This window comes from Theropithecus gelada, chromosome 13, assembly GCF_003255815.1.
Source record: "Theropithecus gelada isolate Dixy chromosome 13, Tgel_1.0, whole genome shotgun sequence".
In the NCBI taxonomy this organism is placed as follows: Eukaryota; Metazoa; Chordata; class Mammalia; order Primates; family Cercopithecidae; genus Theropithecus; species Theropithecus gelada.
The window spans coordinates 94,875,241-95,001,124 of record NC_037681.1 but is presented as its reverse complement, the minus strand read 5'-3'; the positions used below and the strand labels follow the sequence as shown (position 1 = coordinate 95,001,124).

The 125,884-nt window shown below is 45.5% G+C and overlaps 1 protein-coding gene, 1 non-coding gene and 1 pseudogene across 4 annotated transcripts; 2 read left to right on the top strand and 1 right to left on the bottom strand.

Annotated features, from left to right (window-relative positions):
- Positions 1-12,266: 12,266 nt before the first annotated feature.
- SLC4A5 (solute carrier family 4 member 5) lies at positions 12,267-123,381 on the top strand. 2 transcript variants are annotated; one of them, XM_025354081.1, is made up of 27 exons: positions 12,267-12,382; positions 26,361-26,438; positions 36,821-37,012; positions 58,036-58,165; positions 78,357-78,517; positions 79,341-79,493; positions 81,411-81,506; positions 84,000-84,055; positions 87,724-87,881; positions 88,934-89,021; positions 90,480-90,634; positions 91,219-91,428; positions 93,054-93,228; positions 95,089-95,222; positions 96,266-96,537; positions 102,156-102,214; positions 104,893-105,093; positions 108,928-109,041; positions 111,261-111,422; positions 112,183-112,361; positions 113,498-113,570; positions 116,951-117,019; positions 117,264-117,311; positions 117,690-117,863; positions 119,830-119,985; positions 121,856-121,940; positions 123,314-123,381. In XM_025354081.1, the coding sequence occupies exons 2-27, from the start codon at positions 26,363-26,365 to the stop codon at positions 123,346-123,348; spliced, it is 3,411 nt and encodes a 1,136-aa protein (XP_025209866.1). In that variant the 5' UTR covers positions 12,267-12,382; positions 26,361-26,362; the 3' UTR covers positions 123,349-123,381. The 2 variants fall into 2 exon arrangements, with proteins under 2 accessions (XP_025209866.1, XP_025209867.1); XM_025354082.1 differs by lacking the exons at positions 36,821-37,012; positions 108,928-109,041; positions 117,264-117,311 and having other exon boundaries at positions 12,336-12,382.
- On the bottom strand, positions 20,909-21,011 carry LOC112605448. The gene has a single exon (XR_003115438.1). It is a non-coding gene; the product is annotated as a U6 spliceosomal RNA (small nuclear RNA).
- On the top strand, positions 33,508-34,840 carry LOC112604727 (annotated as a pseudogene). Its single transcript, XR_003115274.1, has one exon. The product of XR_003115274.1 is annotated as a keratin, type I cytoskeletal 18 pseudogene (transcript).
- Positions 123,382-125,884: the final 2,503 nt, after the last annotated feature.

Below are 125,884 nucleotides of genomic sequence, written 5' to 3'. Positions count from 1 at the left end.
CGAGAGGAATAGGAAAACTACACGTTTGTGATCTCCAGCTCACCAGTGGAACATGGTGATTGTTTTACAGGTTCCTGCTGTAACTCCTCTGTTATTCCCCTCAAAGGCCAGCTTTCTCCACCCCTGTCAGAATCCCTTTCGTACACCCGCCCCATTTATCTCATCCTCATGGCCCCATGGGAATTTCTCTGCTTCTGCCCCCACCCATCATCTCTTTCCTGCCCACTTCTCCATCTTGGATGAAGCTACCCTCTTCCCCTGGTTCTGGTTCAGCCTTTCATCCCTGCTCAGAAACATGAACTCCCAAAAAGCCAGCCAGCAAAGCAGAGCAGGTTTAAATGCTAGAATTTGGAGAACAAAAGCCCTTTTTTGGATAGGACTGTTCTTTGTTGTTGCTCATACAACACAGCTCTTTGTGATTAATCTACATTTAACATAGCTCCAATCAAAGTGATAAAGGAATATTTTTATTTCTTTATCTGATTTTCTTTACATGATTTCCTTTTATGGCAAAATAAGCATAAGATTGACCATTTTAACTATTTTTGAATGTACAATTCAGTGGCATTAATTATATTCACGTTGTATAATACAACCATCACCACCATCCAGTTCCAGAACTTTTTCATCATTACTGACTGAAACTTGGTACCCATTAAACATTAACTCCCCATTTCCCACTGCCCCAGGCCCTGGTAGCCATTAATCTACTTTCTGTATCTATAAATCTGACAATTCTAGGTACTTCTGTAAGTGGACTCATACGGTATTTGTCCTTTTGTGTCTGGCTTATTTCACTTAGCATGATGTCCTTAAGTTCATTCATGTTGTAGCATGTGTCTGAATTTCATTCCTTTTTAAGGCTGAATCACGATTGTATGTATATACCACATTTTATTTATCCATCTGTCGATGAATACTTAGGTTGTTTCCACCTTTTAGCTATTGTGAAGAATGCTGATATGCACATTGGCATATAATTCAAACTATCTGTTTGAATCCTGGCTTTCAGTTTTCTCGGGTATATACCCAGAAGTGGAATTTATTTAATTGTTCTTGAATAGGGAATACCTCTGCATAGTGGACTACTAGTATAAAAGGTACAAGAAGTCATAGAGTTCCCTGAGCCCCGACCTCCAGGTTCCCCTTCCAGGAAGCATCACTGTAACCAGTTTCTGTGACCTCTTCCCTGGAGAGACCACACCGTGCCCATAGGCACCCTCTACACAGGCATGATGACAGCCATAAGCACTCTTCTACACTTTCCCTTTTTCCTACTTAACAATATTTATTTTTTAAAAATTTAAAAACCTTTTTATTTTTTTATTCAACTTTTATTTTAAGTTCAGGGGTACATATGCCAGATATGCAGGTTTGTTACATAGGTAAATGTGTGCCATGGTGGTTTGCTGTCACCTAGATATTAAGCCCAGCAGACATTAGCTATTCTTCCTGATGCTCTCCCTCCCCTAACAATACTTCCAAAAAAATCATTCAATAGCACCATTTAAAGAATATCCTCATTCTATTTAAAAGTTTCATGGCTTTCCAAAGTAAAGACAAAACTTGTTTTTCTTTCTTTTTTTAAAATCAGTCCTTTATTCATGGACATTCAGGTTGTTTCCAATGTTTTGCCACCATGAACAATGCTCTGACGATAACAGCCAGTATTTCCTGTGCCAGGCCCTCGTTTACCATGTGCCAATGCTTACCATGTGCCAGGCCCTTGTTAAAATCCTTCCCATGTATCATATTTAATTCTCACTATAACTGTGACATAAGCACAGGGAGGTGAGTAACTGTCCCAAACCACATCTCTGTTTTTGTCCACAGGTGGGAGTGTAAGATAACTTTCCAGATAAAGAGTTGCTGTTACCAAAAGATATGTCCATTTTATTTATTTATTTATTTTTATTTATTTATTTTTGAGATAGAGTCTTGCTCTGTCACCCAGGCTGGAGTGTAGTGGTGCAATCTGGGCTTACCACAACGTCTGCCTAATGGGTTCAAGCAGTTCTTATGACTCAGCTTCCCAAGTAGCTGGGACTATAGCCACCACGCCTGGCTAACTTTTGTATTGTTTTAGTAGAGATGGGGTTTCACCATGTTGGCCAGGCTGGTCTTGAACTCCTGGCCTCAAGTGATCCACCTGCCTCAGCCTCCCAGAGTGCTGGGATTACAGGTGTGAGCCACTGCACCTGGCCAGGTATGTCCATTTTAAAGTTATATAAATACAGCCAAACCGGCCCCATCAAGGCTGTGCTTATCTGCATCTCACTTGCAAGTAGATGTATGAGGGCCCGTTGCCCTCCTCTCTCACTGTTGAAAAATTTCTTGATATCTGCCAATCTGAAAGGTGAAAAATGGTATTTCATTGTGGCTCAGATTTGCCTTCTTTTTCTTTAAATGAATGAAGTTGAGCATGTTTTCAAATGTTTAAAGGCCATTTGTTTTATAATGGGGTTTTAAAAACTTGATAAAATGCTTCCACTGTTGACCTAGAATAATCAATGGACAAGGTAGCATGGAATCCTTTACATTTTAATTTTACTTATAGATTTTTAAAATAGTTAATACAGTTACAAGATTCAACATTTGAAAAGAATACAAGAGTAGAGACAAACCCCATCCATGTGTCTCCCCAGTGCCCAATTCCTGTCCCCAAACACAATCAGGCCTCCATTTGCCTCCATTTCTCCCTCCTGTGCCTATGGTCAAAACCTGGGCCGCACCATTATCCTTAGCTGCTCCATCTCTGAAATATTAAATTCAAACATTCCACTCTGATCTCGCCACTGTCCTCTTAACTACCCAGCACCTGACCCTCTCTTGACACCCCACCTGCCCTTTACCTTACCTTCCTTTCCCATCCACCTGAGGTTCTCTGCCTCCAGAGGCTCCACGTCGGGTCCCACTGGCCTCCAGCCACACCTGCCTGGAAAGTCTTACTTTCTGTTTCACAATACCTAGTTCAGAGTCAGCCCACCCATGGGATCACTCTCATTTAAAGATCTTAAGCAGAGTAACCACTTAATTTACTGCTCAAACTGGGACCCTTTTGAGAATGAAAGGAGCACGACTAATTATGAAGCCAAGACAATAGGGGCAGATGATTACTGTCCAAGGCAGATCGGGTGCAAGTTCAGCTCAATCTTAAGGAACAATTACCTTTAATTTCAGAGCAGAGATCAATAATATGTGCTGAGCCCCACAAATGATTTTAAGTTGCTGCCTTTGTTCACTGCCCAATTTTCTCTTCTAAATGGATTTTTTAAACAGTGCATTTCCCCAACACTATTTTCTTAAAAATCTATCCTTTAGAATACCAGTTTCAGCCCCTAAACTCAAGTGTGTAACAAAAATTAGTTTGTTTATAAAATTCTCCTTCATCTATACTTGAGCCCCACTCTTTAAAAAGGTGCTGACCCTTAATCTCAGTCAGTTCTGAGTTTCCTTTGCAGTTTCCATTTTGGATTTGGGGTGGGGTGGAGTGCAGGGTTCTAGACCCTCAGTGACCTACAAAGGGTCCTGCCCTTGATGTCATCTATCCTTGTCCCATCTGGTCCTGGTGCCTGCAGGTTATTGTGGAGGTCTAAGTCTCTCTCCACCTCTTCAAGCAGCCTCAGGGAGCTTGCCTAGGGTCCTCTTGGCCTAGATACACCCAGTAGCCATTCTATTCTCTGCTCTCAGATCCACAGATTGTGAAGGATGCTGATTTCTCTGTGGGGCTCAGCCCAGGGAGCAGGGATTGGGACCTCAACCTCCAGGACCTAGTAAAGTCAATGTTTCTCAACTTCCCTCCGGCCCTTGTCCTTGCTCTGGGGAATTCTTCTTGGATATGAGGGGCAGGAAACGCCTTGATCTTTCTCATGACCATTTTCTCCCACACTTTGGTCTAGGCCAGAAGTCTTTTCTATTCCCCTAAGGAAAGAGGCTCCTTACCTCTTCCTTCTGTTTTCACACATGTTCCCTGCAGCACTGAGCATAGAATGGCCTGGTTATTTGAGGCAGGGAAGGGAGAGAGGTAAAGGGAATATCAGGCTGGAGAAGGCATTGACTAATATTTCAGAACATGATCTTGCAAGGCATGTAAAAATATCTTATACAAGATGTGCTTCCTGTTTTAACTATTATGATTTTATAATTTTTCAGATCTTGTAGGCAAGACTCCCTACTTCCATCCCCCAGGCCAGGGCAGCCAGTTATCAGCTGTGTGAACTTGGACAAATTATGTTATCCTCTCTATGCTTTAGTTTCTTCGTCTGTAAATGAAGATAATAGTAGTTCATGTCAGTGCTTCTACTTGCCAAGCACTGTTCTCAATGTTTCATGTATGTTACCTCATTTAATACTGACCATAAACCTATGGGATAGCTGCTATCATTCCAGATGAGGAAGCCACTTCCCACAGTCATAAGTAACTTGTCCAAAGTCATGTGATCTCCTGCTCTTAATCACTTTCCCAACCTGTCTTTCATAAATATTAATAATGACCTCAGTCAGGCGTGGTGACTTACGCCTGTAATCCCAGCACTTTGGGAGGCCGAGGTGGGAGGATTGCTTGAGCCCAGGAGTTCGAGACCAGCCTGGGCAACATATTGAGACCTCATCTCTACCAAAAAGTTAAAAAGTAGCCTGGTGTGGTGTGGCATCTGCCTATAGTCCCAGATGTTTGGGAGGCTGAGGTGGGAGAATTGCTTAAGCCTGAAAAGTCAAAGGTGTAGGGAGCTGTGAGAGTGCCACTGCACTCTAGCCTGGGTGACAGAGTGAGATCCTGTCTCAGAAAGAAACAAAGAAAAAGAGAGAGAGAGAGAGAGAGAGAGAGAAAAGAAACCTCTTGAGGTTGCTGTGAGGATTAATTGAGGTCAAGTATGTAAAGCTCTCAGCCCTGAGCCTAGCACATAGTAAAAACTCAATAAATTCTAAGCTCATACTTTAGCCATGATTTTTTGGGTAATTTTCCTTCAAAATGCCCTTGGAATTGTATTTAAAATATATATAAATGTCTGAACTTAAGCATATTTGCCCTATTCAGTTTTCCCATCCAGAAATATGATGTCTTATTATATGTTTCTTAGCAAAGTTTTGCCATGTGTCCTCATATAAAACATGCATGTCTAGGTGAGTTTATTTCTAGATGTTTTAGGGTTTTTGTTTTTTATTGAAAATGAAATCTTTCCCTCCATTATATCTTTTGATCACACAGTGCTGGTGTCTCCATGTTCTTGTTAGTTAATCAGCTCCCAGATGTCTCTAGAGGGATGTCTTTCCATAGCCCTCTCATTTAGGTTGACATGAAGATCACTTGGCCCAGCCAGTGACATACGCTCTGACCAAGAGGCACAGGGGCACAGGGTGAGAAGTATTTTTCCAGGGTAGCTTAGGTTGGCTGAGGTGATCAGAGAACTGTCCCTTGGCTAAGGAAGTACAGCCTGGGGAGAGGGGAAGGAAGGGGCAGCCTTTGCTTGGCTGCATGCTGGTTCTGATTCCCTTTGGGGATCTGTCTGAAGAATGAGTTCCTAGGTACCCACATTTCCTCTGTGGCCTCAATGAGTCCCAATTGTGTTTGTCAAATGATGGCTCCAGTGGCAGCTCTGCCAAGGCCCAAGATGCTTCCCTGGGCTCTGGGTCGCTTAAGTAGAGGGACTGTCATCCAGCAGTGCCTCATTCTTCTCCGTGGGAGATACATAATCTGTGGCGTCCCTGAATCACTCCCTGCCTGACTCCACTGCAGGCCTCCAGAGGGCAGCAGAGAGCAGGCGAGAGGGGAGAACAGGACTTGGTTCCTGGAGAAGCAACAAAGATGGTTCCGCTCCTGCAAGCTGCTAGGAATACTGCTCATCCCCCTCCCCTCCTCCTCAGGATAGACATGTGAGCTTCTCCCTGAGGGTGTAATAATTATAATAATATTATTAGTTAATACTAACGGTTCCCTGTGGGCCAGACATTGACCTAAGGTTTCACATTGATTCAGATAACCATTGAGGTAGATATAATTATTATTTGAATTTTTTTCAGTTGAGGAAATTGCAGTGGAAAAAAAAGGAGAAACTGCCCAAGATCCCACAGTTAGTTGAGTCAGGATTTAGACCCAATTATTTATGAGCCAGGCTCTATTCTAGGTATCAGAGATACATCAGTGAATCAGATAAACTTTGTGCCATATTAGGAGGACAGAAAAAGTGAACAAATGAATAAACACATAATGTGGTTTTGAATAGAAATGCCACTTAGACAAATAAAGCAGAGTTAAGGACCAGAGAGGGGCATTTTAGATGGGCTAGTCAGGGAAGGTGTTCTTGGGTAGATAGCATTTGACCAAAGAGTTGAATACATGAGGGAACAAGTCAGGCTGAAGATTGGGGAAACAGCAAGTGCAAAGGTCCTGAGGTGGAAATGAGCCTGGGGTGTTAGAAGAACAGCAAGACTTGCATCGTGGCTGCTGTAGAGTGAGCTGAGTCCATAGGCCACAGCAGCAATTGGGAAGTAGATAGGGATGGTGAAGAAAGAGAACTCCTCCACAGCATCACCTGGGTTTGGCCTCTTACAGTGTCTCAGCTTCTCTTTAACATATCCCTCACCTTTTTTCACCTTCCTGCAGAGTGCTGACACCATCACAGTATGTTCCATTCTCAACCCTGGACACGGTTCAAAAGCAGCTAAAGCAGACAAGAATCTGGGGCAGCCAATATTGTACCACCTGCCAAAACTTGGCACAAACAATCTGGAAGCCAAAAATTGCACATACTGTGGTGAGTCTTGCCCAGCCTGTGGGGAACTTCTTGTGGGTAAAGGTTCTAGATGAGCCTGCCAGGGCTCCCAAATTAATCCTCAGTCCCACTAACAAGGGCCTAAGCCGCACAGGTCTCTCCAGGGTAGGAAGCTGCTATTTTCTTCACAGAATTTTGCCCCCATGCATGGTCCTAGGTCAGACCTACCTAAATACTTCCAGATGTCAAACCCAGGTGGGGTTCAGATGGCATTTAGCCAGGAGATGGAAGGGAATCCATCCCAGTGAGCAGTCATCACCTTCCACCAGGTATCTGAAGAAAATGGAGGCACAGAGGTCAAACAGTCATCCCTCAGCATCTACAAGGGATTGGTGCCAGGACCACCCACAGATACCATAATCTGAGGATGCTCAAGTCCTTCACATAAAATGTGACCTACACAATCCTCTGTTTATCATTTTTTTTTTTTTTTTTTTTAAGACGGAGTCTTATTCTGTCGCCCAGACTGGAGTGCAGTGGCACAATCTCGGCTCACTGCAAGCTCCGCCTCCTGGGTTCACACCATTCTCCTGCCTCAGCCTTCCGAGTAGCTGGGTCTACAGGCATGTACCACCATGCCCGGCTAATTTTTTTTTGTATTTTTAGTAGAGACGGGGTTTCACCATGTTAGCTAGGATAGTCTCAATCTCCTGACCTTGTGATCCACCCACCTCGGCCTCCCAAAGTGCTGAGATTACAGGTGTGAGCCACCACGCCCGGCCTCCTCTGTTTATTTTAAATCATCTCTAGATTACTTCTAATACCGAATACAATGTAAATGCTATGTAAATAGTTTTTTATACTGTATTTTGGGAGTATTTGTATTATTTTTATTGTTGTATTGTTATTTATTTTTAGTTTTTCAACTATTTTTGATCTGCTGTTGGTTGACTCCTTGGATTAGGAATCTATGGATATAGAGGGCCAACTGTACTAAGAATCTTTAGCTCCCTCTCCTGGCAGATCCCTAGCAAGTGAGGTGGGCCTGTGTTGAGTGCTCCTTTTGCCTGAGTGAGAGCCTAGAACCAGAGACTGCATGCCCTAATCCAGGATTTCTTGACCATGGCACCATTGATAGTTGGGGTCGGATAATGTTTTTGTTGTGGGGGCCATCCTTGTAGGATATTAGCAGCATTTCTGGCCACTACCCACTAGAGGCCAGAAGTACCCTCCCTCCAGTAGTGACCTTCCCTCCAGTGTAACCAAAATAGATCCAGACATTGCCAGATGTTCCCAGAGGAAGACACGCATGACTGAGGACCACTGGGGCCAGTTCTTTCCCTTTCCGCAAGACCAGTGCATGAGCCTCAGCTGTTACCACTCTGGTGGTGAGGAAGAATTGACAGTATCCCCCAAGCATTTACTCCAGTGCCACAGCTGAGTGGGTGGCTTGGCATGTCCTTGGCTGTAACATGGAAGGAGGCCAGAGGACAGGGAGCAGAGAGAAAAGGGGTAGCCATATCTTCTCTCAACATTTTTTGGCTCACAAAACTAAACCACAGGGAAGGGCAGGGATGAAGTTGGCCATACACATCACAGGACTAGGTCTTTCTCTCCCTCCTCATCTCTCTCTCTCTTTCATGCACATACATGCACACACACACAAATGGACACCCCTCTGCCATTCTGTGTATTGGCTTTGTTCTCTCCCACTGAAGACAGGCTTTCTCCAGAGACAAAAGAGAACTTAGTGCAGGAGGAAGAAGTTAATGAATGGGCTGATTTTGCCCAAGAGATTGGCAGGGCAGGAATAAGAGGTTATGGGTATCAATGAGAGAAGAGAGGAAAGGATTCATTATGATGTCCAGACCGGAAGGGGAAGTAAATGAAGCCATGAGGAGCTGGTATATGGGGAGAAGAGGAAGATGCTTGAAGATCAGAGGTCTTCATCCAGTTGAAAAGCAAGAAAGAAGGGAGTCAGAGCTTGGGAAGTTATCCTTTAAGAATCCCAACATCTGACCCAGAACTATCAATATATATTTATTTTGCTTCAGCAATAAGTTCATTTAGACACATAGAATCATAGGGCAGTAGAGCTTGAAAGAAACTTAAGAGATCCTTGAATCCAACCCAGTCTAAGTGGGCTCTTTTATTAATTCTTCAGTGCTGGACTTTGAGAATGATACTTGTTCACAACCCCTCTGTCCTTGGAATCAAATGAGAAATAAGATATAGAAGTCAAGCAGCTGGGACTTAAAATAAATTTATGACAGCTAAAGCTGATTGGAGAATGTAGTTTTGAATGTACAATTGGGCTTCCTAATTCTTTCCCTCAAAATGAAACTTATCTACCCAGAACTGGAAGACTCCTCTATCCCACAAGGCAAGAACCTACCCTAGAAAGCTTACCATGAAAAGAAGAGGAGAGAAGGGAAGCACAGGCCTTCTCTGGGGGGGCTGTTCCCAAAAGGAGAAAACCCAGAAGAACCTGAATCATGACATGCCCATTTTATGTGCTTCAGTTCTCCAAGCACATGAACCACTTATCCTCTGCTAGATACCATGAGTTAGGAGGTAGAGCAGTAAGTGGAGAGTACTTTTCTCAAGGCTGCAGCAAGGACAGAAGTTCCCACTTTATAAGATGAGGCAAAAGTGCTTGGAGCTAGAGAGGTAGGTTTCCCCCTAACAAATGCCATTTAATAGAGCAACCTCTGCTCCAAGAACACTGAGGCCCAGAGAGGTGAAGTTATTTCCCAAAGGTACCATGGCTCTGAAAGAATAAGGTTCTCCATACTTCTAATGGTGAAGTTTCACCATTTCACATGTGTAATCAAAGGAGGACAGGCTCTTCCACATTTATCAGCATAATAGCAACAAGAATCTTCTATTCCATCATGCACAAGGACTTCTAACTCCTTCCTTCATCACTATCACTGCCTCACATCCCCAATCTACACCTTGCCACCTCTATCTACACATCACACCCTCATCCACACTTCACCACTACCACCTACACCTCACCACCCTCACCTATACCTCACCACCTACATCTAAACCACACACCTCCATCTAGACCTCACCACCTCCATCTAGACATTACCACCTCCATCTAGACCTCACCACCACCATCTAGACCTCACCACCCTCACCTATACCTCACCACCTACACCTAAACAACACACCTCCATCTAGACCTCACCACCACCATCTACACCTACACCATACACCTCCATCTAGACCTCACTACCCCCATCTAGACCTCATCACCTCTATCTAGACCTCACCACTACCATCTACACCTCACCACCCTCACCTATATCTCACCACCTACACCTACACCACACACCTCCATCTAGACCTCACCACCTCCATCTAGACCTTACTATCACCATCTACACCTCACCACCCTTGTCTACACCTCACCACCCCCATGTATACCTCATACCTCCATCTATACCTCACACCTTCATCTATACCTCACACCACCATATACTACCTCACCATCTCCATCTCCACCTCACGCCTCTGTTTACAACTTACTACCTCCATCTACATCTCATCACTTCCATGTACACCTCACCACCTCCATTCACATATCACATTTCCAGCTACACTTCACACCCCATCTACACCTCATACCTCCACCTACATCTGATCCCTTCCATATACACCTCACCACCTCCATCTACACCTTACACCACCATCTATACCTCAGAACCTCCATCTACACCTCAAACCACCATATACACCTCACCACCTCTCTCTACATACACCTCATCATCTCTGTCTACACCTCACACCTCATCGTCTCCATCTACACCTCACACCTCCATTTACACGTCACACCACCTCCATCTACACCTCACCATCTTTTTTTTTTTTTTTTCGATGGAGTCTTGCCCTGTTGCCTGGGCTGGAGTGCAGTGGCACGATCTTGGCTCACTGCAACCTCTGCCTCCTGGGTTCAAGCAATTCTCCTGCCTCAGCCTCCCGAGTAGCTGGGATTATAGGCACGTGCCACCACGCCAGCTAATTTTTTTTTAATACCTCACCATCTCTATCTACACCTTACACTAACATCTATACCTCAACACCTCCATCTACACCTCACACTTCCATCTACACCTCACCATCTATCTATCTGTCTACATCTCCTCACCTCCATCTACAACTTACCTTTTTTTTTTTTTTTTTTTTTTTGAGATGGAGTTTCACTCTTGTTGCCCAGGCTGGAGTGCAATGGCATGATCTTGGCTCACTGCAACCTCCACCTCCCAGGTTCAAGCGATTCTCCTGCCTTAGCCTCCTGAGTAGCTGGGATTACAGGCATGTACTATCACACCTGGCTAATTTTGTATTTTTAGTAGAGATGGGATTTCTCCATGTTGGTCAGGCTGGTCTCAAACTCCTGACCTCAGGTGATCTGCCTGCCTCACCCTCCCAAAGTGCTGGGATTACAGGCGTGAGCCACTACGCCCAGCCAATTTATCATCTTTATCTACATCTCATTACCTCCATCTATACCTCACACCTCCATCTATACCCCACATCTCCATTTATACCTCATCACCTGTATCTGTACTTCACAACTTCATCTACACTTCACACCTTCATCTACATTGCCACCATTTTACTGCTACTTCTACAACCAACACCTCTGCCTCTATCATTTTCTCCATCATTCCTACCACTTCTTCTTTTGTCAGCAGAGAGCCAGCAGCCATCCTTTTGGCTGGAGAGACAGGTGTGAACTAGGAGGCTACCTACATGGCTGTAGTCTAGAGAGGTCTTCAAGGTCTTTGAGGTTAAAGAAAAAAAATGTCTCTAGCTTTTGGTGTCACCTGATCCCTCTAAAAAGATCACCTTGGAGCATTTTACAAAGATTGAGTTAGAGATACCTAAAAATAAGTACACATGTTTATATAAACTCATTGACCACAAGTGCAGACTGCCACTATTTCCAAGTCATGCCCTAATCTGACAGCTGAATATTTAGGTACTTGCAATGTAAGAAGATCCTTTATCGACATCTCAGCAGTCCTCAAAGCTCTAACAATATAAAAGTTGGAGACATTCAAGTGAGCTGTAATTTTGAGCCAAGTGGGGTCATCCCAGTACCTAACAACAGCCCCACATCTCTATAGGTTCCTGGAAATGCCACTGCCCCTCTCTGGGCCCCAATTTTTCATTGTATAAAATGGGCAACCTTGAGATAGGACTGGATTCTCCAAGTTCTCTTCCAGCTCTAACATCCCTCCAAGACAGAATCCAAAAAGAATCTGGGTTAAAAACTATGCAGGGAGATAAAATAGCATTTCAGAACCAAGGCTGGAGTATACCACTGCCATAAAAAGATCACCAAGTTAAAATTCAAGAATAAATTTAGAGCAAAGGCATTTGCCTATGATCATGGCCAGCTCTATTCAGACCCTGCTATACCTTGGTCTGTCAGTCAACCAGGCATCCATCCCTGACCCTGCAGGAGCGTCCCTCCCCCAACCTTGGTCACATGGCTGGCTGCCACTGAGCCTCAGAAGTCAATCTCCAATGCCCCAAATACTGTTCAGCCTGGAAACCACAGAAAGCCCTTCTTGCCACCCAACAGGAACAGAGCAAGTGGTTCTGGCCTCCGTGGGATTTGGATCCTGGTTTCCAGAGCTAAGAACACAAAGGTAAGTTTGCAGCTGGAAGCTTCAGAGAAAGTAGACAGAGCTATGCAGATAAGGGAAAATGTGCTTTATAGCATGAACACAGAGTATTTAAGAGTAAGCTTCACACACACTGAAGAGGAGAATACCAGAAAAGCTGGGCAAATCTTCCAAATGTGTATAGAATATTTGATTTTCTGTTTTTGTCACCCTGGTGCCTTGAGGTTTTTGGGTGCAAAACCACTCCAAATTAACAGAAATGACAGGAGACCTGTTCTGTCTGACACCGTAGTGAGTTAGTTCTATCTTGTTCTCATCTAATGAACTGAATCTTTCTCTTCTAGGCACGTAAATTTCTGTTGTCTTTGTCAAATGTGTTAGACTGGCTGAAATATTTATGAAGTAGCAAAAACCCTGAGACTTACCTCTTTCCCAGAAAACCATGGGAAAATAAATTATGTCTGCTAATGTAACATCTCAGGATAGAAACAGAATAATGGCTAGTTTCCTTTCATTACACATTTTTGGTTTTAGGTTTTGGATACGGTACCTGGTTTTGCTACTGCTAGTTTTCTTAGGGATATTTGTTTGTTTTGTCCTTTCTCTCCTGGAGCATGCGTGGGTGTTTCAGTCTGCAGGGCCCCGAGGCAATGGACAAGCTACGGGTTGAGAGGGTAGCCTTTCCCTGGCTTCTAGCTTAGCTTTCTAAAGCCCAGCATGACCCCGTGTCATTCTTGTCGATTCAGTTCACAAAATAATCCCAGATAAGCCCTTGGGGAAGTCCTTTTCTGAAATACTTTGGGCTCTCAGAGGGGTGTACCAGACACCATGTTGGCTGATCTAGAGTTCTTAGATACCAAGGTCAAGTGGCTTAAAATATGGGGTGGAAAGAAAAGCTCCCCAAAATCTGACCTGTGAAAATGTGGCACAACCTTTTTACTAGTTATCGTTTTTCCCAGAGACATGGATGTCTAATCTTAAGGATTCATTACTATGCTTTACCCTTCTTCCCTAGTAATTCAACTATTTTGTTCTGTTCCCAGTGTCTAGTGCAAATATCTGGAACAAAGTGGATACTCAATAAGGATTTGTTGGATTGAATTGATGTGCCCTTGTGGATAGGGAAGGGGTGGGCACCTAAACACCAGATGATTCTATCAAAAGGGTTCTGATGGCTAAAATGTGTCATACATCTTTAAAGCTAGCTGTGTCACCACCTCCTCGCTGCTTTGGACATGCAGGCTGCTTGGGCAGGGACCCCTGTGTGTCTGTTTGCTAGGGTAGCACTCTGATCCTTGGCCTTACAGGCTTAAAGTGTTGTTTTGTTTGTTTGTTTGTTGTTTTTGTTTTTGAGTGCAGTGGTGCCATGTCGGCTCACTGCAACCTCTGCCTCCTGGGGTCAAGCAATTGCCCTGCCTCAGCCTCCCGAGTAGCTAGGATTACAGGCATGCACCACCACACCCAGCTAATTTTTGTATTTTTAGTAGAGACAGAGTTTCACCATGTTGGCCAGGATGGTCTCGAACTCCTGACCTTGTTATCTTCCCGCCTCAGCCTCCCAAAGTGCTGGGATTACAGGCGTGAGCCACTGCGCCCGGCCCAGGTGTTGATTTGGTCAGTAGGGTTTTGGATTCTCAGGGATCCCAGATGTGATTCCAGGCTAGTGGTAGGGGCAATGAAATGGAAGGTGACTTTTGACTCAGGACAGAAGAGAATTTTGTGTGTTCCCTCACTGTAAAGGCATGCTGAATGCCAAGGCGATCTACGATCTAAAGATGGATGGGGGAGTAACAGCTAGTTGGGCAGGGTAGGGACTAGTGTTACAAGTCCTCTCATTTGCTGCATGCCAGGGGTTGATGTGTTGCTAGCACAATTCCTTTGGCAAGATATTGTAGTGGATGATGGTACTGGTTAGTACTTTTTGGATACAAGTAAATCAAATCAGCTGAAGCTAGTTGAAGAGAAAAGAAAAAAAATTCCTTTTTGCCAAGGAGGGATTTATTATAATACCAGGGAAGTCTTGTGGACAGGAGTTCAGCCAGGCCTCAGGAAGGGCCTGGAACCCAGAAGTGGAAGACGGTCAGTAACCCATACCAGGCCCCCTCTGTTTCTCACGTCTTTACCTCTCTTTCATCTCTCTCTCTCCTTCTTTCTCCCTTCCTCCTCCTCCTTCCTCCTCCCCTCCCTTCCCTTCCCTTCCCTTCTTCTCCCCTTCCCTTTCCCTTTCCCCTTCCCCTTCCCCTTTCCCCTCCCTTCCCCTCCCCTCCCTTTCTTCTTCCTTCTTTCCTTAGGTTTGGGAATCAAAAAGAATCCAATTTGAACCCTGGCTCCACCATGGCTGGTTCTTTGATCCAGGACAAATCACTTAACTCTTAGTCTTCATTTACTCATCTATAAAATGGGGATGAAAATTATATATCTTACTAAATTATAGTGAGAATTAAATAAGATGATGAAAGCAAAATACCCGACATTCAACGAATACACATTATATGAAATGCTGGAGGTAGAAATTCTGTTTCATGAATTAGGTTGGGACTTTTATAGTGGGCAGTATAGTTGCCAATCAGAGCAGAGCTAATCCAAACACTTCCCCAGGGCCAACACTCAGCTTCAGATGGATGGACTCCTTTGAAGATCATGTCAGGGAGTTTGGGTTCTTCTCCTACTTCTGCATATCCCTGGGAGGGAGCTTCTCTCAAGTTGTGAGAAGTTGGGACCTGGCACAGAGGAGATGAGGCAGGAATGGTCTCAGCTAGTCCAGAACTGGAAGGTATGCATCTACCGAAATATTATAGCTACATTATAGCTCCATACTTCTGTAGTTTGTAGAGTTCTCATCTATGTTTGCATATGTATTGTCATTTGTCAGTGACAATCAGGCATTTCATTGTTTTTCCAACAAACTTTCATTTGTTTTCCAATCTGAGAATCCATAGTACTTCAAATAGGAAATAACACATTTTAAAAACATGTTGGAAAGCTCTATTTCATTTTCATTAGTCAGGCACTTGTGATTGCAAACATGAGAAACCCAACTCAAACACGAGAAAAAATAAAATGAATTTAACAGCTCAACACAACTGAGAAGGACAGTTCAAAATTAACTGATTCAGGGAGTCACAGTGTTATCTGGACTCTGTTTCTCTACTTTTCTTGAATGCTTCTCTCCATGTGACAGGCAAAATAGTAACTTCCAAGCTTATCAGCTTAGCAGTGCCAGAATGAGCAGAGTTTTTGGATGAATCAAGCAGAAATGTCCTGGGAAGAATTCTGATTGGCCCAGTTAAGGACATGGGATCATTCCTGAACGATCTCTGTGGCTGGAATGGGGTGTGTTTGACCAGGCTGGGTCACATGGTCTTTCCTGTGGAGGCTTGGGGAGACATGGAGTCACCCACTAAGACATTTGAAGATGGTTTTCTATAGGAAAAGAAATCTGTTACTCACCTTCTCTGTACTCTTCACACCACACTGGAGTAGGAAGATATCAGCTTTTTAAAAATCACCAACTGACCCAATTTAATAAAAAATATAAATGGGGAGTTACTTTCTTAAAATAGAGGTTTTAAATGTGGTCCTTGGATCAGCATCAGCAGCAGCAACTGGGAACTTGTTGGAAATGTACATTTCCAGGCCCCAACCTAGAGCTATGGAATCAGGCACTCTGGGGATGAGACCCAGCAATCTATTTTAACAAGCTTTCTGGAGCTGCTCACATGTGTAATCCCAGCTACTTTGGAGATTGAGATGGAAAGATTGCTTGAGCCTAGAGGTTGGTGGCTGCAGTAAGCTGTGATTGCGCCATTGAACTCCAGGCTGGGTGACAAAGCGAGACCCCAACTCCAAGAAAACAAACAGAAAGCAGCCTTCTAGGTATTATGATGCACGCTCAAGTTTGAGAACCACTGCCTTAAAGGGTTCTTTGTTGTGTAATTCTGCTAAGTATTTTAAACATGATTCACTTTGAATAAATAGATTTAACCATTAATTTTCAAGTATACGATTATCACATAAAGTAGGAACACATGGCATATTAAATTATTTACTTTAAAATGTTTAAAATAAAAAAGCTATAATTTAAAAATAAATTAACACATATAAGAGCTTTCCATAAAAAGCAATGGAACTCCATTCCAGCTTCCTCCATATGTCACAGTTCCACTTCCCAAAGATAACCACTAGGAATTCTTTTAGCTTTTTTTGTTGGCTGCCTTTTAATAATAATGATAGTAATAATTATTCCTGCTATTTATTGAAGTTAGATATTAGCCACTTACAAGTGAATATTTAACTTACAACCACAGACATCTATTTTTTATCCTCCCAGTGTAGAATATCATCACAATTTTTAATTCATTCAAAAAGCAGTGTTTATACTCATGATTACATGCCATGATCACATTTTATTCCTTGCAGAGTTTTAATTTTTCCCTGGTATTTCTAATTGCTATCTTTTTTCTTTGCATTTTCTGTCACTTTCTTGAGTTGTTCCAAAATCTCCAAGAGTGTATCAAATCTTTCACATTTCATTTTTTCCCCTGGGCGGCTCCTTCCGAAGCCTCATTTTCTAGTTCTTTTGAGGACTGATTGATTTTTGAGGACACGGCTGTCATCTGGGGACTGCTCTTCATTATTCTGATTCCATCCACTCTCTCTTGCATATCATTGTCTTCCCCTTCTTGATTAATGATGGGTAACTTTTTTAAAGAACTTCCTAGGAAGTTATGAAAGAGAAGTAAAATAATTTTTTAAGTGTCTGAAAATGTCTTTTACCCTTACTCTGAACTGGCAGTTTGACTGGGTGGAGAATGTTAGGTTGGAAATCATTCTCCCTTGGATTTGGGGTGGTTTTGCTCTATCATTCTCTTCTGTCTCTTTTTTTTTTCTTTTTTTTTTTTTGAGACAAAGTCTCACTCTGTCACCCAGGTGGAGTGCAGTGGCACAATCTCAGCTCACTGCAACCTCCACCTCCTGGGTTCAAACAATTCTCGTGTCTCAGCCTCCTAATTAGCTGAGATCACAGGCATGTGCCACCACACCCAGCTAAGTTTTGTATTTTTAATAGAGACGGGGTTTCACCATGTTGGCCAGGCTGGTCTTGAACTCCTGACCTCAGGTGATCCACCCGCCTCAGCCTCCCAAAGTGCTGGGATTACAGGCGTGAGACACCTCACCCTGCCCATTATCTTCTCTTATTCAACTTGCTGAGGAGGAGTCTTCTGCTTTTCTATTCATTGACAGGTGACCTGTTTCTGATTGTTTCACTCTACAAGTTTTTAGGATCTTTCTTTTCTTCATAGTCACTGTTCTAAAATTTCATAATGATCTAGCAAAGTGTGGGGAGTTTTTTTCCCAGTCATTTTTTGTGCAGAGTGCTCAGTTGACCCATTTTGCGTGAGACTGTTATCTCATAGTGTTGGGGAGACCTCTTAGTTATTTTAAAAAGTACTTTAAAAATTTAATAATAAAATACCTCAAATGTGTACAATATGACAGACATTGATATATTACTGTCCAGAATTAACAGATGTTAACATTTTATCATATTTGTTTCATACCTACATGTATATGTATAATCTATCCAAAATACCAAAGATCATCAAGCATCATTAACTTTATCCCTCCCCAGAAGTAACCTGAAGTTGGTGTGTATCATTCCTCTGCATAATTTTATGATTTTATTACTTATAAATGTAACTATAATCAGTATTGGTAGTGTTTTGTTTGTTTGAAAATTTTATGTAAATAATATCATTTTGTTTTACAACTTTGTTTTTCTCATTATGTTTTTGAGATTTAGACATGTTAATACATAAAAATCTAGTTCATTCATTTGAACTGTCCATAGTTATCCATTATGTGTCAGTTAGGAAGGCCTCAGCTAAAAGTAACATAAAACTTAGCTAGCAGTTTAAATATAGAGATTTTTTTTTTTTTCGGGTAACAGGAAATCCAGGGATAAGCATTCCAGAGCTCAGTGATATTCTCAGGAACCCAGATTTGTCTTATCCTTCTGCTTTGTCCTTAGCCTGTGCCTTTGATCTTCATACCTGTCACCTCATTGTTGCAAGATGGCTGCTTTATCTCAAAGTCTCAAGGTCCGTGCAAGAAAGGAGGAGGGTAAAGGACAAACTATGCATTCCAACTGTGTCACTTTCAATCAGGAAAATAAAAGCTTTCCTGGAAGTCTTACCCAAGGTACTTCTACCTAAATCTCATCGGCTAGAATAGTGTCACATGACTGCTCCTAAAATCAGTGACTGGCTAAGGGCAACCAGATTACCATTAATGGTTTATATAGATCCCAACTCATGCCTGAGCCTAGGGAAGGTGACTGCTGGCAATCAAGGGCCCTGTGTCTCTACCTGAACAAAATGGAGTTTTGTAAATAGGCAAGAAGAAGAGGGAATGGATGTTGGGCAGTGTAGCAGACATGCTAGATAACTACCCAATGCCCATTCTCCCTTTTTCCCTTACTGACAGACTCAATTTTATTTTTTTCCAGTAAAAACTTACTTTCCTAGAGTCCTTTGTCATATGACCCAGGTATGGTTTTCAGTAACCACATCTAGGTCACCTTTGTCAACAAGTAATTTTTAGTGGAAGTATATCCCAAATATTGTACCAAACATACACTCAAAGTTATTTGTTGTTATCTGAAATTCAAATGTAACTGGGCAAACTAGTTTTATTTGCTAAACTTGGCAACTCTATCCAGGAAGGAAGAAAAAGGAAAAGTAAAGGGGCTTTCTTCTGAAAATGCTTTATCTAGGAAGGGACTCCTTCCTCAAGTTCTTTCTCCTGCAGCTCTTCAGCCAGAGAGAGCTGAAGAGCATCTGAGGGAAGTGATTCTTTTTAGTTGGCCATAGTGCTACTGTGGCTGGAGCAGAAGTCAGAAAGTCAGAGCAGCAAGGGCAATGGGCATCAGGGAGGTAGCTAGCAGCATTCTCCACAGGTGTTTTATACTCTCCAAATAGTTATATCCAGTGGTGATGTTCAAAATATTTAACAACCAACATGGCACTGATGTTGACCAACCAAAATGAATACCTGATCACTAAAAATGGACACCAACCATAAAGAGCAGCCATACCAATGCATATCGGTGGAATATCAACCCTGTTTCTATTGCTATTTTCAGGGAAATTAACACTCACTTGATTTATTATGACTGTGTAAATATTGCCCACAGTTGAGTATAGTGTACCATGATTACTTTTCCTTTCTGTGACTATTCTTGACAAGCTTTTTGTATCCTCTCGTAATAGTCAAACACATCAAGACCATTTTTCAGAACCAGGTTTTTTCCTGAGGACATCCTGTCCAGTGCCTGCTCTAAAATGTGCCTGTTGCTCTCTGGACTGTTGCAGGGTTCTTCTCCGGCGACTTTTCTTTGCCCATCTTTTGTGGTGAATCCCGTTTTCCAGACTTAATTTCTTTCTTAGTGCAAGTCCTTCATCTTGTTAGAGTTCCTCCTTCAATCACTTCCTGAAATAAAGGTGCATCGAAGGTAAATTTTTGAGATAGTTTATGTCTGAAAATGCCCCTATTCTACTCTCCCACTTGATTGATAGCTTGATTGGGACTGGAATTCTAGGTTGGAAATAATTTTGTCTCACTTTTGGAAGCATGATTTCATTGTCTTGTAGCTTCCACTATAGCGATTGAGAAATCTGATGTCAATTCTTGTTTCGGATTCTTGGTAGGTGACTTATTTTTTTCTGGAAGCTTTTAAGATCTTTTTATCCATGATGTCCTAATGCTTCATAATCATGTGACTTGGAGTGGATTTTTTAAAAATTATTTTTTCTGAGCTGAATGAAAGTTCTTTCAATCAGAAAATTCAAATCCTTCAGTTCTAGAAAATATTCTCATGTTATTTCATTGATAATTTTCTCTCCACTATTTTTTTATCTCTGTTTTGGGAATTCCTATTACTTTGATGTTTGGGCCTCCTGGATTGATTCTCTGGTTTTCTTGTTTTATCATAGTATTTGTTTAATCTCTTTTTATTTGTGTTCTATTATCTGATATACTCCTTCAAATTTATGTTCCAAGTCTTTTATTGAAAATTTTCTTCTAAGATATTTTTAATTCTGCTTTTCTTGTTGTCATGAATACAATGTCTTTTCTTGTTTCTGTTGTGATTTCCTCTAATTTGGTCTTGAGAGCTGTCTCTGCAGAGTAGCCAGAAACCAAGATAGCCACTTTCTAGGAGAGCTCTAACCAGGAGGAAAATAAGGTTTAGGTGGTCAGGTGAGACACAATGAAACCAAAATGCATAAAACAGAAAAAATTTATTACTTACAGATCTTGGAGAGGTTAGGGGTAGCTGGTGGGAAGTCAAGAGGCAGTAGGATGTTCAATCAGTGAATGGGGGGAGAGAGAGAGAGAGAGAGAGAGAGCGAGAATCACATGGGGAGGGGAAGTTTTAACTAGGCCAAAGGAGTACAACTAATTGGGTTTCAAACAACTTATGTCAGGCCAAAAACTGGATGCCAAGGAAGGAACTATATTAAACAAACCTATAACAATCTCCTTGAAGATATTAACTATCTTTGTTTTTGTCTTTGTTTTGTAATCTTTGCACGGGGGTCATGCTAATCTTTTATTATCCCAATTTTAGTATATGTGCTACTAAAGTGAGCACCAGTTACATAGTTTTTAAAATAACTTAAACATTTTAAAATATATATTTAGGGAATAAAAGTGCAGGTTTCTTACATGCATACATTTCATTGTGGTGAAGTTTGAGTTTAGGGTACTCATCACCCGAACAGTGAACAGTGTACCCAATAGGTCACTTTTCAACCCTCACCCCCTCCTACCCTCCTATCTTTTGGAGTCTCCAGTGTCTGTTATTTCACTCTACATGTCCGTGTGTACCAATTGTTAGCTCCCACTTTTAAGTGAGAACACACAGGATTTGTCTTTCTGTTTCTGAGTTATTTCACTGAGGATAATGGCCTCCAGTTTCATCCATGTTGCTGCGAAAGACATGATTTCATTTTCTATGGCTGAGTAGCATTCCATTATAAATACACACACACACATATATATATATATTACATTTTCTTTATCCAATCCTACATTGATCACACTTAAGTTGATTCCATATCTTTGCTATTGTGAATAGTGCTGCAATAAACATACAAGTGCTGGTATCTTTTTTAATATAATGATTCTTTTCCTTTGGGCATATACCAGTAGTGGGATTGCTGGATCAAATGGTAGTTTTATTTTTAGTTCTTTGAGAATCCTCCATACTGTTTTCCATAAAGGTTGTACTAATTTACATTCCCACCAACAGTGCATGTTTTCTCTGCAGCCTGGCCAACATGTGTTATTTTTAGACTTTGTGTGTGTGTGTGTGTGTGTGTGTGTAAGACAGAGTCTCACTCTGTTGCCCAGGCTGGAGCGCAGTGGCACAATCTCAGTCTGCAACCTCTGCCTCCCGGGTTCAAGCAATTCTCGTGCCTCAGCCTCCTATCTGGGATTACAGGCACGCACCACCACACCTGGCTAATTTTTGTATTTTTAGTAGAGACGGGGTTTTACCGTGTTAGCCAGGCTGATCTTGAACTCCTGACCTCAGGCCATCCCCCCACCTCGGCCTCCCAAACTGCTGGGATTACAGGCATAAGCCACCTTGCCAGGCCTAGACTTTTTAATAATAGCCATTCTGGCTGGTGTAAGATGATATCCCATTGTGGTTTTAATTTGCATTTCTCTGATGATTAGTGATATTGAGCATTTTTTATGTTTGTTGGCCATTTCTATGTCTTCTTTTGCCAAATATCTGTTCATGTCCTTTGCCCACTTTTTAATGGGGTTGTTATTTCTTTTTGAGTTGTTTGAGTTTCTCGCAGATTCTAGATATTAGCTCTTTGTCACATGCACAGTGTGTAATATTTTTTTTTCATGCTGTAGGTTGTCTGTTTACTTTGTTCACTGTTTATTTTGCTGTGTAGAAGCTTTTTAGTTTAATTAAGTACCATTTGTCTATTTTTGCTTTTGTGGCATTTGCTACTACATAGTTTTAGTGGTTTCTTTGGCTGCCTACATTGCTCCTGCTTCCTTGGACTTTTTCTTTTCCTGTTTGTTTTGGTGTCTGTCATTCTGGTGATTCTTGGCTGGCTGTTCATGTTTTGAAGTGGAACTGCTAAACAGCTGCCAAGTGGCCAGGCTGGACTTGTTGAATGATAGACTTACAGTGGGCAATTGGATGCAGCCCTTGCCATTTTGCCAGAGGTGCCCAAAATGTTGGAATCTGAAAGTTCTCCAATGTCCTGCCTGGAGGGCCTAACCTTCATTAGGGTTCTAGGAGTCCAACAGGCAAAGGGCTAAGGGGCTAACTGCATTTACTTAACTCCTTTTTGTTTCCCCAGTGAAATTACTCCTTTTTGCCCTCAGCTATCCAGGGATCTTCTGTCCTAGGCTTTAGTCTCCTACAGGGCACCTCCATATTCTGAGTAGAAGGGGCATTATAGGAGACTAGAGCCTAGAAGAGAGACCTGAGGATTTAATCAGAACTCCTTATGAAGATTTCCCACCATCTCCCCTGTGTTCAGCCCACTCTGCATCATGGTCTTCAGATGTCCCTATTGCCTCTGATGTCCTATTTCTATCTTTGAGAAACATTTTGTATATGTAGAAGCTATCTAATCCTTGAAGGTTCAGATAAAACATTTTAAAAAACTATTTGTTCCTGGTGTTTATTTTTCTTTGCATTATAGAAAAATTTTCAAACACAACAAAAGTAAAATAAATGATGATGACCCTATTAACTTAAAAATCACATAATCTATGCGTTTAGAGAGAAGTATTTCTTGTAAAGGGTTACAGGCTGCAAGGTGGCCATGTTACAGGCTGGGAACCACAGCCTTAGGGTAGATCAGAGATGGGCACTTCGAAGGAAGAGGGGTAATGACTGGGTTGGCCAAACATGCATATTCAATAGGTTACAGGAGGATCTATGAATATTCATGAAGGTGGTCCTGATACATGTGTATTGAACAAACATGCATATTACACATGCCCATATTCACCTTGGGATGGGGCCGTTACATTTAAATGTATTACATTAGGCATTATACATTAGAATATCTTTGTAGGAGTTCAAGTGCACAGCCTCTGTAAACTGACCAGAACCAGTCCATGGTTCGTGATCTTATCAGGAGAAAGTTACTGAAGTTAGTCTTTTGTCCAATCAAAGCTATAGTTATGGCTTATGGAGCAGGGGGTTGGTTAGTCAGCGTCTGCTGGTAGATGTGCTGCGAATTGTTCTAATATTGCTTGTCTCAAGGCCAGTGCTTGTTTAGCTGCTAGAGGAAAAGAAAAACCTTGTGGCAGTTAGGACACAGCTATTCTTCAAGTGTAGGTGTGCATGACTTAACCCTTGCCTGGCCTGGCTTTAGGTCTTGTTTATAGTTTGGTACCTTATTGCCACAAAGGATCTGTTCTGTTAGTCTTATTCTCAATTTTAACATAAATGCTGATCAGTTATGTCTACACTGCAAAAAGGAGAGAATATAACAAGGTGTGTCTGACCTCCTATCCTGTCTTGGCCAGGATTTCGGTTTTTAATATATGCCTGGGATCCCGTTGGCCAAGAGGGAGTCCATTCAGTTGGTGGGGAGGCTTAGGATTTTATTTTTAGTTTACAACTCTTTTTTTTTTTTCAAATCTTTTGTAGCATAACTTCAATAATTATCAATATATGACTGATTGTGGTGCCTTTCCTACAATCATTTCAATTGTTATTGGTTAATTTAGGTTTTCTAATTTTTTTAAAGTCAATTTTGGTACTTCTATTACTTTTGTAGTGAAGTATCCATTTATTAGCCTTGTGGCTAAGGGTTATAGTTCCAGAAATAGATTGTCTGGTTTTGTTTTTCCATGTGGGTAGTCATTTAAGCTCTCTGTGTCTGGGTTTCCTCATTTGTAAAATGGGAATAATAATGTTATTTATTTCATAGGATTGTTGAGAAGATTCAATTAAATCATATATGCAAAGCACTTAAAATAGTATCTGGCACATAGCAATGTAATTGTTATTGTTTAAGTTTTATCGTTATTATTTAAGTTTTAAAATTGGCATGAATTTTTTAATGGAATTATAATTTTTAAATTCCCAACTATATTTTAAGTTATGTCCCTTTTTCATTCCTAGTGTTGTTTACTTAAAATTCTTCTTTTCTTCTGATTGATCTTACATAGAATGCCTTTGTTTTTTCTTTTTTTTCTTTTTCATAGAGACAGAGTCTCACTCTGTCACCCAGGCTGTAATGCAGTGGCACAATCATATATGGCTCACTGCAGCCTCAAACTTCTGGACTCATATGATCCTCCCACATCAGCCTCCCAAGTAGCTTAGGACTACAGCACACCATCACACCTGGTGCATATTTATATATACACACACATATATATATTTATAAAATATGTATCTAATATAGATATACACATATATCTAACAAGATATATATATGTGTGTGTATTATAGAGATGAAGTCTCATTATGTTGCTCAGGCTGGTCGTGAACTCCTGGCCTCAAGTAATCCTTCTGCCTTGGCCTCCCAAAGTGGAGGGATTACAGGTGTGAGCCACCACACCTGGCTCGACTGCCTATCTTAATAATCTTTTTTTTTTTTTTTTTTTTTTTGAGACGCAGTCTCGCTCTGTCGCCCAGGCTGAAGTGCAGTGGCGCGATCTGGGCTCACTGCAAGCTCCGCCTCCCGGGTTCACGCCATTCTCCTGCCTCAGCCTCCCGAGTAGCTGGGACTACAGGCGCCCACCACCTTGCCCGGCTAGTTTTTTGTATTCTTTTTAGTAGAGACGGGGTTTCACCATGTTAGCCAGGATGGTCTCGATCTCCTGACCTCGTGATCCGCCCGTCTCGGCCTCCCAAAGTGCTGGGATTACAGGCTTGAGCCACCGCGCCCAGCCGCTATCTTAATAATCTTTTAAAGTAATTGCCTTCTTTCCTTGTTCCCTCTAAGTATGCTGCATCCCACAAGTTTCAATATGTTGTATTTATAAATGTTGAGTTCAAATATTTAATAATTTCCTTTTTTTTTTTTTTGAGAAAGAGTCTCGCTTTGTCGCCCGGGCTGGAGTGCAGTGGCCGGATCTCAGCTCACTGCAAGCTCCGCCTCCTGGGTTTACGCCATTCTCCTGCCTCAGCCTCCCGAATAGCTGGGACTACAGGCGCCCGCCACCTCGCCCGGCTAGTTTTTTGTATTTTTTTAGTAGCGACGGGGTTTCACCGTGTTAGCCAGGATGGATATTTAATAATTTCTATTGTGGTTTCCTGGTAAACCCATGATTAGAAATTACTATATATACAAGTATATTTATATAAAATAATTTTGAATGATGGTTTTAATAGGAATCCACAATATAAATTTGGCTTATTATATATAAACTATAGAAGCATAATAAATTTACTTTTCTGAGGCTTTTCTGTGACCTAGTATATGTGCTTTCTTTGTAAATGGTGTCATTTGTACTTGAAAAGGAAGTGTGTTCTCTGTTTGAAATTATTCTTCAATTTGTTTATATGTCCTTTTTTTTTTTCTTTTTTAAGACAGAGTCTTGCTCTGTTGCCCAGGCTGGTGTGCAGTGGTGCAATCTCAGCTCATTGCAAAGTCCACCTCCCGGGTTCAAGAGATTCTCTTGCCTCAGCCTCCCTAGCAACTGGGATTATAGGCGCATGCCACCACACCTGGCTAATTTTTGTATTTTTAGTAGAGATGGAGTTTCAGTATGTTGGCCAGGCTGGTCTCGAACTCCTGATTTCAGGTGACCCACCCGCCTCAGCCTCTCAAAGTGCTGAGATTACAGTTGTGAGTCACCACACCCGGCTATATGTCCTTTTGTCTTAGTTTTTTATCTGTATTAAAATCTCCCATTGTGACTATGGATTTGGCCATTTATCCTTGAAATCCTACCCTTTTTAATGTATACATTTTGAGGCTGTGTTCCTTTTACTTTATAGTCATGAAGGTGAAGGAGAAGGCTGGGGTAGGAAAGCTGGACCACACTAACCACAGGAGGAGATTTCCGGATCAGAAAGGTGAGGTCACTTTGAGGACTTTACGCAAATCTCAGGAGGCACTGAGAATTCTCTGGATGTCTTTATAACAACTCTTGCAGCTGGAGAGTCTAGGGAGCAGGTCCCTTTTCCTGACTCATCCACAGTGTCTCCTTGAGGCGGTGGGACCAGCCTTCATGGTATCCCCAGGTGACTGCATGGTCAGGCCAGAGACAGGAAACTGCCACTTTGCCTGTGTGGATTAGAGTATAGCTTCCCCAACACAAAATGTAACTCACCTAATTTTACAAGATCTGCAAACCATAATAAATGCCAAATATCAACATTTTATATTAATAGATTCCCAAACTGCCAGCTCAGTTAAAACCAGTGCAAGAGGATGTTGGGGTGGCAGGTATTTCTGTTGCTCCAGAATTGCTGACTTTCGAGGCCCGAAGCCTCCTACACACTACAGAGAAGAAGCCACAGGGCTTATGAAAAGGCAGTCAGACGGGTGGCTAGTGCCATCATTACCCCAGCCCCATGTAAGGAAAATACCAACCTCACTGTCCACCTACAGGCTCTGTGAGCTGCAGAATGCGTAGAGCCACTTTGGAGCTGTCAAGCAAGAAAAATGCCCTAAAGAGTTGCTAGGAGAACTTGGCACATGTCCTGAGCCAAACTGCAAGATACTTACGGTGAGAGGAGAGGTCCTGCAGAGCCACGAAGGAGAATGTAGACTTGGGTGAGGGCAAGCCACTCTCCACAGTTCATCAGCTAAATCACCATGCTCTTTTGATTATGATAGAAGCCAAGAAAAGATGGGACAATTTAGATTCAGAACAGAAAGTAAAATATTTTTTTGACAGCCATCTCCTCTGATTTTTTAAATAAGTATACTCTTCCTGTGTATGGCCCCTTACAATTTGCATAATCATGTTCTCATACATGATCCCATTCTATCTTTTCAGACGCCAGTTCGGTAGAGAAAGGATTTTCATTCCCATATTACAGATGAGTTCACTGAGTCCCACAGAGGCAGGATGGCCACAGATCAAGTAAAGGACAAACCAGGGAGCACCCAGGGCAGCTGCCTCTTGGGTTGGGGTCTTTTTGATAATACCTGCTTCTTTTCATTTCCATTCCTGGCCTCAAGGGTGGAGAATAGGAACTTGTCGTTGGAAGACCCAAATATGCTAAGCCCTTAGAGTGGAACTACTTACCTCTAAGTGCTAGTGTCTACTTCTTATCTCAAATTGCAGCTTGCTTAAACAATGCAGTGTAGGGAAGGGAAGTTCCACCATGATATGGGGAGGTGAGAGGAGGAAGAAGGGAAACTAGTCATTCTGACACCCGTCCCCTAGGAAGTGAGGCCACACTTCATAATAATCTCCACTTCATTTTTTTCATCCCTGTTACATCCAGGGGAGAATGGGATCCAGAAGAGCATGCAGTGGGGTGAGCTGGGACTATATACAGATCTGGACACTGACATCCAAGTAACCTGACCCCCAGTACCTAGGAATGCACCAACCAGAGTAGACTCATACAACATCTCTCTAAAGCATATTCAACATCTCTCTAAAAGGCTTAGACATGCTTCTCCATAGTTCAGTTGAGAAACAGTATAGTGTTATTTGAAAGTGGACATAGATTAATTCTAACTGTATATTGCAAAGTCTAGGGCAACCACTATAATTTTTTAAGGGGTATAATTGATACACTCAGAGATGAGAGAAAACAGAATCATATAAAGTGCTCAATTAAAACCACAGGAGGAGCTGGGCATAGTGGCATGTGCCTGTAGTCCCAGCTACCCAGGAGACAGAGGCAGGAGAATTGCTTGAGGCTAAGAGTTTGAGGCCAGCCTGGGCAACATAGCAAGACCCTCTTTCTTAAAAAAAAAAAAGGACAAGTGTTGGCCAGGCGCGGTGGCTCAAGCCTGTAATCCCAGCACTTTGGGAGGCCAAGACAGGCAGATCACGAGGTCAGGAGATCGAGACCATCCTGGCTAACATGGTGAAACCCCGTCTCTACTAAAAATACAAAAAACTAGCCAGGCGAGGTGGCGGGCGCCTGTGGTCCCAGCTACTCGGAGGCTGAGGCGGGAGAATGGCGTGAACCCGGGAGGCGGAGCTTGCAGTGAGCCGAGATCGCGCCACTGCACTCCAGCCTGGGCGACACAGCGAGAAACCGTGTCAAAAAAAAAAAAAAAAAAAAATACAAAAAACTAGCCGGGCGAGGTGGCGGGCACCTGTCATCCCAGCTACTCGGGAGGCTGAGGCAGGAGAATGGCGTAAACCCGGGAGGCGGAGCTTGCAGTGAGCTGAGATCCGGCCACTGCACTCCAGCCTGGGCAACAGAGCAAGACTCCGTCTCAAAAAAAAAAAAAAAAAAAAAAGGACAAGTGCTACAAACACAAAATAGTTGTAAACATGGTAGATATTAATTCACTGATATCAATAATCACTTTATTTATTTATTTAGAGATGAAGTCTTGCTCTGTCACTCAGGCTGGAGTGCAATGGTGCATCTCAGCTCACTGCAACCTCTGCCTTCCGGGTTCAAGCAATTCTCGTGCCTCAGCCTCCCAAGTAGCTGGGACTGCAGGTTCACACCACTACGCTGGTTTATTTTTTATATTTTTAGTAGAGATGGGGTTTCGCCATGTTGGCCAAGCTGGTCTTGAACTCCTGGCCTCAAGTGATCCATTCACCTCGGCCTCCCAAAGTGCTGAGATTACAGGCGTGAGCCACTGCGCCTGGTCAATGATTACTTTAAATACGAATGGTCTAAACATATCAATTAAAAGACAGAGGATGTTAGAAAGGCTCAAAAAACAAGACCCAACTATGTGACAAGAAACCTACATTAAATATAAAGACACAGGCCAGGTGCGATGGTTCACACCTGTAATCCCAGTACTCTGGGAGGCTGAGGTGGGAAGACCACTTGAGGTTAGGAGTTCGAGACCAACCTGGCCAACATGGTAAAACCCTGTCTCTACTAAAAATACATAAATTAGCCGGGCATGGTGGCACACACATGTAATCCCAGCTACTCGGAAGGCTGAGGCAGGAAATCACTTGAATCCTGCAGGTGGAAGCTGCACAGAGCAAGACTCCATCTCAAAAAAAATGCAAATACACACACACACACATATATATGCACACACACACATATATATACACACATAGATAGATAGATAGATAGATAGATACAGATGAATTAGAAGTAAAGAGAGGGAGAAAGATATTCCATGATAATACTAATCAAAAGAAAGCAAGAATAGGTGTCTTAATTTCAGACAAAGAAGAATTCAGAGCAAAGAACATCTCTTTAACAGGGATAAGGGAGGGCATTGCATCATGATAAAAGGGTCAGTTCTTCAGGAAAACGTAATAGTCCTTAACATGTATACACCTAACAGCAGAGCATCAAAATACATGAGGCAAAAAAATGACAAAACTGAAGAAGAACAGACAAATCAGCTATTATAGTTGTAGACTTCAACACCCATCTACCAGTAATTAACAGATCGTGCAGGCGGAAAATCAGTAATGATACAGTTGAGAGGAACAGCATGTTAATCACCTGGATTTAATTGACATTTGTGTAATGCTTCGGCCAACAACAGCAGAATACACATTCTTCTCAAGCTCATGTGGAATATCCACCAAGACAGACCACATTCTGGGACATAAAACACACCTGAACAAATTTAAAGGAACAGAAGTCATGCAGAGTATGCTGTAACACCACATTGGAATTAAACTAAAAATCAATAACAGAAAGATTACTGGAAAATCCCAACAGATTTAGAGATTAAACGATATACTTCTAAATAATATATGAGTAGTCAAAGAAGAAGTCTTAAGAAAATTTTGAAAATATTTTTGACTAAACGAAAATGAAAATTTAACTTATCAAAATTTGTGGGATGCAGCAAAAGCAGTGCTTAGAGGAAGATGAATAATATTAAATGCATATATTAGAAAAGAAGAAAGATCTAAAAGCAACAACCTAAGCTCCCATTTTAGGAAACAAGAGAAGGAATTGCAAAATAATCCTAAAGCAAGAAGAAAAAAGGGATAATACCAAATAGAGCAGAAATCAGTGAAATTAGAAATAGGAAACAATAGAGAAAAATCAATGAAACTGAGGCTATCTCTTAAAAAGATTAATAAAATGGATGAATCTCTAGCCAGGCTAACCAAGGAAAAAAGGGAGAAGACATACATTAATATCAGAAATGAAAGGTGATCATTATTGATTCCATGGACATTAAAAGGATAATAAAGGAATATTATGAACAACTCTGTGCCTACAAATTTGATGACTTAGGTGAAATGGACTAATTTATTGAAAGACACAAACTACTAAAACTCACACAGGAGAAATAAATAATTTGAACAGGTCTATTACTATCAGAGAGGTAATAGATAATAATTAACAACTTTACAAAAAAAAAAAAAAAAAAAAAAAGAGCAACAGACCTTGATGATTTCACTAGCAAATTCTGCCAAACATTTAAGGAAGAAAGGATATCAATTGTCTACAGTCTCTTCCAGAAAATAGAAGCAGAAGGAATACTTTCTCACTAATCCCATGAGGTCAGCATTATCCCAGTACAAAACCAGATAAAGACATGATAAGAAAGAAAAACTACAGATCAATATCCTTTATGAATATATATGCAAAAATCCTCCACAAAATGCTGGCAGATCAAATTCAACAATGTATAAAAATAATTATACACCATGACCCAAAAGGATTTATCCCAGGTATTTAAGGCTGGTTCAGTATTCAAAAGTCAATTAAGACAATTCATCATATCAATAGGCCAAAGAAGAAAAATCACACAATAATGTCAATCGATGCAGAAAAAGCATTTGACAAAATCTAACACCTATTCATAGTAAAAACTTGCAGTAAACTAGGAATAGAGGGAAATTTCCTCAACTTGATTTTTAAAAAATCTACAAAAAAACTATAGCTAACATCATACTTAATGATGAGAAACTCAAAACTTTCCTACTGAGATCAGGAACAAAGCAAAGAGATCCCCTTTCACCAGCCCTTTTCAATATCGTACTGGAAATTCTAGCTAATGCAATAAGACAAGAAAAGGAAATAAATGTATATAGTTTGGGAAGGAAGAAATAAAACTATCTTTGTTCACAGATGATATAACTGTCTATGCAGAAAATTCCAAAGAATTTACCAAACAACTCCTGTAACTAATAAGTGACTATAACAAGGTCTCAGGATGTAGTCTTAGGGTACAGTTGCTTTTCTATATACCAGCCATTGGAATTTGAAATTTAAGACATGATACACTAGCACCAAAAATTTTAGACATAAATCTAACAAAATGTATACAGGATCTACATGAGAAAAACTGTAAAGGTAATGAAGGAAATCAAAGATCTAAGTAAATGAAAAAATATTTCATGTTCATGCATAGGAAAATTCAACAATGTTGTCAGTCCTCCCCAACTTGATCTATAGATGCAATATAATCCCAGTAAAAATCTTAGCAAGTTATTTTTTTTGGATGCCGACATATTGATTCTAAAGTGTATATGGTAAGGCAAAAGACCCAGAATATCCAACATAACACTGAAGAAGTACAAAGTTGAATGACTGACACTACTCAACTTCAAGACTTACTGTAAAGCTACTACAATCAAGTGTGATATTGTCAAAAGAGCAGACAAATTGATCAGTGGAACAGAATAAATAGCCCAAAAATGGACCCACACAAATATAATCAGCTGATCTTTGACAAAGACACAAAGGCAATTTAATGGAAGAAGAATAATATTTTTAGCAAATGGTGATGGAATGACTGGACATTCATATGCTAAAAAAAAAAAAAAAAAAGAATCCAGGCCGGGTGCAATGGCTCATACCAGTAATCCCAGCACTTTGGGAAGCCAAGGCGAGAGGATTGTTTGAGCCCAGGAGTTCAAGACTAGCCTGGGCAATGTAGAGATTTTGAGACTACTAAAAATTTTTTTAAAAATAGCTGGGTGTGGTGATGCATGCTTGTGATCTCAGCTATTCTGGAGGCTGAGGTGGGAGGATTACTTGAGCACAGGAGGTCAAAGCTGCAGTAAGCCATGATCATGCCACTGCACTCCAGTCTGGATGACAGAGTAAGACTCTGTCTCAAAAAAAAAAAAAAAAAAATTCAGACATAGTCCTTACACCTTTCAAAAAATCATCTTAAAGTGGATCTTAAACCTAAATGTATAATGCAAAACTATAAAACTTCTAGAAGATAACATATGAGAAAATCTAGGTGACCTTAGGTCTGGTGATGAGTTTTTAGATACAACCCTAAAAGCATAATTGATGAAAGAAAAAAATGATAAGCTAGACTCTACTAAAATTAAAAACTTGTGCTCTATGAAAGACATTTAAGAGAATGGAAAGAAAACCCACAGACTAGGAGAAAATATTTGCAAAATGTATATATCTGATAAAAGACTTGCATCTGAAAATACCAAAAGAACTTTTAAAACTCAACAATAAGGAAACAAACAACCCAATTTTAAAACGGACAAATGATATGAGCAAACACCTCATCAAAGAAGATATACAGATGGCAAATAAGCATATAAAAAGATTCTAAATGTCATATGTCATTCAGGAATTGAAAATTAAAACAATGAGATCCACTAACACCTATTAGAATGGCTATTTTTTAAAAAACTGACAATACCAAATGCTGGTGAGGATGCAAAGCAATAGGAAATGCTCTTCCATTGCTGGTGGGAATGCAAATGGTATAACCACTTTGGAAGACGGTATGGCAGTTTCTTACAAAACTGAACATAGTCCTGTCATCTGAACCAGTAATCATGTTCCTAGGTATTTACCCAATTAAATTGAAAATTATGTTCACATAGAAGCCTACATATGAATGTTTGTAGCTACTCTATTCATTATCACCAAAACTGGAGGCCACCAAGATGTCCTTCAATAGGAGAATGAATGAACAAACTACAGTACATTCATCAGTGAAGTATTGTTCAGAGATAAAAAGAAATGAGGTCATTGGCAAAGCCTGAGTCCTTTCCTCTCACTTTCCTCCCTGGCCAGCATGAGGTTCACCACTTGTTCCACCTTCTCCAACTACCAGTCCCTGGGCTCTGTCCAGCCACCAAGCTATGGCGCCTGGCTGGTCAGCAGTGCGGCCAGCATCTATGTAGGCGCTGGGGGCTCTGGTTCCCAGATCTTTGTGTCCTGCTGCACCAACTTCCAGGGCGATATGGAGTCTGGAGGCCTGACCATGGGGATGGCTGGGAGTCTGGCAGGAATGGGAGGCATCCTGAATGAGAAGGAGATCATGCAAAGCCTGAATGACCACCTGGCCTCCTACCTGGACAGAGTGAGGAGCCTGGAGACTGAGAACAGGAAGCTGGAGAGCAAAATCCAGGAGCACCTGGAGACGAAGGGACCCCAGGTCAGAGACTGGAGCCATTACTTCAAGACCACTGAGGACATAAGGGCTCAGATCTTCACAAATACTTTGGACAATGCCCACATAGTTGTGCAGATCGACAGGGCCCATCTTGCTGCTGATGACTTCAGAATCAAGTATGAGACAGAGCTTGCCATGCACCAGTCTGTGGAGAGTGACATCAGTGGGCTCCACAAGGTCATTGATGACACCAATGTCACTTGGCTGCAGCTGGAGACAGAGATCGAGGCTCTCAAGGAGGAGCTGCTCTTCATGAAGAAGAACCATGAAGAGGAAGTAAAAGGCCTACAAGCCCAGATTTCCAGCTCTGGGTTGACCATGGAGGTAGATGCCCCCCAATCTCAGGACTTCGCCAAGATCATGGCAGACATCTGGGCCCAATATAATGAGCTGGCTCAGAAGGGCTGAGAGGAGCTAAACAAGTACTGGTCTCAGCAGATGGAGAAGGGCACCACAGTGGTCACCATATAGTCTGCCAAGGTTGGAGCTGCTGAGATGATGCTCATGAAGCTGAGATGTACAGTCCAGTCCTTGGAGATTGACCTGGACTCCATGAGAAATCTGAAGGCCAGCTTGGAGAACACCCTGAGGGAGGTGGAGGCCCAGATGGAGCAGCTCAATGGGCTCATGCTGCACCTGGAGTCAGAGCTGGCACAGACCTGGGCAGAGGGACAGCCCCAGGCCCAGGAGTACAAGGCCCTGCTGAATATCAAGCTCAAGCTGGAGGCTGAGATCACCACCTACCACTGCCTGCTGGAAGATGGTGAGGACTTCAGTCTTGGTGATGCCCTGGACAGCGGCAACTCCATGCAAATCATCCAGAAGACCACTACCCACCAGACAGTAGGTGGCAAAGTGGTGTCTGAGAACAATGACACCAAAGTTCTGAGACATTAAGCCAGCAGAAGCAGGGTACCCTTTGGGGAGCAAGAGGCCAATAAAAAGTTCAGAGGTTAAAAAAAAACCACAAAAGAAATGAGCTATCAAACCTTGAAAACACATGGAGGAAGCTTAAATGTATATTGCTAATTGAAAGAGCCAATATGAAAAGGCTTCATAATATATGATTCCTGTAAGAGTTAAAGAAAGGACAGAAACATGGAAAGTGGCTTGACAGTCAAAGACAGGTTTATTTTGGAGAATAAACCTGAGAGGGGCTTCTGGCCGATTTGGGTCAGAAGCACTCTCTCTTACAGACTAAGACTATTTATTTTAGAGTGAGAGAACTTACCACAAGCTTGGAATGTTTCTCTGTGGGGAAGAAGTTTATGGTGGAGTTGGACTGTCTCTGATGGGAGAGGCAGTTATCCTGGGGCTGACATCTCTCTGGCCGGAGGGGAGGTTATCTCAGGGCTGGCATGTCTCTGGTCAGGGAGGGGTTTGGAATGTTTCTAGTTGGAGATGTTATTTGTGGTTTATGCTCATGCTTAGCTTAGCCATTAGGCTGATGCCCTTTGGATTTACATGGTTTTTGATCAAGGTGAACTTTAGAATAGCAGTGCTTATCCAACAAGATGGCGATGCTCCTGCTCTGTCAATTCCAACTCTATGATATTTTGGAAAAGGCAAAATTGTAGAGATAGTAAGTAAAAAGGGGGTTGGAGCCAGACATGGTGGCTCACGCCTATAATCCCTGCACTTTGGGAGGCCAAGGTGGGTGGATTATGAGGTCAGGAGTTCAAGACCAGCCTAGCTAACATGACGAAACCCTGTTTCTACTAAAGATACAAAAAATTAGCCAGGCATGGTGGTGCATGCCTGTAATCCCAGCTACTTGGGAGGCTGAGGCAGGAGAATCGCTTGAACCTGAGAGGGGGAGGTTGCAGTGAGCCGAGATCACACCGTTGCATTCCAGCCTGGGTGACAGGGCAAGACTCCGTCTCAAAAAAAAAAGTGGGGGGGCGGGTTGGAGAGAGGAAGGGGTGGGATGAAGAGGCGAAACAAAGGATATTTAGAGTAGTGAAGCTATTCTATATGATATATAATTGTAGATGGTTGTCCTTAAGCATTTGTCAAAACCCATAGAAGTATCTAGACAATAGAAGAGTAAACTTTAATGTAAACTATATAGTTAATAATAATGTATCGGTATTGGCTCATTAATTATAACAAATGCACCACACTAATGCAAGATGTTAATAATAGGGAAAACTGTAGGGGTGGAGGTGGGGTTAGGGTGGAGGTAGGTACATTGAACTCTGTGTACTGTCTGCTCAATAATTCTGTAAATCTAAAACTGTTCTAAAAATCTATTAATTATTTTAAAAATTGTTGACTTAAGACAACACTGATGTTAAACTGGTAGCAATATCCTATCTGAGAGGTGAGGGAATTCCAGCTGCCTCTGTGTGCTTTGCCCACTACCCTGGTTTTCAATAGTAATCAGGCTTACTAGTGGGATTCTGAATTAGGGCTCTTGGTAACTTTAGTTCTTAGAAATTTTAGTTTACAAAGCCAGCTTTGTGAAACTCTCAATAACTCACTTTTCTGATAAGTAGTCTCTGTAGTCCTTGATTGTTAGTAAAAATGGCCCTCAGTAGAAATGCATATGACTTTCCCCTAACAATCAAAGAGAGCACTTGGCATTTTGAACTACATCTGTGACCCACTAAGGGACTTTCCCCTGAACCACGTGTCATAAGTCATATCCAGTAATCACTGTTCCGGACAAGCAAGAACAGGGAATTGGGAGTTCTGCTCATTCTAACAGAATTCTAATTATAGCACTGAGGGTATTCCCTCCAGCAACTGTTGATTTGGTTCATTACTGGAGCTCTGTCAAACCCAAGCCTCAGGGCAATGACCCCATCCTGGCATTCCGTGTCTTCCGTTTTGCTTCTGCAGCCCAATCTCTTCATAACTGATGGATATTATGGGAAAATGCCAATTTTCAGTAACCCTGCCTCTCCTGTCTTTTGTGCTGTGCCCACAGAATGCCCTCCTATCCACATTGGGCTTCCAGTACCCACGTACCCTCAAAGAAAAACTGACCAGAAGGGACATCTTTCGGGCCTGCAAAAAGTCCACTGGGGCCTGCGGCCAGACCAGCCACAGCAGGAACTGACTGGCCCAGGGAGTGGGGCAAGCAGCCGGGACAGCAGCGTGGATCTTATCAGCAGGACTCGTGAGTTCCTTGAGCGGTGCATTCTGGGGAGCCATCGTGCTGGTGTGTCCAGATGGGACCCAGCAGGGCAGGGGGGATTTTCTGGAGAATGTGGGTAATGCTCCACATGGCTCAGCCTAGCTTCTCAGGCCCCCTCTGCTCTGCTTCCATTTTTGGCCAGCCTTCCTGCTCATTGACCTTTTTGGTCAGACTGAAGCCCTCTGTCTTTCTCTAGGGACTTTGAGACCTCCACTGTGATCCATTCTGTGTTGATTTCATGATTTAATTCTCAGAATTATTTCCCTCATTTCCAAATTCCAAGGACCATACGGTCGTTGCTCTAAGAACCAATAATGGACATGCTTGTTTTGTACAAGGCATTGTGTTCAGTAAACTGAAGTTCTTTTTTTTTTTTTTTTTTGAGATGGAGTCTCGCTCTGTCGCCCAGGCTGGAGTGCTGTGGCCGGGTCTCAGCTCACTGCAAGCTCCGCCTCCCGGGTTCCCGCCATTCTCCTGCCTCAGCCTCCCGAGTAGCTGGGACTACAGGCGCCCGCCACCTCGCCCGGCTAGTTTTTTGTATTTTTTTAGTAGAGACGGGGTTTCACCGTGTTAGCCAGGATGGTCTCGATCTCCTGACCTCGTGATCCGCCCGTCTCGGCCTCCCAAAGTGCTGGGATTACAGGCTTGAGCCACCGCGCCCGGCCAAACTGAAGTTCTTGTTACATTAGCTCCACCCTCTCTCCTCACTGGAACTGAAAGGCCTGGTACAGAATTGTCTAGTCACCCTGCATTATAGCTTGCAAGACACCTAGGAAGCTTTCTCCCAGGACAACAAAGACCCCAGGACTGCCTCTACTCCTTCAGAAAACAGCACTGGGCTAATTAAAAATCAGTCTTTTGCTCTTTCCTGTGGAAAGAAAATTATCAATCTTAAGAGGAGTAAAAATAACTGGAATCCTTAGAGCACAAATATGACATTTTATTTTCTAGACTTTACTGATGTTTCTGGGGACGTGATTTCACTCTCAGCATATCCCAAACCTGCCTAATAAATAGTATTAGTTTGGTTTCTACTGTATATATAGCTCACTGTCTTAAGCATGGAAAAGTTGGTTTATTTTACCTTCCAAGGAGTGTCAGAGGCAGTGACTGCATCTTAGTATCCTGGCAGGAGACCTGATGCACCTGCTCTCACAGGCCATGAGAGCTACCCCCAACCCCGCAGAGCCCTCTGCAACCCCGCTCATTGGCATTAGGTCGACCAGGGCCTGTGGCTTTTCCAGAGTAAATGTGCCTTTGTAGGAGATGGGGTAATGGTAAATCCTTTGGAGAAGTCCAGTGTAAGAGATGGGCTGTAGTTAAAATACAACACACACACACACACACAACACACATACAAAACACGTGCACATGCACGCATGCGCACGCACACACACACGCACACACACAGAGTCTTGCTCAGGAGTGGGAACATCAGAGACCAAGAGGAAAGCAAGCCTGCTGGGAAGACCTTTTGCCCCCATGTTGGTTCTGGATGCCTCACACATATTGACATGGTCTCTGAGATATTCCCCTGTCACCCCACCGCCTCTCCTATATTCAGGATTGAGGTCGTCCTTGGAAAGTAGAGTCTGCTGGGTCCCTCCTGAGCCAGAGAAGAAGAAAGCAGTTTAGATTTGATGCCCTCTGCTCAAAGACTCTAGAAGAGGTGACATGGAACATCACAGAAGTAGTTGTAGATGGTGGATTTGACATTGCTTTGGTGGTTTCTCGTTCAGTTAAGTGGACACTGATTTTAACTGCAAACCAAAGAAAAAAGAATGTAGAACCCTTTGGCATATATATATTTTTTGAGACACAGTCTCATTCTGTTGCCCAGGCTGGAGTTCAGTGGCGCGATCTCGGCTCACTGCAACCTCTGCCTCCTGGGTTCAAGTGATTCTCGTGCCTCAGCCTCGCGAGTAGCTGGGATTACAGGCACCCACCACCATACCCAGCTAATTTTTGTATTTTTAGTAGAGACAGAGTTTCACCATGTTGGCCAGGCTGGTCTCAAACTCCTGACCTCAAGTGATCTACCTGCTTCAACCTCCCAAAGTGCTGGGATTACAGGCATGAGCCACCACGTCCAGCCCCTTTTTCGTATTTGTACCAAATATATTGGTGCATTTCCTTCACTGCCTGCTCTTCCTATACTATGTGTATGTGTTACTGGCTTGTTCCCAATAGGGCTGTGGAGTAGGAAAGGGAGAATGGGAGAGCCTGGGAGGACAGGGAATTTTAGGCCATGTCTCATAAGCTGGACTAAAGTGAAGACCCCTTTTAAAGGGAAAATAAAGTCCTGTGGACCCACGAAAATGCATTTTTATATTTGTAGGGCCCCAGGAAGCCACATATTCCAATTTGAGAAATAATCTAACTAATTACGGTTTTATTCCATAAAAATATCTTCCAATTATGAATTGTAAGCCAAGTTTTGCTATTCCATCTAATAGAAGGAATTTTTTAAGATTATCATCAAAATGGAAGCAAAATTTAAAAGTTCAAGTGAAACGTTTCTACCCCTGAGAATACATTCCAGACCCCAGTTCCAGACACTCCAGTTTGAGGAAGCCACAAAGCCTGATAACAAGGTCACCAACCACAGTGATTTTTCTGCAGCCCGTGGGCATTGAGTTGGTTTCTGCCATTCTTCATGGAGTGGAAGTCTCAACCCGCTTTCAGTTCTAAGCAAAATGGGCACTGTATGTGTGATACAGATATAAACCTTGCTCTTGCCACATCTCAGGGATAGTGTCAATGCCCTATGGAAGGGAAAATGAAACGGCGCCAGAATTGTTTTACCTGCCTCATCTGGATAATTATCTGAATCCCACTTCTCTTTGCTGTAGGACACCTGAACACATATGTTTTTCCTCTCTGAGTGCCCTGTCTGTTCTATAAATCCATCCAGACACCTAGACAGGGGGCCCAGCTGGTCTGGCTGCATAGCCCAGCAGGAACTCCCACTTCAGAGGACAGGGGCATCCTGCAGAGTATGAGGGGCCTGGGCCAGGCAGGGTGGCTAGATGTGTCTGGGCCTGAGGGTCAGGCACACTATGCAGATGGAGGATTGAGCAGAGACCCCTTCAGTTCCTTCCTTACAGAATAATGGCAAAGATCCAATAAGACAGTGTATGTGAAGGGGCTTGGTACCTGTGAAAGCCCCCTGAGAATGATAGTTCAGTATCATTTTTTAAATGTATAATATTAATAATCATAACTATAAAGTTGAAACAAAGGCCGGGTAGCTCACTTTTATTCCTTTCTCAGAGACCCATGAGGGTGCCTTTGATATATACTGCAAGGTTCCTAACCTCCAGGACAGTTTTGAAATACACAATCCAGCTGCCTGACATGTTAGATGTGAATGGGGCTTGGGTGTCTGTACTTTTCTATTAAGTTCCAGAGTACCTGGTTAAAAGATACACTATCCTAAAGAAATTTGATGGTTCCGTGAACCACATTTAACTTACAGAACCCTGTGAAGTCCCTGCTCTCACTCCAGTTGAGGCCCAACTAACTGCTGGTCCTCATTCCCACAGCAGGTCAGGGTCAGGAAAGAGGCCAGCCCAGGCATCCTTGTCCTTCTTGTACTGGCTCCATGCCCTACATGGAAAGCAGCCCCTTGCTTCAAAGTTGCCCTCTGGATCATGTCAGAGCCCCTTGGAGAAGACATCTTGCACCTGGAGATGGTAGACCCACAAACAGATAAGCATAAATTGGTGGGAGGTATGCTGATGGAAGTCTGCACAGGAAACTATAGGAGGACAAACAGGAGCACATAGGCCCAGGTGGTGAGTGGTGGCAGAGGGGGCAGCACGGGCTTCCTGGAGCAGGTGACACCTGTCATGAGTCTTAAATGATAAGTAAAAATTAGCTAGAAAAGGCAGCTGGGAGGATTAAAGAAAAGGAAATTCATACATTTCTCTTTTCTAGCTTTATTGAGATATAATTGACAAAATTATATATGTTTAAGGTATAAAACATGATTTGATAAACATATCACATTGTGATATGTGATATGTGAATTGTGATATGTTTATCACATTGTGATATGATTGCCACAATCAAATTGGTTAACACCTTCATCACCACTCATAGTTACCTTTGTGCGTGTGTATGGTAAGAACACTTAAGATCTCTTTAAGCAAATTTCAAGTATGCAATACAGTATTGTTAATGATAGTCACCATGCAGTACATTAGATCCCTGGAAAATTTTCATCTTTGACCAACATCTCCCCATCTTCCACATCCAACCCCTGGTAAACATTGTTCTGCCCTCTGTTTCTATGAGTTCAGCTTTTTCAGATTCCATATATAAGTGAGAACATGCAATAGTTCTGGCTTATTTCACTTAGCATCATGCCCTCCAGGTTCTTCCATGTTGAAACAAATGGCAGAATTTCCTACTTTTTTATGGCTGAATAATATTCTGTTGTATATATTTATATATGCCACATTTTTTTTATCCCTTCTTCTGTCAGTAGACATGCAGGTTATTTCTGTTTTGGCTATTGTGAATAATGCTGCAGTGAACATGGGCATGTGGATATCTTTTTAAGATACTGATTTGGCCTCCTTTGGATGTACACCCAGAGATGGGATTGTTGGATCATATGCTAGTTCTACTTTTTATGTTTTGAGGAACTTCCAGATTATTTTCCATAATGGCTGTACCAATTTACATTCCCACCAACAGTGCACAAGTGTTCCCTTTTCTCCACATCCTCGCCAATACTAGTTACCTTTTGTCTTTTTGTAGCCATTCTAACAGTTATGAGGTGATATCTCACTATGGTTTCGGTTTTAATTTGCATTTCCCTGATGATTAGTGATGGTGAGCACTTTTTCATGTACCTATTGGCCATTTCTATGTTGTATTAGTCCGTTCTCATGCTGCTAACAAAGACATACCCGAGGTTGAGTAGTTTATAAAGAAAAAGAGGCTTACTGGACTCACAGTTCCACATGGTTGGGGAAGGTTCACAGTCATGGCAGAAGGTGAAGGAGGAGCAAAGGCATGTTTTACATGGTGGCAGACAAGAGAGCATGTGCAGGGGAACTGCCCTTTATAAAACTGTCAGGTCTCATGAAATTTATTTATTTATTTATTTATTTATTTATTTATTTATTTTTAATTTTTTAATTTTATTTATTTATTTATTTATTTTTTTGATTAAAGACTTTTTTAAAAATTTATTTATTATTATTATACTTTAAGTTGTAGGGTACATGTGCATAACGTGCAGGTTTGTTACATATGTATACTTGTGCCATGTTGCTGTGCTGCACCCATCAACTCGTCGTTTACATCAGGTATAACTCCCAATGCAATCCCTCCCCCCTCCCCCCTCCCCATGATAGGCCCCGGTGTGTAATGTTCCCCTTCCTGAGTCCAAGTGATCTCATTGTTCAGTTCCCACCTATGAGTGAGAACATGCGGTGTTTGGTTTTCAGTTCTTGTGATAGTTTGCTAAGAATGATGGTTTCCAGCTGCATCCATGTCCCTACAAAGGACACAAACTCATCCTTTTTTATGGCTGCATAGTATTCCATGGTGTATATGTGCCACATTTTCTTTTTTTTTTTTTTTTTTTTTTTTTTGAGACGGAGTCTCGCTCTGTCACCCAGGCTGGAGTGCAGTGGCCGGATCTCAGCTCACTGCAAGCTCCGCCTCCCGGGTTCACGCCATTCTCCGGCCTCAGCCTCCCGAGTAGCTGGGACTACAGGCGCCCGCCACCTCGCCCGGCTAGTTTTTTGTATTTCTTAATAGAGACGGGGTTTCACCGTGTTAGCCAGGATGGTCTCGATCTCCTGACCTCGTGATCCGCCCGTCTCGGCCTCCCAAAGTGCTGGGATTACAGGCTTGAGCCACCGCGCCCGGCAATGTGCCACATTTTCTTAATCCAATCTGTCACTGATGGACATTTGGGCTGATTCCAAGTCTTTGCTATTGTGAATAGTGCTGCAATAAACATACGTGTGCATGTGTCTTTATAGCAGCATAATTTATAATCCTTTGGGTATATACCCAGTAATGGGATGGCTGGGTCATATGGTACATCTAGTTCTAGATCCTTGAGGAATCGCCATACTGTTTTCCATAATGGTTGAACTAGTTTACAATCCCACCAACAGTGTAAAAGCGTTCCTATTTCTCCACATCCTCTCCAGCACCTGTTGTTTCCTGACTTTTTAATGATTGCCATTCTAACTGGTGTGAGATGGTATCTCATTGTGGTTTTGATTTGCATTTCTCTGATGGCCAGTGATGATGAGCATTTTTTCATGTGTCTGTTGGCTGTATGAATGTCTTCTTTTGAGAAATGTCTGTTCATATCCTTTGCCCACTTTTTGATGGGGTTGTTTGTTTTTTTCTTGTAAATTTGTTGGAGTTCTTTGTAGGTTCTGGATATTAGCCCTTTGTCAGATGAGTAGATTGCAAAAATTTTCTCCCATTCTGTAGGTTGCCTGTTCACTCTGATGGTAGTTTCTTTTGCTGTGCAGAAGCTCTTTAGTTTAATGAGATCCCATTTGTCAATTTTGGCTTTTGCTGCCGTTGCTTTTGGTGTTTTAGACATGAAGTCTTTGCCCATGCCTATGTCCTGAATGGTACTACCTAGATTTTCCTCTAGGATTTTTATGGTATTAGGTCTAACATTTAAGTCTCTAATCCATCTTGAATTAATTTTCGTATAAGGAGTAAGGAAAGGATCCAGTTTCAGCTTTCTACTTATGGCTAGCCAATTTTCCCAGCACCATTTATTAAATAGGGAATCCTTTCCCCATTTCTTGTTTCTCTCAGGTTTGTCAAAGATCAGATGGCTGTAGATGTGTGGTATTATTTCTGAGGACTCTGTTCTGTTCCATTGGTCTATATCTCTGTTTTGGTACCAGTACCATGCTGTTTTGGTTACTGTAGCCTTGTAGTATAGTTTGAAGTCAGGTAGCGTGATAGCTCCAGCTTTGTTCTTTTGACTTAGGATTGTCTTGGAGATGTGGGCTCTTTTTTGGTTCCATATGAACTTTAAAGCAGTTTTTTCCAATTCTGTGAAGAAACTCATTGGTAGCTTGATGGGGATGGCATTGAATCTATAAATTACCTTGGGCAGTATGGCCATTTTCACGATATTGATTCTTCCTATCCATGAGCATGGTATGTTCTTCCATTTGTTTGTGTCCTCTTTTATTTCACTGAGCAGTGGTTTGTAGTTCTCCTTGAAGAGGTCCTTTACATCCCTTGTAAGTTGGATTCCTAGGTATTTTATTCTCTTTGAAGCAATTGTGAATGGAAGTTCATTCATGATTTGGCTCTCTGTATTTATTTATTTATTGAGATGGAGTTTTGCTCTTATTGCCCAGGATGGAGTGCAATGGTGCAATCTCGGCTCCCTGCAACCTCTGCCACCCGGGTTCAAGCAATTCTCCTGCCTCAGCCTCCCAAATAGCTGGGATTACATGCGGGTGCCACCACGTCCAGCTAATTTTTGTATTTTTAGTAGAGATGGGGTTTCTCCATGTTGGTCAGGCTGGTCTCGAACTCCCGACCTCAGGTGATCTGCCTGCCTCAGCCTCCCAAAGTGCTGGGATTACAGGTGCGAGCCTCCCATGACACATAGATATTATGGGAGCTACAATTCAAGATAAGATTTGGGTGGTGACGCAGCCAAACCATATCATACGTCTTCTTTAGAAAAACATCTATTCAGATCCTTGGCCTTTTTTTTAAGGGTCTCACTGTGTTGTCCAGGCTGGACTTGAACTCCTGGGATCAAGCTATCCTCTTGCCTCAGCCTCCTGAGGCACTGGGACAACAGGCACATGCTCCTGTACCTGGCTTCCTTTGCCCATTTAAAAATAGGATTATTTGGTTTTTTTGCTATTGAGTTGTATGAGTTCCTTATATATTTTGGGTATTAAGCCCTTATCAGATACATAGCTTGCAGATCTTTTCTCCCATTCTATGGGTTGCCTTTTCATTTTGTTGATTGTTTCCTTTGCCATGCAGAAGCCTTTTCATATGGTGTTGTTACATTAGTTTATTTTTGCTTTTGTTACCTATGCTTTTGGTGCCATATCAAAAAAAAAAAAATCACTGCCAAGACCAGTGTAAAATAACTTTTCTCCTGTTTTCCTTTAGCACTTTTATGTTTTGAGGTCTTACATTTAAGCCTTTAATCCATTTCAAGTTAGTTTTTTGTCAGTGGTATAAGATGGAGTCCAATTTTATTCTTCTGCATGTGGATATCCAGTCTTTTCAACACCATTTATTGAAGAGACTAGTCTTTTCACTTTGGGTATTCTTACCACCCTTGTCAGATATTAGTTGACCATGTGTGTGTGCATTTGTTTCTGTGCTTTCTATTATATTCCCTTGGTCCATGTGCCTGTCTTTATGCCAGTACCATACTATTTAGATTACTATAGCTTTGTAATATAATTTGAAATCAGAAATTACATCTTCTCAATCCTCACACCACCAGTAAAAGAGAGATATTATTATCCCCATCTTCATATTGAGAAACTAAGGTTCAAAGAGATGTAGCATAATGTAGATGTTAATCAGTGAAGGTGGGAAATAAAAACAGATCTATTGACTCCAAAGACTGTGCTTGCCCTTTCACTACATTACTTTCCTTTGTAAGATGTCATTGGTCAGTCACCATATTGGACCCAGGCTGATAATGATGTCCTTTCAAGTACCCAAATTGCTTTATGTTGAAAGGAATAGATAGGTAGGAAATAATAGGCCATAGCAGTTGGTTTATTTATTTTCTCTCTTCCTCCTTACCACACCTTCGCCCCAGTGTGAATATATTAATAATTTAGGAAGTCAATACTTAGTAGCCAATCAATTTTGACTCAAGCAGAACTCATATGATGAATAGAATCATCAAACTGTGGTGAAAGTCAGTAGGAGCCAGGATTTCTACCCTGGGGGAAAAAAATGTGTTTTCTGGCTGTGAAAACCTCTTGAGAGGCCGTTAGGAGAAAGAGGATTAGAAGCAGCTTTAGAAATGTGGTTGCACTTCCACTTTTCTAGGCTGCTAATAAGAACTGGAGCCAAGATTTAAGAGAAACAAGGTTGGTCAAACCCAGCCGGGGTGTGTAGACCCTGGAGTCTCAGTATTCTCATCTGGAGAGTGGAAGATTGTTGCAGGGTGGCCAGTTGTCTCAATCTGCCCAGGACTGAGACATGTCCCAGGATAAGGGAGGTAGGACTTTCAGTGCTGAAACCAGGTTGGTCCTAGCCAAACTACATGGTTGTTCATGCCAAATTGCTATGAGTTGTTAAATGAGAGATAAATAGATATTAGATACCTCACATGGTGCATGGTGCATGGTAGGCACTTAACATATAGTTGGTTCACTTTATACACATTAACCCAATTTAAGAGCACCATGCCTAAATCTTTTTCCTCTACAAGTGGGCATTTGTTTGGTTTGGCTGCCCTCATTGGTACTGAGAAGCTTATGAGATCCTTCTGATGGGAGGAGTGTGAAAAATATTCAAGCCTTCATCTATTTGCCAGGCATTGAGCAACACTGGGGTCACCAGAAGATCAAAATCACCCCAAGATGAGAAGTAAAGGAGAGAAAGGCTCTCTATTAAGACACTGGAACCTCACAAGGTTCCAAAGCCTTAGGACCAAAGACATGTTTCATGCTGTCTTTCTTTTCTGTTAAAGAAGGAGCAAGGGTTAGGATAGAAAATAAGTTTATCTCTAAAACATCTCTTGCACTAAAGAGTTCCTGAGGCAGGCTACGTTTCAAACATAGGAGCAAAGACAATTGGCTTTCTTTTTTTTTCTTCTTCTTTTTTTTTTTTTTTTGAGACAAAGTCTTGCTCTGTCACCCAAACTGGCGTGCAGTGGCACAATCTCGGCTCACTGAAACCTCCACTCTGGGTTCAAGCAATTCTCCTGCCTCAGCCTCCCGAGTAGCTGGGATTACAGGCGGGTGCCACCACACCTGGCTAATTTTTTTTTTTTAGTAGAGATGGGTTTCCCCATGTTGGCCAGGCTGGTTTCAAACTCCTGACCTCAAGTGACTCAAGTGAGCCGCCCGCCTTGGCCTCCCAAAGTGCTAGGATTATAGACATGAGCCATGGTGCCTGGCTGACAATTGGCTTTCTTTTAGGGTTTGAAACTTTAGAATGGGGGTGGCTTCCTCACCTTTGTCTACTTAATTTGGATCTTGAAGGGAGTGGTGAAGTGGGGAGAAGTGAGAAAAGAGGAAAGGAGGAAGAAAAAGGAGAAAGGATAAAGATCATTCTAGATCTTTTATGCTCCCCCCGACCCTGGGGCTGGGGAAGGAAGGCACATTAAAATTACCTCAAGGAAGCCTGTATCTATCCGTCTCTTTTCTTGCCCTTTGAAACCTTTAAACCAAGATCTCCCTGAATTTTCAGTGTATACTGCATTCCCTCCCTAGCCATGAGGGCTGTTCTCCTAAAAAACAAAAACAAAACACAAGCAAAAAACGCTATCAGGAGAGAATCTGGAGTTAGTGACCTTAAGACCTTAAGGGGAAATGGGTTGAGAGCCTGAATTTGCAAGTGAACCAATGAAAGTCCTAATATAAAGTTTTTATAACTTTATTCCATATGGTTAACTAAAATAGACTCCAGCCTCCTCACCACATTCTAGAGTAGGCCCACACCTTTGCTTAAATGTCTGTGAATTTCCAAGGCTCCTAGTCTCAATGTTGCCCTGGCTCCAAGTCCCTGCTTGGTGGATTCAGTCTCACTGTGCTTCACCTTTGGTATCTGTTCTCTGCTTTAACCTCTAGGAAAGCCCAGGTATGGAGTTCTGCCCTGCTGTGGTTTCCTCAAAATTGGTCATTTAAAGCATATAGGTGAGCAGCAGGCTTTGTTGAAGGTTCAGAACCATGGAGGGGGTTTACTTTGCAGAGATACTCAATTTTTTCTTTTTCTTTTCTTTTCTTTTCTTTTTTTTTTTTTTTGAGAAGGAGTCTCCCTCTATTGTACAGGCTGGAGTGCAGTGGTGTGATCTCTGCTCACTGCAACCTCTGCCTCCCAGATTCAAGCAATCTCTTGCCTCTGCCTCCCGAGTAGCCGGGACTACAGGCACCCGCAACCATGCCCGGCTAATTTTTGTATTTTTAGTAGAGGCAGGATTTCACCATGTTGGCCAGGCTGGTCTTGAACTCCTGACCTCAAATGATCCACCCACTTCGGCCTCCCAGAGTGCTGGAATGATAGGCATGAGCCACTGCAACCAGCCAAGATACTCAATTTTTAAAATGAGATATTAGATATCCCTGTTCTTAAAAATCCTCTGGCCGCTGAAGATTTCCCCTTGTCCACCTGCCTCTGTAGTTTCACCTTCCCACCATATATTTGGCAACTCCCACCCCCATCACTGCGCTCCTGAGTCTCCTCATATCTCCTTGCTTCTCGGTTTCTGAGTCCCCTCTCCTCAGTGCCCCTCTCCAACACACACACACACTCACTCCACTCACTTTACCTGTTATATGATTTACCTCTGTCTCTCTCACCTTAACTCAGGGCAACTGGACACATAATGTGTTGAACTAAACACAAAGACCGTCTCTCAGTCTAGCCCTTACGCAGCATAAAAGAACTGAAAGAAGGCCAGGCATGGTGACTCATGCCTGTAATCCCAGCATTTCGGGAGGCTGAGGCAGGCGGATCCCTTGAGGCCAGGAGTTTGAGACTAGCCTGGCCAACATAGCGAACCCAGTTTCTACTAAAAATATAAAAATTAGCTGGGTGTGGTGGCAGATGTCTGTAATCCCAGGTACTCGGGAGGCTGAGGCATGAGAATCTCTTCAACCCCGGAGGCGGAGGTTGCAGTTAGCTGAGATTGCACCACTGCACCCCAGACTGTGTGACAGAGTGAGATTGTGTCTCAAAAAAAAAAAAAAAAAAAAAAAAATTCTGAAAGAGGCTTTAAATTTTCTTCTGTCTCCCTTCCCACTGGCCTCTGTCAGATGAAAGAAGCAGGATCAAGATTCAACTTCCTACTGATGTAATTAGGCTCCATACCCCTCTTGGCTTGGAAGGAAAAAGCAGAGCAACTTTTTAGTTTGGTTTTAAATGACAACTTCTTCATTATACTACATTTGTATCTACCAAAACAGAGCAATAAGGACAACATGCAAATTGAAGACTGTTGGTGACATTTTAAAATCTTAAATCATGAGTAATAATTGCCTTTTACCCTTTTGGCTCTCCAGAAACGTCTGCCTCTCCTCTGGTGCTCCAATGAGATGGATGTCATTGTTCTCTTTTTGCTGTTGGGTCTTGTAAACGCTCGAGGCCTTTCTGATTTCACACTGAGGTTGTTGCCCTTCCCAGGCTCGGAGGTCCAGAGTGGCGTAGGGGACTCAGATGGGAAAGACAGCGGGATCTCTTATCTGAATTTCTCAGCTAGCCTTGACTGAGTCTCCCCTGACCCCCAATATACTTAGAGCTTCTCCAGCTTTGGCTCCATCCACAAGCACTTTTGGGGGGCCGGTCATGCGTGTGCCAGGCTCTGCCAGCCCCTCTGACCCAGTTGAGTTTCCTCCCTTATCCAGGGTCATGGCATGTTTCCTTGACCCCTCTTTCTTTCTTTAGACCTGCCCTGCCTTTGTTTACTCCCCGCTCTTTTACTTTTCACATGACTAGACTTAATCTAACTATTCTATGACAGTAGCTCAATATTCTTTTATAACCTTTACACTTATGGTTTTCAAGAATGTACTCAGAAAAAAATCTTCACACTCTAGAATTTCATACAAAGGGGACTCATGATTAAGAAGGTAATTTTATCACAATGCCAGAAACCTATTTGAACTGGCTTGGGGAAGGAGAGAGAGAACGGGTGTGGGGAGAGATTGTTTATATTATAAGAGCAAAGGAGTTTCTCACAGTCCCAAAGCAAAACGAAGAGCCAGGCTCAAGTGGGTAAGCTCAGTGCCCTCTCAGCTCCCTCTCTGGGTGTACACAGCCCTTTCTCACAGCTTCGCCTCTAGGCTGCTTCCTCTCTTTGCAGCCCAACACTTTCTGCCTCTTCCATTTACCAGCTCTATCTCCCAGAAACCATCAGGAAAGGCCCAGCTAACTCAGAGACCCAATTCAAAATTCACAGGCTTGGGTCAGGTGTCCAGTGAACCATTCTTGCTCCAACTCATTGTGGCCAGGAGCACGGGTCACATGTCACACAAACATGGCTGCCCAGGGTGATCCTTATGGGAAGGGAGACATGGGCTAGGCAGACATCTCAAAGCTACCTACCCCAGGAAGGATTCCCGTGAACACAGCAAGACAGCAGATTCTCTCCTCGTCCTCTCTCAGAGGGCACATTTGGAGTTTGTATACAGCCTTCTAGAAAAAGAATTTTATTGCCCATGAAAGTAAGACTCAGGGCCTCCAACACTCACTTCACACAGTTGGCAAGAATGGCTTTGGCTTCTTTGGGTTCTCTCTCCCACTCCCCAATAGTCAGTGGCCTTGAGTCACCCAAATCCCACTGTCCCTGCCCCCTCTGCTTCACCTTCAGCTCCATTTCCTTGTTCTTGGCTCCTCTCTTGCTGAGGCCAGCCTCATCACATACACTCCTGAGTGTCAGGCAGTCAAATCCATTCACCCAGCAAATATGCATTGAGCACACATGCTGCGTGAACCCATGTCAGGGGCCAGCAGTGCGATGTGAACAAGATAGGCCCTGACTTTACGAAGCTGACCATGCAGCCACCCACCAGGGAGCCGATGAGAGAGGGAATGTCTGAAAGGACTTTCCCAGAGCTGAGGACCCCAGGATCGTGTCCTGATGTTGACTTCCAGATGGCCATAATGGCTCCCAGATCTTTCCTAAGAGTTGAAGTCCATACTGCTTGCTAGTTTGCAGGCCACTAGATCATTTTGTGCTAAGTCAGTCCCAACCCAGTTAAAGTATGATTCTATGTGTGGCTTTAGTGTGCCTCCTGAAGCGGTCCCCACCGAGGTTGTGTTTCTCCCAGCAACTGCTGTTAGAATCCATTCCTATAGTTGGGTTGGCGCTATGTGACTCTTGCTGTTAGCTATAGAACAGGGGGCTGTTACCTGTGGCATTTCTCATTATGTGGATTAACTTCTGATGTGCTGCACACATGTGGGACCCACAGGGCATTAGAGAAACCCTGACCCAGTAGCCCAGCATGTGGTGAGCTAAACCTTCTGTGGGCAGAAGGGAGGGGTAGCGACAGCGTAGGGGCCTGGGATGGAGGGGCAGAGGTAGCATGGAAGGAGCATGGAGTCTAGAAGCTGAGAAGGAGTGGGCCCTTGGAATGTTTAAAGGGAACAGGCTGGTGACTGGTAGTAATGGAGGAAGCGTCTCACCTGCTGGCATCAACAATAATAGCAATATCAACTATTGAGTGACTGGTGTACACAAGTGCTGTGCCAGCCAGTCACATTACATATATTATCTCATTGAATCCCCACCACAGTCCAGTGACGGGGGCATGATTATTACCACTTCATAGATGAGGAAACTAAGGCTCAGGGGGAGCTTGATGCCTTGCCAGGATCCTATTGCTGGTAATAGCAGAGTCCGGAGTTGAGCCCAGGTCTGGGCTCTTAAAGCACATGAATAAAGAGGATCTTTTTGGGATCCTTGGCTATCTTTTTTTTGGTATTGAGGCCACCCACAGGGCCTGACTTGGTGTGGCCTGCTGTGGCCACTCAGAGTTGGGTCAACCTCAGCCACAGTGCAGTGCAAGCTGAAGAGCCTGGGACCCTCAGGTAGGGCCTGGCATCCTCTGCTTCTGTTTTCTCAGCTTTAAAATGGGCATACTTGTGGCCAGGTGTGATGACTCACTCCTGTAATCCCAACACTATGGGAGGCTGAGGCAGGAGGATTGTTTGAGCACAGGAGTTCGAAACCAGCCTTGCAAAATGTAGTGAGACCCTGTCTCTAAAAATGAAAAAATAAAATGGGCATACTTGATCCCTGAGCCTCAGGTCTGAAAATGTCACCGGTGGAGCCAGCCGCAATGTGGCAGTGTAGTAGGAGGATGTCTGATGTCTGCTCTCCCCCAGGCTCTGCTAACCTGTGTTGGGGCCTAGGGGGCCTCTGGGGTAACCTGGGTCTTGGTTTTCTCATCCGTGAAATGAAGGGTTTGGACTTGTCCGTCACTAAGCTCCCTCCCAGCTCTAAGACTTAGTGAATTCAGGGTTTGTAACTTCCTGGAGCAGCCGCCACTCAGTGACCTCTAATCAACCTTGGCACATTCTAAGTACTCAGTAAGCACTTGTTAAACCAAACCCAGGAGATTAGGAGTTTCTCAGAAGAGCAAAATAATTCCTCAGTGGAGTTCACCCCACACTCTGAAGTGACCAGCTTCCACTGTCCGTGGGCTCTCAGAAAACACCTGCTGAGTGGTGACACTTGTTACTTTGCCTGAGAGGTGGAGGAACAGGAAAAGAATCAGGAGTTTGGGTTTAAAGTTGGGGAGGAAAGAAACCAGCTACATAGCACATTATCGAAGCACTGCTTGGTCAGCGTGAGACCCCACAGCAAACACTCCCCTCCAGCAACCCCACTCCACCCTTGGGGCTGTGTGGTGGAGAGGAAGGGACCTGCCAGGTTTCTCTCCAGCCAGCTCACCTGCTGCCAAGGCTCCTAAGGAGGCCCTGGGGAGTCTCACAGCAAATCCTACCCCTGCCTTTATAAAGGGGCCTCTGGAGAGGAGCCTGGGCTCCTAGAGACCCCAGGCACATGGGAAGCACTCATGGGGAAGGGGGTAAAGGGGCAGTTTTGCCAGTCCTCTCACAGGTCCTTAGCTGCCACCACCCCTGCTGCTGTGGTGACTCAGCTTCCTGCTTGAGGCTCTGCTGCAGCCACTGAGCCTTTCTCTCTCCAGTGCACCTGAAATTTCTCTCTCTCTCACTTCTCTCTCTCTCACTCACTTCTCTCTCTCTCTCTCTCTCTCTCTCTCTCTCTCTCAGATCTTTAATTAACTCTCAGTGTAGTTTTTCTCTCTCAAACAGTTTTGCATAATCTTTCTCACACTTACACTTACCACATCTGTATTCTCTCTATATATAGCCTCTCTCTCCACCTCCCCAGTCCTTCACACATTCCTTTTCTCTCTCTCTTTTTCTCCCCGCAAACCCCCCGTCTCTCCCCACACCTCCCCTGGTGCTTAACTGGAAACAGAAGTGAGTTTGTTGTGTGAAGAAGAGGACCTGTGGAAGTAGCAGCCAGGGAGGCAGCAGCGGAAGCAGGCTGGGGCCAGAGGCAGCATCGACAGCCAGGGACCCCAGCGTTCAGCTGTTCCAGGGAGCAGGTAATGCCCCAGGCAGGACTGGTTTGCATCCTGCTCTCTGCCTGTCTCCTCTCTCCAGGACCCGCCCATTTATTTGCCTTCTTGTCTGGCCTTGAAGGGGAAAGGGGATTCCCGACTTATGGAATGGCAGGCACAGGGGCCCAAGGAGTGGCATGCCCTACTCTTCAGAGAACTGTGTGTGGTCTGCTGTGGCTGGGGTCGGGGCGGCTGGGTGAGGGACATGCTAGAACCTAGAAAGGCAGGTTAGGGCTAGATTACGAGGGATGGTTTGAGCCATGTCACTGACCCCTAGGCTTTAGGCAATAGAGAGACATGGAAAGTTTTTCAACTGGTGAATAACATAATCAAATCTACATTTTATTTTATTTTATTTTATTTTATTTTTTCTTTTTCATGCCATCCTCCAAGGTACATCAAATTTAAAAGAGTAGTTACTGATTTATAATCCCAGCGAGAATTGGTGTGGCCCCTCAGAATCAAGCAGTCACAGTTTTCTCAATTTGAAGAAAAAATAAGGTTATTTTCTCAATTGTTGGTTTTTTGTCTATAAAATTTCTTTAAACATTTGGTGTCTGCTAGCAAGTGTCAGCAATCAATAAGACAGTGGAAAGGATGTAAGTTAAAGGAATAGGCTGGGCCCAGTGGCTCATACTTTTAATCCTGGCACTTTAGGAGGCTGAAGCAGGTGGATTTCTTGAGCTCAGGAGTTCGAGACTAGCCTGGGCAACATGGTGAAACCTTGTCTCTACAGAAAATACAAAAATTAGCCAGGCGTGGTGACATGAGCTAGTACTCCCAGCTACTCTGGAGGCTGAAGTGGGAGGATCACTTGAACCCAGGTGGTGGAGGTTGCAGTGAGCCAAGATCATGCCACTGCACTCCAGCCTAAGCAAAAGAGTGAGACTCTGTCTCAAAAAAAAAAAAAAAAGAAAAAGTAATAGAAAAATTCAGAAATTTAAAATTCATTTAAATACATGAGTCCGTTGAGCTCTGTACAGATAATAGTGTGTTCTGCTAGTAAAATGATTTCTAACTCATATATATAGTATTTTATGGTGCTATTCAAAGAGAACCATGACTCGCAGGAGCCCATTGTGTGAACATGTTTGAAATGGTTTTTTTTTTTTTTTTTTTTTTTGAGACAGAGTCTCGCTCTGTCGCCCAGGCTGGAGTGCGGTGGTGCAATCTCGGCTTACTGCAAGCTCCGCCTCCCAGGTTCACGCCATTCTCCTGCTTCAGCCTCCCGAGTAGCTGGGACTACAGGCGCCCACCACCACGCCCAGCTAATTTTTTGTATTTTTAGTAGAGACGGGGTTTCACCGTGTTAGCCAGGATGGTCTCAATCTCCTGACCTCGTGATCCGCCCGTCTCAGCCTCCCAAAATGCTGGGATTACAGGTGTGAGCCACCGCGCCCAGCCTGAAATGTTTTAAAAGCACACTCTACTGCTACATAGGGAATGGGGTTAAATGGGACAACCAAAGGCAATGGCAGCAGTAAGTGGCTATTGCAGTGATAGGAGCAGATGATGAGAGCCAGAACCAAGATGGTGGCAATGGGTTGGAAAAAAAGGAGAGAGCCAAATAATGTTTATGAAGCAAATGAAAGACCTTAGTGTCCATTTGGACATGAATGGTAAAAAAAAAAAGGAGCTTCAAGAATGAGTCTAGCTTGTCTAGATGGGTAGATGGCTAGAGGTGCTATTAATCAAAACAGAGGAGAGCAGGGCTGGGTTGATGGAATAAGGGAGGCAGAGCTGTTTTGAATATGTTGAGGGTGACCTGAGAAGGCTGCCGAGCTCCCAGAAGGTGCAGTCCAGTTGTTGGCTGGAATGTTCAGTACACATGGGTGTATTGCCTGGACACAAGGGTGACCTCATTTATAAAATGACACCGCAAATAACATGAGCTAGCCCAGAAAGAGTGTGAAGAGAGAAGAGAGAACAAGATGAAGCAGAATCCTGGGGAAGATCAAGATTTAAGTGTTAGCCGGGCAAGAGGAACTAGGGGAAGATATTGAGAGAGAATCTTCAAAGAGAGGGAAAATATCAAGAAACTGGCCTGTTATAAGAGCCATAAGTCACATTTCAGTTCAGAGGGACCAATCATCACCTCTGAAGTTCCAGAGAGATAAGCCAGACCATAGCTTCTCAGTGCTGTTGGTTTGATTGATTTTATTAGCTTATTGGTTTGACAATTAAAATAACAAGAGGGATCTGAGGGCAAGGGTTGTGAATTTGGGTGCATGGCAATAAATGAGATTAATGGGACACTAGTAAGAAGTAGTGGGGACTGTGGCAAACTAAAAAGTGTATGCTTACCTAAGAAGGCACCATCATCAACTCTCATGGATTGTTGCCAAGCAGGAACGTGGGCACAGTGATCAGAACATCTGACTTTTCAAGAAAAGTCAGAGATCTGGATTTCTGTATGAAATCTTACAATTCTTTATTTTAGCAATACTTTAAAAAACTTTCATACTCTGTGAGGCCTGAATTAAACACACCTTTGAACTGTCAGTTTGAAACCTCTGCCTTTGTCAATGTCCTTAGCGCGGTGGGGGCTGCGCCAGTGACAGCAGGCCAAGTAGTGGTTGGGCAAGGAGGAGATGGAGACCATGAGCACAGACCACTACTTTAGGAAGTGTGGGTAAAAGAAAGGAGAAAGCAAGCAGGAGAGCTAAGGAGACAGGCAGGGTCAGGGAGGCTGTCTTGGGTCGGAAGAGCTGTTTCTAGGCTAAGAGAAAGAGGGTGGAGAGAGGGAAGTTGAAGAAAGACTAGATGATGAAATAAGGATTGGAAAGAGTCGAGGGGTTGGAATAAAGGATGTTGATGGATTTCGTGCCTGGAGGCCTTTATTTTCTTGGTGAAGTGGGGTAGAAGATGAATCAAGAAGCTTGAAGAGAGGAGCAAAGGTTAGGGACAGCCTCAAGGGACACAGGAAGGGTGCTGACAAGGATGCATGGAAGGTTGCTGCACTTGAGACCTGCTGAGGGGAAACCCTTACAGTGGGTCTTATGGGCCTGGGTGTGGGTGTTGGTGGTGAGGGGCTAAGCACCTCTTACCTTCCACGCCCTGTGTCAGGCATTTCATTCTCTTACCTGATGTATTCCTCCCAGCAGTCCTGCTCACTCAACTGAGTTCACTCGTGAATAAGTGGCAGCCCCGAGAATCACACCTTTGTCTGGCTGGATTGGAAGTCCATTTGGTTCCACCACACTACCACTCCGTGCTGCCATCCCCACCCCACCTGCCCCCCCGCCCAAGCCCTCAGACACATCTGCAGAGGAGACTGGGCCAGTGAATTCTTGTCTGGGCATTGCCTGGCTAGTTTTATTGGGAAGTCAAAGGGGGAAGAATGGAGGATGTGATGAAGAAAAGAGTAGAGGTCCATGAAGAAATAAGTGAGAACAGAAGGGAATGATGAACTGAGGAAAGAAGCTGGAGGAAGGCAAGACCTGATGAGGCCTAGGAGACAGTGAATGAGAGATTGCATCGGGACAGGGCAGTGGGGTTGATGAGGAGGGACTGCGTTCCTAAAAATTTCAATATGAGGGTAAAGATGAGGGGAAAGGAGGTGAGTTAAGGATGACTCCAAGCTGTCTAGCCTGTGCAGTGGGGTGGGCAGGGATGCCTTTAGTCACAGCATTGGTCACCACTTTGACATCATGCCATCTCTCTATCCCTTGCTCACGTGCTAAACCACACTCACCAGCACTTTTCCACCACAGGGTGCCTGGAACATGCAGAGCACTCTTCCTCCAGATCTGCAGAGTGGCTCGTTCTCATTTTTCAAGTCACAGCTTCAGTGTCCCCTCCTCAGAGAGACCTTTTGAGACCATGATATCTACTGTAGGTCCCCTGGTCATTTTGTTTATTTTAGACAACTTATTGAAATGGTCATTTATGGATTTGTTGACTTGTTTATTATCTGTCTCTGTCACTAGAGCACGTGCTTAAGAGAGCAAGGACACATAGGTCTTCTTCATAGCTTTATTTTCCAATACCTAGAATAATGATTGGCACATAGTAGGCATTCACGAGAGAGAGAGAGAAATGAAGAGAAGGAAGGAAGGAAAAGAAAGAAAAAGAGAGAAAGAACACAGGTGAAATGTGTTTGGGAGAGGGATGTTGAGTTTTGAGGTACCTGGGAGACACCCAGGAAGTGACTTCCAATGGGCAGTTGGAAAGCAGGCTGGAGGCTCAGGAAATGGACTGCCACCTTGCCCAGGAAGAAGGTGGGCCCACATGGTACAAGGGTGTGCAAGCTGTCCTTTTGCATGGCTGACTGCCTTTTCAATACCAGTGTTGGGAGTTGGCTGGTATGGGGCCCGGCGGGAAGAAGAACCCCTCTGGTGGTAAGCTGAAGTTGGATCAGAGTGCTTCTCACTTCTCTCTTTAGTTCTGTTCCTGGTTCTTGCTGCTGCCCTGGCTTCGACCATTTCCCATCATTCTTCACTGCCAGCTACAAGACCCAGGATCTGAATGCAGACTAAATATTTTCATCCTTTTATCTTAAAGAGTATCTCGCCCACCTCTGATTCATGGTGACAGGAGTCCAGCTTCACCCAGGAGCTGGACTTAGTTTTACAGAATTAGAAAATGCTTTTCCCTTGTGCTTGCCTCCTACTCCATTTCTGCTGGCCTTGTGGTCCTCCTTCCTTCCATGGGACACTCAGCAGACCTGCTGCCCCTCTTTTGCAGGGTCCCCAGCTGCTGAGCAGCTCCAGGACATCCTGGGGGAGGAAGATGAGGCTCCCAACCCCACCCTCTTCACAGAGATGGACACTCTGCAGCATGACGGAGACCAGATGGAGTGGAAGGAGTCAGCCAGGTAAGGTGGGGCCCCATGAGGCAGGTGGGCACTTCAGTCTTGCACAGCCTGGGCTTGCCTGACCCTCCTAGAGGGAAGGGGCGCCTTGTACCTTGAGAGCTTCCTGGTCCACAAAGACCTTCCCACCTGCCTTCCTTGGTGTCCAGAAGTAAGGAGCAAACAGAACCTTATGACTTTCTCTTCATCCTCAAAGAAATTAAAGTTCAAGTGGGAAGACAGAACAGTCACCCATGAAACTCTGAGAGTAATACAAAGGCATATACCATTGTCCCTCCGTATCCATAGGGCATTGATTCCAGGACCCCCTGCTGATGCCAAAATCCACATATATTCAAGTCTCCCAGTTGGCCCTGTGGAACTGCCTATATGAAACATTGGCCCATATATGCAGGTTTTGCATCCCATGAATACTGTATTTTTGACCCCATTTGGTTGAAGAAAACCTGTGTGTAAGTGGGCCCATGCAGTTCAAAACCCATGTTGTTCAGGGGTCAACTGCATTCTTGTCATCGTCGTTGTCGTTTTTCCAGAGATGGGGTCTCATTCTGTCACCCAGGCTTCAGTGCAGTAGGGTAATCATAGCTTACTGCACACAGGCTTAAACTCCTGGGCTCAAGCGATCCTCCTGCTTCAACCTCCCAAGTAGCTGGTACTTTGGGCACATGCCACTGCATCCAGCTAATTATTTTTATTTTTTGTAGCAATGAGGTCTCACTTTTTTTACCCAGGACGTTCTTTAATATAAAATGGTTCAAGCTAAATGCTATGAAAGGGAAAGTACCAAGCAGGCTGGGGTAGACAGTGAGGGCTTCCTGGAGGAAGGAGAAGGTGTGCCAGGCACATCGAGTCTGAATGGTGGGAAAAAATCCAAATGGAGAGGGCCAGTGGGGCACCGAAGAAAAGGGAACTGGCAGAGTTTGGGGCTGCAGAGTTGGAGCCATGGAGCAAAGCATGGGAAACAGAGAGCTCTCCATATATAGGGAGAGCAGAAGCTGGAGGGGAGCCGCACGGAGAAGCCACAGGAGGCAAGGGAAGGGCAGGGTAAGAGTGGTTGGCACTGCTCATATCCCCAGTGCGTGGGACAAAGGGGCCTTGGGACTTAACTGGACTGTTCAGCAGTGCCCAATGCTCCCAAGAGCCCAAGGGGAAGGAAAGCTATGGGAAGAGGCAGCAGGAGGGACCTTCGGACAGGAAGACAGACTGTGCCAATGTTTCTCCACCTTCTTTACATGATGCCACTCTGTCCCCAGGAGAAGAATTTAATTTGATTTAAATCAACTTTATTAAATTAAAATTTAATTTCTTTCATTAGAAATAAAGAATAAGAACTAGGCACGGTGGCTCATGCCTATAATCCCAACACTTTGAGAGGCCAAGACAGGGAGATTGCTTGAGCCCACGAGTTCAAGATCAGCCTGGGCAACATAGGAAGACCTTATCTCTACAAAAAAAATATCAAAATAGAAAATTAGGTAGGCATGGTGGCACACACCTGTAGTCTCAGCTACTCGAAAAGATGAGGTGGGAGATCACTTGAGCCAGGGGAAGTTGAGGCTGCAGTGAGCCATGATTGTGCCATTGCACTCCAACTTGGGCAACAGAGTGAGACTCTATCTCAAAAAAAAAAAAAAAAAAAGGAATAAGATTTGTCAGGCCGAGTGTAGCTGTAGAGTACCACAAGCCATTGTAATATCTAAAATATTTTCACTCCTCCAAGAACCAGTTTTTGCCTCCTTGGGGGCAATTATGCCCAAGTTGAGAGTGCATGGACTCAACTATGCCCAGGTCTGTCTCTGCATGGGGCCCACCGTGACAGCCAGAGCCTGAGCTGTCCACAACCACAGCCTGGGCTCTTCCCTCGCTCATCTCCATCACTAGCCTGGGTAGTTGCTGTGTAGAGCCAGAAGGCACAGGTTTGGACACCCCAGGTTTTCCCCACTCCAGGTACCCTGCAGGGGTATCTGGAAGAAAGGCCACTAGGTGGACTAGCAAATAAATCCCTGTGGGCCTCAGAGAGGAACAAATCCCCAGCCCCACAGCTGGGCCTGGTCCCTGTGTGGAAGCCATTGAATTTCTTCCTATGATCCCATTCTTTGAACACTTACTGTGTTGATCGATTCACAGGCTTGTCTCTTGCAAGTTGCACAGTGACCCTGAGTGGGCGAAACTTTCATTATTCCTGTTTTATAGATAGGAAACTGAGGTGAAGGGGAACAAGTAGCTCACCAGGGTTCAGAGCATGTAGGTAGCTGAATATGGATTCCAGTCCAGGTCTCTCTGACTCCCCACTTGAGGGATAATGGACTTTGTCTTCCCTTCATCATTTTCTCAGCCCTTTCTCTTTCTGTCTCTAACTTCCAGTGACTGTTTTGACTTCCAGGGGAGGACATAGGTCTGGAAGCAATTCTGTTGGGGTCAGAGATACATGGGGAGAGCTGCAGAGCCCAGGATGCCTATCCAAGATTGACAGGGAAGGGGGACGTTTCAAATGACCAAGACCCACCCTGGGCTATTATATCTTAACACCTCTGAGGGGCCAGGGCCTGAAGCCACTGCCTGCCCTGAACGAGGGCCTCTCCTGCCCAGGGTGGGCAAATAGAGAGGAGGAAAGCTGGGCAGGGTCTTCTCAGAGGCCCAGGAAGGAGAGGTTGCCTTCTCCACACCCTGGACAGAGTCTGCATCCAGAACTCCTAGCCATGGTTGCCAGGACCAGACCCTCCACGAGGGCCTTTCACACACACCCATGGAGCCCTTGCCAAGAGGGCCTTATGGCCCCCAGAGACCTGACTATTGCCAAAGGCAAAACACATTGTCTCTATTCTCTCAGAGTATGGATTCACAAAGCCCTCTGCACTCCAGACCCAGTGATGGAACCGAGAAACTGTACATGAGGCTGTTTCTAGAAGGGGTCTTCTCTTAAAACGTTAAGGGGTCTGGCAGTTGCCATCTGCAAAGTGGTGGGTTTCCCTGCAAAGCAGGCTTTCTGAAGATGGCACCTGAGGAGGTCCTGGAAGAAGGGCCATCCGGACCTCAGGATAGCCTGGCTCCAACCAGCAGTGAAAAGAAAGTAAGACTAGAAGTTAAAGTGGCTGAACCCAATTCTAGGCAGATCCTAAAGAGGAGTAGCTTGAAGGCCAGCTTGGGGACAGGAAAATGTGAGAGAAGAGTAGCTTTCTCGACTTCTGCTCCACCCTCTTCTACTCTCTACAGCTAACCCCATCTGGTTTCCAGATAACTGTCCAAGGTATGACCAGCAAGCCCCTAGTGAAGTCCGAAGAAGGGTTTGACCGTTGGCCAAGAAGCCCACCATGGCCTAATCAGTTTTTCTGGGTCCTCCTCCAGGCAAACTACAAGGTTAGAGGTGCCTGGGTCAGAGCTATTTGAGGCCTGTCACCCCCACAAAAAAAGAGAAAGCAGTTTCCTCAGTTGACAGGCCAGTGGAGCTACTCAGGGAAGCTAGAGATGTCAGATGTTTCGAGAATCTAAGAATCAGCAAATCATAATGGATTCTGGCCTTCTTAGAGTAACAGGAGAAAATGATGGGGAGTAGGGGATAGCCTCTCACACAGACACTCAGGCTCCAAGAGGGTTATGGATCCACAATACCCATGTCAAAGAGAATCGGGGAGGGGACCCTTTAATAAAAGTATTTAATTTGCTGCAGGGAGTGTTTGCTTTATTGAGTTAGGAGATTAACAGAGTGAAAATCTCAAATCCGCAAGGAATTTTCCCTGGCGGTGCTTTGTCAGGAGTTATTAGTTTGGGGGATGTTTCAGGCCCTTGGAGGAGTCACTCCTGGAGGGATTTAAATGGCTTTTTGAGCTCTGCTGAGCCTTGTGCCATGCACATAATGGGGACTGTGTGTGCAGCGTCATTTCTAATGTGATCAATGCTGGTAGGTCAGGCTGTTAATAAGATAGATTTTTATTAACTCTGTCTCTAGCATTCACATGAGGGAAATGCAGCTGGCTGTTTGCTGATAATGACCTTGCCTGCAGGAAGGGCTGGATCAGATTGGGTGGGGGTGACCATCTGACTGTGAGCAAACTATTTACCCAGAATTCCATCCTCTCTCATGCCCACCCCTGCTGGACTGCAAGTGGAGGGCTGGGAAGGAGAATGACCTGAATTGGAGCCCACCCAAGTGTGGAGGGCCCTTTGGGGTTACTCAGAAATAACCAGAGCTTAGCACCTCCCAAGAGCCATGAAAGCAAATTCCAAATCCAAGCTGCCTCTGGTCTCAACTCAGAGCAGACCACAAACACGAACTTGCCAGAAGATTCTTATGAGACACATGCTCTGAGAACATTACTGCAATGACCGGGAAGAGGCAGGAGAAGTGGGTCAGTTGTTGGGTCAGACCAGATCAGTATGTTTTCAAAAGCCCTGAATGGTTCTATGCACATAGGCAGGGATGCTTTCTCACTCCGTGCAGGATGGAGAAAGCCGAGCTTTCTGTGTCAACCCTGAAATCACCCTCATTAAGATCCTCTGTAGTCCAGGCATGGTGGCTCATGCCTGTAATCCCAGCACTTTGGGAGGCTGAAGCGGGTGGATCACCTGAGGTCAGGAGTTCAAGACCAGCCTGGCCAATATGATGAAACTCCATCTTTACTAAAATTACAAAAAAATTAGCCAGGCATGCTGGTGGGCGCTTGTAATCCCAGCTACTCAGGAGGCTGAGTCAGGAGAATTGCTTGAACCTGGGAGGCAGAGGTTACAGGGAGCCAAGATCGTGCCATTGCACTCTAGCCTGGGCAACAAGAGTGAAACTCTGTCTCAAAAAAAAAAAAAAAAAAAAAATCCTGTATAATGCCCTCTTAACATCATTTCCCATCTTAGTGTGGGGCAGTAGGCATCCCCAGACTTCTGGTTTCACCACCCATCTGGAATCAACCTTCCAGTGGAGCCAGAGCTGCCCACCCAATTTAAAGGAGAGTAGGAAGCTGAGAGCTCCAAATGCAAAAATCAACAAACTTGGTTCATTCATTCAATTAATATTTATTATCTGCAAGCCCTGAGCCTACTAGAGATATAAAAATGGAACATGGTAGATCCTGCCCCTGCTCTCTTGGGCTCTCAGTCCAATTGGACATAGACGCAAATAAGGGGGCATTCGGTAATGGGGCCACTGTGAAAGCCGAGCATAGGAGCATCTAATCCAGGCAGGCGGGGTCCAGGAAGGCTTCTAGGAGGAAGAGATGTTCACATTGAGACCTGAAGGATGGGTCAGAGTTAGCCAGGAGAGGGTAGGGAAGGGGGGAGAGGGCCCTGGAACCGGAAAAACAGACACATAGAGGAACAGGCACAGGTTCCCTGTGGCTGGACTGTAGAGCAAGAGGCTGGGAATGGCAGGGCTGATGATGCAGATTATATGCCAGCCATGTTATAGTGTTTGAACTTGGTGCTGAGAGCTTCAGAAGACCACTGAAAGGTTCTAGGTGGGAAAAGGACAGAATCATGCATATCCTTAAGAGAGATCATCTGGCTTTAGTGTGGAGAATGGATAAAAGGGGGCAAGACTTGGCCAGTTAGGAGGCTGGTCCAAGGGAGAGGTGCTGGCAGTGGGGATAGAGAGAAGGGGTAGATTGAGACAAAATTTAAAAGGTAGAATTGACAGGACTTGACAACAGATGGCACATGGGGGCAGATAGTCAGGGAGGCACCCAGAATTCCCACTTAAGCTAGTGGGTACCTCATGGTAGCAGCTTAGGAAACATAAATGTAGTAGTAAAGTTTTATTACATTGGGTATTTTTTGTTTTGTTTTGGGGGCAGTTGATAATGAGTTCCATTTTGGATAGGTTCTATTTGAAGAAACTCCAAGTGGAGATGTCCAGGGATCATGTGGCCACTGTGTCTGGAGTTCAGTAGAGAAGCATAAATGTGTGAGGCATCAGCATCTAGGTGGAAATCAAGCCCACAGAAAAGGTTGCCCCTGAGGTCTGTGAAGTGAGAAGAGAGCCCAGAACAGTCCCCAGGAATTTCAGTATTTGCAGGATGGGCAGATGAAGAGGAACCCACAAAAGAGACTGAGAAGGGGCAACCAGGAGGTTAGGAGGTGAATCGGAGGAGGGCTTCATCCTGGAAACCAAGGGCAGAGAGACATTCAAGATGGAGGGAGGGGATAATAAGTACCACAAGAACTGAAGCGCATCCGCAGGATGGACCCACTCCCGCGGTCTGAGAAGGGGTAGGGAAGAAGCCAGAGGGCAGTAAGTTGAGAAGAGTTAAAAGTAAAAAACTGACTTGACAGTTCTTCCAAGATGCTTATCCATGAAGGGCAGGAGTGAAAGAGGCGTCTTAAGGGGAACATAGGCCAAGGGAGATCCTTTTGGTTTTGAGGGTCAGTGAAATATGAGCATATTGTAGGCTTACAAGAAGGGTCCAGGGGAAAGAGAGTGATTTAAAGGGAAAAGAAGCTGAGGGAGGCTGCTGGATGGAGCAAGGCGGCCCTGGGCACAGGTGGAGGGGCTTCTAGCAGGGAATTGGGGGAATTCCAGGCCTGTCTCTGGTTTGAGGAGACAGGTGGGGTGGAAAAGCGATTGTAGGAGCTGCAGATGGCTGGTATACACGAGCCAGACAAGCAGCTCCAGGTTAGCAGTCATCGCTCTCTTGTTTTATTGCAGTGGAGTCACGCATGGAGATTTGTGGTCAGATGAAGGTTTTTAAGGTTGTTTGACTTCCACCTTCTGCTGATCTACTGTTCTGAATAATTATACTCTTTGTCATTATCAAGCTGCTTTTATGTCCAGTATCTAACTTGGTCCTTCCCTCTCTCTATGCTAGTCCAAACTGAAACTTGAGGCTTATGTTGGTGAAGTAGGAAAAAGGGATTTTTATATGAATCAGAACCTGGATCAAGCTGCAGGTAAAATGTTCCCTGAAGTCTCAGAGGCCCTGGGTTCCATCCAGTGCTCTCACAATTGGCAGTGTAAACACAGAATGAGGGTTATGCTAGGGGCTTTCATCCTTCAGGGACTTAGGATAACTTACAGTTAGCACAGCCCAGGGCAGAGCTGCATGAGAGACCTTCAAAGTCCTGCAATTGGACAGGGGAAGCACAAGTCCACACCCACAGGGACAGCCAGGAAGTGACACAAGGCCATCACGCGGTTGACCCAGGATAGTACGATCAGATTAGTTGGCCAGTGAGTGAGATTGGAAGGCTAATTAAGTGAGGAGAGATGGGAGGGACTGGAACACTCAGGGAGCTCTTCCCAGATAGGGCAGAACTGGCTGGCAGCTCTTCAGAACCCTTGGAGATGGTCTGCAGGAATAAACACCTCCCCCAACCAAAGGCATCCCTGGATAGCTCTCTCAGTTGCAGCTGTCAGGAGGGGAATAACCCCACCATCAGACCACCTTCATGTCACAACCCCTACTTGATTTACCTATTCATATATATGTTTTATATATCCAAAGATATATTTAAACTTTTTATTATGAAAAATTTCAAACACAAAAAGTAGAGAATGGTTCCCATCACCCAGCTTCATCAAAGATTCATATTTATCTATATCCACCACTTTTTTTGTTTGCTTTTAGGGATTTTTTGTTGTTGTTTGCTTTTGCTGGGGTATTTTAAAGGCAATCCCAAATGTTGTAAACATTTCAGTACACATCTTTGTGAATTAGACTTCATTGTAAACACAACAGTACCGTTATATCTCCTAATAAAATTGAGAAAAATTCCTTATTATAATTGGTTATCTAGTCTAGATTCAATTTCTCTTACTGTCTCAAAAATATCTTATTTCTGTTGGTTTATACAACTTAGAATCAAAACAAGGTCTACACGTTGATTTTGGTGGTTTTATCTCCTGTCTTGTTAGGATCACAGCCATCAGACTCCAGAGATGCCAAAGGAAGAGTCCTGCCTAAAAACCTTTTGGCAACAGTACTTTATTTATTTATTTATTTATTTATTTTTCAATTTTTGAGACAGAGTCTCACTCTGTCACCCACGCTGGAGTGCAGTGGCACAATCTCAGCTCACTGCAACCTCCGCCTCCTGGGTTCAAGCAATTTTCCTGCCTCAGCCTCCCAAGTAGCTGGAATTACAGGTGCCCGCCACCACACCCAACTAATTTTTGCATTTTTAGTAGAGATAGGGTCTCACCATGTTGCCAGGCTGGTCTAAAACTCCTGGTTTCAGGTGATCCACCCGCCTCAGCCTCCCAAAGTGCTGGGATTACAGGCGTGAGCCACTGCTCCTGGCCGGCAGCAGTACTTTATACTAGAGTCAAGAGCCCCCACCCAGCATCTCCATCTCTGGCTCCCACAGCCTAATCTTAAGTGAACTGTCAGGGACTGTGTGCGATGCCCAAGGGGAGAGAAATGCCACTGTCATCATCAGGAGGTTTGGGGCTACAGGTAACAGAAACCCACTCAGGCTAACTCATACAAATGGAGGGAGCATCACTGGGACACTGGGGTGACTTCATAGTCTCCTGGGGCATGATCTCTGAAGGGCTGGGCCTGGGAAGCTGGCCTGTCCTCTTTCTCTCTGCTTCTGGTCTCTGCTTCTCTCAGGGCATCTCCTTTACTCTTTTGCAACCAGCTTCTTTTGCTTGTCCCTGCCTCTGGCCAATCCTCAGCTTCCATGTTCACATCCACCCTACTCAAGGGACCATCCCACAGCAATTCCACATTCTTCATGGAGAATCTGATCTTTCCAACTTTGGTTGCCCTATCACTGGGACCCAGATCAGAGGTATGAGGAGGTATGGGAGGCCTTGCTATATCCTAGAGAGCACATCCCCATTGAAGACAGGCAGAGCAGACACCCCAAATATGTCTTTCATACATCTGTAGTAATGAAGATATGCACTTAATGTAAGCAATCCTTTGGCCACAGTTCTGCCTCTAATACCAACCAGAACTTCAGAATTCTTCAAGTTGCCTATGAGAGTATAGGTGGTGCGATTTTACAAACTCATCCTCCTCTTGAAGGAGAGCGAGACCACACCCTATCTCTGTCCATGGAGATCCACGGATGTCACTGCAGCACTACATCAATCCCTAGAGCAGTGGAAAGGTGGAAGCTCTAACCTCTGAGTCTAGGAGAACTTTGGAGAGGTTGTTTTATCCATACCTCTCTTCTTTCATTCTAAAAATAGTTGAGGGGATGTTGTGTTAGGTCCTGTGGGAGAATTACAATGAATAAAATATGAATCTGTTCTTAAAGTGCCTATGATCTAGTACAGGTATCAGCAAACATGTTCTGTTAATGGCTAGACAGAAAATATTTTCAGCTTTTGTGCACAAATGATCTCTTCTCCCACCCTTTTATTTCCTCTCCTCTCCCCCCTCCTCTTCTTCGCTTTTTCTCTCCTTCTCTTCTCCTTTCTCTCCTCTGCCTCCTCTTTCTCCTTCTTTACAGTGCTTTAAATATATAAAAACCATGCTTAGCTAGCTGGCCACATAAAAACAGGCTACTTGGAGTGGGGTGCTTGGAGCCCATGAGGCATGATATTTCAACCCCAATCTGGTATAAAGCAGGCATGTGCTCATACACACAGATAACTAAAACTCAGGGTGGTATGTGCAAAGTGGTGAGAACAGGCTCTATAATCTAAAGACATGCCTCCAAATCCTGTCTCTTATAAGCTGCATGACCTTGGGCAGGCTCCTCATTCTCTAAGGGTCTCAGTCTCCTCACCTGTACAATGAATAGTCACAGACCTACCTCATGAGATAGATTTAAGGATTAAATGAGATAATACATGTTAAGTGCTTAGCATAGTGCCTGGCACGTAGAAAGTGCTCAGTAAGCTTTAGCTGTTGTCGTGATTAGGAAGTGTTATTTGATAAATGATAAAAAGTGTGATGGGAGTCAGAGGAACGAGAGGTCTCCTCAACCTGGGCCCTTGGGAAGGCATTGTTATGGGAGAGATGGCGTTTGAACTTGGCCTAGAATAGCAGAGGTGGAAGAGGCAGTGAAAGGAGGTACCAGCAGACTCTGAGGGAGGCAGACAACTGTGTAGGTGACAGTCCCTTAGGGCAATTACAGGGACTTCCTGGATACACATACAAGTGGTCCTCACACAGCTTTTGCCTCCACAAGCCTCTCCCTGAAGGAGCCTGTTCAGAATTTGTCAGTAACTTTGTCTGATGGCATTCACTTAGCTGTGGGCTCCCCTTCAACCCTGAATGAGGACATGGTGTGCAGGAGGATGGACCCTTCGCCAAATGCATGAGCTTGGGAGCAGAGGCCACCCCCATTTCATTCACCACAGCTCCCTGGAATGCCACACCTCTGCCCCATCACCACCAGCTGTGCCACTGCAGTTCATCACTGTCTGGGAAGGAGTGGTTCTCCTGTAATGCCCAAACTGCACCGCATCACCAAAGGCCCTCAGCAGAGGTTCCTAGGCCACCAAAAGGAAAGACTTTCATTCAGAGGGAATCAGTCAGCCATGGGAGGAAGTGGGGTTCATTACAGAACAATCTAAGACAGAAGGCCCTATCTATCTGATCCCAGTTCCAGACATATCTCATGTGTAGAGATGAAAGATCATCCTGAGTCTATTAAACACTGGACTCACTTAACTAATGATTAACTCATTCTGATTCTATATTCAGCAACTTTTTGGTGATAATTTGGCTTACCCTGTATATCTGCCCATAAGAGAATGCAAAGGCTAGAGGATGAGCATAACAAACCCCTGTAACGATTGTAAATCTCACTGTAAATTAAATAAATTGGCCTTCAGGTTTATGCATCAGCCTTCGTGATCTTAGTTAGCATTGGACAGTGTTACTGGACTTAGTCATCTTTGGGACACTAAAAAGATCCAATTTCTGAGCCTGGACTGGGGCGGGTGCCCCAAGAGGCCTGTGAGGCCTTTCTGGTGCTCATCAGCCCCTTCTGGTACCTTCTGAACTTCTCCATATGTGTGCTGACCCTTGACTCATGCCTGCCCACTCAGTCTCTTATACTTTATAATCTTTCAAATTTACTGCCAAGTTTGGTTTATTAACATATACATGGTATGTGAAGTCATAATCAGTTGTAGAAACAACTTGTTATACTATCTCACATACATATTTTCATGCACGTGATTTTATGTAGCATGAATTGGCCAAATAAATTGTAAGAATGGGCCAGAATTTGCTTCGGTGTTCCTCCCGTGTTTTTGAGATGGAGTCTTGCTCTGTCGCCCAGGCTAGAGTGCAGTGGTGCCATCTCAGTTCACTGCAACCTCCACCTCCTGGGCTCAAGTGATTCTCCTGCCTCAGCAACCTTGGGCAGGCTCCTCATCCTCTAAGGGTCTCAGTCTCCTCACCTGTACAATGAGAATAGTCACAGACCTACCTCGTGAGATAGATTTAAGGATTAGATGAGATAATACATGTTAAGTGCTTAGCATAGTGCTTGGCTGGGAGTAGCTGGGATTACAGGCATGCGCAACCATGCCCAGCTAATCTTTGTTTTTTTAGTAGAGACAGGATTTTACCATGTTGGCCAGGCTGTTCTCAAAACTCCTGACCTCAAGGGATCTTCCTGCCTCGGCCTCCCAAAGTGCTGGGATTATAGGCGAGAGCCACCAGGCCCAGCCTCAGGTGTTCCCCTTTTGAAAAATCTTCCTTCCACAGATAATTTCTTAGTGCCTCTGTCAAAGACTGAACCAGGGGAGTATCTGATGATTCCTCAGACATCTCTAGGAAAATTCTTAATGGGCTTGTAAGTGAATTAATACTGGTCTTCAGTTTCTGTTGGGAAATTCAGTATCCTGATATGATTCATATGAAGTTAAAAAGCTTTGCTGGATAATGAAGAAAAACTTACATTTCTTACTTTTAAGAAATGAATTTGTTGGAGTCACAAAATGTATTACACACAGGGCTTAGGCAGAAAGCACAAACATGTCTTGATGCTTTGTAACTAATACACAGAAGTCAAGCTTTTGGGTAATTGGGCGGGGTGGGAGAGTTACAGAATAAAGTTGGTGAGGCCACATAGATAGAGTGACCACAGTGTGGATATATAGTTTACAAATTTTAATTGAGTAGACTTCTCGTAAGAAACAAATTCACACCAATATAATTATTAAAACAAATGTTTAGAGGCAGCATAGCCTTAGCATTAAAGGTTACTTGCATTGGGAGATTACATTTTTTAAATTAGAATGTCCTAAGGGGGATTTTGCAAACAAACTAACCAGGACACAATTTAATTATAATGATATTCAAAATAAGTATAGATAGAAGCTTCTCTTCAATCACAATGTTTATGTATATCCTCCAGATTTTAGTCTTACCTAACCACACATAATGGGCAGCCTGTTGTTTTATCATCTCAAGGATCTGTGTCTTCCTTTTAAAAAATATTAATGTCTGATTCTCAGTCCGCTGAGGTTGACGTAATTAGTCTGAGATTCAGCCTGGGTTTTAGAATTTGTAAAAAGCTCCCAGATGATCCTAATGCAGCCATTGAAAACTGCTGATATTTACTCTAGCCCAGCAGGATCAGTGGGAGTTATGAAGTTTCCATCTGAGGAGAGAACTAGAATTCAGGTCTCTTGGTTTTCAACCCTTTCCAGATCCTTCTTGAAGGAGAGCCTCCTCTTCTCCCATCCTGTGATTTGAGCATTGGAAGCCTTGGCTGTACCTGGTAGCTAGCCTCATGATGCTTTCTCCTGCTCTTGTTATTAATAGAACAGCAGTGTCCTCTAATCATATCTGTGACCGAGTTACTAGTCACAGAAAAAGCCTCAGTTCTGGCCCTGCTTTGTGTGACAGAGAGCTGCTTTCTGTGACAAGTGACATTTCAAGGTTCCTTTTAGCTCCATTGCAGTCAGGAGGGGGCACCTGGTGCCCACCCCGGCATGCAGAGTTGGGAGTCTACACCCAGGCTTGGGCAAAATCCCTAAAAGTTAAAGCTTTGCTGGATAATGAAGGAGAATGTGGAGATTTTCTTTCCACTTGACCTGCTTCCCCAACTCTAATTCCCCACTTTTTGAAACCAGCCATGGTATAAAGTTCACTTTGCAATGAGTTGTTTGGGATTACACATGAACCTTATTATCCGTCTTCCACAAGTTTTTAAACTTGGCTTTGACCAGAGGCTTTTTACAGAGGCCATTCCTTTATTCATTCTGGAGAATGTTTAAGGATTTTATTATGGAAAATTCAAATTTATACAAAAGTAGTATATAGCAGAATGAACCCCCACCTGCCCATCACCTAGCTTCAACAGTGAACAGCTAACTCACAGCAAATCTTGTTTCTCTGTCCCCAACCTACTACCCCAGACACACACGCTAGATCAGGTTGACACAAATCCCAGACACCACATCATTCCGTCTGTAAATATTTCACTATGTCTCTAAAAGATAAGGGCCTCTTTCTTTCTTTTTAGATACGAGTCTTTCTCTGTCGCTTTCTCCATAAGCTTCATTGCAGTGGTGCAATCACAGTTCACTGCAGCCTCAAACTCCTGTACTTAATCCTCCTACCTCAGCCTCCTGAGTAGCTGGGACTACAGGCATATGCCACACACCTGGCTAATTATTTTATTTTTTGTATAATGGAGTCTTGCTTTGTTTCCCAGGCAGGTCTAAAGCAATCCTCCCACCTCAGCCTCCCAAAGCGCTGGGATTACAAGTGTGAGCCACCATGCCCAGCTTCTGAGTATTTTTAAATATACTTAAACAAAATGAGTTTTAAGCTTTTTTTTCCTAGTCATTTCCTCATAGCGAGATTTCACCCACAGTGGTCAGTGAGGTCTTGTTACCCTCAAGCAGGAGGGAGCAAGCATTTAATGCGGTTGATCTGGGCAAGAGACCATAAGGGGACACCAGAGAGGAAGCAATGGCACCTGTCTTCAAAAAGCTTAAGGTATATTTGGCATTTGTTATATACCAAAGCAATCATAAAACATTATTGGCTACAATTAATTATTAATTTAGGCACTGAGCCTGAATTAATTCATTGATTATTTTAGGCTCTGAGCCTAAGAAGTTATAAACTTTACCTAGAATAGATGGAGGCAACTCTGGAGCACAGAGTTGCCTGGATCCCATCTGTTTTTATTCTGATGTCAACTGGTCTAGGATATGACTGAGACATGAAGATTTTAAAGGCATCTAGGGTATTCCTATATGCAACCAAGCTTAAGTATCACTGTCCTAGAACAGTGGTTCCTAAAGTGCTTCATGTTGAGAACCGTCCTAGGGTGTTATAGGAGAAATAAGCAGAATAACTGGCAGAGGCATTGTGGAGGAAGGGGCACTCTCGCTGGGCAGTGGAAAACAGAGAGGAAATAGGACATTCTGCATGATCTCAGAGGTGATCTGCAGACCAGCAGCATGACCACACCTGGGAGCTTATTAGAAATGTAGAATCTTTGACCTTATTCCAGACCTGCTGAATGAGGATCTGCATTTTGACAAGATCCCCATGCACATTAGTTTGAGACACATTGGTGTAGTAGAGTATGTACTGTAAGTGAACTTCCATTATAAAATCGGAGAAACTAAAGCATGGCATGACCATGCTAGAAAGGAGACCCTTTCAGCTGGTGTTCTTGGAGCCATTCTAAGGGAAAGAGGCCATGTCCTGCTGTATAATGAGAATCAAACCTATGTGAGCTACGTTTGCTGCGTTGGGACCTCATATAAGTTGAACTATCCCCTAAGTCACACCATCCTATGTGCCTACAGAACAGGGGCTCCTGAACCCACAGGGTGCAGTGAAATAACCTGGGAGTTTCCATGGCGGGGTCACCCTCCTGGCGGGGTAACCATCCAGGCATTGGTATTTTTATAAATCTCTCCAAGTTATTCTAATGGACAGCCAAGGTTGAAAACCACTGCTATGGATCTTTGGTCCTCCATGTTTCCTTTTCCATTCAAGGTGAAAGTGAGCTAAATTTCTAGCTGTAGCCATTGAAAACACAAAATTAAGTTCCAGGTGGAAGGCTTAATGGTGCAACATCTGGATTCCCAAAATAGTTATAGAGGGGACTAGAGAGGTGTCCCTAGTTAAGTGATCTCATATTCTGCAATTTCTTAAATTAAATTTTCTGGATTCTGGTAGCAGAGTCTAATTCTGGCATTGGCTTAAAACTGGAGACAAGTAATTTAGTGTTTCTGCACGCTGTTCTCATATGGGTTACCGCCCTTGTCTGTGTGTGTATGGGGTTAATGTTTGGTGTATGCCTAACACAGTACAAATAGTTGAAGTCTTGAGAGGTGGAGAGGACTGCATGTCTTTGCTATCTGCTATCTGGAGTTAGTAGAGGATGTTTCAAAGAGGGAGCATTGCTCTTATCACTCCTTCAGGTGGAGTTGCATTTGTATGAGCAGAAGACTGAAGAATGGGATGTCAGGGGAGAGAGCTGCCTGAGACTGTCTGGCCTAGGATGTTTGTGAGACAGTGAAGAGAGCAACCCACCGAAGTGGCTGTGCACTGGGCCACATCACACCTTTAGGTGGATGGGTAAGGCCATGGAGTAGCAAAAGAGTCTTTGGGAGGAGGGTGACAGTTCAGTTTATCTTTTTTTATCATCTCTGAGCAAAAAAAAAAAAAAAAAAAGGGCAATCTGAATAGGAAGTTGGTCCTCAGGAAGAAAAGTTGAGCATCCTCTCAACTAAAACATTTGGACTGGCCAGGCACGGTGGCTCATACCTGTAATCCCAGCATTTTGAGAGGCTGAGGCGGGTGGATCACCTAAGGTCAGGAATTTGAGACCAGCCTGACCAATGTGGTGAAACCCCGTCTCTACTAAAAAAAAAAAAAAAAATAAAAAAAAAAAATAGCCGGGCCTGGTGGCAGGCGCCTGTAATCCCAGCTGCTCAGAAGGCTGAGACAGGAGAATCACTTGAACCACGGAGGCAGAGGTTGCAGTGAGCCGAGATCGCACCACTGCACTCTAGCCTGGGTGATGAGAGTGAAACTCCGTCTCAAAAAAAAAACAAAAAAAAAAAATTTGGACTTATCCTTTGGTCTGTTCCTTGTAAACTCTTATGTTAACATACCTTTTAGAAACATCTTACTTTCGATATCACATAGTCTTGGATCTGGCATAATTTAAATGATATTTCCCAAAGAGATTTCTCCACGAAAGATCAGCTACAACTTGTCTGCTTGGTCTCTGGCTCCAGCCCCCATGTTTCAGGTCTTCACCTCCCAGTCCTTCTCTAATCAGATCTCCCCATCCTGTGTCCATTTGATTCCCGAGGATCCCACCAGGTGCCTGGTTAACTTGTCTCAAATAAATGTATGGAACAAAGGTGTTCAACATTGATAATGCAAAATATACAGTTACATGAAGAGGAAATCTGATGAAGGAAAAGATGTTCAATCTCACTAGTAATCAGAAGAGTGCAAATGTGAGATAATTTTTCAATTACCAAATGAACAAAGATGAAAAAGAATGAAAATACCGAAGTCTGGGAGACTTCAGGGAAATGTAAGATCTCACTGGTGGCACTGGGCACTGACACAAGCTTTCTGGAAAACAGTTTGGTAATGTTTGTTATAAATGTAAAAATGTGCAGACACAGCAATTCCACTTCTGAGAGTTTATTCTAAAGAAATTATTGAGCAGGGACTAAGGATGTTCTGACCAGCCTTAATTAATAATAAAGAATAATTAGAAATAATCTGAATGTCCACCAGTTGAGAACTGTTCCTATCAATTATGGTACGTTCAGACAGTGGAATACTAGAAACACTTCAGAATGATGTTTTTTTCTCTTTTTTTTTTTTTTTGAGACGGAGTCTTACTCTGTCGCCCAGGCTGGAGTGCACTGGTGTGATCTCGGCTCACTGCAAGCTCCGCCTCCTGGGTTCACGCCATTCTCCTGCCTCAGTCTCCCAGGTAGCTGGGACTACAGGCGCCCACCACCATGCCCAGCTAATGTTTTGTATTTTTTGTAGAGACAGGGTTTCACCGTGTTAACCAGGATGGTCTTGATCTCCTGACCTCGTGATCTGCCCTCCTCGGCCTCCCAAAGTGCTGGGATTACAGGTGTGAGCCACCGCACCCGGCCCAGAATGATGTTAATACTAATAGACACGAAAGGATGTCCATTAGATACTATGCCCTTAAGGTCCTTGTGGTGCCATTAATGTAAAGTTAATGCAAACATGGGCATATGTGCACGCATGCACAGGCATATGTGGGTGCATGCACAGGGAGATCTAGAATGGCAGTTACCAAAATATCAACCATCAAGACATCAATATGATGTCTCCTGGTTGGAGAAGCTTTGAATGACTTTGCTTTCTTCTTTTTTTTTATTGTTCCTAAAATTACAAAAGTAATATTCTTTATTTTTAACTTAATAGCTAACATTAACAGAGTATTTTGTGTGCTAGGCACTGCTCTAATTGCTGTACACTATTATTATTACTGAAGAAATCAAAGGTGATGAGAGATTAAGTAACTTACCTGAGATTCTCAGCTAGTAAATGATGGAGCTGTTTTTCAAAACCTGATAGTGTTGCTTCATAGACTGCGCTCTTTTTTTAAAAAAAAATGTAGACGGAGTCTCACTCTGTCACCCAGGCTGGAGTGCAGTGGTGCCATCTCCGCTCACTGCAACCTCTGCCTTCCAGGCTCAAGTGATCCTCCCACCTCAGTCTCCCAAGAAGCTGGGACCACAGCTGCGTGCCACCATGCCCAGCTAATTTTTTGTATTTTTTGGTAGAGTCAGGGTTTCACCATGTTGCCCAGGCTGGTCTCAAACTCCTGAGCACAGGCGATCCACCCGCCTGGGCCTCCCAAAGTACTGGAATCACAGTCATGAGCCACCTCACCCAGCCTAACCACTACACTAACTAACCCCAATAGAGTGAAAGTCTTAAATCCCGCCCCAACAACAATCCTACTCCTCTGCTCAAAGTAATCATTGTTAACCATTTGACATGGATCCCTCCAAAACTTTTGCTTTCTCCAGACACATGTGCGTGCACACACAAGTGTGTTTTTCTTTTTTATAAAATGGGATGGTAGTGTCCGTCCTGTCAGCATGTGAGTTCACCCTTGTATTTTTTATTTATTTCTGGGGGATCCACAGCATGGACATACAGAATTGATGTAATCATGCTTCTACTGAAAACCTGGTGGTTTCCAGTTCTTTGGCCTAACAGATAAGGCTTCATCGAGCGTCCTTGTATACATATTACAGGGTGTGGCAGTGTAATTATATTCCTGTGATCGTTTCCTAGAAATGGAACTGCTGGGTCAAAAGGCATGCACACTGAGTGTTGAAAGAGGCTGCCCACGCCAGGAAGGCTGTGTCATTACACCTGCAGCAGATAAGAGGCCACCTCCCTATGTTTTCACTGACATAGGAAGTTGTCAATCTTTTTAACTTTTGCCCATGTAAGAAATGAAGAATGTTATTTCATTTGTAGTAATTTAAAAGTCCGTGATTACTGGTAAAGTTGAGCATCTTTTCATATGTTTATTGGCCATCTTCATTTCTTCTCAGGATTGTTTACTTTCTATTGGATAATTTGAGTTAATTGGTTGTATTATAAATATTAGTCTTTTGGTGCTTTCTTTGTTGCAGATATTTTTCTCAGCACATTTCTTCAAACTTGATTTATATGTTATTTTACTATATAGAAGTTTTCATTTATTTTAGTTTTGTGTAATCAAATCTGTCCTTTTTTTTTTCTTCATGGTTTTATACATATGGTTTTGTTTAGGAAGTCTTTCTCCACAATATTCTCCAAGAATATAAGAATGCTCTCCTATATTCTCTTCTAGTACATTTGCATTTTTGCTTATATATTTATTTTTATGTTTAGACTTTAATCCATGAAGAATTTAGTATTGTTTTTGGTGAAAAGTAGGGATTTAACTTTCTATTTTTAGATTGGTTGTCTTTTAAACAACTCCTTCATCAAAACCCAAATCCCGTGACTAGGCGTGGTGGCTCACAACTGTAATTCTAGCACTTTGGGAGGCCAAGGTGGGCCAATCACTTAAGCCCAGGAGTTCAAGACCAGCCTGGGCAACATGATGAAACCCCATCTCTACAAAAAATACAAAAATTAGCCAAGCAAATTGGTGCATGTATGTAGTCCCAGCTACTTGGGAGGCTGAGTTGGGAAGATCACCTGAGCCCAGGTGGTCAAGGCTGCAGTGAGCTGAAATCATGCCACTGCACTCCAGCCTGGGTGAGACTCTGTCTAAAACAACAACAACAACAAAAAACCTGAATTCCCATGGATATACAGATCTGTTTCTGGACTGTTGTGCCATTGATCCCTTGTCTATATCTGGCCTGGAATCACACTGCTTTAATTACTGAAGCTTCTCCACAAGTTTTTATATGTGCTAAGGCATGCCCCATCCCCATTTCTCCTCGTTTTTCAACTTTCCCCAACCATTCTCATATGTTTACTTTTTTTAGAGGAACTTTAGAATTAGATAGTCATGGTCCAAAAGTCCTCCCTTGGGATTTAAGTTGTAATAGATTGGCGCTACCCATGCATTTATGGTTGACATCTTACAAAGGGGAGCTAGGTGTCTCCAGCCAGGACTCCTTGCTCCCCTGGCTCTGTCTGAGGCCTTTCTACTTGAACACCCAGCCCATGATTCCAAGGCTTCTAGAAAGGACAGATGCCTATACATCCTTGGTTAATTTTCTTTCCTTCCCCGGATGGCATGTGGATTTTTACCTGAACTTTCAGAGGCAAAAAGAGTGTAAAGCATGGAAACCTCAGACCTTGCAGGGGAACTCAGGGAGAAATATTTTTCGTCAGGGAACATTTTTCCTGCTCCCAGCAAACCACACTGAACACTCATGTGTGAACAGCCTGAGATAATCAGGTTCCAGTTGAGGCTTTTTAAAAAAACAGCCTTATTGTTCTAGAGTAACTTAAAATTCTCTAATTGTAAGTGTACTGGTAAATGATTTTTAGAAAATGTATGGAATTGTGCAACCATGTCCATAATCCAATTTTAGAACATTTCCATCACTCCCAGAAGATCCCCCATGCCCCTGTATAGTTCTCTGGATGCCACTTTCCTTAACATGACAGTATCAGGAGGAGTGGGGGACAAATTAGGGCATTCCCAAGAGATCCTCTGCCTATGAGTCTAGGACCAACACCACAACCACATACATAGCATGACCCCACAGGACACCCATCTCTTGGGGAGACCCAGGCGGGCCTCCTCCTGAGGGCCCTGGCCACACTGAGCCCCATCCTTACCCTTCCAGGTGGATAAAGTTTGAAGAAAAGGTAGAGGAAGGCGGCGAACGCTGGAGCAAGCCCCACGTGTCCACACTGTCCCTGCACAGCCTCTTCGAGCTCCGTACCTGCCTGCAGACGGGGACAGTGCTGCTGGATTTGGACAGCGGCTCCTTACCACAGATCATAGGTGAGGCAGGGGCCACTATGTGCATCTCTCCTGTGGTCCCTGCAAACCAGGCAGCTCCCCTGACCTCACGCCTGCCCTCGAGTCTATGTGACTGGCCCATCTCTGACACCTGATTCTGCAGAGACCAGAATTGCAGACCTCTGTTCCTCCCAGGGCAGGATCATAGTCACTCCAAGTTTCAGTTTCATGTAGACCTCCAGTAGAGATGAAAAGACCATCCTCCAAAATGCCAACCAGAAATGTAGCAAAGGGAGAGGGCCTCTTGCATAGTCAGAGACACCTCTTGCCATGGCAACCTGTTTCTTTTCAGGGTAAACTGGGTCATCATTCATCTTTAGGAAATTAGCTGTCATTTAGTGGTGTGTCAAAGGGAGGAGGTGGCTTGCCTTAACACCCCTAAAATTTTTTGTGATTTTTGTTCTAGCACATTGGATTTTGCCAGAAGTATTTTGCCCAAAATACTTTTCTAAAAAGAGTTCGTTTTAGGATTAAAACCATTGAACACAGGATTTTTGTGCCTCCTGGGGCAGTTTCGTATGTACTGTTTCTTTCCCTTTTCATAAGAACACTGACAGAAAGAGCAGAGTCACACACACACACACACACACACACACACACACAGAGAGACATGCACATGCCCTTGAACAGGAGGAGGCCAAGAGTTGATGATGTGCCCAGTTTTCCACAGCTAGTGGCAAATCTAGGAGTATTTCCACTGACCCCTGCCACATTTAATCCCACTAATAACAGGTGAAACTGAAGACCCCCATACCCTGGGGCATTTCTGTCCCACAGGGACGAGGTGTGTATGTTTTCCACGCAGATGATGTCATTGAGAAGCAGATTGAGGATGGTCTCCTGCGACCAGAGCTCCGGGAGAGGGTCAGTTATGTCCTCCTGAGGAGGCACCGTCACCAAACCAAGAAGCCCATCCACCGCTCCTTAGTCGACATTGGGAAGTCAGTCTCCACCACAAGTGAGTCAGGCCTTATGCTGGTAGGCATGGGACATGCAGGACCAGTATCAGGCCCTGGTACCTGGGTGAGCCCACCTTAGGGGCTGGGAGTTTCTGGAGAAATTCTGATGTTCTGGGGATCCCTCAGCCTCTGTCTCTGGCAGGCCTGTGGGGACCCCAGCCACACTCGCATGTTGTTCCCACCACCAGAGCAGAACAATTTCTAGGGAGAGAGTTGGTTCTCAGCTAGGGCTGCACATGGCAAATCACTTTGGAGATTGAGACGTGTCCTAATGCCTGGACCCCTGGAGAGTTGGAGTCAGTTGGTCTGGGGTATGGCCTGGAAAAAGAGAGAGAGGTTAGAATGCACCCCAAGAGATTCTCATGTCACACAGCATTGGGAAATGCTGGTAGAGATGGCTTGCTATGGAAAGGACCCAAAAGTTTCACATCAAACCCCCTGGAGAGGTCAAGAGCCTCAGCAGAAAATGGAACACATCAGGGTGGTAGAAGGGGCTGGGCTTATCTCAAGAGTGCCAGGGCTTGTAGATCTGGTGGTTGATGTCACTCTGATTAGCAGGACCTGGGGCCATTCAGAGAGAGTGAATTATTCCACGCGCACATCTCAGATCTCCAACACTCCACTATCAATATCCAAGCCTAGATGCCCAGAGACACTAGCCCTGCTGAGCCTGTCAGACACACACAGTAACCACAGCAAAGTTGCTACGTTAAAAACATTGAGGAGCCTCTAAATGAATTACTTAAAAATGGGAAGTGAGCTGGGCACGGTGACCCACAACTGTAATCCCAGCACGTTGAGAGTCCAAGTGGGCGGATTGCTTGAGCTCAGGAGTTTGTGACCGGCCTGAGTGACATGGCATCAACCCCATCTCTACAAGAAATACATAAACCTCATGGTTTAAACCCCATGGCATAAACCCCGCCTTACAAAAAATTAGCCAAGCATGGTGGCACACACCTGTAGTCCCAGCTAATCAGGAGGCTGAGGTGGGAGGGTTGCTTGAACCCAGGATATGGAGCTTTCAGTGAGCAGAGATTGTGCCATTGCACTGCATCCTGGGCGACAGAGCAAGACCTTGTCTCAAAAAATCCCTCCCAAACAACAGGAAGTGTTTAACATACCATAATAGCAACAGATACATACTCAGCACTTAACTACCTTCTGGGCACTATTCTGAGTGCTCTTCCTGTTTTAACTCACTTCATCCTAACAAAAACGCTGTGGTGTGTAGGTATGGTTCTTGTCTCCATTTTACAGATGAGACGCCTGAGGCACAGAGTTTAAGTAACTTGCCTAAGGTCACAAAGCCAGTAAGTGTGGAATCAGGGATGAACCCAAGCAGTCTACTACATCTTGTGCCCATTTAATGAACTGTGTATCTATCTCACTTTCAACAGTACAAATATTCTGTCTGTAATCTTGTTCTTTTTTTTTTTTTGAGACGGAGTCTCACTCTGTTGCCTGGGCTGGAGTGCAATGGCGTGATCTCAGCTCACTGCAAACTCTGCTTCCTGGATTCAAGTGATTCTCCTGCCTCATCCTCCCAAGTAGCTGGAATTACAGGCACCCACTACCATGCCTGGCTATTTTTTGTATTTTAGTAGAGATGGGGTTTCACCATGTTGACCAGGCTAGTCCCAAACTCCCAACTTCAGGTGATCCACCCGCCTCGGCCTCCCAAAGTGCTGGGATTACAGGCGTGAGCCACTGCGCCCAGGCTGTAATCTTGTTCAGACTATTGACTTGCTTAAATTTAAAAAAAAAAAAAAGAAAAAAAAAAAAGAATTTCTTCCTAGAAGGGGAAGAGACATGTCTTGCTGCCCAGTTTTATTTATCTAAAGTGAGCTAACCCAAGAGGCTTCACTACACCAGCAAGGCTGTCGAAGCCAAGTCTCTTCTGATTCTCCTCCCAGATCGCAGTCCCGCCCGGAGCCCTGGTGCTGGCCCGAGTCTACACCACTCCACGGAGGACCTGCGGATGCGGCAGAGTGCAAATTACGGACGTCTGTGTGAGTGTGTGCTTCGCCACTCTGTGGCAACTTTATTCAGGCTGTGGCAGCTGTGACATGGCCACATTGCCGTAGGTAGGGGAGACAAAGCCCAGGATCTGCCAAGAATTCTCAGGGCATGCATCAGGAGGAGCCTAACTTTCACTCTAAACCCAGGCTACTCTCAGGGCCTCATTTACTACCATAATATTCAAGTCATTCCTCTGAAAAATGAGGCTCTCAGTCACATCCTGGTGTAATCAATACCCACTCCCATGTTCTAGGTGTTTTTATCTTAGTCTGTATCTTCATCTTCATCAAACTGACATCAACCCTGTTTTTTGGTGAAAAGCTTTCCTGGAAAGGGAATAAAAAACAGGCGAGGTCCTTTCCTTCTGTTCAGTCAGGCAGCATTCCCATCACTGGGTGGCAGTCTCGTGCCACCATGAAAAAGAAATGTGGGCAGAGTCATGGCCCCTTTTTTCTGGGAATGGCTGGTCGGGGGTGGGGTGTGGGTTTGAGGTGAGAGGTGACAGACAGGCTTTTCACGCACCTCACCTCGTCAGGGATACACAGACAGGCAAACTGGGGGAAGAAAGGAGCGAACTTAGAAAATGAAGTGAAAAAGAAAAAGCAGTGTAGGACTATTTTCCTTTAGGTGCTTTTACTAAAATGCCAAGATGTTAACAAGTGCAGCCCAGTGCTGTGCCCCTGTCCAGGCCGAGGAGTGACTTGGGGGCAATGCAGCCCCTGCCCATGGCCTTGGGCACAGCAGGCGTTTGCTGCAGTCTTCTCTCTCTGTCCTGATGACCCAAGTCCACTGAGTCTCCCTGGCCTTGTTATTCCACATAGGGATGCCCAGTGGCAGTGTTCAGTGGGTAGAGAGTGGCTTCGGGAAGACCTTCCACTCAGTTGTCATTGTATATGAGGTCACCTCCCTACCAACACTGCTTGGGGGTGGGAACCACTGGGACAAGAGGCATGAATGGATGATGACAGCTTTGTGTGAACCAGGTCATATTCAAGGTGGGCACCCACCCTGAGGTGGCCCAGCATGCAGAACACAGCGCACAGGGGAAGAATCAGAGAGGAGGAGATGCTGACTGAGTCTTGGAGCATAAATAGAAGTTTTCCAGGAGCAAGGAGGAGGAAGAGGGAGTTGTAAACAAAGGAAACAAATAGCAGGTGGGGGGATGGAAGAGAAGGATCTGGAGCTATGAAAGCAAAACATCGGTTCAGTTCACAGGAAGTGTAGGAGTTAAGGGGAAGAGAGGGTCAAATCAAAGAGGGCCTTGTGCACCCAGCAAAAGAACCCGGGTTTTATTCTGAAGATAATGGGAACCCCTGGGAAGCTTGAAGCAGGAGCATGCTGTGATCAGATTTCTGTCTGAGTAGGAATAATCTAGAAGGGGCAACATTGGAAGGCAGAGACTGAGCCTGCATTCTAGAATGGAGAGGAAGGGACAGAGGTGGAATTGAAGGACTGGTGGGAAGTAGGAGGTGATGAAGAGGGAGGGCCCAAGGCTGCTCCTAGATTTCTGTCTGAAGTGCTGGTGGATGGGAGGGAGGGGCATTGAGTGGAATGTGTCCATGAGGAAAGTGATTTGGAGGGTAAAAGAGTTGCATTTGAGGTGCCAGAGGGGACTGCTCCAAGGAGTCTAGAGCTCAGAAGAGGGATCAGACTAAAGATGCATCCTGGGCGTCCTCAGCCCAAATAGGTGTTGGAAACAACAGGAGTGGGGGCTATTGACCAGCGGAGAAGCTGAGGCACCTGGAAGGGATGAGAGCAAAGACAAGGCCCTGGGAGGCCCAAGCAGGAGAGGATCCTCGGACAGAAATGAGAGGAGGAGAGCAAAGAGGAGCAGCATTCCAGACACCATGAGTGGCACAGTCCAATAGCCAAGACACGATAGGTCTGAGGGTGTCCGCCAGATTGGGCTAGTGGGAGAGGAGAGCTGGCTTTCTCCCTCTTAACAGAGGAAGGAACTACTGGGCAGTTAAAATAATTGACTATCACTGTTCTCATGGGGAGCCCACCTTCCTTCCCTCTGCCAGCCTAAATCCCCAGCCCACGTTTAAAGACTGTCACCGGTCATGGAGGACAGAGGTGAAACTGCTCCCCTCTCCAGCAAATTCCAAGCTAAGTGACACATGGAACCTTATGTAATAATACATCTGTGTCCCTCCTCCTATCCGGACCTGGTCCAGAGCCGCACCCAGAGTAGACAGCCTGGTGACATCCAAGAAGGTGGGGTGGAGGGGTAGAGACTAGAGTGTGGTAGATTGAGGAGGGAGAAGGAAACAATGGAACCTGGAGTCTGACACCTCTTTCAGGAAAGCGGCCATTGAACAGAAGGAAAGTGAGAGGGTCCTAACTTAAAGGGACTCCAGGATTAAGGGGGAGGGGGTTTGCTTTGTTATGAACATGGGAGAGGTACATGAGTAGAGTCCATAGGAAAGGGTCCTGTGAGAGCCTGGCTTCCCCTGATGGATCTTGTTTTCCTTCTCTCCTAGGTCATGCCCAGAGCAGAAGCATGAATGACATTTCTCTCACCCCAAACACAGACCAGGTAGTAAAACCCCTGCACTTAGCTGCAATGAAGGGCCAGGGCAGGAAGAAGTCTTTGGTTTCAGGAGCAGGGATCCCCTATGGGCAGAATTCCACTCCTACAAAGGAGTGGGAGTTCCAGGAAGGTCCCCAGTGGGGACTCTGGGCTGCCTGGGGGACTCTGCCAAGGCCAGCAGTCAGGGACTAGCAGAGTCCCAGGTGCTGGCTCTGTGTCAGGCCCTGGGGGTGTGAGACAGAAAACATGATCAAATGAGGCACTGGCTGTCCTTGAGCTTAGGATTTGTGGGAGAGAGAAGACCAGCACACATGGCTTCATCTATCCGGTGACCCACAAGCACCTTTAAAGATGGGATAGGGATTGGGGCTGGCAGAGAGACAGAAAAGAATCTCCCTGTGGGGACAGCAGTGGTAGTTAATTAATTAGACTGTTCAATAGTGCATCTTCTTCCTGTGGTCTCCCGTGAGCTGGGCTGAAACCCTCTTGATGAGATCAGAATTCTGCAAACAAATTGGGTCCATTTGAGAATCCTGTGACTGTGCCTCTTGGGGAAGCCCAGAAGAGGCCCCCTTAATTCCAACTCCTGCACACCTCAAGGACAGGAGGTCCCATGGTCCTCTTGTGTATCTTCCCAGGAGTAGGAAGAAAGATGACAAAGGAAACCTGAGACTTGACGAGGAGCCTTCAGCAGCTTGGGTGACCTCCAGGCCTTCCAGCCACCCCTAAGTTTGGTGGAAGGCAAAAACAAAATCAGCTCCTCATGTCAGTGTCCGGGCCCAAATAAATTAATAACAACAGTAACAAAATCAATCAATATTTAAGGTCCACACCACATGCACTACACTGTGCTGGGCATTTTCTGTGAATCACAAAGGTACTATTTTCATTCCCATTTTACTCATGAGAAAACACTGTGCCTCACAGCAGTTAAATGACACACCCAAGTCTATACAGCTGAAAGACAGAACTTTGATTTGACCTGGGTAGTCTAACTCCAGAGCCCTTAATTTGGAAGTAATTGAGGAACTAGTCAGTATTCTGGAACATTATTTGGAGAGGAAAACCACTTTTACTCATGCACACAGACAGCGGAACTGTGATAAGAAAGCATTACCTAGTAAAAGTTTTTATAACCTGTTTTAATGAATATGTGAGTGGTAATAATAACACTAGCTGTCACTTTCACCAGGCAGGGCTTCTTTGATTTAGGGATTGGAACCCATCACCTAGCGCCAGCATCTAGTTCTCCTTGCTGATACCTGATGCTGCTTCTCAGTATTTGCAGCATCAGTGGTCTATGCTAGTGGGCGCTCTTTAGGTGCAAGCCCAGAGGCATTTGCTCTGCAGGCTTTTTCTTCATCATTGGTTTGTGCAAAGCTAAACTCCGTGCCTGCCCTCAGCTAGCAGATTCCCAGTGAACAGAGAGTAGATTCAGACAGCATCATTGTGCTGCAGTGACTGTGCAGTACAGAGCCAGACTGGAGTCCCCAAGGGTTCAGGAAGTGGAGTCAGCAGGGCCCTGGTTATACAAGCCCACGTCCAGGCTGTGGGCAAGCCAGGGTTGGTTGGAACAGTAGCATGCTCCCACTTCTGGGATGCCACAACCCTGGCCTTCTTACCAAACATGTCACAATGTGTAAGGAAGGACCAAGTCCCTGGTTCAATTTCTCTTCTCTCCTGTATTACAGGTGGGTTGGTTGGATGGCCAGGTGTGGTGGTGCACACCTGTAATTCCAGCAGTTTGGGAGGCTGAGGCTGATGGATCACTCGAGGCCAGGAGTTTGAGACCAGCCTGGCCAACATGGAGAAACCCTGTCTTGATGAAAATTACAAAAATTAGCCAGGCGTGGTGGCACATGCCTGTAGTCCCAGCTACTCAGGAGACTGAGGCACGAGAAGTGCTTGAACCCAGGCGGAGGAGGTTGCAGTGAGCCGAGATAGTGCCACTGCACTCCAGCCTGGATGACAGAGTGAGACTCTTGTCTCAAAGCAAAACAAAACAAAACAAAACAACAACAAAAACAAGTGGGTTTGTTGGGACACCCTGAAGCATTGCTGTTTTCGAAGCCTCATTCTGCAGAGTGCTTCTGCCCAGCCTGCATCTCCTCCCCTTCCCTGGACACCCCCGCCCCAACCCCGCCTGATGCTTGGAGACGGTGACTGCCCTGGTACTCCCAGCCCTCCACCCTGAAGAATGCTGCTTAGTAATCAACTGACCATGCCTGAGACAAAGGGACATTTTGAGTCTCGGGGACTCTGGTGTTCCTGTCAATTCCTGCTTTTTCTCACTATATTAGGATCCTTGGGGCTACTGATGGTTGCCCAGGTGGTTGTGGAGGGTTATTTTTTTTTCCCCAATTGGATTTAAAAGATTATAAGGGTACAGCTGTTGCTCACGAGCCCCTCCTCGTGCTGGTAGGCCAACCAGCCCAGTGTGTATGATGCCCCCACGTGAGTTGAATCAGGAAACAGCCATGGGGACAAAAGGGCAGGACCTGTTGACCATATCCATGCCCACAACTGACCCCTCCACAGGGACAGGAAGAGACACAAGGAACCTGTGTCTTCACTGAGGCTGTGAGAAACAGGCCTGTGCCCACGGGAAAGACTCCAGCAGAAGGGGGATTGGTGGGAAAATTGTGATATTCACAGGCGCTCTCTTCAGAGCTGTCCTCTACCCCCAGGCTCTTTCCCACTGTGTCAGCCACTGTGGACTGCACGCAGCCCTGCCGCCACCCCAACTGCTCCCCTCCATCTTCCAACAAAATTATCTCTGTCTCTTGTCTGTCCATGCCCTTGCTGCCCAGAGAGAAAGCAATCTGAAAAAGAAATTCATTCTAAGATGTTGAGGACTAAGAAGAGCTTGAAAGTAGCCACCCCTGGAGGATCTTCAGTGTAAAAGACGACTCAGGAAGAATGAAGTTATAAATGCAGACAGTGGGAACATGTTTGGGTGGAGGGTTTGTCTCCAATACCTCTCACATCAGACCCCACTGGCTCTGCCTGTGTGACCTTCTTCCTTTGAAGAGACACTAGCCAGAGCGACTGAAGAGAGGCTACCTTGATAGTCTCCGCTGGAAAATTCCAGAAGTTATGAATTTCCTGGGAGGTCCCCTGGGGGTAACTTGGGGTCATGGAAGTCTCCCACAGACTTGGAGACTGGTCCAGGAATTCCTGTGAGCCAGGAAGCTGGTGACAAAGGGAAAAGAAGGCCTGTCTACTCTGACCATCAGAACAGGCCTCCTCCTCCCCACAGCCACCAAAAGTGAAGGTGGAGAGGGGAGGTCTGGGTGGCTAGAGTAGAAGCACTGAGACTTCCCGTCTGCTCAGCCTGAGGAAGGCAATCTGGGCCTGATGTCTGGCAACCCCAGGGCTCTTCTCTGACCCCTCAGCCCACAGCTCAGTGGAGCCGTTTTCATCCATCAAGGAATGTCTTAGTCAAGGAGAGTCATTGCCAGTACCTTCCCATCTACAAGGCTTAATGGTGCCTGGGGTTAACCTACATTCAGTCTTCCCATCTGCAGAATCAAAGGAGTACTTGTTTATTCTTTCAGTGTCTTGGCAACATTGAGAGAATTTTTTTCAAGTTAGGCCTCAAAGCAGTCTGAAGGGAAGTGAAGGAGAGCAGGTGGGAGTCTTCCTTGGCAATCTCATTTCCCCTCCCTGTTCAGCGGAAAAACAAATTCATGAAGAAGATTCCCAAGGACTCAGAAGCCTCCAACGTGCTCGTGGGTGAGGTGGACTTCCTAGACCAGCCATTCATCGCGTTCGTGCGCCTCATCCAGTCGGCCATGCTGGGAGGAGTGACCGAGGTGCCTGTCCCCACCAGGTGAGAGCCACTGAAACCTGTCCCCATGCCACCCTTAGGGAACCAATCAGCAGTACAGTCAGCAAACAGTGCTGTTGACTGTTAGTGCTCTCAGAGACACCTCTAAACTTGGAGGCTGCTGGGAAGGGAAATCTTCTGACTAGAGAAGAGTTTTAGAGTTTATTAAAAATAATCATAAAAGAGGCCGGGTGCGGTGGCTCATGCCTTTAATCCCAACACTTTAGGAGGCCAAGGCGGGCCAATCATGAGATCAGGAATTCGAGCCCAGCCTGGCCAACATGGTGAAACCCCGTCTCTACTAAAAATACAAAAAACTTAGCCAGGTGTGGTGGTGCACATCTGTAATCCCAACTACTCAGAAGGCTGAGGCAGGAGAATCACTTGAACCCAGGAGGCAGAGGTTGCAGTGAGCCGAAATCGTGCCATTGCACCCCAGCCTTGGTGACAGAGCAAGACTCCATCTTGGAAAAAAAATTAATAATAATAATAATAATAAAGAAGGAGGTAACAACTGGGAGAGAAGTTGTCAGGTGGGCTTGGGCAGCAAGACAAAGGTGAGGATGCTTGATGGGGAGCCTCATGGGAGGGGAAGAGGAAATGTTCCTCCAAAGCAAACATAGGGTTCCATGGAGGGAAGTAAAAATGTTAAAAATGGGCCCAGCGCAGTGGCATATGCCTCTAATCCCAGCACTTTGAGAGGCCAAGGTAGGTGAATCGCTTGAGCCCAGGAGTTGGAGACCAGCCTGGGCAGCATGGTGAAACCCTGTATCTACTGAAAATATAAAAAATTAGCTGGACATGGTGGTGCACGCCTGTAGTCCCAGCTACTCAATAGGCTGAGGTGGGAGGATTGCTTGAGCCCAGGAGGTGGAGGCTATAGTGAGCCAAGATTGTGCCGTTGCACTCCATCCAGCCTGGGTGACAAAGCAAGCACCTGTCTCAAAAAAAAAAAAACCATATTGTTCAGGGCCAAAGAATTCTCTTTACTTATTTCTATTTTTCCTTCTCACTTTCATGCTCCTCTTCCTTAATCTTCTCCATCTTCTTTGCAGATTTCTGTTTATACTGCTGGGACCTTCTGGGAGAGCAAAATCCTACAATGAAATTGGCCGTGCCATTGCAACCCTCATGGTAGATGATGTAAGTGGTAACCAGAAGCTTGTACTCCTGAATTTTACAGCTCCTGCAACAAGCACTGCACCTTCATTCATTAACTTATCCAGCCAGCACATTTGAGCACCTACTGTGTAACAGGCACTACACAGGATGCTAAAGATAACGAGAATCAGGGAATAGTCATTGTCCTTTAGCAGAACCAATCAAGTGTGAGGGACAGACGATAATTGTAAAACTAACCATGTGCCAGCTTCCCAGGGGGTCAAGGAGGGCTTCACAGATGAGGGGGCTTTAAAGCTAAGGAGGAGCAGGAGGAAGGCAGACCCAGCACCAGGCTATGAGGCAAGCATTCCAAACAAAGGAAATGGATCAGGCTCAGAGAAGCTGGATGGAGGTGGTTTGATGTAGGCTCAGTGTAAGAGCTTCAAGGGCAGGAGGTAACACTGGAGAGGTGAGCCAGAGACTACACAGAGCCTGTAAGCAGAGCTGAGTAACACTCTGTCCCCAGAGTGATGGGGAGCCTAGAGGACTTTAACTCTTTCCCGTTTGTGCCAAGAATACTCGCTGGCAGTGCTTGCAGCTGCAGGCTTTACCCCAAGATAACTTTTCCCCAGGAAATGTCTCACTTTTATTATTTTTGCATTGCTCTTGTATATTGACTTTGGAAACAAAAGACATCATTCTACTTACAGCATTCTGTTTTTAGCTGTGGTATTTCCATTTACAAAATATACTCTCAATCATTGAAAATATCAAATGCTAGAAAACTAGCATTCCTACGAGTGATGCTAACATCATTCTCAGTTTTTGGCCTAAGATTCATTCGATGAATCCAGTTTTTCCAAATTAGACGACTCTGATCATTCCAGTGATTCTGATGTTAGTTGTTTTTAGAAATAACTCTAAAAATAATTTTTATATTTCATTTTCACATTGAAAATCAGTCAGATTTGCTTTGGCCTGAAAGAGTGTTTCTGTAAAATTAAATGAGTGCTGGCAATGAGCTGCACCTTTTTTTTTCCTAAACGGGAAAAGGTTAAACATGAGCATATCCCATCGAATCTGTAAGTCAGAAAGCACATTCTGGAGACAGTGTGAACAACACGACGTGAGCCTCCAAGGGCGAAGGGCTGAATGTGAAATATCTGAGCTCCTTGGACTGGGCTGTACAGAGGTTTTCTAATGCGCGTGCTGTGTGGAAAACTGAAACGGAAAGGTTAAGTAACTCAACCAAAGTCCTACAAGCAAGAATATGGAGACCAGGCCTTCAGATCCAAGACAGGCTGTCTTCCCCCAGCACCTGCTGTGTCCCGTTGTGGTTTATTTTACCAATGTGCTATGGTCTCATTCCAAAAACTGAGAGTGAGTTGTCAGTGGGAGACGTGGTTCAAAATGATTTCTTTAAAAACTAGATGTGGTATGCTCCCGGGCATGTCAGAAACAGATGCGATCTTTCTTTTCTCCCTCCTCTCTCCTCACCAGCTCTTCAGTGACGTGGCCTACAAAGCCCGCAATCGGGACGATCTGATTGCAGGAATTGATGAATTTCTGGATGAGGTCATTGTCCTTCCCCCGGGAGAATGGGACCCAAATATCCGAATTGAGCCACCCAAGAAGGTACCCTCTGCTGACAAGAGGTGTGTATGAGAATGGGCAGTAGGGGGAGAAAAAGGAGGCTTCAACTCTGTTGGTATCATTTTATTGCTCTTTAAAATACATCTGAGGCTCAGCATAGTGGCTCATGCCTGTAATCTCAACACTTTGGGACGCTGAGGTGGGTGGATCACTTGAGTCCAGGAGTTTGAAACCAGCCTGGGCAACATAGTGAGATCTTGTCTCTACAAAAAGAAATCAAATTAGCTGGGCATGGTGGCATGCACCTGTAGTCCCTGCTACTCTGGAGCCTGAGGCAGGAGGATTGATTGAGCCCAGGAGGCCAAGGCTGCAGTGAGCTGTGATCATGCCATTGTACTCCAGCCTGGGCAACAGAGTTTGACCCTGTCTCAAAATAACTTTTAAAATAAGTTTTAAAATAATAAGATATATCAGAAGCAAATATGGCTAAATGTGAACATTTGTAAAGTCTAGGTGACCTGCGTGTGGATATTGTTAGATCATTTTCTGCATTTTTGTCTGTCTTTTAAGATATTTCATAATTTTGGTTGGAGAGGTGAGGGGTGCTCTGGGGGACCCACTCTCCCTCATCCCCCTTCTCTTCCAGGAAATCTGTGTTCTCCCTAGCAGAGCTGGGCCAGATGAATGGCTCTGTGGGAGGAGGCGGCGGAGTTGCTGGAGGAGGCAATGGAGGTGGTGGTAGTGGTGGCAGTGGCGGCGGGGCTGGCGGTGGCGGGGCCGGTGGAACGAGCAGCGGGGATGATGGAGAGATGCCAGCCATGCACGAAATCGGGGAAGAACTTATCTGGACGGGAAGGTGCCCACCCCAGGCCTCCCAGTGACCCTGCTGTCCTTTAGACTTCTCTCCTTCTCAGCCGCCCTCTGGGGACCTTTCCCAACCACGGTCTGTAGTGCCCACTCGACCGTGTGGTGCCTGCCTTCTTTCCCTCCCAGAGCCCTTGAACCCCATCACGGATCCCCAAAAAGGGTTGCCTCAGGAGAGGGGAATTTGAGACCCATACAAGAGGAGAGGAACCCAAACTTTTCTCTTAGACATCCTTTGGTGCCTGTTTCCTGGGTCTGCTGTAACAACGTACCATAAACTAGATGGCTTAAAACAACAGAAGGTTACTTTCCTGCAGTTCTGGAGGCGAGGAGTTCCACAGCAGGTGTTGGCAGGACCACCATGCTCCCTGAGGCTCTGGGTGGAATCCTTCTTGGCCTCCTCCTGGCTTCTGGTTGTGGCCAGCAGTTCTTGGTGTTCCTGGCTGGCAGCTGCATCACCCCCGGCTCTGCCTCTCCACCACATGGCCTCCTGTGTGTCTGTCTTCACAGAGCACTTTCCTCTTTGTATAAGGACCCCAGTCATATTGGATTAGGGCCCACCACAATACTTAATCTAAACTGGATTACATCTTCATAGATGTGAGGACCTTAATGTATCTTTTGGGGCAACACAATTCAATAACAGCACCTTTTTTTAAAACTCAATTTACCTATTCAAAAACTTTTTTTTTAAAGAAAATAAGAGAAAGTTCTCCTGGCTTGGGTTTCTTTTCCAGCTCTTGGAGTCATTCAGGTTGACCTAGATTTAGGAAAGGATGTGGCCTTGCAAATCTACATATAAAGCATGACTTTGAGAATGAAGTCATGTTTTATATGCCCTTGGCTTTATACCAGTGGTTCTCATTGTACGCAACTGTGGCCCTCCTTAGTCCCCCTACCCCCGAGCCCAGGGGATTTGGCACAACTTGAGAGGGGCGATGCTACTTGCATGTAGTAGGTAGCTGCTAAACATCCTGCAGTGCACGGGACAGCCCCTACAGCAAAGGAGTATCCAGTCCAAAATATCAGCAGAAATGAGGTTGAGAAACTCTGCTCCATGCTAAGGACTGCTTTAGGGGTTATGGGAATAGCAATCCCAGTAAACAATGTCTCCAAACCTAAAATCTCCCACTCAACTGTTCCAGATAGCAAAATCAAAAAATAAGCAAATACCAACCAGTTATAAGGTTTAGGATCTGTTCTTAATGAATCTGTTATAATCTGGGATGCCTCTGTCACTGAAAGTTAGACATACCTGTGTTCACCAAGAGCGGGCACCCTGCAGATGGTCAGGGATGTGAGGAGGACCATCATCTGTGGACCCCAGGACTTCCATTCTCCATGGAATGTTGGGTCTACCCCAGGACATATTCCCATCAGACTTTCTCTCTCCAAAACCCCTATGTCCACCCTTCCCAGTGTGGGTGGTGCCAACCACAAACTGAGTCCTACAGGAATTCATCCCTGGCCCTAAATGTTCTGGTGGAAAGATCTTTGCCCCATCCACCCCAGTCAAGTTCCTTTCCTCGCCCCAGGGTCTGCAGGTTCTTGTAAATAGCCCTGCCCCTGCACTGGTGTTAGTGGTGAGAAAGCAGCCCCTGGGCCTGTCTTGAGCAGGTTCTTCGGTGGACTGTGTCTGGATATCAAGAGGAAGTTGCCCTGGTTCCCAAGTGACTTCTATGATGGCTTCCACATTCAGTCCATCTCTGCCATCCTATTCATCTACCTCGGCTGTATCACCAACGCGATCACCTTTGGTGGGCTTCTTGGGGATGCCACCGACAATTATCAGGTGTGTGTGAGCTGGGGCCCTGAGTGTAAAAGTAAGATCTGCCACCACCTGGTGGCAGCAGGAAGTTTCATCTTGTAATCCCAAAACCAAGGTTTCATCTACCAGCCAGGTTGAGGCCATCAGTATTTGTAATCCTTTACCCTTCAAGTAATAATGATAATAATAAGACAATATTAAAGATCTGAAGCTAAATCTCATTACTAAAGACCACATTTAATGATTATTTAAATAGGCCAAACCGTTAAGGGGAATCGTCTGCTGTGTTATTTGGTACTTTTTCCACTGATACTAGAGTGAATTTAATCAGCACAATTAATGGAGTGCTAATTGTGGCCTTCTCCCCACACTTTTTAAAAACTAACCTTGAATTCTTAGTTTGGAGTTAAGACATTTTTAGAAGGATGGTAAGCTGTGACCATGACAACAACTCAGGCCTCCCTGGGGAAAACAACTCAGCAGAGACACCTGCCAATCTCCTAGGCAAGGATCTTCTCCGGTGGAGGCCTTCAAAGTAGAGCCATTGGAAAGTTCAGTGCACCAAGGAGAAGACCCATTTGTCCAGCTGCCTTCTGGGCATGTCCACATGGCTGCCCCTTGGGATTCCCCATGACTGCTCCTCAGGTCCCTCAATTCACAGAGCTGACGTTGCATCCCTTGTCTTCTCTCCTGACCTGCTGCTCCCCGCCCTTCCCCAGCATAGCAGGTGATACCATGGTTCACTCAGCTGTCTACACCAGAAACTAAGCATTATCCTTGACTCATAAATCCCAGCTGCTCCATGTGGCCCTCACCACATGGCCCTACCTGGCTCTCACACCTCGCCTCCCAGCATTCTCTTTCTCAGCATTCCTACCCTCCCCACCCGTTCTACATTCTGTTTTCCATCAATCCTGATCATCTTTTGGTTCTTCAAGTACATGCTGTTTTTCAGCTCCGGACCTTTTAGACACTACTCCCTCTTCCTGGGACACTGTTTCTTGTCACTCCACTTAACCCCATTCCCCTGGCCAATTCTCTGCTCATTTTTTGGATCTCAGCTTCCACTTATCTACTTCTAGGGAGGCCTTCCTGACCACCCCTTTACCCCTACTGCGTGCTCCTGTGGCACTCTAAACCTATCCCAGCTTAGCACACCTCTTGGCAGTGGCTCTCAACCAGGGACTATTTTCACCCCAGGAGACATTTAACAATATCTAGAGACAGTTTTCATTGTTATAGCCGGGAGGAGGGTTGCTACTGGTATCTAATGTATAGAGGCTGTGGATGCTACTAAACACACTACAATACACAGGACAGACACCTCACAACAAAGAATCATCTAGCCCAAAATGTCCGTTGTGCAGAGGTTGAGAAACCCTGCTATATGGAAATTGCCTGGTTACTTACCTGTGTCTCCCACTAGAATGAAGAGGTGTTATCTTGTTCAGTGATGGGTCCTCAGTCCTTTCATAATGCCTGGTACATAGCAGACAGTTAGTGGATTTTGAATAAATGAATTATCTGACCTGTAAAAGCACCAAACAGATGTTTGAATGAATGAATAATCAGATGGATAAATGGACTGTCCTCTGGGAGTAGAATGGACACAGAGAAAAGCATGTCCACTGTTTTGTAGGCCCTGGGTGCCAAAAGGAAGTCACATGGTACCTTTATCTAGATGGAATTAAACAGAGTGACACTGGTCATGATGGCACGTTGTAGAGGCTGTAGGAGATGGAGAACAGGATTTAGGCAGGAAAGGGCCCAGAACAAAGGATAAACACTGTGGCCTGGGCCCGTGGAGAGATTGCTGGGCTGCAGCCTGTGTGGAAAGACCCCTTCTCCTTCCTATGCTGAGTCACACATTCCTTGTGCCCCCAGGGAGTGATGGAGAGCTTCCTGGGCACTGCCATGGCTGGCTCCTTGTTCTGCCTCTTCTCGGGACAGCCTCTCATCATTCTCAGCAGCACAGGGCCCATCCTCATCTTTGAGAAGCTTCTCTTCGACTTCAGCAAGTAGGTGTCCCTTGGTGGCCCCCAGTGCCTGCTCTCACACTTGGGGTGGTATGCTGGGGCCAGAGCAGGAATAGGCCCAAAGGGGAGGTGGTGGTGCGGAGGTGCCAAAGCCATCTTTAACCATGGGAAGGGCTACCAGGTGGCTCCTCCTGACTCCTGCCAGCTACCTGCCTTTAAGACATCTTAGTGCATATTGGCACAGCCAGTAGGGGCCAGCCACGACAAGAGGAGAAAATTCACACCACTCAGTTCGTGAGCAATGGTGATTTGATAGGCAGTATGGTGCATGAAGTCTTGGACTGAAGGTCAGAAGGTTACACCCAGACCCAGGCAGCTCCCATCGCTACTCCAGGCTCAGTTGCCTCCTCTACAACATGAGGGTTTGGACTACACCATTTCCAAGGGCTGCTCCAGCCCTGTTCTTCCAAAATTCCCATTTTTCACTCACTCTGGTGTCTATTACCAACTGTGGGCACTGAGATGTCTTAGCACCTTCCTGCCTCCCCCATAAGATCTTTAAAAAAAATTTCTTTGGCTGGGCGTGGTGGTTCACACCTGCAATCCCAGCACTTTGGAAGGCCAAGGTGGGCGGATCACCTAAGGTCAGGAGTTTGAGACCAGCCTGGCCAACATGGCAAAACCCCATCTCTACTAAAAATACACAAATCAGCCGGGTGTGGTGGCGGGCGCCTGTAATCCCAGCTACTTAGGAGGCTGAGGCAGGAGAATCACTTGAACCCGGGAGGCAGAGGTTGCAGTGAGCCAAGATTGAGCCATTGCACTCCAGACTGGTCAAAAGAGTGACACTATCTCAAAAAAAAAAAAAAAAAAATTTCTTATAAAGATGAACACTGGACCCCCATGAGATCTCAAATATCAGACAACTGCACCCAAGAATTGTCCCTGTCCCCAGTCTTTCACAATCCCTGGGAGGGCATCTGTGCCACAGGAGGACAGATAAGCCACTCAGGGGTGGGTCTGAGGAGTCAAGCACAACCAGGAGGCCTGGGCTGGAGGCCCCTCACCTCCCCTCTGCCTTCCAGAGGCAATGGCCTGGACTACATGGAGTTCCGCCTCTGGATTGGCCTACACTCAGCTGTCCAGTGCCTTATCCTAGTGGCCACAGATGCCAGCTTTATCATCAAATATATCACCCGCTTCACCGAGGAGGGCTTCTCAACCCTCATCAGCTTCATCTTCATCTATGATGCCATCAAGAAGATGATCGGTGCCTTCAAGTACTACCCTATCAATATGGACTTCAAGCCGAACTTCATCACCACCTACAAGTGCGAGTGCGTCGCCCCTGACACAGGTGACCGGTAACCCCAGACATGCCGTGGGCCCTCACCTACCCCACCAGCCCCCTGATCCTTCACCACAGCTCTCTAATCCCACTGCTGGGGAGGGGCCATTCAGCCAAGGGCTTACTGTTCCAAGGGAGCAAATACAGGATCTTGAACCCAGTGTTCGGAAGGAAACCAAGGGGACAGTAGCTCTAATAAGAGTCACAGGATTATCATCAGGAGGGCACAGGGATACCCCAGGAAGGAGTAAGGCATGCTTTGCCTCAGTGTGGGGTAATGTGGAGGCCACACCTATCGGGAGTGCCACTCAGGGGTTCCTGCTGCAGGCCAGAGATAGACCTGATGGTGCCTGAAGTCTCTCCCAGCTCCATCAAGTCATGATACGATGAGCTCTCCCCAAGACAGTGCTGCCCATGTGGCCACATACCATGTAAGGTGAGACCACACCTGAGGGATGGACATCCACACAGATGGAAAGATGTCCAGAGTGGAGGCTCTGCTGACCATGCCGTCTGAGAACAGTTGGAAAACCGGGTCTTATTCAGCCTCTTAGGGAGATGAGTTATGAGAGAAGGACTGTCATGTCACAAAGGAACCGTGTTCACCCTCTGAAGCCACAGGATGTAGAGCTGAATGAGGAACAGGGAGCAGAAACTCCAGGGAGCCAGATGCTGGCTGAATTTAGGGAAGAACCTATAATGGTGGGAGTTAACCACCGTGGGAGTTCTCGGCCTGCTTGGTTGGTAGCAAGTTACTTGGACACTCTCTGGATGTCCATCTGCCAAGGGTGTTGTAAAAAAGGATCCCTGTACAGATGGGGTCAACCTGATAACACCCAGTGCCACTCCTGTAGAGTTACTTTCTGGCCAAAACACCTGTCATCTATAAGTTAGGGCTTCCCACAGAGTCTGAGCCTCCTTCATAGTCATGATCATGCCCCTAAGAGCCTTCAGTGGGATGTGCCCAGAGTGCCCAGGGTGCTGCAGAGCAGGAGCAGGAAGTCTATGTACACATCTCCAAGCACCAAGGCTGGACTCACAGAGAGCAAACTGAGGTCCAGAGACCACCCAAGGTCATGCCAAGCCTCAGTTTCCCTGGCTGTAAAAGAGGGCTCTCAATGCAGGCCCTGCTGGTCTCCTGGGACTCCTGTGGGGTTTCCAAATCTATACCCGATTGAGTTGAAGGAATTAAGTGGATAGTAGGTTGTTCAGCCCCTTAATACATTCCTACAGGTAAAAAAATCAATCATAATATTTGAAATCGAAAATATTTGCTGCACAATTATTATGTGCCCTACTTTAGGCCTTGTGGAAGATAAAGATGTCCTGCCTTCAAGGAGTTCAGTTTTGATTATAACCCCTTCCCTCTGTGACTGCACTGATTTTGTAAAGAAGTCCAGACTTATTTTTTTCTTTCTTTTTTTCTGCCATTAATTTTGAATTATTCCACTAAAATCTAATGACAGGTGATGCTACCCTTTGTCCTGAGCCAAGGCATGTTGCTTGCCCAGAGGGGATCCTACCTGCAGGCAGGCCCTTTTCATTCTGCCCTGGAGCAAATCCTGCCTCTGTGGGGAAGCCCCATCAGGGCCCTCTTACGTGCTTGTATCTTCTAGACTGTAGATTCAGTGTTGCATTGACATAAATTTTACAAAAACATAGCTTCTAGAAGCACACATCCTTGATCTCTTTTAGAAAAAAATTCAAATTCTGTGTTTTGTTTTGTTTTGAGACAGAGTCTGGCTCTGTTGCCCAGGCTGGAGTGCAGTGGCGCGATCTCGGCTCACTGCAACCTCCGCCTCCTGGGTTCAGGCGATTCTCCTGCCTCAGCCTCCCAAATAGCTGGGACTACAAGTGTTTGCCACCACACCCAGCTAATTTTTGTATTTTTAGTCGAGGCAGGGTTTCACCATTTTGGCCAGGATGGTTTCGATCTCTTGACCTCATGATCTGCCCGCCTCGGCCTCCCAAATTTCTGGGATTACAGGCGTGAGCCACCACACCTGGCTGCTTTGGCCATTCTGAGAATCATCTGTCCACAGGAAAAAACAAACCCAGGGGTGCTCTAGGAACAAGGGCCGTAGGAGCATATAAGGTGCGTTATGAGGGATATAATGAAGCCACCTGTTCCCAAATAGCTTCCCCTCTGGCTTTGCCCAGGTGCCTGATGTCACCTCATTCTTTGGGGTCATGCTATTGTCATGGTTCTCAAAATTTGGTCCCTGGACCAGCAGCATCAGGGAACTTGTTAGAAATACAAATTCTTGGCCGGGCGCGGTGGCTCACGCCTGTAATCCCAGCACTTTGGGAGGCCGAGACGGGCGGATCACGAGGTCAGGAGATCGAGACCATCCTGGCTAACACGGTGAAACCCCGTCTCTACTAAAAAAATAATACAAAAAACTAGCCGGGCGAGGTGGCGGCGCCTGTAGTCCCAGCTACTCGGGAGGCTGAGGCAGGAGAATGACGGGAACCCGGGAGGCAGAGCTTGCAGTGAGCTGAGATCCGGCCACTGCACTCCAGCCTGGGCGGCAGAGTCAGACTCCGTCTCAAAAAAAAAAAAAAAAAAAAAGAAATACAAATTCTTAGCCTCCTACCCTAGACCTGCTGAATCAGAGTCTCTGGCTGGGCACAGTGGTGCACACCTGTAGTCCCAGCTAGTCAGAAGGTTGAGGTAGGAGGATCACTTGAGCCCAGGAGTTTGAGACCAGCCTGGACAACATAGCCAGACCCTGTCTCTATTTCTAAGAAAGAAAGAAGAGAGAGAGAGAGAGAGACAGAGAGAGAGAGAGAAGCAGCAGAAGCAGAAGAGGAAGAAAAGAGAAGATAAGAGGTGAGGAGAGGAGGAAAGAAAGAAAAAGGAAAGGGAAGGAAGGAAGGAGAGAAATAAAGAAAGAGAAAAAGAAAGAAAAGAAAAGAGAAAAGAAAGAAAAAGGAAGGAAGCGAGGGAGGGAGGGAAGGAGGAAAGGAGGGAAGGAGAGAGGGAGGGAGGGAAGGAAGGAAGGAAGGAAGGAAAGAAAGAAGGAAGGAAGGAAGGAAGGAAGGAAGGACGGACCCTGGAGTAGGGTCCACCCTGACGTATATTAAGTCTTCCAATTGATTCTGATGCACTCTTAAGTTTGAGAACCATCGCTCTGTTGAACTATTAGTAATAATGGGCCATTATTGACCATTAAACCCCAGTAAGATTAAATTTTCAGTTTCTTCACAGAAAGTAAAGGAACTAGAACTAGGACAAGTTAGTTTTAAGTAAGATAACATGGAAAGGAAAATTCTACACATTTAGGAGACTGGGATGAGGGGGACGAACTGTGGAAGGTTTCTTTCCCAGTCCATGGGCCACCTACTCAGTAATGGGCCCATAATCCTAGTTTTACTGTGAGGCCCAGTCTTAATATAGTATACTCTCACTCTTTGTCACTCTTCATCATAAAAGCTTGTTTGGGGGCACTCTCTTTCTATTTGCTTTTGCTTCCATTGTAACTGATTTGTATTCTATTTATGAATGCTGCACACACTGATTTGGCTGCTTTCAATCCCAAGTGAGTACCACTTTGTAAACACTGGAATTTTAAAATGTTTGATACTTGGACCCTTTCTAAAATTTTCCAGGTTATATTTCTTTCATCTTCATCTCAAATGGCTTTCAGATAAACCCTACAGAGTTCTTGATATAAAAGAATTGATAAGCATAAGCAGAAGACATCAAAGGTGGTCTGAAGACATTGGGTAGTGAAAAAGACATCTGAACTCCCCAGGCTCAAGCATCAGCCAGGAGTTCTCTAGCATTTGAGTGAGGACCCCTGAGGCAGCCTTCCTGCCTGGCTTCTCTGTCGCCATCATTAATTGCGCATCATGTTCTTTTGGTCACTGATGTGAGGAAAGGCAATAGAACCCCAATTTCTAATAAATGAAGCCTTCCTCAGAACAATCCTAACAAACCTCTGGGTTTGTAGAGCTTCTAGGAATATTCTGCCATGGGTCAAGATGAAATTCCTTAGCCCCCCAGCAGGCATGGGAGTGAGCAACATAGCAGGGCTCTGTGGTCACATCAGCCCTATGGACAGCTTGTTGGAGATTGGGAGAAGCCCGAAGATAGACCTCTTCTTCTTTCTGGGTTTCTAACTGCCTGTGTCAGCCAGCAGGAGCCACATCGGGCTTACACTGCATTTCAGACATATTGCTGGCAAGATGGCTGGCAGGCCTGCTCCCTGTCTCCACAGACCTGCTGCAGAGGGACTGCTTGCCTCTGCCTTCACTAGAGGAGGATGGTGAGGCGGGCCTGGCCTTTGCCTCTACCCTTGCAGTTCAGGAAGAAGAGAGAAGGCAGCAGGCCTCCAAAGCCTGACTTCCCGTGGGTGGCCACATCCCGGGGGAGCCTGGCCCTGCGAATGAGGAGCAAAGGAAGCAGGACAGACTGCAGAACAGGGGAACAGAAGGGTCCACGTGGAAAGGAGAGACAGATGACTGTGGTTCCTTGAAACTCTCCCTGTAGACCTTCATGTGATCCACATATGGTTAGGGACACTGAAGCCAGGGTAGGGAAGTATCCATCAAGGAACGCAGAGAGAGCCGCTGAGAGCAGCACCTTTGGGTTCCCGATTCTGCTTCAAAACCTGGACTTTGGTTTAACTTTTCTCAACTTGCACTTGGCAGATTAGAAACGATAATATCAAAGCAACAAGTTCTTTCAGGCCTAGCTGACCTTTAATAAAAAGCACATATGCGCTGGGTGCAGTGACTCATGCCTGTAATCCCAGCACTTTGGGAGGCTGAGATGGGCAGAGCACTTGAGGTCAAGAGTTCAAGACCAGCCTGGCCAACATGGTGAAACCCCATCTCTACTAAAAATACAAAAAATTAACCAGGCGTGGTGGCATGCGTCTGTAGTCCCAGCTATTCGGGAGGCTGAGGCACATGAATCGCTTGAACCCGGGAGGTGGAGGTTGCAGTGAGCTAATATCATGCCACTACACTCCAGCCTGGGCAAAAAAGAGGGCTGGAAGGGAAGGAACATATCTGTGGAGGTGAACAGGGCAGGGAAGTTCACGGTGTAGAGCTGGGAAGTTTATAGGCTCTGGGCCAGCCTTCCTGGGATGGGGTCATGGCTCCAAGTATGAACTGTGTGACCTTGGGTGAATTATATAACCTCTCTGGGCCTCAGTTACCTCATCTGTAAAGTGGGCATACTTGGTGAAGATTTGGGATTTAAACAAATGAATATATATAAAGGCTTGGCATAGTGCATGGCAGAGAGTAAGTTCTTTGAACATTTTTAAGTCTAAAAGCCCAGTGGCCAGTGGGGATTCATAAGGCGCGTTATCCTCCAGTTTGTCTTAGCACTTTGTCTTGGTCCCAGATTCCTTATTTCAGTTTTTAAAACCAGCTGTTCGTCGTCAGGCGGGTGCTCTCCTGGCCCAGCTGGTCTGTCAGAGCTGTGGCCCAGGCTCGGTCCCACCAGCCCTTCCCTAACTGGGGCAAAGTGAGGAAGGTGGAGAGGGAGCTGCCCTCACAGTGGAAGCCAGGCCTTGGCTCTAAGGAACTGGAAGGAGATGCGAAGGGGTTGGGAATGCAGCTCCCAGCCCCACAGCTGCTGACCCTGCCCCGTGTCATGTGCTCATCCACAGTGAATACAACCATGTTCAATGCTTCAGCCCCACTGGCACCAGACACCAACGCTTCTCTGGTAAGTCCTTTCCTCTCATGTAAGACATTTGAGTGCTTTTGTTTGTAGGAGGAGGGAGAAAAGATTTTGGAAATGAGACCAACTTATAGCCACCCAGACTTGCAGAGGTCAACTCCAACCTCACGTCAGGGTCACCTGCAGAGCTTTGTAGATGCAAACTTTTTTCTTAGGTATATACTGTAAACATCCCACTTAAAAACATGCCTCATTCTGTTAAATCCATGTTTTTTGTGTGTTTTTGTTTTTTGTTTTTTGAGACAGGGTCTTACTCTGTCGCCCAGGCTGGAGTGCAGTGGTGCGATCTTGGCTCACCGCAACCTCCACCTCCCTGGGTTCAAGTAATTCTCCTGCCACAGCCTCCTGAGTAGCTGGGATTACAGGCACGCACCACCACACCCAGCTAATTTTTTGTATTTTTAGTATAGACGGGGTTTCACCATGTTGGCCAGGCTGGTTTCGAACTCCTGACCTCAACTGATCTGCCTGCCTTGGCCTCCCAAAGTGCTGGGATTACAGAAGTGAGCCACCGCACCCAGCCCCATGTGTACTAATAATATGATACAAGCCAGGTGTAGTGGTACACGCCTGTAATCCCAGCTACTCAAGAGGCTGAGGCACAAGAATTGTTTTAACCCAGGAGGCAGAGGTGTGGTGAGCCAAGATCGCACCACTACACTCCAGCCTGGGTGACAGAGCGAGACCCTGTCTCAATAATAGTAATAATAATAATAATAATAATAATAATAATATGACACGCACACAGAGGAAGGGGAGGTAGAGGTGAGGGATGGTAAATAGGGCTACACAAAGCTGTAAGCAAAGCCTCCCATTCATCTTTTTGCCTTCTTCCTTCTCTTTCTGCCTAGGACCCCCAATTTCCAACAGTGCCACTCTCCAGCCCCAGAGAGTTTATTAGTGTTTCTTCCTCAATGAACCTAACGTGTTCTTTGCACACCTTAGTCTCTGGGGCCTAAGGTATGGTCTGCCTTTCCCAGTAATGACGGTGGTCTTTAGGAACCAGCATCCCAGCCTAAGTGGCTTAACGATAGAAGTTCAATTCCGGATGAATGTAGCACCTGGTAGGACTTGGGGGACGTTTGTGAGCTTTTACTGTCTCCAAGGTTGCTTCTTAAGTTATTCCTGCCTAGGCAATTGACTGCTCTGCCTACGCACATCCCAGTTGGCAATTTAATTTAATATTTTTCAAAGATCAGGGTTTTGTTTTTGTTTTTTTGTTGTTGTTGTTTTTTTTGAGATGGGGTCTTGCTCTGTTGCCCAGGCTGGAATGTAGTGGTGTGATCATATCATCACTGCAGCTTCAAATTCCTGAGCTCAAGTGATCTTCCTGCCTCAGCCTCCTGAGTAGCTGGGACTACAGACATCAGCCGCCATGCCTGGCTAATTTTTAAATTTTTTGTAGAGACAGGGTCTCACTATGTTGCCCAGGCTGGCTAACTATCAAATTTTGAGAGAGAAAGAACAGAATCAGTCAGTGCCTATTTCTGAGTCCCTATTATATGCAAGGGGCCATGTACACTGAAGGCTAAAAAAGACATCTGAGAAACCAACGTGGTCCCTGTCCTCAATTTTGTTTTTAATATATTTGTGGAGAAGAACTTGAAAAGTTGTGGGACAGCATAAGCAGAATACACCATGCATTAAATATAGGCCAAATGTGTACTTCAGTCTTGAAGGCAGGAAAGGAGGCTGCTGGAGAGGCCAAGGAAAGCCTCAAAGAGGAAGTAGAATGCGATCTGGTCTTCAAGGTTGGGAAACAGTTGACTCAGCAGAGAAAAGCACATTCCAGACAGAGGGAACAGCATAAACAGAAGGGCAAGAGAGGAAAAGCACAAAACCCGTGCAGAGGCTAGTGGGTGGGCTAGGCCAGCTAAGACGGGGTGAAGGTGGGGCTCGGACAGGCAACCACAAGAGACAAGCCGGGAAAGAGATGTGGGGCCAGACCAGTGAGGGCAGCAGAGGAATGCCACCCTGGAGGGGACATTTTAAGTTGCTTTGGTGATTTACTTTTATATATATAAAATATGATTTATATTATATATAACATCTATAATTAATATGAAAATTATATAATTATATATTATAATATATAATTAATATATATAATTATATATTATATAATTTATATATAAAAATAATTTATATATAAAAATTCACTGTTGTGTACGGCCTGGATTTGAGGCATCTGAGACACCAAGGTGGGGAATGGCTGAAATGACCCAAGAGGGGACTGACAAGGGATGTGATCCCCCCTATGTGAAAGGATGTGACAGAGGGGATGGAGGGGAGAGAATAAAGATGAGACACTTCAGGAAGGAGGCATCCACAGGACCTGTGGTTGGTTGATGGGAGCCAGGCCTGCTGAGGGAGAAGGCATCCTCTCTGCACTTTTCCTCCTTACTAGCACAGCAGTGCATCCTAGAACACAGGGAAGAAACACATGTGAGCTCCTAATCTTCCCAGGGAGCTTGTCATTCCATGAACCAGCCCGTCCCCAGGAACATCACTGTGTTGCTGAGGACACCATCATGGCCGGGAGGGCTGGGATCCCTCAGAGGGTGTGGGAAGGTTTGCTGGCTGCCTGGGGACTGCAGTGGGAAGGACACAGCTGACTGATCAGGAAGATGCTGACCCATTGTCTCCTGTGCTTGGTCTCCAAGTACAACCCCCTTAACCTCACAGCGTTGGACTGGTCCCTGCTGAGCAAGAAGGAGTGTCTGAGCTATGGCGGGCGCCTGCTTGGGAATTCCTGCAAGTTTATCCCAGACCTGGCGCTCATGTCCTTCATCCTTTTCTTTGGGACATATTCCATGACCCTGACCCTGAAGAAGTTCAAATTCAGCCGCTATTTTCCTACCAAGGTAAGCTCACCCTGCAGTTAGGAGGGGACCTGCAGTCAGACTGCTGCTGAGTCCCCAAGAGAGGGTTCTGGTCCACCCATGGATGGACTCCACATGAGCACTGGACCACTGGGGTTTTTCAAGTTAAGTCAGAGAGAACTGTGTTCCCTTGTTGGCCGGTCCCCTTGGCAACACTTGGTATCGTCAGGCTTTTATCTTTAGTCTTTGTCTATAGTATTATCTCATTGTGTTTTAAAAATGTTTCGTTTCCCTGATGACTAATGAAGTTGAAAGCACAGCTATTCCTGTGTTTATTGGCCATGTGGCCAGTTGACTTTCTGTTTGGAAGTGTCTGTTGAAATCCCTTGCACATTTTGGGTTGTCTGCCTTTCTGATTTGCAAGAGTTTTTTATATCTTCTGGGTAGAAATGTTTTTGTGATTATATGTGTTGTGAAATCTCCCACTCTGTGACCGTTTTTTTCTTTTTACATCCTTAATGGTATCTTTTGATTAACAGAAATTATTAGTTTTATTGTAATTGAATATTCAAACTTTCCTCAAGGCAAATATTGGACAGCAGATATTCTTGTATGTTACCTTCTAAAAGCTTTATTGTTTTTCCTTTCATGTTAGATCTACAGTCCGTCAGAATTGATTTTGATGTGTACTGTGAGATAGTGTTTCTTTGTGATTTTATACGGTCAATTGTTCCACTATTTTTTAAAGACTATTCCTTCTCCATTGCTTTGCAATACTTCCTTTGCCGTATATCAAATGTTCCTATATGACAGGGTCTGTTTCTGGGTTCCTTATTTTGTTTCATTAGTTTATTTATATATCAGTATGACAGTCTTAATTTCTGTAGCTTATAAGTAATTATATCTTTGTCTCCCAAACTCTCTCTCTCTTTGTCCTTTTTATATAATATTTTCTTGGTCCTTTGCATTTCCACATGAATTTTAGAATCATCTTAAATTTCACCAAAATGAAAACTTGTTCAAATTTGATAGGATTATCTTTGACTCTGTTTGGGAAGAATTGATGTCTTTCAAACTTTGAGTTTTCTGATTTATGAATATGGTATACTTCATTTATTTTGGTCTTCTTTCTCTCCATGATGTTTTATACATTTTGATCTTGAAGTCTTGAACATTTTTTGTTAGATTTATTTCTAGATACTTGATTTTTTTATACTGTCATAAATGCTAACTGCTATTTTATTTTTTATTTTATTATAAAAATAATAATTATAATCATATAATCATAATTATTATTATCTTGAGACACAGTCTCACTCTGTCACCCAGGCTGGAGTGAAGTGGCATGATCTTGGCTCACTGCAACCTTCACCTCCCAGGTTCAAGTGATTTTCCTGCCTCAGGCTCCCAAATAGCTGGGACTATAGGCGCCTGCCATCACGCGCGGCTAATTTTTGTAATTTTAGTTGAGATGGGGTTTCACCATATTGGCCAGGCTGGTCTTGAACTCCTTACCTCAGGTGATCCCCCAACCTCAGCCTCCCAAAGTGCTGGGATTACAGCTGTGAGCCACTGCGCCTGGCCCTAACTGCTGTTTTAAATTTTATTTTCTACCAGTTTGTGGCTGGAATAAAACATTTATTAAAACAGCACTTGAATATGTAAACAGTGACTGTGCTGTGGGGTGGGAGGTACTCAGAAGAATTTTAGCAACTCTTTCCCACCATAAACTCCATTAGCACTCTCCTAAAGCCATCTTAACTAAGTATTACAGCTGCTACTGCTACTACTACTAATCATAGTGATAAAATCTTTGATATAAATAGTTGAATTTTTCCCAAATTTTCTAAAGACTGAATAAAAGGTGCTTTAGGAAGCTTTGCAGTATGTAAACTGAGTAAAAAATAGTTTGCTTGCAACACGAGTGCATCCTTAAGACAAGTTCTCTTCCTTCCTGCCTACTTCCAGCCCAGAGCATATCCCTATCTCCTTTTATGTAAAAATTCTCAAGCAGTCGCAGTATCTGAGAATATCTATCTGTTGCCTGTAGGATGAAAAGTAATTCATGTGGCATGGAGTTCTTGCGCCACCAACATTTTTTCCCTCACATTACTTAAAAATTGCTCAATTGCCTCCTGGAATTTTGGGTTGCAGAGAGGAATGAGGCCACACCATTTCATACTCATCAGATTGGTAGACAGATGAAGGTGTTGGGACATCAGATGTTGGAGATGGAAAGCAGTAGGTGGGAGTGTAAACAGATACATCCAATTTGGAGAGCAACTGACACTCTCTGATTAGGTTGTACCATGTGAAGTTGCCCATATTTGACTGTTTCGACCTACAAAAAAAGGCAAATTCATGTGGTTTAACTTAATAACCATTCATATGGTTTTGACGTCTATGCTAGGAATATTAGAGAAAAGGAAGTATAAACCTAGCACACTACTTGGTTCTACTGTGACTAATATTTATATGATCATGATAATATAAAGCTGTTACTAATTTTCAACTTTTGGAATTGACTTACAGATAAAACACACAAACCATGTGTTTACAGAACAAGACATGAGTGTTCTCAGCTTCGACAATGGAAAGATCAAAGTGGAGTTGTCACAGGAAGGAAGGGGAGGAGGAGGAGAGAGGTGGTAGGAGGACAGAGGCAGTGGTCCTCACCTTGCAAGATGGAGAATGAGAGATATTAGCCAAAGCTAATGTAAAGAGAGGTTTGATTATGTAACTTGAAAGTATAAAGGAAACCCATAGGAGCTTAAAATTATCAAAGATTAGGAATAAAGAAAGGACAGGAGGCATAGTGTAAGTAAAGGGAAATTCTTATCAATAGATAATCCCTTAAGTTAGTAAATGAAAATATTAAAGTATATGCATATTAGTTAATGACATGGAGGGAACCTCCAGAACAAGTAAAATCAAGCAGACATAGTAGATGGATCTAGAAGGTGGGGCTGGATTGAGAAAAGGGGAGGTGGGAGACTTTGCTTTTCCCTATAAGTCTTCTCCACTATGTGAGTTTTTAACCAATTATATATATTATGTTAATAACAAATTTAAAGAGAAAAGGGGGATGCAGGGAATGAAGTCAATGTACTGTCACCTGCCCCTGCCCTTCAAATTGCCTTCTCTGAAAAGATATAAAAAGGCCACAGGGTAGACGTTGGGGGACCTTCTGTCCTGAGACTTCTGGACATAAGTTGGTTTGGAGGGGGGGTCAGAGGACATTGATTCAGAATGGGCAGGAAGGTCAGGTTCAGGACTTGGTCTAGGAAGGGCCTCCAAGTTAAGAACCTGGCCTAGAAAGGGCCTCCTGAGAAACAGAGGAACAAGAGGCTCTTGGTGGACAAAAGGTCTGAGAGTAGTCAATGGTCCCCAGTGGAATTGAGGAGCCTCCCTCCCAGCCCAGGTGGGGTACAACAACCTGTCACAGATTTGTAGGAACTAAGGTTTGCTTCAGAGTTCAGCCCTTGCCCTCATCATACCTGCTGGGTGCCCCAATTCAGACTGTCATACCAGAACACATCTTCAGCAGTGGCTGCCATGGCCACATGAATCATAACAGCTCCCACATTGATGACCATATGCCAAGCACTCGAAATGTGTCACAGTTCAGTTACACCTTTGAGGGAGATACTACCATCATTTCCATCTTACAGAGAAGGAAATTGAGGCTTGGAGAGATGACACACTTCCCCAAGCTCACACAGTTAGCGAGGAGCAGAGCCCGGATTTGAGCCTAGTTCTGGTGCCTTCAGAGCCCAGACTTAACAGTTCACCTCTTTGCTGCTTGGGGACTGGGGCTGCCTGGAGCTGGGTGGGTGCTTTACTCACTTCTTTCACTTGCTCATCTCCTGTCTGCAGGTCCGGGCCCTGGTGGCTGACTTTTCCATTGTTTTCTCCATCCTGATGTTCTGTGGAATCGATGCCTGTTTTGGCCTGGAAACCCCCAAGCTGCATGTGCCCAGTGTCATCAAGGTTTGCCCCTTGCCCCCACTCTGGGCATCCAGTCTGCCTGCCTACCAGCTGTAGATTCTTTCCCCTCTGTGCTGATCAAACTCTTCTCCTCTCAGTCAAGAGACCATTTTAGTTCTCTGTGTGCCACCTTTCCTGAACACTGGCTCCCAGGAGCTGGTCCTTTGAGGTAGGGCGGGGAGGGGTAACATATTCACCAGGAAATCCTGATCTGTAGTCTTGAGGTGAGGAAGGCACTGAAATTCACCCTCCAATCCAGCAGAAGCCTCTTGATTCCTGTTTGAGGGTCTCCAGTTCTCTAACCTCTGGCAATCTATAAGCTGGGCCAAATAGGATCTATTGAAACTGGTCCCTTAGAACAGTGATTCTCAAAGTGTGGTCCTCAGACCAATATCACAGCATCACAGTCATGGGAAACTCGTTAGAAATGCAATTTCTCGGCCGGGCGCGGTGGCTCAAGCCTGTAATCCCAGCACTTTGGGAGGCCGAGACGGGCGGATCACGAGGTCAGGAGATCGAGACCATCCTGGCTAACACCGTGAAACCCCGTCTCTACTAAAAATACAAAACCTTAGCCGGGCGAGGTGGCGGGCGCCTGTAGTCCCAGCTACTCGGGAGGCTGAGGCAGGAGAATGGCGTAAACCCGGGAGGTGGAGCTTGCAGTGAGCTGAGATCCGGCCACTGCACTCCAGCCTGGGTGACAGAGCGAGACTCCGTCTCAAAAAAAAAAAAAAAAAGAAATGCAATTTCTCAGCCCCACCTGTGGAATCAGAAAAGGTGGGGGGGGGGGGGGTGGGACCAGCAATCTGCATTTTAACAAGCCCTTCAGGTGACTTGGAGTATGCTCAAGTTTGAGAACCACTGCTTAGAAATTACCCACTAGTCTAGAATTGATGACATATGCTTGTAGCTAAACTCAGCCCTACTCCCCCATAAGAGCACCAACCCTGGCATTCACCTACGTGGCTGCCCTAAGAACTTCTCCCACTATCTTGGGATACTTGGGCCACCCAGCCTGCCCGAATGACGCTTCTCTGCCCGACTGCAGGGCTCACCTGCCTCCCACCCCTGACACCTGCTCTGCTGGTGTCCCCTTCTCCAGATCCTCATTCACTGTGCCCAACAAAAGTGAAATCTTAAAATCAAAGAGCAGAGTAATAGCATTTTATCTTGCATGTATCCTCGCAACAATAGGTGCCATTATTATCTGCATATACTGAGGCTGAAGATGGGTAGGCTCCTGCCCAATGCCACATAACTGGCAAGTGGCAGAGCCAGGATCCAGCCCACATCAGTTCTGCTCAAGCACCCCACCTCAGCCAGGTGCAGTGTCTCACACCTGTAATCCCAGTACTTTGGGAGGCTGAGGCGGGCAGATCACGAGGTCAGGAGATCAAGACCATCCTGGCCAACACGGTGAAACCCCATCTCTACTAAAGATACAAAAAAATTAGCCAGGCGTGGTGGCGGGCGCCTGTAGTCCCAGCTACTGGGGAGGCTGAGGCAGGAGAATGGCGTGAATCTGGGAGGTGGAGCTTGCAGTGAGCCGAGATCGCCCCACTGCACTGCAGCCTGGGTGACAGAGCAAGACTCCATCTCAAAAACGAAAAGAAGAAAGAAAGAAAAAAAAAGAGCACCAACCATCTCACCAGAGTAGGGAGTCCAGATTCTAGAACTTACCCTCCCTGTCTTTAAGGTTTTTTTGTTGTTGTTGTTTGTTTGTTTTTTGAGACAAAGTCTTTTTATATATTCTTCTCATTCTTAACATGCAGGACTGAACTGATGTTCAGTGTTTTACAGACAATTCTTTAATGCTCCCAGACAGGTGACTCAGGAGAGGCAGAAGCAGCTGGCCCTGGGCCCACCCATTTCTTTATTCTTTTCTGTTGGGCCTCATTCCTGCTGTTTGTTATTTGCAGTGGGTGACTGTGCTCTCTCTCCTGGCTGCCCTTTGACCTTCACCTCCATGTTTCCTGACCAACCCCAGGGCTGTTGCAGCAAATTACCTCCTTAGTTTTACAGACACTGTTTGAGTGCAAGCTCCTTCCCATGTCTGAATTTAGTCTAAAGTTGCAGGTACCTAAGGTGTTTAAGGGAAAAGATTGCACTTGAAAAGTACCCAAAGTCAGGGAAAGTTGAGGAGGTGGGACAGCAGGCCAGGCAGCAAGTGCCCTGGGACAAGAGAGAGAGGAAAGGGCCCCTCTCTGTTTGCTCCCATTCAGCCCACACGGCCTGACCGAGGCTGGTTCGTGGCCCCCTTTGGGAAGAACCCGTGGTGGGTGTACCCAGCAAGCATCCTGCCCGCCCTGCTGGTGACCATCCTGATCTTCATGGACCAGCAGATCACTGCCGTCATTGTCAACCGGAAGGAGAACAAACTGAAGGTAAGGCTGGTACTAGGAGCAGAGGCATAACCTCTTTCTTCCCACAAAGTCAGAAGGAGCGAAGGGAGGACATGATGCTTCTTTCAGTACTTTGGGCCAGGAAAATATGAGGACAGAAGACTGGAGTTCCCACTTGGTGTGTTGAGGGGGAAAAGTGACCTCCAGGTGTGGGTAAGGCCACCAGGGCTGGAGTGACTTTCTGAGGACCAGGACCAAACTAGGTTGGGCCACTGAGCACAGGCTCTCTGTCTTTCCCAAAGTGGCATCGAGTTCTTATGAGAATCAGCAGATCCTGATGGGGGCTCAGCCTAGAACACTGAGGCAGAGGAACTTCCTTAGCCTTCCTGGTCTCTGCAACTCCCCATCCAGCCTGTGAGCCTGAGAAGACTCGGGTCACCCCCTCCCCCATCCCGGTCTGGACCACTCTAGGTGTGGCCTGTCCCAGCTGGGGCCCCACAGGAACTGTAGAGACCCTGTGGCCACCTTCTGGGCCCTTCTCCCCAGAGACCCAAACCCAGGGCCTCTCCAAGCTTGAACATCCCTCTCTTCTATGACCCATGTCCCTTAGGCAGTTCACCCTTTCAGATGGGGTGGTAGGACCTGCCCACCTCTGCAATCCTTGCAAGGAGCACCTCAGGCCCCTTCAGTATCTTCTGGAAGGCAGGGGGGTCTTGAACCATGTTCCACAGAGTGGCTGCTTCCAGGAGGAACTGGCTTCCCAGAAACTTCTCCCTCCCCCACCCCCACCCCACTCCTGCAGAAGGCTGCTGGCTACCATCTGGACCTGTTCTGGGTGGGCATCCTCATGGCCTTGTGCTCCTTTATGGGGCTTCCCTGGTACGTGGCTGCCACGGTCATCTCCATCGCCCACATCGACAGCCTCAAGATGGAGACAGAGACCAGCGCCCCTGGGGAGCAGCCCCAGTTCCTAGGAGTCAGGTAGGAGGGTCAGGGCCTAGGAATCACCCAACGGGGAGGGGCCCACTCGGGGAGGGGAAGCTGGCTTTGCCTGCCACAAAAGAATTTGGGCTCTGATGGCCCAAGAACCACAGGGACATGAGTGCTATCCCTGGAGGCAGGGAAGGAGAGAGACAGAAGTCCAACTCTAAGTGGGGCTTTTTACCTACTGGGCTCCAAGCAGTATGTATATCCCATCCATAAACATGCACACGTGCCAGACACTCATCTGCATCGGCCACCCAAGGTCCCCACAAGGCCTCATGCTGTCCTGCTCTTTTTCTCTTCCTCAAGACCCTCCAGGCCCCTACTGCCCTGATGGCCCTCTTGTGGGTTCAGGTCCTGCTCAGTCTCCATTCCTCCAGAAGGCTATCCCAGGATCACCCCCACTCCCCGGTCTATGGCCCTGCCTGTCACTCCTGTTCCTTCACTTGCCCCTTCTCTTACACCCCATGGTAGGCAGAGAAGTGTATCTTCAGCCCCTTAGGGCCTCCAGGGTGAGACCACACCAAACCCTGGCATTCACCTACGTGGCTGCCCTAAGAACTTCTCCCACTATCTTGGGATACTTGGGCCACCCAGCCTGCCCGAATGACGCTTCTCTGCCCGACTGCAGGGCTCACCTGCCTCCCACCCCTGACACCTGCTCTGCTGGTGTCCCCTTCTCCAGATCCTCATTCACTGTGCCCAACAAAAGTGAAATCTTAAAATCAAAGAGCAGAGTAATAGCATTTTATCTTGCATGTATCCTCGCAACAATAGGTGCCATTATTATCTGCATATACTGAGGCTGAAGATGGGCAGGCTCCTGCCCAATGCCACATAACTGGCAAGTGGCAGAGCCAGGATCCAGCCCACATCAGTTCTGCTCAAGCACCCCAGCTACGAGCCACTACACTAAGCGGCCTCCCTCAATGCCCCTGCAAGATGCCTTGGGGGCTGCCTGTCTTCCCACATATGGTTCAGCTGGGCCTCAGGCAACCAGGCAGAGCTCCACACAGAAGCCCTCGAGGCCATGGCCTTGGACACAAACTTCAGGTGCCCACAGTGAGCAGGAGGGCCGGAGTGGTCACCAGGCATTTCCTGGTACACTCTGACAATGTGTTCTTCTCTGCCAGGGAACAGAGAGTGACTGGCATCATCGTCTTCATCCTGACGGGAATCTCTGTCTTCCTGGCTCCCATCCTAAAGGTGAGGTCCTGCACTCTCACCTAGGGCCTCGTCGCCTGAGAAAGCAGAGTGGATGCCTCAGGGAGGGAGGGGATCCCCACATGGCTAGGGATCACGGGCGTATCAGCCCCCTAAAAAAGGCACAGTCTTGGCCGGGCATGGTGACTCACGCCTGTAATCTCAGCACTTTGGGAGGCCGAGGCAGGTGGATCACCTGAGGGCAGGAGTTCAAGACCAGCCTGACCAACATGGTGAAACCCTGTCTCTACTAAAAATGCAAAAATTAGTCGGGCATGGTGGCTAAGGCCTGTAATCACAGCTACTCAGGAGGCTGAAACAGGAGAATCACGTGAACCTGGGAGGTGGAGGTTGCAGTGAGCCAAGATGGTACCACTGCACTCCAGCCTGGGCAACAAGAGTGAAACTCTGTCTCACGAAAGAAAAGAAAAGAAAAGAAAGAAAGAAGGGAAGGAAGGGAAGGAAGGGAAGGGAGGGAAGGGAAAGAAAACGAAAGAAAGGCACATTCTTACTAGGCCAAAGCAATGTTTCCACACTGTCACCATCGTTTTCTGTGATACTGCAGTTTTTTATCATCACCAATCCTCTCTCCCACCCCTCCCAGGGCCACTCTCACCTTCTGGAGGATACTCTTCCCTCTGAAAGTTCTGCCAAGTTCTAGCCCTGCTTAGATCAGGAACTTCCTAAATGGGGTGTGTGTCCACATTGCTGGAGTGTGGGGCTCATGAAGTTTAAAACTTGCAGCACGAGGCCAAACATGGTGGTACATCCCTGTAGTCTAGCCACTCAGGAGGCTGAGGTGGGAGGATCACCTGAACTCAGGAAGTCTTGGGACTTGGGTGACTTTTTCCCACACAGCTTGAAGTTCCTCTTGCTCATGTCCCACCACAACAGCTAAGAGATTAAGTCAAGTAGGGGTACAATGGAGGCAGGTGTCCCCTACAAGGGTCTCTTGCTGGAGAGACTCCAGAAAGCAAGCTGTTCCCACCAGGCTTCCCTGCTCTCCACTCCAGCCAATCGCCCATCAATCTCCCTTTCCCTTCATCAGTGCTCACGTAAGACTTTCCTTTCTTGAATTAAGTTTACCTGTAATTGCCTCAACCTTTTGCCGATGTTATTTTTCCTCTTTGACTATCTCAAAACAGCTCATGACCAGGCATGGTGGCTCATGCCTGTAATCCCAGGACTCTGGGAGGCCGAGGTGGGAGGATCACTTGAGACCAGGAGTTCAAGACCAGCTTGGGCAACATAGTGAAACCCCCATCTCTACAAAAAATACAAAAGTTAGCCAGGCATGATGGTACGTGTGAGGCATGATCACTTGAGCCCAGGAGGTCGAGGCTGCAGTGAGCCGTGATCATGCTGCTGCACTCCAGTCTGGGCGACAGAGTGAGAACTCTTCTCAAAAAAAAAAAAAAAAAAAAACACCTCATTCAGAGGTGACCTTGTAAGAAACAAAGGCTAAAGAATCATGATTCTGGCTGATGTATTTACAATAGAAAATATTTCTGGCTTGAGAATTGGTACTGGGCATACCTGAGCCCAGGTAGGAGGCTAGCATTTTTAAAGGGATATTTCCCTCGTCGGGGAAACAAATTGCACACAGGAGGGCAAAGATTTTGTTTATTTAAAAATATGTTTTAAATGACCAGGGACTATTTGCTTTTGTAGAGAGGGTTCCAAGGTGCCGTCGTGTATGTCAATTTTGACACTGTTTAATATACAAGTATTTGCATTAAAAAGCTCGAATCAGGCTGGGTGTGGCGTCTCAAACCTGTAATCCCAACACTTTGGGAGGCCGAGGCAGTTGGATCACCTAAGGTCAGGAGTTCAAGACCAGCCTGGCCAACATGGTGAAACCCCGTGTCTACTAAAAATACAAAAATAGCCGGGTGTGGTGGCTTACACCTGTAGTCCCAGCTACTCAGGAGGCTGAGACGGGAGAATTGGTTGAGCTCAGGAGGTGGAGGCTGCAGTGAGCTGAGATTGCACCACTGCACTCCAGCCTGGGCAAGACAGAGCGAGACTCCGTCTCAAAAAAAAAAAAAAAAAAACCTTCGAATCAGCCAGGCGTGATGGCTCATGTCTGTAATCCTAACACTTTGGGAGGCCGAGGTGGGAGGATCACTTGAGGACAATAGTTTGAGACCAGAATGACCAACATAGCGAGACTCTGTCTCAAAAAAAACAAAACAACAAAAACAAAAAAAACAAAAAAACAAAAAAAACCCTCAAATCCAAGAACAGCCTTCTTTAGGGGCCAAAAATTCCTCTAAAGCCCTTCTAGTGTTGGCATAGTGCTCTGTGCTCTCCAGAGTGCTGTAATATGACCACAAGGAGGAGCAGCCTCCGCTCACCATGGGGAGCCACAGCTGCAGGTGGAGAGAAGGCAAGGGGCAGAAACAGCTGAGATAGACAGCAGAAAAATGCTTTGAAAGGCTGTGAAAGATTTGGAATCATTCTTGTAGAGTGGGATGAATTCTATGATCCCATTTTTGAAAACGCAAACAAAATGCCTGTGTGCAAGTTTGGAGGGATGGGTACCCACCAAACTATTCGTGGTTAGTTGGTGATGAGTGCTGATTAGTTTACACACTTTTGTTCTGCTTCTGTTTTATGTGATTGTGTATGAGGCATGATTTCTGTGTTTTTTGTTTTTTGTTTGAGACGGAGTCTCTGTCGCCCAGGCTGGAGTGCAGTGGCACGATCTCAGCTCACTGAAACCTCCGTCTCCCAGGTTCAAGCGATTCTTCTGCCTCAGCCTCCTGAGTTGCTGGGATTACAGGCATGCACCACCAGGCCTGGCTAATTTTTTTGTATTTTTAGTAGAGACGGGGTTTCACCGTGTTGGCCAGGCTGGTCTCAAACTCCTGACCTCAGGTGTTCGAGGTGCTAGGACTACAGGCGTGAGCCACCATGCCCGGCCTGATGGGTGATTTCTGTTAAGTGTCCCAGGTACTCCCTGCCGATGTAGGTCAGCTCATTGAAGTTCCCCATGCCCCTGCAGGCTGAGCAGTTTTAGGGGCCCTCACCTGAGGCTGGAGGTAGGAAGGAGCTGGCAGGAATGAGGAGGGGGCAGTCTGTGGAGTCTTCTCACTTTCCAGAAGGTATTTCTTCAGCCAGACCACATGGCTTCCGCACAGTGCAGTGAGGGACCGGGCCAGGAGAGCAGTTGCATGCTGGGCCGGCCTGAGAAGGGGCAGTACAGCCCCAGTGACCCTCATCTCCACCCCCGCCCACACCCCAGTTCTGCTGACTCTCGGTTCCCCCAAACATCCAGCTCCCCAGCTGCCTCTGTGGTCAGGAGACACTGTCATCCAGAACAGGGTGGCCAAGGGCCCGACCCAGGCAGAGGCCAATCCAAAGCTCTGCTCTCATTTTAGTGCATCCCCCTGCCGGTGCTGTATGGAGTCTTCCTCTACATGGGCGTGGCCTCCCTGAATGGCATCCAGGTAAGGCTTTCACTCCCCAGGCTGCATGATCTGGAGTCAACATTCCATGTCTGGTTCCATGTCACCAAGACCCCCAATTCAGTTGTCCCAGTTGTCCCCAATTGTCCTAATTCAATGAAAGAACAATAGTAATAATGGTACTACCACTGACTGATACTACCAGGCAAAATAAATATGCTAGGCACTTCATAGGCCTCACATAATTGAATCTATGTAATTAAGTCCTCTGATCCCCATTTTACAGATGGGGACTGGAGGGTCAGAATTCAAAATCCAGAAGGAACTGACTCCAGTGAGCATTTCACTATACCTCCTTCTCTTCCCTAAGGCAGAAGAAAACATTTTTGTTTTGTTCTGTATTTACTGTGAAATCCCAGAATTCTTAAACGGTTTGTGTTACAATTAACTTGCACTTTCCTTGAATATGGACAATGTCTATTTTGTGGCCAGCTCCAGGGCTGTTCCCCTCAACCGGGGCTCAGGACCCCTTCTCTAAGACCCCATTATGCATCCGCCTAGACACCTCCAGGCCCCGTCCCATGCACCCTTAAGGCCTGAGCAGGGGGCTTCCCCTCTCTGAGATCCCACCCAGGTACCCCTTCCGCTAGTCCCAGGGCCCAGCAGGCCCTTGGGGCCCAGCTGCCTGACTGAGCCCACGCTGTCCACCTAGTTCTGGGAACGCTGCAAGCTATTCCTGATGCCGGCCAAGCACCAGCCGGACCACGCCTTCCTGAGGCACGTGCCGCTGCGCCGGATCCACCTCTTCACACTGGTGCAGATCCTCTGCCTGGCGGTGCTCTGGATCCTCAAATCCACGGTGGCTGCCATCATCTTCCCGGTCATGGTAAAGTGGGCGCGGGCTTCCCTCTCCTGCCGGGCAGGTTGGCCTGGGCAACCCAGAGGTGCAGCGCAACCTCCCCTCCCGCCACCTTCTACCGTCCCATCAGCTGTGACCTGGCTCCCTTGGGTCGCAGAGGCTGGCACAGAATGACCTGATTCGAGTTGTGGCCATCCAGGCCAGATGGTGTGGGGTGGGGCAGAGAGGAGGCGGAAAAAGGAATGTCAGAGCAGCTCAGCGAGAATGCAGGAGCCACCCAGCTCTGGGGAGGGATGGAGAAAGCAAATCAGTTCAACCTGGAGACCAAGTTCCCACTGCCAAAATTCCAACCAGTCTCAGAAGTCGATGAGTACTAAATATAGATCTTTCCACCCTTCAAGATAGCTAAATTGGAAAAGCTAAATAGTGAAGTAGTGGGGTGGGGGAAGAACGAGGGTCAGAGATCAAGAACAACAAAACCCAATGACAGTATATATAAAGCTTGAGCAAAGGAAAGGATACAGTTCTTTCACTATTCTTGCAAATATTATATAAGTTTGAAATTACTCCAAAATAAGAAGTGAAAAGAACGCAAAGCCAACAACATATTGCCTCTGGCCACCTAGATAACTCACTGAGGGCAGTAACCCAGGCCCCCCTTGCTAGGAGCCTGGAGTGTGTCAGCAAATGCCTGGTGAAAGCCTGAGGGTTCCGGGGTAGGGGCCAAAGTAAGGACACTAAGGAGAACTTGAAGTGCACACTCCTGGGAGGGGTCTAGTCCATGGTTCTTGACCCTGGCTGCCCATGACAATGAACCCAGATCAATCCAATCAGAATCTCTGGGGAAACCCAGACTTTGGTATTTTTATGAGGTCCACGGATGAGCATAGACGTGCAGCCAGGGTTGAGAACCCCCACTGCAGGGAAAGGGAGATAGATCCTCACCCCAAGTGCCCTCAGGGGCCTCAGAGCTGTTGAAAGGAAAGGCAATAGTAGTCATGATTAGCATTTACTGAGTGCTGTTCCACTGAGTCCACACCAGCCCCTGAAGCACTAGTAACCCAGCTTTACAGATGAGAACATGAGGCTCAGAGGGCATGAGCAGAGTGACCCTGGGCACATAGCCAGACAGGGCAGGGCAAGGCAAGACCCACACCCTCCACCTATTGATTTTTTTTGTTTAATTTGCATACAGTAAAATTCAATGGGTGGGTCTATGAGTTTTGGCAAATGTACAGAGTAGAGACAGACATAAATTCTTGGGCCTTACCTGACCTGCTAAATCAGAAACTGGGGGAATCCAGTGATTTGTGTATTAACAAGCGCTCCAGGTCCTGGTGCATGCTCAAGTTTGAGAACCACTAATTTATGTATTTATTTTATTTGTTTGAGATGGAGTCTTGCTCTGTCACCCAGGCTGGAATGCAGTGGCACAATCTTGGCTCATTGCAACCTCCGCCTCCCGGATTCTAGCTATTCTTCTGCCTCAGTCTCCTGAGTAGCTGGGACTACAGGCACTCACCAACATGCCCGGCTAATTTTTGTATTTTAAGGAGGGACAGGGTTTCACCATGTTGGCCAGGCTGGTCTCAAACTCCTGACCTCAGGTGATCCGCCCACCTCGGCCTCCCAAAGTGCTGGGATTACAGGCGTGAGCCACCATGCCTGGCTGAGAACCACTAATTTAAAGAATAACTGTAGTTCTCCAGCCCATGGCCTTTCTGAGGCTCCCCACTTCGGCTGTCACAGGCTGTCCCTCTTGGTCACTGGTAGGAATGGTCACTCACCTGAGGGGCCAGACGAGAGGAACCACGGTGGAGGGAAGGTGAATAATGGCTTATGGGAGCTTCGAGATGGCTCCAAAGACACCACAAAAAGTCCCTGAACTCAGCAGACTGAGGGAGGAAAAAATCTATGCTTGAGTTTGGGCATTAAGACCACAGTTTTCTCTAAACTCACAAAACTGTAGTCTCTCTCCCGTTTCCCACCACAGATCCTGGGCCTCATCATCGTTCGAAGGCTTCTGGATTTCATCTTTTCTCAGCACGACCTGGCCTGGATTGACAACATCCTCCCAGAGAAGGAAAAAAAGGAGACAGACAAGAAGAGGAAGAGAAAGAAAGGGGCGCACGAGGACTGTGACGAGGAGGTGGGGAAGATGTGAGGCCGGGGCACAGAGGAGAAATCGAGAGTCCTTCTCTCCACTTTTGCCAGGGCTAGGGAGAGGGTGGCTTCTTGGGCGGCCTGTGGCAGTGCCTAGGCCCAGTCCAGGATGGGCTGGGGCATCTGCTTGTCTTGATCTGGGGTGCTGAGGGCTCTTCTGTTTATGTGAATATCCTCAGAGTGGGCCAGAGTGAATGAGACTCCGTGTCCAGGGAAAAGGTGATTGGCCATGCCCACTCTTTCCATCACTGTGGGCTTTATGGTTATGATCACAGCAAGCGGGTTCCTGCGGGAAGGGCCGGGAGGCAGCTCCAGCATGGAAGGAGGTTATGAAGACTGACCTCCAGAGAGTGGAGCAGACTTGAGGAGAGGTGTCTAATGGGGACTTAAAAGTAGACTGGACTCCAGACAGGCAGAAGGGGCTGGGAACAAGTTTTGCTTGTGCCTTTCCCTAGGGTACGGGGGACAAAGATGGGGAAAGAGGCAGGTATCCTGACCGAAAGGAGACACTACATTTCCCAGATGCCTGGGACAACATGGTTGCCCCATCTGCCCCTCTTCTCCCATGCTCCCTTCCCATTTCACCCCCAAAACACTCAGGGAGTCAACAGACAAGGGGCCAGTCCAGAAATAATAGTGAATCACTAAACACGAGGCAGAAAGATTCTTAATTCACATGTTCATTACAAATAATGAAACTGTCCCCGCAAAAGGAAGTGACCTACCCAAAATGGACATGTAGCTACATTTCCAAGAAGGAATTAAAATAATTCCTGACTTTGCTGGTTTCTGATATGCTAAGCTGCCTGTGCCATCTCCTCGTGCTCTGCTTGCCTCCCAATCTCCCAGTTTGACCCAAACTCATGTCCCTGCATCCACCCTGTCCTGTTCTTGTGATTTTGCCTCGTGCAGATGAACCATGTTCAAGGCAAATCCCTTCTGACTGGCTGGTGATGATTAAACCATCTTCTGATCAGTCAGAACTCCCCTAGTCCTTAATCACTGTGCTTTTCCAGGAAGAGTCCCATAATACATGTGTTTGTAGATGATTTGTAAAGGTGGGTTCTGAAAACAAAGAAAGAGACTACGTGCCTTTTAAAGACACTTAGTTGTCATACTTTCAATAAATATTTGAGTGGCTACCACATGCCAAGAACTATTACAGGGTTGGGAAAAAGAATCTCTGAATTATGATATATCAATGGAAAAACAGGATTCAATTTACACAAATTCATTTTACTTGTCTTTATAGTAACACAGTTATTGTGTGAGGTTCATTCCCAAGTGACTGGTTGCTGTGACAGATAAAACCGTTTTGATGACATTCCTGGAAGAGTTGCGCTCTGTTCAATGGTGTGTATAGGACAGCAGGCTAACTGTGCTCATTCCCCCTCAGTGGGCCCCAGGGTGTTTGCAGCACCCGTTTTGTCTAGAGGTGAAGAGAATGGCGGTTTGCACTGCACATGCATGCATTTTCCATCTTGGCAAGAAAGCCAAGTTGTTGGCCGGGCGTGGTGGCTCACATCTGTAATCCCAGCACTTTGGGAGGCCGAGGCGGGGGGTCACGAGGTCAGGAGTTCGAGACCAGCCTGGCCAACACGGTGAAACCCCATCTTTACTGAAAATACAAAAAATTAGCTGCGCATGGTGGTGCACGCCTGTAATCCCAGCTACTCGGGAGGCTGAGGCAGGAGAATCACTTGAACCCAGGAGGCAGAGGTTGCAGTGAGCTGAGATTGCACTACTGCACTCCAGCCTGGGCAATAAAGCAAGACTCTGTCTCAAAAAAAAAAAAAAGAAAGAAAGCCAAGTTGTTGTGTTGGTGTTTATCCTCTTTTCCCACTGTTTTTCTTCAGCCCCAGTTCCCTCCTCCCTCAGTTATAAAGATTCCCATGGAAAGTGTCCAATCAGATCCCCAAAACGGTATCCACTGCATTGCCAGTAAGTAAAACACATGGTGTCTCTCCCTTCCTACTTACTACTAATCCTCCATGTCTTTCCTCTAGGAACTTTCATCTGTAACTCAGGGGGATCTAATCATTTTGGATGCTACAGCAGCAGTCTTCAACTTTTTTGACATAAGGGAAAAGTTTTGTGGAAGATAATTTTTCCACAGACCAGTAGGGGAGTGGGGAATGGTTTTGGGATGAGACTGTTCCACCTCAGATTCTCTTAAGGAGTACGCAACCTAGATCCCACATATGGACAGTTCACAATAGGGTTCTCACCCTTATGAGAATCTATTGCTGCCACTGATCCCACCGGAGGTAGAGCACAGGGGTTAATGCTTGCTTGCCCACACTCGCCTCCTGCTGTGCGGCCTGGTTCTGCTACTGTTCCATGGCCTGGGGGTTTAGGACCCTGCACTAGAAGACCTTTGTCCTAGGCAGAGATCAAAGAGAACTGGGCCACCAGGACTGGTACTCCAACCAGATGGGAAACCCCAGAGCAAAGCCTTCAGACTTGAATGACTAATCCTTACTTTAGTTAAGGCAAAATCCCTCATTCCCTCCTTTCCCTACGTGTCCCCAGATCCCTGTGGCATCTCCTGGCCCTCTTTTGTGTTGTTTCAAACCACATCAGTCCAAACATGGCCCACCAGGCCTCCCATGTTTTCCAGTGGCTGTTGAAATGGTTGAGGGCTCAGAACCAAGCTTTCCCCTTAAGAGAAATAGGTAGCATAGCACTTGGGTTATACGTCAGGCATAATTGGAGATCCCCGTGGTGGTTGTGCTGTGCCTCTGTGTGAATCCTCAGCACCTTCTCAGCAGACAGCTGAGAGGGAGGCTGCCTGGGCGGGATTGGGCATTGCTTACGGAAATCCTGGGAGATTCTATTGCTGCCTTTAACGCCTCCCAGCCTCAGCTCCCCATAGGTGGCCAGTCCTGTCATCCGGGCAACATAGCCTGTCCCGAGTCTTCTGAAAGATCCCTACCTTAGTCCCAAGCCCGGTGCTTCTGATACAGGGCTTGCCACCCTCAAAGACAGATTAGGGGTGGGTGGCCAGGGCGTCCTTCCCATCAGCAGTATCCCTCATAAGCACCTCAAGATCTTGAGTTTCTCAGGCTCCTCCCTGACTCCCATCTCTCTCCTCCCTGGCCCTCCCATGCCTCACACCCCCTAGCCCTGGCTGAGAGCCTTCTGGGTGAAGGAGTAACTAAGCCCGAAACCACACATCTCTGAGGCCCTGTATTCCTCTTGCATAGTGTTGGCTATAGGATTAGAGAAGGAAAAGAGAGGAAATGGTGGGGGAAGCCTGGAGAAATATGGTGCTCAAAACTGCTCCACATCTGACATTTTCATTTTCCTACCAGGAAAAAGATCTTCCAGTTGGAGTTACTCACTCTGATTCTTCCTTCAGTGACACAGAACTTGATCGAAGGTAAACACTGTTAGGTAGACTCCTTGCGTATTAGGTAAGAGACTGGGAAATGGTCGGGAAGGTGGAGGGTCTAGGATTTCCCAGGCTAGCTGTCCTCTCAGTAGAAGGCCCTTGCTGGTCCCCAGCTGGGAGTCAAAGGCTGACAAACCTGACTCATCATTCAGGGCCAAGAAACAAATATGTCTTCTCACTGACATAACAATATGGTTACAACACACAAAGGTATTCAACTTTAGTAAAGGAAATTCTTACAAAAGACTAGGTAGAACAAAAATTCAAAGTAAATGTTGTGGCCGGGCACAGTGGCTCATGCCTGTAATCCCAGCACTTTGGGAGGCCGTGGTGGGCGGATCATGAGGTCAGGAGATCAAGACCATCCTGGCTAACACGGTGAAACTCCGTCTCTACTAAAAAAAATACAAAAAAATTAGCTGGGCGTGGTGGTGGGTGCCTGTAGTCCCAGCTACTGGGGAGGCTGAGGCAGGAGAATGGCGTGAACCCGGGAGGCGGAGCTTGCAGTGAGCCAAGATCCCACCACTGCACTCCAGCCTGGGCGACAGAGCAAGACTCCGTCTCAAAAAAAAAAAAAGAGTAAATATTGATAAAAGAAAACAGAAGCCGGGCGCGGTGGCTCACGCCTGTAGTCCCTGCACTTTGGGAGGCTAAGGTCGGCAGATCACAAGGTCAGGAGATTGAGACCATCCTGGCTAACACGGTGAAACTCCATCTCTACTAAAAATACGAAAACTTAGCCGGGCGTGGTGGCGGGCGCCTGTGGTCCCAGCTACTTGGGAGGCTGAGGCAGGATAATGGTGCAAACCCCGGGGGGTGGAGCTTGCAGTGAGCTGAGATTGCACCACTGCACTCCAGCCTGGGTGACAGAGAGAGACTCCATCTCAAAAAAAAAAAAAAAAAAAAATAGGCAGGAAAACTAGGCATGGCTTAGGTGTAATATCACTGAAAGCCAGGATAAATGAACGCTAAGGATCAAAACCCCAGGGTACTCTGTAGAAGGAATTAACAGCAGGGTTAATTAGCAAAGGTCAGAAAGGGTATGGAGGAAAGCCAACATCAGAGACCAACATCAAAGCTAACATTAGAGATCCACTCGAGATGGGAACTGTTAAGAATAAGTTCCAGGCCAGTTGCCAGGAGCCCCCATGCCAACAATGTGATTCTGTTCTTCATGAGAAGCCACCCGTGAAAAAGGTGAGACTCCCTGATGATGACACAGTGGGCTCAAACACAGAAAAGAGGAATTCAGAGGCAAGAAAGGCTTTACTTCATTATTACTTGGGAAGATGCCAGGGGCAGTCCCACTCCTACCTTGTGCCCTAGAATGGACAGGGATCAAACAGTAATTACAGCACAGGCTATCCCAGGTCTAGAAGATCAGTCTCCAGGCACAGAGGGCACTCATCCAAGAGATTTTTGGGGAAACAGGGGACAGGGGATCTTCTGAATTATAAGGCAAAGCTGCTACCCCAATGCCAGGGTGAAACAACAGACTTTTCCCCAGTTCAACCCTCCCTAAGCAGCAGTCCCAAGGATGATCTAGCCCAAAGTGTCACCTGTCCCATTTACATCTCCGCCTTCCTTCTCATCCCACATCCCCAGGCAGGCTCCTATATCTGTGATGCCACTGATCATTATACTGTAGTACACACCAGTATTAGGAGAAAGCAGTCTATCTTCTTTTCATTTATAAAATAATCTACACGAAATTGACTAACTGCTCCCAATTTCAGGCAGTAGAGAGAAAATTTGGACCAGGTTAAGGGTTTCCAAAACCCTGTTAAATTACACAAAGCCCTAAGACAAGGTCAGAAATGAGGAAAATTTGGTAACTGGAGATGGCATCTCCCAACCTCATTGGTGTTTTACTGAATTTATGAAAACAGATGGAGGCAAAGACCACTAAATAGCAAGATTCTATTTCAGTGAAAGGCTCTGCAACGTGGTCTGGTTTAACAAAGACTAAGCATCAATGATCTACCAGGTGCGATGCTTAATCCCTGGGTATACAGAAAGAATGGCATGCAAACAAAGAGCACCCTGTGCAAGAATAATGGAGCACACAGGGAGGGACTAGCCTCATTTTGAGAATCTAGGAAAGAGAAACTGGAATCTGCCAGACATAGAGCGGGGCAGAATAAAGAAAAGGAAAGGCATTGCAGGCAGTGGACACAGGCGCGAAGTACCATTTGAAAACACACACACACACACACACACCCAAAGAGCAAAGAACACTGCAATGGATAGGGCAAACTAAGCAGGCAGGACTACAAACACAGAAGGCTGTGTTTGTGTTTGTGAGAAGACAGACACTCCTGTCTTCTCACACTAAAGAGCTTAGATTTTTTGAACAATGAGGAATCACCAAATTTGTGATTTCAAAAGTTCACCTTGGCAGCAATGTGAAAATAGGTTTACAGGGCGAGACCAGGTGCATAACTGTGGCTGAAGGCCAAGCCAATAGGAAACTGCTCATTCTGGCATGTGC

Coding starts and splice junctions, on each gene's coding strand:
- SLC4A5 (XM_025354081.1), top strand. CDS start 26,363: ATGAAGGTGAAGGAGAAGGCTGGGGTAGGAAAGCTGGACCACACTAAC. Junction 95,223..96,265: donor CTTCTCTTCGACTTCAGCAA/GTAGGTGTCCCT, acceptor TCTGCCTTCCAG/AGGCAATGGCCTGGACTACA. Junction 117,312..117,689: donor TCCAGAAGGAACTGACTCCA/GTGAGCATTTCA, acceptor CTGTCCACCTAG/TTCTGGGAACGCTGCAAGCT.